General features: G+C 46.0%; 12 protein-coding genes and 1 non-coding gene across 25 annotated transcripts; 5 read left to right on the forward strand and 8 right to left on the reverse strand.

Moving 5' to 3' along the window:
• The first annotated feature begins 7,445 nt into the window (after nt 1-7,445).
• On the forward strand, nt 7,446-26,505 carry myo7ab (myosin VIIAb). Of its 2 annotated transcripts, XM_062558053.1 has the most exons (48): nt 7,446-7,510; nt 8,316-8,429; nt 8,557-8,709; nt 9,819-10,003; nt 11,872-11,993; nt 12,089-12,231; nt 12,339-12,452; nt 12,549-12,702; nt 12,804-12,880; nt 13,002-13,121; nt 13,237-13,379; nt 13,496-13,706; nt 13,807-13,942; nt 14,592-14,698; nt 14,901-14,942; nt 15,386-15,523; nt 15,768-15,926; nt 16,063-16,155; nt 16,473-16,567; nt 16,680-16,764; nt 16,894-17,112; nt 17,896-18,213; nt 18,719-18,925; nt 19,033-19,209; nt 19,309-19,398; nt 19,592-19,719; nt 19,942-20,068; nt 20,172-20,291; nt 20,389-20,562; nt 21,030-21,257; nt 21,366-21,536; nt 21,605-21,722; nt 21,814-21,940; nt 22,171-22,340; nt 22,417-22,607; nt 22,856-22,980; nt 23,056-23,213; nt 23,784-23,937; nt 24,048-24,203; nt 24,291-24,396; nt 24,523-24,636; nt 24,746-24,833; nt 24,935-25,041; nt 25,125-25,310; nt 25,403-25,519; nt 25,638-25,721; nt 25,818-25,937; nt 26,034-26,505. In XM_062558053.1, exons 1-48 carry the CDS (start codon nt 7,493-7,495, stop codon nt 26,124-26,126), a joined length of 6,582 nt encoding a protein of 2,193 aa, XP_062414037.1. In that variant the 5' UTR covers nt 7,446-7,492; the 3' UTR covers nt 26,127-26,505. The 2 variants fall into 2 exon arrangements, with proteins under 2 accessions (XP_062414037.1, XP_062414038.1); XM_062558054.1 differs by lacking the exon at nt 14,901-14,942.
• A 990-nt stretch (nt 26,506-27,495) lies between these two features.
• Nucleotides 27,496-42,014, reverse strand: ttc3 (tetratricopeptide repeat domain 3). Its single transcript, XM_037467061.2, has 47 exons — nt 41,879-42,014; nt 40,998-41,062; nt 40,854-40,899; nt 40,379-40,535; nt 40,178-40,256; nt 39,973-40,026; nt 39,586-39,718; nt 39,356-39,441; nt 39,011-39,105; nt 38,708-38,770; nt 38,551-38,605; nt 38,264-38,423; nt 37,961-37,994; nt 37,798-37,876; nt 37,402-37,432; nt 37,009-37,069; nt 36,667-36,748; nt 36,354-36,503; nt 36,022-36,102; nt 35,817-35,926; nt 35,581-35,707; nt 35,297-35,419; nt 35,119-35,217; nt 34,846-34,938; nt 34,679-34,743; nt 34,416-34,552; nt 33,895-34,239; nt 33,330-33,599; nt 33,199-33,242; nt 32,709-32,759; nt 32,538-32,617; nt 32,302-32,457; nt 31,299-31,818; nt 31,051-31,119; nt 30,769-30,918; nt 30,531-30,670; nt 30,237-30,305; nt 30,055-30,151; nt 29,637-29,740; nt 29,458-29,542; nt 29,152-29,247; nt 28,792-28,940; nt 28,491-28,605; nt 28,303-28,401; nt 28,062-28,157; nt 27,877-27,969; nt 27,496-27,748 (listed from the first exon to the last, which is right to left on the reverse strand). The coding sequence occupies exons 2-47, from the start codon at nt 41,049-41,051 to the stop codon at nt 27,638-27,640; spliced, it is 5,193 nt and encodes a 1,730-aa protein (XP_037322958.2). The 5' UTR covers nt 41,052-41,062; nt 41,879-42,014; the 3' UTR covers nt 27,496-27,637.
• A 90-nt stretch (nt 42,015-42,104) lies between these two features.
• On the reverse strand, nt 42,105-44,752 carry LOC119215160 (uncharacterized). The gene is made up of 4 exons (XM_037467067.2): nt 44,715-44,752; nt 43,936-44,360; nt 43,498-43,800; nt 42,105-43,150 (listed from the first exon to the last, which is right to left on the reverse strand). Exons 2-4 carry the CDS (start codon nt 44,332-44,334, stop codon nt 42,599-42,601), a joined length of 1,254 nt encoding a protein of 417 aa, XP_037322964.2. The 5' UTR covers nt 44,335-44,360; nt 44,715-44,752; the 3' UTR covers nt 42,105-42,598.
• Nucleotides 44,753-45,108: 356 nt separating this feature from the next.
• rabgef1 (RAB guanine nucleotide exchange factor (GEF) 1) lies at nt 45,109-50,837 on the forward strand. Its single transcript, XM_037467063.2, has 9 exons — nt 45,109-45,334; nt 45,818-46,014; nt 46,130-46,329; nt 46,497-46,663; nt 46,744-46,825; nt 46,957-47,089; nt 47,831-47,922; nt 48,303-48,559; nt 48,738-50,837. The coding sequence occupies exons 2-9, from the start codon at nt 45,833-45,835 to the stop codon at nt 49,149-49,151; spliced, it is 1,527 nt and encodes a 508-aa protein (XP_037322960.2). The 5' UTR covers nt 45,109-45,334; nt 45,818-45,832; the 3' UTR covers nt 49,152-50,837.
• Nucleotides 50,838-53,121: 2,284 nt separating this feature from the next.
• On the reverse strand, nt 53,122-58,411 carry LOC119215161 (G protein-activated inward rectifier potassium channel 2). The gene is made up of 3 exons (XM_037467068.2): nt 58,204-58,411; nt 54,079-54,999; nt 53,122-53,509 (listed from the first exon to the last, which is right to left on the reverse strand). Exons 2-3 carry the CDS (start codon nt 54,974-54,976, stop codon nt 53,157-53,159), a joined length of 1,251 nt encoding a protein of 416 aa, XP_037322965.2. The 5' UTR covers nt 54,977-54,999; nt 58,204-58,411; the 3' UTR covers nt 53,122-53,156.
• A 110-nt stretch (nt 58,412-58,521) lies between these two features.
• On the reverse strand, nt 58,522-66,041 carry kctd7 (potassium channel tetramerization domain containing 7). The gene is made up of 4 exons (XM_037467064.2): nt 65,608-66,041; nt 64,228-64,397; nt 61,759-61,937; nt 58,522-61,583 (listed from the first exon to the last, which is right to left on the reverse strand). The coding sequence occupies exons 1-4, from the start codon at nt 65,929-65,931 to the stop codon at nt 61,207-61,209; spliced, it is 1,050 nt and encodes a 349-aa protein (XP_037322961.2). The 5' UTR covers nt 65,932-66,041; the 3' UTR covers nt 58,522-61,206.
• A 1,081-nt stretch (nt 66,042-67,122) lies between these two features.
• Nucleotides 67,123-70,908, forward strand: si:dkey-183i3.6 (LAT2 domain-containing protein). 2 transcript variants are annotated; one of them, XM_037467069.2, is made up of 12 exons: nt 67,123-67,494; nt 67,584-67,688; nt 68,484-68,526; nt 68,779-68,822; nt 69,045-69,078; nt 69,379-69,413; nt 69,499-69,543; nt 69,629-69,659; nt 69,785-69,831; nt 69,960-70,019; nt 70,110-70,169; nt 70,357-70,908. In XM_037467069.2, exons 2-12 carry the CDS (start codon nt 67,586-67,588, stop codon nt 70,386-70,388), a joined length of 534 nt encoding a protein of 177 aa, XP_037322966.2. In that variant the 5' UTR covers nt 67,123-67,494; nt 67,584-67,585; the 3' UTR covers nt 70,389-70,908. The 2 variants fall into 2 exon arrangements, with proteins under 2 accessions (XP_037322966.2, XP_037322968.2); XM_037467071.2 differs by having other exon boundaries at nt 69,502-69,543.
• A 112-nt stretch (nt 70,909-71,020) lies between these two features.
• pgk1 (phosphoglycerate kinase 1) lies at nt 71,021-77,473 on the reverse strand. The gene is made up of 11 exons (XM_037467065.2): nt 77,283-77,473; nt 75,514-75,564; nt 75,237-75,392; nt 74,754-74,898; nt 73,535-73,638; nt 73,341-73,460; nt 72,717-72,831; nt 71,902-72,081; nt 71,633-71,810; nt 71,380-71,478; nt 71,021-71,283 (listed from the first exon to the last, which is right to left on the reverse strand). Exons 1-11 carry the CDS (start codon nt 77,345-77,347, stop codon nt 71,243-71,245), a joined length of 1,254 nt encoding a protein of 417 aa, XP_037322962.1. The 5' UTR covers nt 77,348-77,473; the 3' UTR covers nt 71,021-71,242.
• A 536-nt stretch (nt 77,474-78,009) lies between these two features.
• LOC119215163 (cytochrome c oxidase subunit 7B, mitochondrial) lies at nt 78,010-79,398 on the reverse strand. The gene is made up of 3 exons (XM_037467072.2): nt 79,268-79,398; nt 78,348-78,463; nt 78,010-78,211 (listed from the first exon to the last, which is right to left on the reverse strand). The coding sequence occupies exons 1-3, from the start codon at nt 79,302-79,304 to the stop codon at nt 78,128-78,130; spliced, it is 237 nt and encodes a 78-aa protein (XP_037322969.2). The 5' UTR covers nt 79,305-79,398; the 3' UTR covers nt 78,010-78,127.
• A 205-nt stretch (nt 79,399-79,603) lies between these two features.
• trnal-caa (transfer RNA leucine (anticodon CAA)) lies at nt 79,604-79,715 on the forward strand. Its single transcript has 2 exons — nt 79,604-79,641; nt 79,670-79,715. It is a non-coding gene; the product is annotated as a tRNA-Leu (tRNA).
• Nucleotides 79,716-80,191: 476 nt separating this feature from the next.
• Nucleotides 80,192-84,803, reverse strand: pgrmc1 (progesterone receptor membrane component 1). Its single transcript, XM_037467657.2, has 3 exons — nt 84,472-84,803; nt 82,709-82,864; nt 80,192-82,262 (listed from the first exon to the last, which is right to left on the reverse strand). The coding sequence occupies exons 1-3, from the start codon at nt 84,764-84,766 to the stop codon at nt 82,165-82,167; spliced, it is 549 nt and encodes a 182-aa protein (XP_037323554.2). The 5' UTR covers nt 84,767-84,803; the 3' UTR covers nt 80,192-82,164.
• Nucleotides 84,804-85,557: 754 nt separating this feature from the next.
• rab24 (RAB24, member RAS oncogene family) lies at nt 85,558-92,996 on the forward strand. 8 transcript variants are annotated; one of them, XM_037467655.2, is made up of 9 exons: nt 85,558-86,213; nt 86,840-86,961; nt 87,603-87,671; nt 88,127-88,205; nt 88,532-88,599; nt 88,993-89,092; nt 89,577-89,685; nt 90,241-90,312; nt 90,650-92,996. In XM_037467655.2, the coding sequence occupies exons 2-8, from the start codon at nt 86,845-86,847 to the stop codon at nt 90,302-90,304; spliced, it is 606 nt and encodes a 201-aa protein (XP_037323552.2). In that variant the 5' UTR covers nt 85,558-86,213; nt 86,840-86,844; the 3' UTR covers nt 90,305-90,312; nt 90,650-92,996. The 8 variants fall into 8 exon arrangements, with proteins under 8 accessions (XP_037323552.2, XP_037323553.2, XP_037323546.2 ...); XM_037467656.2 differs by having other exon boundaries at nt 90,653-92,996; XM_037467649.2 differs by having other exon boundaries at nt 85,559-86,213; nt 90,241-90,300; nt 90,653-92,996.
• Nucleotides 92,997-94,004: 1,008 nt separating this feature from the next.
• nsd1b (nuclear receptor binding SET domain protein 1b) lies at nt 94,005-110,662 on the reverse strand. Of its 4 annotated transcripts, XM_037467658.2 has the most exons (25): nt 110,497-110,662; nt 110,268-110,371; nt 107,549-108,492; nt 105,332-105,470; nt 104,779-104,951; nt 101,560-104,575; nt 100,992-101,104; nt 100,572-100,830; nt 100,261-100,361; nt 99,818-99,854; nt 99,461-99,690; nt 99,213-99,350; nt 98,977-99,100; nt 98,690-98,890; nt 98,399-98,578; nt 97,861-98,017; nt 97,551-97,756; nt 97,346-97,458; nt 96,940-97,086; nt 96,698-96,820; nt 96,496-96,612; nt 96,250-96,391; nt 95,996-96,102; nt 95,658-95,859; nt 94,005-95,523 (listed from the first exon to the last, which is right to left on the reverse strand). In XM_037467658.2, the coding sequence occupies exons 3-25, from the start codon at nt 108,473-108,475 to the stop codon at nt 94,760-94,762; spliced, it is 7,716 nt and encodes a 2,571-aa protein (XP_037323555.2). In that variant the 5' UTR covers nt 108,476-108,492; nt 110,268-110,371; nt 110,497-110,662; the 3' UTR covers nt 94,005-94,759. The 4 variants fall into 4 exon arrangements, with proteins under 4 accessions (XP_037323555.2, XP_062414021.1, XP_062414023.1 ...); XM_062558037.1 differs by lacking the exons at nt 110,268-110,371; nt 110,497-110,662 and adding an exon at nt 109,423-109,594; XM_062558039.1 differs by lacking the exons at nt 110,268-110,371; nt 110,497-110,662 and adding an exon at nt 108,771-109,401 and having other exon boundaries at nt 107,549-108,488.
• Between the last annotated feature and the right edge of the window lie 27,121 nt (nt 110,663-137,783).

The following is a 137,783-nucleotide window of genomic DNA, read 5'->3' on the forward strand; positions in this document are numbered from 1 at the left end:
TTTTCAAAGGAGGTTTTGTTGCAGGTTTTTAGAGCCTCAATCTCCCATCAGTGGCTGACTTTTAAGAACAACTTCTTCTTTTCTTCATGCATATTCCACCTTACTTCGGACCCTCAGTCATGGACACACTACTCATGCAGACGTGTCTGCACTCTCCATGCATGTGCCAATGTTTCCAAGGGCTATGCATTGCCTTAAGGTCGAGTCCGCCCTCTCCACCTTGAGGAGGGATGATGTTAAACACTCTTCTCCATCAGCTGTGCTTGCACAGCTTTCAGTTCCGTCTCTCGCTCCTCCCGCCGTTGCTTTCATCTCTATTTGCGATATATCAACGTGACGTAATGCTCTTTTATATATTTATGTGGATAATTGTCCCACCCAGTCACCCCGAACAGACGCCTCAAGTCTCCACCAGTTTGTCACTTTCTATCGTGGATTTTACAAAGCAGCTACTCTCTCTCGCCCTTAACTGAGAGCTTTTCTGTGTCGTTGCGCGAGCGTGCTCATGTGTGGGATCTTGTCTTCCATCTTTGAAACCCATCACAAACTCCCTCTCTGCCGGTTGCTATGGACGATCTCAAAACTGCATGGCTTAAAAAATAATAAGAAGAAGGGAAACAAAACTAGACTCTTTGCCTGTGCTCTCTTGTCTCTCCGGTCGTAGCTTAGCAACCGGTGCTTTCGATAGCGCTACCCTTCCCTCTTTGATCCCGCCCCCTCCCCTCATGTGTACGTCTTCTCAAATCCAGCGGAGTGCAAAGATTCACCCTGACATAGTCAAAGTGCTTTATGGGACCAAAGAGGAGCCGCCTGCTCGCTCAGTCCCTTTCGGACCCCCCCCCCCCCCCCCCCCGCCCCACCTGGCCCGACCCGGGCCGGCTAGAAACCACCACCCTCTGTGCCACATCACCCCTTAACGGCAACACCACTGCCTGACGCTTCCTCTGCCCCCCCAAGAGGCAGCAGCCGCGCTTCTGCTGTTGGCACAGAACGGGCGTGCGTGCGTGTGTGTGTGTGTGTGTGTGTGCGCGTGTGTGTGTGCTGCGTGTGTGTGTTGCAGAGCAAGAATCCGCGAGTGCTTGAGGGTGAATGAATGTATATCTCTCAATCCACGTTGTACCTGAAGGGAAACACTTTCTGTGGAAGGTGTGAACTGAAAGGGAAGGAACCCTTTAGTGGAACACACGCCTCGCACTTTGTTTTGACTTATTGAGACTTTAATGGACGAAGAGGAAGAGGGCGGCGAGCTGAGAAGGCGTCCTGCCAAAACGACCCGTGCCATCGCCTTGATCCTGGCTTTGCAACATGGGATGAACTCTTTGGGGATTTCGGGAGGATTTCAGATGGCTTCGGCATATTGGACCAACACTGGTACAGTTTAATCCATCTGTGATGAACCATGACACTTCTTGACCACAATCAGCCGTTCAAATTTGACCTTTTGACTCTGGGGATTTGTGTGACAGAAGCCTAAGAAGAAAATCATAACTTGTGTTTTTTTTTTCTCTTCCCCAAAAGTGGAATATCACTGCAAAGACTTTTCATTTCACGTTTCATTGACCTTCATTATGTCTTGTTTTCTCTTTTTCACAATAGGAATTAAAAACCTATGTAACACTCATTATCAAGACAATTCCTTTGAATGTAAGACAAACAGTCAGCGGACTGATCTCCAACTATCAAGTTTGTTTTTCTGATTTTCTTTCAGCGCCTTTTTTTCCATTACTTGAACTGTCACAACATGGCATTTAATTGACCACACACCTTTGTGTACAGCATCTTTTGTAAATGTGTCTTGCATGGGTTATTTTCCAATATGTTCATGGCCTTGTATTGTACTGTTGAATTATTACTATATATATATATACATATATATCTATTCTTTATTTCTCAAAAGTCTTGGGAATGCTAGTTTTGAGCAGTCGGCATGTCTTACTCTAATGCACCTCATGTCGGTCGGATCAAACCAACGGGTTTGATGCGGTTATTGTCTTGTAATACAGTGATGAATTCATAATGCCTCTAGCATCTGTGGACGTTAGCAGCAGTTGTTGACTTAAAATTAGGTGCTATTTATCTTCTCTCTCTGCTCTTTTACATTGTCCTTGGACAGAACGTGAGGGTCAACTAAGGCAACGAGGCTGGATTTGGAACATTTTTAGCTTGCAGACAGACAGGTTAGACTGTGCCTGGTGAGCTTCTTTTTTTTTTTGGTTTTATTGACACGGCCGATGGGGAAAAGAAGGACGGCCACCCTGCAGCTTCCCGGTGTGGCTTTACATTTTGTGTGTGAATACGTGCAAAATCAAACTGTGAATACGTTCAGCTGGAAAACGAGGGTGGACGGAGGGGTTATTGTGAGAAAAGGTTGGTGCCAAACGTGGAGGCGGCGACTTGGATTTGGATAAACTTGACGACTGGCTTTTTCTTTGTTTCCTCTGTTTACCAGGCCGCTGAAATGCGGCTTCAGCAGCTGCTTCCTCCTCCGGACACACACACACGCGGTTTTTTTGTGGAAATAACACGTTACAATGTGGCCAGATTTTTAAAGTGATGTAATTAATGCACAACACGTCATTTCCAGCTCCCTGATTCAGAAATAGTGTAACAACTGGGGAAAAAGGTGCATTGTGGATTTAAACTGTCGTGATGGACGTGTTCAGAAGAGTTTTGAAGGATTCTGGAAATTCTTTCAAGGTCAAATTTTTGGTTTTGTACGGAATAATAATAACGAGGTGCACATTGGGCCTCGGTTAGACTTTGCTTTGCTACAATTGGATGCAACTTTCACCCCATTTAACACCACGGTCTGCAGTCTGTCTCACTAATCAGACTTTTATATTCTGAAACTGTTTTTTGAGAAAAAGGAATGCATTTGTAAAGTAACGTTTGCCACGTGAAAATGTACAAAAGGGGGGGGGAAACCTTTCCTTTCTGTGTTTTCATGTTCTCCACCATGTCCTCGTCTGCTCCTGTCTCGAAATGCTTCTCATTGCATCGCTCTTCTCACCCATCGGTAGTCGTTGCAGATGGGGATTCTTTGCCAAAAGTGTTATGGCTTTCACTGTTAACCCCCCCCACACACACACACAATGTGTACCCCCTCCAGACCAACCAGGCTTGACTGTTTTTCTGGACATTTCGCTGTAACGCTTACTGTTTTTCGGTACATATATTCCTGTGCACGGCCGTGCCAAAGAACACAAGAACACGAAACCCGTTGAATGAACCGCTCACGGCGTCTGACTTTTGTACAAACCCCCAAAATGCCAGTGCATGTAGCAAAAGCGCTTCAAATCTGCTCGCAGCATTACGAATCACAGAATATATATATATATATATATATATATATATTCATTTTAGTTTTTCTCTTGAGTGATGTAAAAACGACTCTGTTGTTGCTACTTTGATAAACATACTGTGTGAAGTAGAAGGCTCGCATGCATTACAACAGTATCCAGTTTTCTAATATTTTCTATCCAGTACCCTGCAGTATACAGTATGCGTATAAAAGTAGCAGCAACTTGACTGGTGGCTTCCGTGTTTTGATGGATGTCATACAGAATATCACAGACATTCATTTAGAGAGGAAGACGATCACGACCTCCAGTGATGTAGGAATACGAAGAGGGATCTAATGATTTATTTGCCTTATTCCGAGCCCCGTAACACCTCCGCATGAGTTGAAAAGTTGTAGCCGTGTGCTACAAACTGGCTTCCTTTTTCCCCAGAGAAAGGTACGATGAGCTAATGCAGCCTGTCTAAGGCCATTTAGGAGAATACGCCGCCTGATCGGGGTTTTTAGGTTTTGACGTCGGCGCTCCTTGAGTTAAAAGGTCGCGACAGGTCAGGACATCTTCTAAGAACAGGGAGGACACTTGTACCAAATAGTCACAGTGTGTCCTGGCACTACGAACAAGGCAGAAGAGGAAAATATTTGAGTGATGAGAAGTTGGTGGTTTTGTTTTGTGGTTATTTAAGAGGCTTTTAACGTGGGTTGCGGTTTCGCATGCGTCCAACGCTACGGGACATCGGCCCCAGAACCCAATTGGACTCTCGCCGGTCGCCACGGGCTTTTTCACCGTCGGCTCCAGGGACGAGCTCGTGCTTCTTCGTGTATTTTTCTGCTGATGTTTATTAACCGGAGGCTGGAAGTACCTTCTGCATGGTGACACTTAGAGGAGATGCTACGGCCTTTCTAACAAGGATCTTTTATCAGCATTTTATAACCTTGTTGATTTCTATATACACTTAACCTGGCGTTCCGACCCGGTGTGTTTACTGATGGCTTCAGAGAGCTGTGCTGTGTCTTCTGTGCTGTGTGCTCGTCTGTGTCCTTCTTTTCAACTTGAGCTTTCCTTTTTGTATTGCTTTTATTTTTATTTTATTTTTCGATGCGTGTTTCTCGGTTACACTGTGGTTATTTTATATAGCTACAATCTGAAATTATACTTCTTTCTTTTGTATGTAATGTCAACTTGTGGCATGACTTTGAAATAAAACAGGAAAAAACGTTTTCTATCTTTGTCATCATTTGATTTGAATTAAAGAATGTTATTCACACAAAGATGGAAGCGATTTTTTGTCCTTTTTTTTTTTTTACCTGTGAAGTGACCTTTTTTCTTTTCAGTTTACTTCGAATGTGGCAACAACTTGGAAGTGGAGCCCCCCCCTCCCCCCCCCCCACCACCACCCACAGGCTCCACCTCTCGGCTAATCAGGATCAGCCGCCACGGACCAGACGCCGCGAGTGAGTCCGGAGCCCCGTCGCTGACCCAGACGTCAACACCCTGGGAACCGGGCCCCCGAACCGCCGCCGACCCTGCAGGACGGGGGGGGCCACGAGAGAACGGTCAAAGGAGGAGAACGGGAGAATATTATTATTTTTTTTACTTCAAAGAACGGGGGCCGACGGAAGAAATATAGGAACCGGTACCTCAGCTGCTGCTGCTCCAGTCCTGCACCTCTCTTCACGCACTCCTCCTCGGGGGGGCCACAGGTGTGAGAGGAGACCGGGCCGACGACGAGGGGGGGGGACATCTACAGAGTGTGTTTGGAGGTAAGGGAGGGGGGGGGGGGGGGGGCAGGTGAGCGGTGTGGGGGGGGGGTCGAGGCCCGAGGGCTTAACCTGCAAGCAGGCCGCAGTGCTTCTGCTGTAGCTTTAGGCCAAAGCCTCTTACTGCTCTGTGGCCTGTGCCAGCGCTTAAAGGAGCCGTTCTGCCTCCTAGTGTGTGTGTGTGTGTGTGTGTGTGTGTGTGTGTGTGTGTGTGTGTGTGTGTGTGTGTGCGCGCGCTGCATTTAGCTTTGGAGGCTTTCTTAATTTCCAATTTAGATTCCAGTAGAGATTGCCATGTCATGTCCGATGAGACGGCGGTTTTAATTGTCTCTGTGAGACAGTGAATTAAATGGAATAGAATGAGTAGCGTAATTGCTTAGCGCAGTAAAATAATGAGACTAGAGACGTGACGAAGAAACCTTGAATAAACGACCCCCGAAATAATTAAATTCAATGTTCAGTCCGCACTAAAATATGGGAATGAGAAGCAGAAACTCTTCTCGTTGTCTCAGCTGAACACATGATTTATTTTTCCTTGTAAAACTTATTTTTCTGTTTGATAGGCCACAGTTAGATCCATTTTTACATGAGAAAATGTGAAAATGACCTTGAGTGAGGATTCTTTAGAGGGAGTCAAAGTGCTGTCACCACTTAGTGGAGATATGATGAACATGTGATTTAGAAAATGTCTCAAAATATTTTCAATTATTGCTTAATGTTGCTTACAAAGATTTAACTGTGGCCATCAGATCAATGGAGTTAAAAGTATACGACCCTCCAGGAAGCAGCGAGGTAGAACAATGAAACCCTACAAGTAGCTCAAAGTGACTCTTGGTTAAAAGTACCCTGATTCCTAATTGAGTTGCACTGAATTCTCCTTCATTCTGGTCTTCTGTGAAATCTTCCTCCACAGACCGAACCACCAGAACTCATGGAACCATAAAACCATTAAAAGCGAATGCTTCATGCCTCTCTGTGCCTGCTCCTCTGAATCCCTGCCATGTGAGTCACAACTCATGCACGCACACACACGCACACGCACACGCACACACACACACACACACACACACACACACACACACACACACACACACACACACACACACACACACACACACACACAGTAAACACGCATGTAGGCATTATGGGCCACACACGCAGATTAGAACCCCGGGGCATTAGCGAGAATGTTATTGGGCCTTTGCATGAAAATCCCACAGCCGGTTAACGAGAGGTCACGTGACCTGTGACGACGGACGTGTCGAACTCTGAGGTCGAATTGAACATTTTTATTTTTTTATATTTATTTAATTATTTGGAGCTGTTCTGGTGGGACAGACATTTGTCAGTTACAAATTGCTTTATTTCCCGTTTAATCTCTTCAAATGCTTAGGATTGTATTCTAGGATACTACTTTCATCTCGTAGCAACATACTTTGTTTAGTGCCATGTAGCAAATAATATTACCAAAAATAAAAAAAAGGTGTTGAATATGGTCAACGTCACATTACAAACTTAATAGTTAATAGTTTGGGTTTTTATTCCAAAGATCATTGAATCAAAATATAGTTAAAGTACAGAACTGAATCATCAAATAACAACGAATAATTACGTTGGAGGAAAAATACAAAAATAAAAGCCATGGTGTAAACACTTGAGTGAAGTACAAGAACCTCAAAGTGGTGAAGCACAGATCCATAGGTCTGTGTTTGGGATTAACGGATCGGCCCCCTGCGGCTCTGGACAAACAGGAGCCACGCGGCCCGGCTCCTGTCTGTCTCTGCGACGTCCTGCACACTAATAGAAAATAACTGCTGCACGGGCTCCAGAGCCGTCCACCTGCGCCCGTTTCAAGGTGAATCGCACACAGTGCGCCTTCTGTGAATTGTCTGAACTGTTTGTGCGGCACGTGCAACTGAATGTTAATCTACTTATTGGACCCCTAATGGATCGTTAGTACACTTATCCCCCTTTTTACCTCGTGGCCTCGTCATCTCGCATGCAGCCGCTCCTATTTTTGGTCACACAAGCTATTCGTCAGCGTGGGGGGGGGGGGCATCTCCTGCTTTGGACTGGAGTCCTGAACGTCCTCGTGGGCCGGGTACAGTGAGGATAACAAAGGAGAGAGGCTGCTCAGAGGGGGGGGAGAGAGAAAATGATTCAGCAGTCATAATGGGCTTCTACTTAAGCAATGAGATTAGCTCCAGGAATCCATAAAGCCTTTAACGTCCCCCCCCCCCCACCAGACCCTTTGACCCCCTCCCTCCTTTCCTTCACTAGTCTCCTCTGTCCTACTAGAGCCCACGGATGCTACGTCCGGTGTTCATTTGCAAGCGGCCCTGTCTGATTGAGGCCCGTGACTTGTCTCCTCCGCAGAGCCCACACCGGGGGGGGGGGGTGACTTCTGATGCGCTGGAACCAACCCGGGTCTGAACCATGGTCATTCTGCAGCAGGTCAGTCACGTCGGGTGGAAACATCTCCGGTGTCGCTTTTAAAGCGGTAATAGGAACCGTCAAAAGGTACAAAGCAGAAAGTTTCTTCTTACTGCTCAACTCACTAAATCACCTTTTTGTAGGTGACGCTTTCCATGTTTTTTGTTTTTTTTAAACAGATAAGCAGGAGTTCAATTATAATGTCCTCAAAAGATTAGATAAAGCCTGATATATAAATTATATTTTTTTGCAAAATCCGAACCAGATAAGAATATACCGGATGAATTATATAAGGGAGGATGTTAATCATTAATGCAAAAGGTCAGAGGGTCAACAGCCTGAAGAAAGGTCAAATGTTGTCTCTAGTTTCTCATAGTTCAACATGTTTGTGTCTATTTGCAGAATAGTCACACAGTTAATATTCATCCCCTCGCACGTTACATTTAATCCGTGCAAAGGTCAAAATGAATCTATCCTATCTATCAAAGTCAGCTTGTCTTTTTTTTTTTTTTACTTTATTTTTTAGCTTTCTCAACATCATCCACAAACCTTTTCACTTGTTTTGGGGAATATATGAAGCATGTGGTGGTCATTGCTACAGTAAACCACATGGACTGATACATACAATGAGAATTAAGTGCTCTTAAAGGGACCTTCGTCATATCCACACTAGGCTGAACGCTGTCAGATTCAAGTCTTTAGTATATTTTAATACAGTTTAATATGGAATCTTTCTATTTTCTATCAACCTTTTTAGTTTTCTCTCTCGACCTACTGTGTTCACTGTCCAGCACCTGAACCCTGTTGACTCTCTCTCTCCGTCCAGGGGGACTATGTGTGGTTGGACCTCAAAACGGGGCGAGAGTTTGACGTCCCCGTGGGAGCCGTGGTCAAGCTGTGTGACTCTGGACAGATCCAGGTCCTGGATGACGAGGGCAGGGTGAGTCTATTATTCTATCAGTCTATTATGTTCTATTACTGTCACAATTTGACCAAAATAGGAAATATGTCTCTCAGCCAAGGGTTGTCAGTTCATCTGAGTGTCTCTCTCTCTCTCTCTCTTGCAGGAGCACTCGATATCCCCCCAGAATGCCGCCAACATCAAGCCCATGCACCCCACCTCCATCCACGGGGTGGAGGACATGATCCGCCTGGGTGACCTCAACGAGGCCGGCATCCTCCGCAACCTGCTGATCCGCTACAACGAACGCGTCATCTACGTTAGTGCCCCCTTGGTTCGCTCGCCTCGAGCTTCTTCTCTCTTTATTATTATTATTTTTATTTTTTTTACATCGGGTAATCTCAAAACGGGAAGAAGAGGACTCTGTTCTTCCTTCTGAGCCAAACGGAGGTGATCTGTGGCGCGGGTCACACCTGTTCATGGGGCTCACGCAGGTTTACGGTGCATATATCGTTATATATTAGCTGGTGCTTAACAGCTCAGTCTCTCCCAAAGCTCCGGAAAACTTGAAAATGTGTTGTGCATTCCCCAGTTAGTTCTATAATAGCTTTTGGTTGTTTTGTTCTCTCTCTCCATGTAGACGAACTGTGGTGGAAGGGTGAGTACGAAGTCGAAATAGAAACATTCGCTGTAACCCCTCCGGCTCTGCTGCCTCTTAACACATTCCCCATGTCTATATTTGCTGTGTTTAACATGCGGCTCTTTACTCTAATTATCTCTGCTGCTTCGGCCGCTTCTTCGCGTCGACTTTAGACTCCGGGAAGCGTTAGCGTAACGCTTCCACGTGATAGAGATGGTTCAGGTGGACGAGGAGGTCGCAAATTTTTTTTTTTCTTGGTCTCCGTGTGTTTCTGTTGTTTCATTAACTGACTTTCATTCTTGCTCGTGCACTCACAAACTTTGAATTCCGTAATTCTCAAAGCAAACAAACTTCCCTAATCCACAAAGGTCAGCGCTAAATGCGACATGCAGCGGCAGTGAAATGATTTCCTCTGCCTTCCTCGTTTAATAAGCAGTTTTCCCCCGGCTACAGCCCCCAATATTACTTGTTGTTTGTTTCATCTCTTCGCCTTGGAAAACAAGGTTGTGTTTTTAGCTTGAAGCTTCCCTTCCATTCTTCATTCACTCTTCACTGTATTCAGGGAAATATGCAATTAAACACCGAAAATCCAGATAAATGGCTGCCGGGTGCAACACATTATGGGCGAACGGGAGTGTTTACGCTGTGACATGCTTTTACAAATTGGGCCTTGAGACGAGGAAGACAACAGTTTTCAAGTTGTGCACCATTTTGTGGAGATGTGCGATGTTTAAATTCCTATACAAACATGTGCTCTTTGTGTTTTCTTGGCGGGGGGGTTCCCACAGACGTATACGGGCTCGATCCTGGTTGCAGCCAATCCTTACCAGCTGCTCCCCATCTACACGCCGGACCAGATCCGCCTCTACACCAACAAGAAGATCGGCGAGCTGCCGCCGCACATATTCGCCATCGCGGACAACTGTTACTTCAACATGCAGCGGAACAACAAGGACCAGTGTTGCATCATCAGGTGTGTGAACTGAACCGCTTAAGAAGGGGGGGGGGGCACGTATATTGCCATTTAATTTTTTATTTATTTGAGCAGTAACCATTCTGCTCGAAAGGGGTGCGCCGAAGCAAAAGAGCTTATAGGCGCCCACCCCAAAATTAAATGAAATTTGTCATCTCACAATAGTACTACAGACCATAGTGCCAAATACAACAATTACAAAACAAAAGCAAGAGGGATTATTTACACTTACAATGTCTGATCATGGTAGAATACTCCTAATGGACAATATTTTCTTTTTTATACTTGTCAAAAATCTTTTGTTTGTATTTATATTTAAACAGGTTGATATCTGGACATTGTTTCATGTCTATCTCTAAGTTATTCCACAGTTGCACCCCATTAACCGTAAGGCTAAAACTTTTCAAGGTTGTACTATGTTTTTGCGTCCTAAAGTTCAATTCATCACGTAATGCAGAACCACCGATACGTCCTTGAAACCTTCTTTGTTTTTGACTTGGTAATAGTTTGTGCCTCGCCTTATATAGCATTTGTACTGTTTGGAACTCAACAATGTCATAAAACTTCATTAACTTAGATTTTAAAAATAATGAGTTTGTGTGGTCCAAAACCCCAACTTTATGCATTAATATTAGGGCCGGGACTTTAGCGCGTTAATTAAGATGAATTAATTACAATGTGAATTAAGATTAATTAATTACACAAAACATAACACATTAAACATTTTTTACGCATTTTTACACTTATTTTTTGCACTGCGGAACGTTTCTCACTGGATGAGTTTCGGAGGACCGATTATACTGGAGCACCAACTAGCGGTCATGACTTCAGACAACAACAAACCACAGTGAACATGAACGAAGAAGCTGACGAGACCGTGTCGGGTGGCCCCGTGAATGGGAAATCTTATTATAATAAACACACGGATGGAAGCGTCGATAAGAGCGTGGTTGTGTGCAAGCTGTGCAACAAGGAATTCACATCGAGCCTCAAGTATCACCTCAACGCAAAACAATTAGCAGCTAGCGTGGACGTTAGCCCCACTCCGAGTACAAGGACCCACACCCAACCCACACTGCACCAGATGACTGGTTTAAGGACCAGGGTAACTAAGTCCACGTCTATAATCTAAAAATAACCAATGTTCTGAATGTACTTGAAAGTATTGGTCTACTTAAAAAAACATAGTTTACAGAAGGTCTACTTACCTATAGGCTACCTGAATTTCTGAAAGTACTATATTTCTAAATATGCTATTGCTACACTTGTCTGCTGGAATTGGTTGAACAAAAATAAAAATCCATGTGAAAAAAATTACTTCTCACTGTTCTCAGGTCAAATATTTATGCAATTAAAATGCGATTCATTTCAATTAATTAGTTACAGAGCATCTAATTAATTAGATTAATATTTCTAATCGAGTCCCGGCCCTAATTAATATACAAGTTATGCAAGTGTTGTTATGTGTTTCTTCAAAGAAAGAAAAAAATATATATATATTTATTTTACTCACAGTCATTTTGACATTTATCATTCATTGACGGGCCGACTCCAGCATTATTTTAGCATATTTGTATTATTATTAAAACTAAATTAATTTATGGTTGAGAATCTCATGTCTGAAGCCCATTAGCTTAGCTTAGCTTGTCATAGTACATGAAAGGCAGAAAGGAGGGAACTGCTGGCCTGCATCTGTCCGACGGTTGTAATAAATCCCCTTCCAGCACCTCTTTAGAGCAGTTGCCCGGCAACTCATCCCAAGCCCAAAAGTAGTCCGCCTCATGAGCATCTCCCAAATAGTGATTTGTCATTTTTACACCTAAGTCTGTAAATCAAATCAGAGAAACAAAATTCAACCTGTGTGACAGCGGAGAGTCCGGAGCCGGGAAAACGGAGAGCACCAAGCTGATCCTGCAGTTCCTCGCCGCCATCAGCGGACAACACTCGTGGATTGAGCAGCAGGTGTTGGAGGCCACGCCCATCCTGGAGGGTCAGACAGTCGCCGTGTTTTTCCAGTTGGTTGTAGCTCTCCTTCCCCCCCCCCGCCGCCGCGCTCACTTGTACGGTTTGTCGACCCCCGCTCAGCCTTCGGCAACGCCAAGACCATCCGCAACGACAACTCCAGCCGCTTCGGGAAGTACGTGGACATCCACTTCAACAAGAGAGGGGCGATCGAAGGGGCCAAGATAGAGCAGTACCTGCTGGAGAAGTCCCGCGTGTGCCGACAGGTGAGAGACGCCGCGGGGGCCCCCGGAGGTCCTTTCTGTTGACTTTTGTCTCCTTTCCTGACTCTCTCTCTCTCTCTCTCTCTCTCTCTGGGCCTCTCCTCCTGCAGGCTCCGGATGAGAGGAACTACCACGTGTTTTACTGCATGCTGAAGGGCATGGCCCCGGAGATGAAGGCCAAGCTGGGCCTGGGCCTCGCCACGGACTACTCCTACCTGACCATGGTGAGTCTGCAGCCGAGTCAGTGTTTTGCCGCGACACCTTTTATTTAAATTTTTTTAACTACATATGTTAAAACACGTATGTTTTATACCCTGCAGGGTAAGTGCACGGCGTGTGACGGTCGAGACGACCTTAGCGACTACTCCAGCATCCTGTCGGCCATGAAGGTCCTCATGTTCACTGAGACGGAGAACTGGGAGATATCCAAGCTGCTGGCAGCCATCCTGCACATGGGCAACCTGCGCTTCGAGGGTGAGATGAGCGCCGCCTTTACTCTTTTGATTTTTTTTTTTTGTCACGTGTTACATGCGTGACAAGGGCGACGACGTTTTTTTTTTTGTGGTTGTCCTCAGCTCGCACGTACGACAACCTGGACGCCTGCGTGGTCGTGAGGTCTCCCGACCTGATTACTGCCGCTTCGCTCATGGAGGTGTGTGAAAGTAAAAGTACTAGTAATACCGCGCCAATGGTCCTTTATTGAAGAAAAAAAAAAAAAAAAGCTTTAAATTGAACCCTCTTGAATCCTCTCCCGTTTCCTCGCGGCGCTTCAGGTGGACCCGAAGGACGTGATGGTGTGCTTGACCACGCGGACCCTGATCACTCGCGGCGAAAGCGTCGCCACGCCGCTCAGTGTGGATCAAGGCCTGGACGTCAGGGACGCCTTCGTCAAGGTGCCAGGAAAAAAAAAAAGTCTGAAGTCCGAAGCCGGACCGCAGCGACACAGTGAATGTGTAGATGTACGAGAAACGCACGAGCCTGTGACACCATGAGTGACCCTCTCAACAGGGGATCTACGGGCGGCTGTTCATCTGGATCGTGGACAAGATCAACGCCGCCATATACCGGCCGCCTTCCTGCGAGAGCAACGTCGCGCGCCGGTCCATCGGGTTGCTGGACATCTTCGGCTTTGAGAACTTCATCCTCAACAGGTGCCCCCCCCCCCCCCGAATGCCTCCCAACATCTCGTTTGATGAAGCCCGCCGGGCTTGTGTTTGCGTCGTCGTTTTAATGCCGGCGGCTTCCTCCCCCCCCCCCGCCCCTGTAGTTTCGAACAGCTGTGCATTAACTTTGCCAACGAGAACCTGCAGCAGTTCTTCGTTCGCCACGTCTTCAAACTGGAGCAGGAGGAGTACAACCTGGAGGACATCAGCTGGCAGCACATCGAGTTCACGGACAACCAGGACGCGCTGGACATGATCGCCAACAAACCCATGAACATCATCTCCCTCATCGACGAGGAGAGCAAGTTCCCCAAGGTGCGGCGCCTGGCTTCGGGTTGCGTGCATCGATGTGCCTGCGTCTTTTTGCGTGTTTGTTTGTTGAGCCCGGTGCCTGCTCCTTTGTCCTTTCTTGAAGGGAACCGACGCCACGATGCTCTACAAGCTCAACTCGCAGCACAAGCTCAACTGCAACTACGTCCCGCCCAAAAACAGCTACGCCACCCAGTTTGGGATCCAACACTTTGCCGGCGTGGTGAACTATGAAACCAGAGGTGCGTTCTGTTGCTTCAGTATAGAAGTATTGTGCGAACGTTTGCTCTTTGGATGGGTTGTGTTGCAATTTGAGACAATTGTGGTGAGGTCAGAGGTCAGGTGGGACGGAGAGAAGCAGAGTTTTCCAAATGTGCTCGACCTGAACGAATCACAAGTGGAGACAAACACGCAGTGGCAGATACGGACAAATGTAAAGCCATCAAAAGTAAAAGTATCATTTTGTCCTTTTCCTTTTCTGTGATACATAAATAATGTATTTTTTCCTCCAAATCTAACAGCCTTTGACTTTACAAGTTAAATGTTTTGAAAGATCTATATTTTAAGTTTAAATTGTTTCCAGCTTTACAAAGGTGATGAATTGCTGCTTTTCCTTTTAACAAAATTAATTATTGCAACATATTAGAAATATTGTTGTTTGGAAGTCTCTACTTGGTAATTCCTCATTATTTTACATTTTTCAATCCAAACAATTAATTGACTAAATACTTATTAGCTTAATTTATAATGAAAATAATTTTAAGATCATGCTTTTCCATGAATTAATTAAAGAGTAATCTTAAACTATTTTCCCGATAACATCATTTGACTGAATTATTTTTCAGGAGTCATTTCTTTAAGCATCTGAACTTCTCTCTGTTTTCCCCGCAGGCTTCCTGGAGAAAAACCGAGACAGCCTCCACACCGACATCATCCAGCTCGTCCACTCGTCCAGGAACAAGTTCATCAAGCAGATCTTCCAGGCGGACGTGGCCATGGTGAGACGACTGCTGACCGCCTGCATCAACACATGTGTACTAATATCTTGAAGTGATAATTCTTCCCTTCGGGGGTTTTTTTTTTCTCCTCATGGTGCTTTTTGTTTTTCTTTACTAATGTTACGCCCCCTCTTCTCCTTCTTCTTCTTCTTCTTCTTCTCTCTCTCTTCTCTGTGCCCTCTTTCTTCTCCTCTCACATCAGTTTCTGTGTGGCTATCAGCAGCCCAGCACTCCTGCTCCCAAGGTAATCGTCTTTATCGACTTGGGGTCTCTCAGAAAAGCCCGTGTGTGTCCGTGAAAAAAAAACATGAAATCTAGGGCTGGACTTTGTTCCTTAAGCTCTTGTTTTTTTTTTTTCGAGAAGTCTGCAGGTTGTTTGTAGCAGCAACCGGGGGAGGAAGGTGTTTATTTGATAAAACGTAATGAGGAAAATAACCAGCAAACCCCCCGGCGCAAACAATTCAACAATTCATTTCAGAAAAGCGATTATTGCTTTTTGGCAGGAATATCTGAGGGGGCTTTTCCAAACTTTGAACTGATGATGATCCAGGAATATGTTCGTCACAGGAGCCAAATATTTGTCATTTTCTCTCTGAATCGGTGGAACATGAGTTCACGTCCGTCCCCAACCTCCAACCCCCCACCCCCCCGCCCCCCCCCCCCCTCCGGGTCGGCGTGTGCTTGCAGGGCGCCGAGACGAGGAAACGCTCTCCGACGCTGAGCAGTCAGTTCAAGCGCTCCCTGGAGATGCTGATGAGGACGCTCAGCGTGTGCCAGCCCTTCTTCGTCCGCTGCATCAAACCCAACGAGCTCAAAAAGCCGATGGTGAGAGAAGAAAAACAGCACTTCGGGTTCGAGTTTAAAAAATGTTCAATATTATTAAAAAGGAAGCCTCTAGAATGTCTCCATGTGACTTGTTGTCTGATTGGAAAAGGTCAATTAAGGTCAGTATTTTAAGTAGTCTAGCTGTTTCCAAGACATTAACATTGCTTTCATCTGACTCTGAAAAAGAAAGCAGATTTTCATCAAAATCCTCTCCCGTCTGTTTCTCTGTCTGTTTGCTCTCCAGTTATTTGACAGGGAGCTGTGCATTCGCCAGCTGCGATACTCCGGCATGATGGAGACCATCAGAATACGGCGGGCCGGTTACCCCATCCGGTACACCTTCGGGGAGTTCGTGGACCGTTACAGAGTCCTGATGCCGGGCGTCAAACCCGCTCACGTACAGGTCCGTACGTGAGCTGTACAGTAGTTGAAGAGGATGAACCTCTGCTGAGATGCATAAAATACCAGTGTCACATTCACATTACGCGATAAGAAAAAAAGGCATTTCGTCACTTTGACGTCGTCCTCTGTCCTTCCAGGACGACCTACGGGGGACCTGCCAGAAGATCGTGCTGGCCCGGCTGGGGAACTACGATGACTGGCAGATCGGAAAGACCAAGATCTTCCTAAAGGTTGTTGTTTTTGTGTACGTGTAAGAGTTGCGACGCCTTGAGTGCAGCATCTCGACCTTCAGTCGCCATCAGGGCTCCCGTTTGGTGCCATAGTCGAACAGAGAGTGAAATGAATGAAAAGACTGCAATGTTGCATATATATATATATATATATATATATATATTGTCATCTAATCCAATAAACAAATCCATGTACCTTATGTACCTTTTTTTTGTTTGCCTCATTCATTCCTGATGAACCAAATTTGTTGCAATCGAATGTGACCCCCTGGGTCCCTGATAGCTTGAGGCTGTTTTCTTTCTACTCGTCTCTGCAGGACCATCACGACATGCAGCTGGAGATCGAGAGGGACGCGGGCATCACTGACAAGGTCATCCTCATCCAGAAGGCCGTGCGGGGGCTCATAGATCGGTGAATGCAAAAAGCAACACACGCACCTAACAGATGCAGACAAATGGGGGTAAATGTTTTTTTCCTCACAGTCCAGCAGCGTGTAAAAGCTTCTCTCCGTCTCCTGCTGTAGGAATCACTTCCTCAGGCTGAGGAGGGCCGTGACCTTCCTGCAGAAGGTGTGGAGGGGCTACCTATGCCGGAAGAACTACAGAACTGTGAGTCCTTCACGCCTTCAGCGTGCCACTCCCAAAACCTGTCCGACCCCCTCCGCTGCCGTCCTCTCCCGCCTGCTGAAACCCTCTCCTCCTCCTCCTCCTCCTCCTCCTCCTCCCCCCTCCTCCCAGATGCAGTCCGGCTTCCTGCGCCTGCAGGCCGTCTACCGGTCGAGGAAGCACTTCAGGAGTTACCGCACCACGCGGCGCCGCGTCACCCTCATTCAGGCCCGCTGCCGCGGCTTCCTCGTCCGGCGGGCCTTCTGGCGACGCCTCGGCGCCGTCTTGACGCTTCAGGCCTACACCAGGGGCATGATAGCCAGGCGCCTCTGCCAGAGGCTCAGGGCGGAGGTAAACAGTCCTTTTGTCTACTACTGCTACTTGTACCACGTGGTTAACGGGCCGGCGAGAGAGGGCCGCTGGTGTTGAGGGCGGACGTGGCAGGAAGTCATTTCAGAGATTTGTTCCGGCCTTTTAAGAGTGTTTTTTTTTTAATCAGACGTATCTGTAAACGTGTCTTTTTTTGGGGGAAAGTTGCGGTAGCTGGACCATCTGTGCTTTGTTTGATACACACCGGGACCTTTAAACAAAGTGCATCCAAACGAAAAGGACTTGCTTGTGTTAAGAAAGTCTCCCATGTGATCCCCGCCTAAGATACATGTCACCGTAAAAACCTACTTTTATATTTGATATTTTCTAAATATGTTAGTTTAAACCTCGTTGCACGGTGGTGTTTTTAAGAATGATTTTTTTTTTTTATTAAGAAAATTGCTTTGCTGTTCTGCCCATTCTTTCCAATTCTTTTCCTGTTCTGAAAGATAATGCTGAATAAATTAATTTGCTTTGTAAACGTTTGTTTAATCTCAGTTTGTTATCAGCCTGATGAACTAGAAATAGCTTTCGGAGAAGTATCTGACCAGGACCAGGAGGAAGTTCAGCGGATGGAAGCGCCTTCATTGGAACCTCGTTGCGTTCAGTGGTCAACAACAGTCCTCTCGTTAAACTCTTTTTAGTCCGTCTCCACCTGTAACCTCCACCCTTCAGTTCCTCTGCTCTAGTCCTCAAGTGGACGAGTGGTCAGAAGCCAACCTGCCTCTGTGGACCCTTCTCTCTCCCCCCCCCCCCCCCTCACAGCTGCAGCACCGCCTGGAAGCAGAGCGCCAGCGGCTGGCCGAGGAGGAGCAGCTGCGGTACCAGATGACGGCGCGGCGGGCCAAGGCCGAGGCCGAGAGGAAGCACCAGGAGAGGCTCGTCATGCTGGACCAGCGGCAGGAGGAGAGGGAGCGGGAGGAGAGGGAGGAGTCGAGGAGGAAGAAGGAGATGCTGCAGCAGATGGAGAGGGAGAAGGAGCAGCCCGTGGATCACTCCGACATGGTCGACCGCGTGTTCGGCTTCCTGGGGAGCGCCGGGCCGCTGCCCAACCAGGACGGGCGGGCGCCGGCTGGCTTCGAGGTACGGGTCGATGCGCTTGTAGTTCCGCTTCTACTTCTGTTGTCCTAGAAAACACTGAATGGAATGCAAACATTTTTATAGAGGAATACGTTTTTTTTTAATCTTCTTTAATATTCAGGCATCATTATTTTGGTTTGATTAAAACTAAATTAGAAAAAAACTCTCAGACAAAACGTAAAATACTTTTTGGCAACAAACAGGGAAATTCCATATACAGTAGGATACGTTAATAACATAATAATTATGGGGGTTATGTCCACACATTATGTTTTTTTCCATATAATATCTGTAACTTACAGTATTGTTTCATGTTCACTGTTTAGCTTTATTATCCCGCTACAACTCAGGACTACACAGAAAATATTTGTTTAAATAATCAAATTCTATATATATTAAAAGTACCACTTCAGGAAGCGCATAACATTTACAGTTATGTGTAATATGTGCATTATTAGTATGCTAAAAATGTTGCATGTGAAATAACGTGTTGTGTTTTTTCGCTCAGGATTTGGAGAAAGCGCCTGACGGCGAGGAGGCCGAAGAGGTTCTGAACGAAGCCATGCCGTTGCCCGATGAGGAAGACGAGGATTTGTCAGAGTACAAGTTCTCCAAGTTTGCGGCCACCTACTTCCAGGGCGTCTCCACTCCCACCTACATCAGACGACCCCTCAAACAACCCCTGCTTTTCCACGAGGACGAAGGAGACCAGCTGGTGAGAGAGCGAGACGCACCTCGCCCCAACGCCTCCTCAGACCCTGCCCGAACCGATCCTGAAGATCCACTCATATTTTTTTTAAACCTCCTGCGGTGTGACTGCAGGCTGCGCTGGCGGTGTGGATCACCGTGCTGAGGTTCATGGGGGACCTGCCGGAGCCCAAGTGCCAGATGGTCATCAGCGACGGCAGCGAAAAGATTCCCGTCATGACGAAGATCTACGAGACGCTCGGCAAGAGGACGTACAAGAGGGAGCTGCAGGAGCTGCAGGTGGAGGGGGAGGTGAGACGAGGACGGAGCCCGTGGTTGAGGAGACGTGGGGGGGTGGGTGGGGGGGGGTTTAGGAGGCGTGAGTGACGGTCGTCCCGCTTGCGTCCACAGAATAGCTCCGTGGACGCCCAGAAGAGGAACAGCGTGAGGCACAAGCTGGTGTCGCTCACCCTGAAGAGGAAAACCAAGATCACGGAGGAGGTGAGACGCGAAAACCAACGACCCAACGTTCACCATCGAAATTACAAATATTTATTGTTTCTTGCTCGTTCTGCTGTGCAAAAGAGCTGCGTGACCACAGTTTCTCCTTCTAGGACGCCCGTTGTTTCCGGTGGGCAGGACATCGGTTCATTTTATCGGTTTTAATTGTTCTTCTTCTATCGGTCGGTGTCAGGTGACCCGGCGGTTGACGGAGGTGGACTACGGTCTCCAGGGGAACAGCATGCTGGAGGACCGACCCACCTCCAACCTGGAGAAACTTCACTTCATCATCGGCAACGGGATACTGCGGCCCGCCCTCAGGTGGGTCCCATCAGAGAGGTCCAATGTTAAAATGGGAGAAGCATTACTTTAAGGGTGATTTAGACAAAAATGTTTAGTAATTAATCCACATTTCTTGGGAATATCTATTTCAGGGCAATTTTACCAATAAAATGTAATAGATTTTGTTCAGAATAAAGCAGTTTGTTCTGGCCGTGTGCTTTGGATGTGAGGTTTAGTCCAGCTGTTGTTTCTCTGACTCAGGGATGAGGTCTACTGTCAGATCTGCAAACAGCTCACACAGAACCCGTCCAAGAGCAGCCACGCCCGCGGCTGGATCCTGCTGTCTCTCTGCGTGGGCTGCTTCGCCCCCTCCGAGAAGTTTGTCAAAGTAAACGACCCCACTTCTGTAACGGAGTCGAGCTCCGCGGGAAAAATGAGAAATCTCATCCGGCTTTTTTTATGACTTTCCTTTCTTTCCCCCCTGTTGTCAGTATTTACGGACGTTTTTAATCAACGGGCCCCCTGGTTACGCTCCGTACTGTGAGGAAAGGTTGAGGCGGACGTTTGTCAACCGCACAAGGACCCAGCCGCCATCTTGGTTGGAGTTACAGGTACTGAACATCATTTTAAGTTGCTTTTGGGCATAAAATGTGAGCTTTTGTTATCAAATTCTATTAAATTGAACACGATCTTTCTTCGTCCGTTCAGGCCACCAAATCTAAGAAGCCCATCATGCTTCCAGTGACGTTCATGGACGGCACCACCAAGACTCTCCTGGCGGACTCCGCCACCAGCGCCAGTGAGCTCTGCAACGCTCTGGCCGACAAGATCAACCTGAGAGACCGCTTTGGCTTCTCGCTGTACATCGCCCTGTTTGACAAGGTGAGACCAGCAGGTTAGACCGGGAGGTCAGACTGGGAGGTTAGACTGGGAGGTGAGACCAGCAGGTTAGACCGGGAGGTCAGACTGGGAGGTTAGACTGGGAGGTGAGACCAGCAGGTTAGACCGGGAGGTCAGACAGGGAGGTTAGACTGGGAGGTCAGACCAGTAGGTCAGACTGGTAGGTTAGATTTGGAGGTTAGACCAGTCGTGTTGATGTTAAATGCTCTAAATAATAGGGTCTCAATCGGTCTAAATGACCTTTTTTTGGATCAGCTGGGACACACAGTCACAAAATTGGAAACGGGGTTGGCTGGTATTTAGGCAGATTCTTATAATACGGCACCAAGTTGTCCCCTCAGACGAGAGGCAGATGTTCTCTGATGCGACACAGAGGTTGTACATTGAAATCAGAGCGACGGGTGACTTGAAGGCTCCCGGGATGAAGTTGCGAACGTTCTTTGCGTCAGGTGTCGTCTCTGGGCAGCGGGAGCGACCACGTCATGGACGCCGTCTCCCAGTGCGAGCAGTACGCCAAGGAGCAGGGCGCCCAGGAGAGGAACGCTCCCTGGAGGCTGTTCTTCAGGAAGGAGATCTTCAACCCCTGGCACAACCCCGCCGAGGACTACGTCGCCACCAACCTCATTTACCAGCAGATCGTCCGCGGCGTGAAATTCGGAGAGTACCGTTGTGAGAGGGTGAGCCGCTTTGTCTTTAAATGAAACTCTGTCCTGGTGAATTAATTGATAAACTATTGAATAAACGGCCATTTTTTCCCGTCTCCTGGCGCTGTGTCCGTCCTGCAGGAGGAGGACCTGGCAGAGCTGGCCTCTCAGCAGTACTACGTGGACTACGGCTCCGAGCTCCTCCAGGATCGCCTCCTCACCCTCATCCCCTCCTACATCCCCGACAGGGAGGTCACCGCCACCAAGACCGCAGACAAGTGGGCTCAGCTCATCATCAACGCCCATAAAAAGGTATCCGACGCACCGCCAGAGACCCACAACTCGTTCCCACAGTGGTTTAACTGTGAGCGTCTCCGCAGGGACTCCACTCCAAAAGGAGGCTGACCTCCCAGAAGGTGAAGGAGGACGTGGTGGACTTCGCTCGTTTGAAGTGGCCTTTGCTCTTCTCACGCTTCTACGAGGCCTTCAAGTTCTCAGGTCGGTGGGGCCGTGTTTTATCACACGTATTCCTTACTAGGTATCTGTATGTCGTTGTTTTATTTCATGAATATCCCTCATCCACATCCAGGACCTAGTCTGCCTAAGAATGACGTGATCGTGGCAGTGAACTGGACTGGGGTTTATTTCGTGGACGAACAGGAGCAGGTCCTTCTGGAGCTCTCGTTCCCAGAGATCACTGCCGTGTCCAGCAGCAGGTAAGATGAAGAAGTTATGAATATTATAGCTGTGGGTTTATAACAGCAAAAATCCCCGTATTTCTCATAAATAAAGTATATATATATATATATATAGTATGTGATAATACCCTGAAGTGATGCTCCAGGCCAAGCAGTCGCTTACTGTAGCTTTGTAACATTCTGTTTCTGCTCAAAGAGCCCCTTTAAACGCACCGGCTTTTTATTAAAGTGCAACGTTCACCTTTCAGAGGGGGTAAACTTCAGGGTCAGAGTTTCACTTTGGCCACCATCAAAGCCGACGAGTACACGTTCACCTCCAACAACGCGGAGGACATCCGGGACCTGGTGGTCGCCTTCCTCGAGGGGCTGAGGAAGAGGTCCAAGTACGTGGTGGCACTGTTGGACTGTTCCAACCCTGGTAAGATTCACTGAGGTCTTGTATTTAAAAACATTTTGTATAGTATAACTTAAAATACATGTTTTTTACTTCAAAGCAGGGGTAGACTCCACATTCCTGAGCTTCTCCAAGGGGGATCTGATCATCCTGGACGAGCACGACGGGGAGCATGTGATGAACTCCGGCTGGGCCCACGGCATCAACGACCGGACCAAGCAGAGAGGGGACTTCCCCGCGGACTGCGTCTACGTGGTGCCCACCATCACCAGGCCGCAGTACGACATAGTGGTGAGCGGGGACCACGGCGCCGGTGGGCGTGGCCCGAGATGAGAAACGGCTGGCCTGGTCCCGCTAGGCGCCAGCCTGGTTTCCATCGGCCCTTCAGTCGTTATGCTAAGCTATGCTAAGCTATGCTAACCGCCGCCCCACGCTTCACACGTTGACTTGGGTCCCCTGATGCATTCAGACAAAATCCATATGAAGATTTTTCATTGTTCACAATCCCTAAATCCTTTTTTTTTTTTACTTCATCTCAGGCTCTTGTGACTATGACTCCTGATCAGAGGCGAGAATCCATCGGTTTGTCCCACACGAGTGCCTCGGGCATCGAGGACAAAACCAAGGCCTACTCACTGGAGGAGTTCTCCTACGACTACTTCAGGTGCGCTTCCCTGATCCTTTACACACACACACACTCACACACACACACTTTGTCATATCCGGCCCTTCCTTCCAGGCCTCCTCCCAAGAGCACCCTGAGCAGGGTGATGATCTCGAAGAGCCGAGGGAAGGACCGTCTGTGGAGCTGCACCAGGGAGCCTCTGAAGCAGCCTCTGCTGAAGAAAGTGCTGGCTCACGAGGAGCTCTCCCAGGAGGCCGTACTGGCCTTCATAGATATCCTTCAGCTGACATGTTTGTATCGATGGGCCCTTATTCTGACTTTAATCCCTCTCTCCTCCCTGAAAACAACAGTAACGGACATGAGTGATGATTAGACCTATTTCTACATTGAATCAGCTGTTACTACTGTGTTAAATGTTTGTAATGACTATATCAACTTTTAAAAGTTAACATTTTTATCTCCTGTGAACAAGTTATAGAGACGTTTTGGCATGACGAGATTTTTAAGTTCCTTGTTACCTTTACTTAGGTGGAATCATGTCAAAAATTGCAAACTAGATGAGACTAAAAGCACTTGTATGTTACCTCCAGTTTTAATTCGTCAACTAAACAAAATTCACATTATTTGTCACAGATGAAAGGGCCGTTAACGCGGGCTAATAATTTGCAACACAAATAGACATTTTCTGTGAACAATCATTCATCAAAAAAGTGTTGAAAGTCACAAAGAAAAGTAGATCCAAACTGTTCCAACCCTCCCGCAAAGTATGGAGGAAGATACTCATTCACACACACACGGCCTGTTGTGGTTGGTTGGTTGGTGTCCTTGACCGCGGCCCCCACCCGTCATGAAGTACATGGGCGACTACCCGTCCAAACGGGTGCGCTCCGTCAACGAGCTCACCGACCAGATCTTCGAGGGGGCCCTGAAGGCAGAGCCGCTCAAAGACGAAATCTTCTGCCAGATTCTCAAACAGCTGACTGATAATCACATCAAGTGAGTCTGGAACGCGCACACACGGAAAGTAATGGAGAGTATTCAGCTGTTTTAACTACTATTACATTTAAATGCCATAAGAACTCATTTTTGTTACATCTTGTGTGTAGGTACAGTGAAGAGAAGGGCTGGGAGCTGCTGTGGCTTTGCACTGGTTTGTTTCCTCCCAGTAACACCCTCCTGCCTCACGTGCAGAAGTTCCTCCAGGCCAGAAAGCACCACCAGCTGGCTCCGGACTGCATGCAGCGGCTGCAGAAAGCCTTGCGGTGACGCCAGCTTCCTCCTCTCCGTTCGCTTTGACTTCATTGAGTCTTCTTTAATTTACTAATTGTCACTATTGATACTTGTTGCAGAAATGGGTCGAGAAAGTACCCTCCTCACCTGGTGGAGGTGGAGGCCATCCAGCACAAGACCACTCAGATCTTTCACAAAGTCTACTTCCCCGATGACTCGGACGAGGTCGGTGAAGCTAAAATGCAAAATATTCTCACTGCGATTGCCAAACGACAAGATGATGTTTACGAGGCTCTGATTGGCCCTCGTCACTTTGTCACCTTTAAAGTCATTTAATCACATCTGATTCAGGTGTTCGAAGTGGAGTCGAGCACCAAGGCCAAAGACTTCTGCCACAACATCTCAGGACGTCTTCTGCTCAAATCCTCCGAAGGCTTCAGTCTCTTTGTGAAGATCACCGACAAGGTGAAGACGCCAGCGTGGCCTCGCCCTCCTGGATCCTGGCGAAACATCTGTTTTAGTAGCTAGTGGGACATGACGGCGTTTTTTTTTTTTTTCCTTTCTTTTTTTGCAGGTCATCAGCGTCCCCGACGGCGACTTCTTCTTCGACTTCGTGAGGCACCTGACCGACTGGATCAAGAAGGCCAGAACCGCGAAGGACGGTGCGCACGGTGTTTCCCTCTAGAACCTCCGCAACTGGGCCTCTTGCATCTTCCCGTCTGAGGACCTCCTGTGTTTTTGTTTTTTTCCCCCGCGCCTGCAGGTGCGGTGCCTTCGCTGACCTATCAGGTGTTCTTCATGAAGAAGCTGTGGACCAACACCGTGCCGGGAAAAGACTCCATGGCCGACTCCATCTTCCACTACTACCAAGTGAGACCAACGCAACGGTTCCCTTATTGCTTGATGTTACTCCTACTGCACTAACTATTTCCTTTGCCGTCTCCCCTCCACAGGAGCTGCCCAAGTATCTGCGCGGCTACCACAGGTGCCCGAAGGAGGAGGTGCACCAGCTGGCGGCTCTGATCTACAGGGTGAAGTTTGACGACGACAAAACCCACTTCCAGAACATCTCCAAGGTCCTGAAGGAGCTCGTCCCTCAAGACCAGATCAGGCACCTGCCACCCGACGAGTGGAAGCGGGTGAGCGGGCATCTCAACAACAAAAAAATCTCACCGCCAAAACGGTGGAGGAATGAGGAGACGTGAACACGTGTGTGCGTTTCCCCTCTCAGTCCATCGCGTCGCTGTTCAACAAGCACTCGGCAAAGACTCGAGAAGAAGCCAAACTCTCCTTCCTCAAGATCATCTACAAGTGGACCACGTTCGGTTCGGCCTTTTTTGAAGTCAAGGTAAATAGTAGTTGTCGTTTTTTCAGGCCTTTTGATTAGATAGAAGTGTCAAGACTGAAGTGTAGAAATATTATGTTCTAGTCCCGCATTCACAAAGCATCATCATTTTTTTTCCCAGCAAACAACAGATCCAAATTACCCGGAAACCCTTCTGATAGCGATCAACAAACACGGCGTTAGTCTCATTGACCCTAAATCTCGGGTGAGTCCACACTTGTTCATATTTCGTATTATGGATTAGCCCGAAAAACCCGAGGGTTCGGCCCGCAGGGCGCTAAGCTGTCGGCGTTGCTTGCAGGAGATCCTCACCACTCACCCCTTCACCAAGATCTCCAACTGGAGCAGCGGCAACACCTACTTCCACATCACCATCGGGAACCTGGTGCGAGGCAGCAAGCTGCTGTGTGAGACCTCGCTGGTGAGTCGCTTCCCCCCCGAAATCGATAAAATACATTTAAACTCGGCCTCAGTGCATCGCGACCTCTGACCTCAACCCCCCCCCCCTCCCCCGCAGGGCTACAAAATGGACGACCTTCTGACCTCTTACATCAGCCAGATGTTGACGACGATGACGAAGCAACGGACCTCGCGGCGCAGCAGCAAGTGAGCGGAGCGGCTCACCGTCTCACACACAGTGTGAATCATGTAGACTAAATACTGCATTTTACTGTGAATTGTTTCCCAAAGTGATTATCAAGATATATGCCATTCTGTATGGGTTCTGTCTTAAGAAAACAAACTCACCTATTGCCTTTAAAGTACCCCCCCCCCCTACGTTATTTAACGTCTTGAGTGGGTCCAGTCGGATGTCTGCGAGGACTTCTCTATTTGTTGGACCGGTCTTTTTTAGGTTGTAGGAAGTCCTCCGTGAAATGTTGTGCACATGGAGAATAAGTGAGAGCAGATCCCTTTTTTCATTTAAGAGGGAACGGGTTCCTTTTACAGTGTCGAGTGCAAAATGTAATTAGCCTTTTTTTGGGGGGGGGGGGGGGGGACGAAACGATTTCAAATGCAAATAACCCAATTAGAGTCTGAATTATGAAGGAAAGATGGAACACTTGTATGTTGTCAGGAGTTTGATATAAGAAGCTTTAAGACAACAAAACGGAACTCTGCCCTCTTGCTTGATTTACAAAAACAAGATCCACCCAGTTTTATAAAGTAAAGTATTCATTTTGTTTTGTGAAGTAGCTTCGTCTTGTCTAAAAGAAACCACTCATGATCTGTTAAGTCTATTTAGTTGTCCAGTTTGGAAATGTAAAACCGGATTTAAATGTAAATGTTTAGCCGTGCATGTGCACAGGAACGGACCATACGTGTGCCACAGTAGTGATTTTTTTTTAGCTCATGTACACTCACTGTAGAAGAGGAATGGTGTCTTTTTTTCTAAATTAGCGTTGGTTTTTATTAAACATCAAGTCGTAACACTGTTTGTGGGTCATGTGACCACTCGTTATGTAGAGATGATATTTTTTAAAGAGCACATAGTTGTTCGGGTAACAGTAACACCAATGATCACATTGAATATTAAAATAAATAACAGCTGAAAGTACTCGACTCTTTTTACATGCTATAACTATTCGACTTTTTTTATACATGTAATACTCATGATCAGGAGAATGGAGACTAATGAATGAAGGTTAGTCAAACATTTATTATAATGAAGCCAACACAACATGTAATGGAATGTGTCCGTAGCAACAATGAGATAATATACCATGCAATGGCTTATTAGGAGTCTCATTTTAATGAAACTTTAACATGCTATATTAAGACTTTACTAACATTTTAAATCACATCAAGTTACACAAGTGACTAAGGAAATCTTTCAACCTGATTTTTTTTTTTTTTTACAGAATGATCAACAGTCATTCCATGGTATGTTAAACATAAAAATGTAATGTATGATATGGTCAAGTGTGACTGCAGGGCTTCCAAAGATCAGAAATGTTACTAAATTCTGAACTGAGACGATGTCAAACACAAGATGTTTGGTTTATTCAAAGTGTAGAAACACCTGCCTGAACATTTCAACAGCACGAGAAAAAAAAAAAAAAGCGTATTTAGATTATGATTAAAAGGAATAGGATAAAAGCATATGTGTGAGTAAGGGCAGGATCACGGAGCTGGGCGTCTTCTGGCAGCCAAAGCGGGGAATTCGTCACTTAAGATTGCCGGATCTCTGCAGGTGGGACAGGTTCTGTTCTCCTTCAGCCACGAGCGTATACACTGAACACACACGGGGGGGGGGGGGGGACGCCTTAAAATCAGTCAGACTCAAAACATCCTTCACTTGGAATAACATTGTTTAGCTACAACGGCGGGGGGGGGGGGCAATAAGGGGCGTCTCTGCTCACCGCGTCGTGGAAGCTGTGGCGGCACTCCAGCACGCAGATGTCGATGGGGTTCATGTCCTCGTGGCAGATGATGCAAGGATCCTCGACGTTCAGCTGCAGAGACACAGAGAAACGCACCGTCAGAAGGTCGGCTCTGTTCCTTCGTCTCTCTGACCTCGAGCCGACGGACGGCGTTTCGGACTCACTGCGTTGGGGGGCGCGTCCCTCTTTGGTTCAGCCGGCTGCCAGGCCGGGGGGGCATGAGGCGGGGCGCCGTACTTTGAAGAGCTCTCGTTTCTCTCCTGTGGAGCAGAAGCCCGAAACAGTCACTTGTGAGGCGTCACGTGAAGGAAAGTGATCGGTGTTGAGGACTTTTGAGTCGTCGGCGTTCTCTCCCCATCGACCACAGAGAAGAAACGCCCAAAAAAAATATGAATGAAGACTCACTGCGGTGGTCTTTTGTCCGTGTGCTTTCCAGACCGGGGCGACCCAGGACCAGGCGGTACACGGAGTCCTGGCGCTCGATGCGGCAGCTTTAGGCTTCTCCTGTGAGCAAGAGGAGCCAAAACAAATCAATGGCATAAATAGCCCAAGATAACCAATAATAAAATAAATTTAAAAAAAAAAAAAAAAACCTGATGGTCCAGGATCAGCTGAGTCACTCCGCCGACCATTTCCTGAATGGTCATGTTGCTAAGGTTACCGCCGCTGGACGAACGGAACTCCTGGACAAACCTCATGAAGTCCGACCTGAACACAAACACATTTCAGTCGTCCTACAGGAGGATTAAATATGCACAACTTAAAAAAAAAAAAAAAAAAGTTACTTTTACAGTTAGTTTATTTGGAGGCCGACAAAATTTCCAAGTATAAAATATGACACTTGAATGTATCATTAACACCGTCCTTTTTTTTTTTAAATGACAAAAGGGTCACCTTGTGTAAGCGGGGAAGATGGCGGCCAGGCGCTCAACGGACTGGTCAAACACGGTGTTGTGTTGAGGCTCCAGAGTCCTGGACGCGGGTCGGAGAGGGGGCGGAGCCTGAGCGGACGCCGCTTCAGACGGAGTGATGGCTGCAGCCGACTGAAACGTTAAGAGCGCAGAGAGTCAGTGGAACATTTCTAATATCTGATAAACTACTGTTTAATTACGTAAAGGAGCTGGAGATACAGAAGAACCCAATGTAGCTTATTTTTATTAAAAACAAGGTGGTTACGGAGAATGGTTTAAAATAGAGGAAAGCAGCACGATGAATCCGCACTACACGCTGCGCTGGTGGGACTGGTTCTCTTACTGGTGCAGCTGGAGAGTCAGACAGGCCGTTGACCGGAGACCATTCAGTGAGTCTCCTGCCGTTGTTCGCTTGATCCAGCTGCTCCTGATACAGCGCCTGGGGAAAATTGGAAGACCTCGATCTCTTATTTCAAACCAAAAACAATAATTTTTTGAAGATGTGACAGCAGTGGAAGCAAAGAGGATTGCGACATCCACATCGCCACGCTGGTTTAATGACTTAGTGAAGCCATGGTTGTGGTTTTTTTTTTTTAATAAAGAGCATCTCATCATCTACTCGTGTTGCTGCATGAGATGACTCTGGTACCTCCGCACTGGAGATTTTCTTCTCAACCTCTTGGACATTAACTCTCCAGATGTTTCTAGCCATTTCCATCTCTGGGTTTGGGTATCTGGACAGAGACGAGGGCAGACAACGCACAAAATGAACACACTACGCCACCAACCGGTCCTTTCAGAATAAAAGTGGGTGTTTTGCCGTCTGACCTCTGCGCCGCTTCGTCCAGTTTGCCGAGCAGAGCCTTGGCGACGGCGAGCTCCGTGTACAGAGGGAACACGACCTGATCCCGGCTGCTCTCCAGCATCCACACCTGGAGGAGCACAGTGATCACCATGAACTTCACAAGCATAATGGGACGAAGGCTATTTAAAACTTTATATAAACCGTTGACGTGTGAACTATTACTGTGGCAGTTCATACGCACCACGTGCATATGTATTTATTTTATCATATGTTTAATGTCAGTAATATGTCATTATCCCTATTTTACTTTTGATATATTTCTTAATTTCAAATACTTTTCTTCTTGAATGAAGTACACTGTAAATTGAAAACGCTTCAATGAAAAAAACATTACACACACAAAAGTAAAAAAAGATTTATTTATGTTGAGGATCAGCCTACCTGAGCGATCCGAGACCTCCTGGTTGCCGCGGTGACCGCAGCCTTACAGCGATTGATCTCCTCCTCTATGCTCATCTTCTCGGCTGCGGACTGATTGCTGAGAGGAAAAGGACGCGGGGAAAAGAGGAGGTGAACAGGAGGAGGTGAGGAGCTTTAGCTGACGCGTCACTATCAACACCTACCTAGACTCGAGGAAGTCACTCAGCTTCAGGTCGAAGCTGGCTTTCTTCTCTTGGAGGCCTCGGGAAAGTCTTTGCATGAAAACAAGACAAATGACATTTAAAAAAAAAATCCTTAGAAAGCCATCTTTACATGTTCAAGCTGCAACGGTAAATCTAAAAATCGATTCATTCAGCACACAAATATAATAATGTCCCAGGTGAAATGTGGAAATACGCTTCTGCAAGTACAAGTCGTGTATTTAAACCTGTAGATACAAGTACATCCATAGTGTACTCAGACACATCAGCTCCCACCTCCCGTGTTGCTCCCCCAGCTCTTCGATCTCCATCTTCAGGACCCTCAGTCCTTCCTGGTTGGACTTCTTCTCCTTCTGGTCCTTCTTCACCTCCTCTTCCAGTTTCTGCTGGAACAGGGCCAGCTCCCTATTGGTCACCTTGACAAGAGGAAAACACCAGTTAACAGGTTTTTTTATGTACTTCGTTGCATAAACTTCATTATTTTCTCATGTCAATATATCCAAACTGTAACTACTTGTATATTGGCTTTGATCTCCTGAATCTCCTCCTCGAGGACAGCGATGTCTTCTTTGTGTCTCTGGTTGAATCTGTCACAGCCTTTCACCATTTTCTTAATCTGCTTCTCCAACTTCCTGTAGCTCTTTTGCTTCATGTTGACGTCACCCTGGACCGACAAACGGGACGAAAGGGTCAACTACAACTTTTGAGTCTTTACCCACGGACCTCCGACAATTAATGAAACCGGTTTGTTATTCAGTCCCTTGTTTAAGGACACGGGTATTTGCACTGAACTCACCGGGCTGCTCTCAAAGCGCTCGTACATCTCCGTGTTCACCGCCACGCTCCTCATGTTCTCCTGACACGTCTGAGAGAACAGAAAAAAAAACAAGCACTTCAATCATCTCTCACGCATGCAATTCAGCAGACTTTAAAGGTATTGTATGTAGTTATTGAAAGGGCCGATCCTTTATATAATCGCCTTTTCACAACGCATGACTCGTCTGGTTTTCATGTTTATTCTAGATGAAAATGTTGGGTCTTCACCTGTACTCGTTCGTGTTTCTTCAATAAGCCTCCATTGGCTGTCACCGACGACATAGCTGAAGGTCCGCCATCCAGATCCAGATCCAGCCCCCCGTAGTCAGTGGCTAAAACGTAAGGGCTGTGAAGCTCTCGCGGAGGCGCCTGGGAGCTTATTACGTAAGGATTCGGCACGAAGGGGCCGACGTCAGTCTGCGCGGGAAAATAACTGTCCAAGTGGCTTCGGAAGGCGGATTCGAGGCCCCCGTTCAAATAAGGAGTCCGAGAGACCGGGCCGGGATCCGTTATTACGTCCAAGTCGTCCAGACTGGCCGCCTGCTGCTGCAGGCACACGGCGTGCTTTATCAGGCCCACGCGGCACCCGATCTTGATGAAGCGCAGGGACTCCAGAAGGAAGGCCTCGAAGCCGCCCGCTTCCTGCATCTTCAGCTGAGCCACGGCGGGGAAGTTCACCAGCTCGCCGGACAGCAGGGGGTCCTCGGCCTCCAGCGGGCCGTGCTCCTCCAAGATCTGAGCAAAATAGCTGCAGAGGCATTCACATGTCCAACGTCAAAAATACTTCATGCAGGGGGGGGGGGGGGGGGGAATACGTGCATTTTCTCAATAGTTGCACTTCAGGAATCAGGAAACGTTTATTGCCGTTATACATACATGGAAATTGACTTGGCGGTTGGAAGGAAGACAGTGCAGCAATATATAAAATAAAAATATAATAAAATATATGCTATGGGTTAGTACGCTAAAGCTATGGGTTAGTAAGTAAGAAGAAATAAAGATAAAATGCACCAGCTAATAGTGACAAAGTGAGAGTCAGTCAGGGGGGGGGCCCCGGGCTTGACTGGAGTATTTTGATTAAGACGTTCCGACCTTTAAGCAATTTGTGGACTACTGACAGTGAATGCATCATATCGTGTTAGTATATAAAAAGTAACTAGTGTATAGAAATGTAGAACAGTAGAAGAGTAACGTAGCATGAAAAGGAAAAGTACGTTAAAACTGTACTTACTCGTACAAACTCTCTTTTGTCGGGTCGGGGTTGTTGTCTAGAATCATTTTATAGTGACCTCTGTGTCTTGTGCTGTTGTAGTGCTCCTCAAAATCGGCCACTTCCTCTCGGAGGTGACTCGGTACACTGAACGGATCCCCCGGGTGAAGGAACGATCTGTCGACACCAAGCCCCACTGTTGTTACGCATGAACACGTTAAAAAAACGTTTAAGTCTCCGACGTGGGGGGAACTTACAAAGAATCCTCTTCAAATAAATCTTGTTCACATTCATCTCCCGGAGTTGAAGCTCTCGTCCCGGGGAAAACGTAATAGGCCTGAAAAGGGAAGAGGAGAGGCGACACTTTTTTGAGTCACGCAGTCCATGCGCGTTTTCTCGTCACAAGCAGCGATCGCGCCCGCTCTCACCCGCGGCTCTCTGGCTTTCTTTTTCCGGCCTCGACTCTTCATAGGAGAATTCTGAAATCAAAACAAAGCAAATGAGGGAGCGCGAAGAGCCACAAAGAGAGCCTTCAAATTCCCTTTAGGGTCAACTACTACCAGTACAATAGACCTACTAGTTCTACACAACATGGTCCACCTGGATCCAGAGAAGAAGCAGGACATTATTAAGGATTAATTAAGGACCATTATGAGGCAATAAGCATCTCATCCACTGTGTTCGCTACAGGTCTCACAGCTCAAAAAGTTCCTGACAGCCTGCAAGAGAAAATATTTAATATCTTTGGAAGAAGTTTCCCTGTTTGAGGTTCCAGACATGCAAACTCTGTGCTAACCCTTTCCATTTGTTTCCAGCCATTATGCTAAGCTACGCTAGCTGCCGGAACATCTGGTATTTAGCAAACAAACTCCAGTTAGCATAGTAAATAAAAACACCATCAGGGTTCCAAAAACTTACATTTTCATTTTCATCAGACTTTTTTAAGACTGAACAATGTCCATCTGAAAAATAAAGAATTGGGAGTAAAATCACCGCCAACAAATGAACGAGCCTTCAAACCACATGTTTGAAAAGTTAAATATACACACCCATATCAAAATAGTCATCCAGTATTTGGTGGCAGGTGAGATATTTGTCCCTATGCTCCTCCAGAGTCCAGATAAAGAGTCTCATGTCATGTGGTGGGGCTTGTTTTAGGTGATCCGTCACTGTCACGCTGCTTGAAAAAAGCTCCGTCCTAGTGCCGAACTTCTCTATAATCGCGTCCTGCAACGGGCCAAAGTTGAGCAGAATAGACAAGTCCAGCTGCTCCAAGTGCTCTGCGTGGCGCTCTATGAAGGATCTCGCAGCTTTGAGACCTACAGAAAGCAGCAGGGCAGGCGGTGAGACTGGAGGACGAAGTGCGGAGAACAAAAAGAGCTCCAAAACAAGTTCAAAGGCGTCAAGACAGAAAGGTCTAACGGTTCAGTGGTAAAATAACGCCAGAGTTAGTCATTGAAGAAAGAAACTGGAGGTGTTCTAACAGAAATGGGTGCATATTTAAATAGGACGGGTCATAATAACGCAAACTGACGAGCAAAGTCAAACTTAACACAGATATTCATCCAGTTGTTCCTTCAGGGCATGTCACATGACCCCCCCCCCCCCGCTGACCTGCATTGTTGAGCTGGATGGCCCAGCTGCCGAGTTTGGGATTTATATCCTCGCAGTCACAGAGCAGGTGTACGAGGACGCGAGCCCAGATGCGGTTCTTCCGCTCCAGCAGCAGATCCAGCGCCTGCCTCAAGCTCCCCGCCTCCTCCTCCTCCTGCTGATGATGGTGATGATGCTTCAGGTTCAGCATCCTCTCGGCCACCTGGTTCCCCCTCGAGGAGTCCAGCTCCAACCAGGGCCTCAGAGCGGCCGCCAGGTCGGACGCGCTGAGGCACTTCTCCTCCCTCAGCAGCTCCGCGTTCTGGCTGGTCTGCAGCAGAACTGGATCCCTGTACAGCCGCCAGGCTGAAGACACAGTGGATACAAAAAAAAAAAACAGGGGACTGAACAACGCTAGTTGGTAAAATATTAGAGCAGCCTTATCTTGTATGTGCAACTGCTTGAAATATAGACGTGCAAAAAAAAAGGTAAGAAGCTTCAAACTCCTGGCTACAGGTCGGCCATGATGAAGAAGAAGATACCTTTCTGTTGATTGTGGGTCGCCGGGGCCTCAATCTGCTGCAGAATCTCGTCGTTTATCGCCTGCTTTTCTTGAAATGACAGCTTATGCTGCTTCCTCGTGAGCTTGTGCTCCTCTTTTGATTTTAACTTCTTTAGACTGAAAATTAATAGACGAGAAGAAAAAAGGGGTGTTATTTGGCAACCGGGTACCTGTCAATCAGCAGGTGATACCAGCGGGGCGTCGAGTACAAAAACTACTCATTCCTGTCGGGCTTGTTCTCACCTCGAGCATTTCTGATTCTGTTTGGGCTTCTTTGGCGTCAGTGGTTTAGAGATGGGAGCTACAAACTGAGAGAAACGAGACGCGGGGTCAACGCTGGGATTCATTCGTGAGCGCAGCGACTCTAAAAAGCTCCCCCCCCCTCCCTCGCCCGCAGAGGGAAATCTCACCTCACACTTCAGCAGCCCCGTCGGACGAAAGAGTTGGATCTTACAGATTTTGCCGACACAATCTGGAGTAAAACACAACTCTTTCAAGAAATCCTGCACCAGAAAGAAGTGAAAATTTAAGACTTTGGGCAAGAAACGGCTCCATTTTTTATCAATACGTGCATCCGCTGAAGCATCCATGTCAACATGAAAAAAATAAAAAGAGTGGCCGCACAACATCTTAAAAATTTTCCTCATTGGAACCACATACACTATAATACAGGAGAAATGTACCTTTTCGTTTTTTTCAAAGAAGGACGTCTTGAGGCTCTTCCAGCAGGCCGTGTGGTATTCAAGAACGCAGCTCTCACAGCAGCATATTCGAATGTAGCCCTGAATTAAACAGCCGCCGTGTGTCACTCGAATTGTTAACAAGTCGAATTCCATCCGTACGTCACGGGCGGACACTTACTTTAAAATCTGGGTCGGTCAGGTAGATTTCAGCTTTCAAAGGGACGAGGCATTTCTCTAGTCGACAAATGGCATCGGGAATAGGGGGAAATTTGCACAACTCTATAGCTCGCTCTAGAACGTCCTACAAAGAAAGAAGCAGAAAATACAAGTTGGGTAAGCTGCATGTGCAATCACAATTGTGTATAATGTCAAGAAGGGAAATGCAAGCCATAAATGCAGGAGGTTATTCGACTTGCTGAATGATTTTTTTATACGTACAAACAAAGTAAGAAGACAACTCACAGTGAAATACTCCGGCTGAGTCTCTTTGACAATCTCCTTCGTTAAAGGCCAGGTGAGTTTACCCGGTGTTATTTTATTCTTTACCGTCTGCAGGGAATCTGAAAACTGCACCAGAGCGAGAGAGAACCTGTCCAGCGAAGACAAACGGTGGGAACGAGTCGGGTGAGAATCAGAAAAGAAAAAAAAAAAGAAGAAGAAGATGGCACAAATCGGTTTAGAACTGTGAGCCGGCGTACCGGTTCTCTCGGAGGTACACCTTCCCCACGGCGTAGTAAACCAGACACTGGAACGTCCTCTCCTCAAACGATTTGATCTTCTCGAGAAGCGCTTGAGCTTCCACAAGTTCCTGCGTGGGACAGAGCAAGCTCGCATGTAACGCCTGCCTCCCCCAATTCAATCAATGCACAACTTGGACGATGAGTTATGTACTCATTGAGTTACCTCAAGCTGGCCGATTTCCGTCAGAGCCAAAACGCGGCCGTACAGCAACAACAGCACGTCCAGAGTGGAAAGGCCCAACTCCTGGGAAAGCAAAAAAAATAAAATAAATACATTTACAGATCAACTCCGGCGAGCCAAAAGCTGCAAGAGAGGATTCAAAAAGAAAAAGAAAAAAACCTGTAGAAGTAACAAAGTACTTAAATACAGTACTTAAATACAATTTATAATAAAAAAAAGGGTGCAACCCAAGTCATGTGCTGGTGCGACCCCCTGAGAAAGAAGTCAAAGTGTCTGTAGTCTGGAACATGAAACGATCATCAGAGGTGTACTACCTTGGCTGGGCTGGTTTCCAGCAGGACCAGCGCCTTCCTGAAGGCCTCCTCTGCGTTGCGGCTGCGTAGGTCGGTCAGGGCAGTGTGCGCGTCCTGCACCATCGACATCAACTCTTTGCACACGGCCGCCCTATCGAGCGGCGCCCGCTTCTGATTGGACGAAACACAAGGAGGAGCCGGTGAGGCGTCTTCTTCAACGATGCTGCTACAACGTCCACGAGTCGGATGAACGGACGATGAGATGCTCTTAAATACAAGCCGTTGACACACAGCCAGACACGTGAGTCACGTGACAGGTTAAGCAAAGCCGTACCTCTTCTTCAGGTTCCTTTTTCATCTTTGGTTTCTTCTTCGGGGAGCTGGCCACCAATTTCCCATTCTTTGAAGAAAGCTCACTGAAAGCACATGTTTAAACCAGTTAAGGGGTCTGGATGGAAGATTGTTTGACCCCCAGATTAGATAACAAAAATAAATCCATTAAAATCAAGCCACAATGTTGAATTTCATCATTATGTTTCCAAGTCTTGGAAATGTTACTAAGCACACAATCTGATCTGAAGCTTCATGTACAAACTGAGCTGCTGGAGAAAGATAAAGATTCCTCAAGCAGCTGTTGAAACAATCAATTATACAAAAAAAAAAAACATCCACCAACCTTTTGGCTGGTTTTGAGTTCTTAGCAACGCTTTCTGACTGTGCAGTCTTTTCGTTTTTCACTGGAGGTAGAAAAAAAAAATCTTAAAATGCAATGCAGGTAGATTTACATAATATACATGTAAAGACAAAAAGACCACTTAGTAAACATGGATACAAAAAAAAATGCTGATTTTGTAACTTAAAAAAATTGGCTTTTGGTGTAATGAGGAAGGAAAGTGTGGACTCTAAATAAAAAAGGGGGAACCTTTAATGCCCTTACATTATAATATGTATTTAAGACACATTGTGTGTGTGTGTGTGTGTGTGTGTGTGTACACACAAGAGCCACAATAAGCAGGAACTGAACCCGGCTCAGAGGGCAGCGTGTAAGCACCCGTTGGAGTGAACTCACCTGGCTTCTCTTCCGGTTTGACCTCGGGCCCCTGCAAACACACAAGTGAATAATTAACAAGGAGCCACATCGAACTTCAGCTAAAGCCACACAGAGAGTGCAAACAACATCCTGGAAGTCTGCTGTTCACACTCATCTGCTGATTTTTATTTTTTTCTATAGTTGGTACAGAGAATAACTTTTACCTAGAATAAAAACAACATGTCAAACCGTGATATAGAAATGACAAAATTGATGTGTCAATTTACAAATGACAATTTTAAATTCCTGAAATGAAAACTGCTTTATTAATTTTAATACGAATTTTTGTTAGACAGATGGATCATAATACGAAAATCATGACCCATTCATTCAGTGTGTGACAGCAAATGTAAAAACAATTTTTAAAGGACAAACCTTGGTCTGCGAAGGAGGATCATTCTTTTTATCGGCTTTCACAAGCGGTGGCCATGGAGCTTTGTTAGGGCTCTGCGTTCTGTCAAAGAAAGATGAGCCATAAGCAAACTGGCGTTTACCCAATCGAGTCGTTTCTTACATGCGTTAAAAGTTATTCACGTACCTTTTACTGGGTTTTTTTTTCATAGACTGTGAAACTGAAGAAAAAAAAAATCAAACCTCAGAAACACAGGTTTCACTTATGGAAGGACAGCGATGGCCTCGGTTTACACACATTTTCAACCAACGAGTTATTTGTCCTCAAATCAGGTTTATTACATTTAAAAAAACGTGTTTAATAGGATGGAAAAACCGACCTTCTACAAGAAAAAGCGTGACAATGCAAAGCGGCTCTTCTGCCTTTTATTTTTTTGAGGCACATCAAAATGAGAAAAGACTTCCTGCTGGTGGAGGCAGTGGAAAATACCTCTAGCGTTCAGCGCGTCGCGCAACTTCTGCTGCTGTTGCTCCAAGTCTCTCATTCCCTTGTGGTCGTCTTTGCACAGACTCTGGGCCGTGGAGTTGGCCTCGATGGCCATCGTGAGCGCTCCCATGGAGCACAGAGCCTCACAGTAGCGGTAGTGACCCTGCAAACAAACAGACAAAAACATGCAGCGCTTCACTCCTCTTGATTATCGCTTGACGGACAGGAGTCCCGCCGAGTGTTTACTTATCTTTACATATGTCGACTGGGTCTTGAACGAAAAACAGTACCTTGGCCCAGAAGGGGTCTATCAGAGTAGCGCATTTTCCATCACAAGCCGCTTTTCTGTAAAAAAAAGTTGTTTGTGTTACAACATTTGTAGGTTTCTTTTTTTTTTTACTGATTGGAGGAAATCTACTACAGATGAAAGGTAAAGTTGGTACTTACAGAAATTTGTCACAGCGAATATAGCATAACGCTCTGTTTCCATAAGCTATGTGGTTGTCGGGGCTGGAAGGAGAAGAGAAGATAATTTCACTTATAAAAGTACACACGTGTACCAGATGATTACTACGTTACACGTCACTGAGCGGACGCTTTTATCAAAAGAGACTTACAAGTGAATTTCAACCAATCTCCCATACAATGAGCTTGTAATCAATCCTTTGTGAATCCTTTTTGTTTGTCAAATCAGCTCTGATGGACGTATTAATCGGATTACTGTAAACGCAATATTAAATTTGAACTTACTAAAATTGGATGGCTTTGGAATAAAACAGGACAGCGTCTTCATATTGCTTTTTCTCAAAGTTTTCGTTTCCTTTCCTCTTCATTTCTTCACTTTGCTGGATGAGGAACAAGACAAAGCATTTTGTTGGGGTGAGTAGTAGAAGTTTGAACCAAATCAAACATTCGGTTTGCAGTGTGTCGGTGCGTTGTTGACATGCAGAGCTGGTACGAGGCTGAAGAGATTTCACCGTTGAATGTTCCGTGTATTTAAAAATAATTAAAATGGACTCAGGAAGCCACCGTGTCACGCAGATAGCCAATAACCTATTGATCTAATCTCGTCTGGAGATCTCGCTGTGGTCTTACCTTTATTAGATGGGTGGATGGTCGAGCCATCAGTGACCTCAACGTCTTTTCCAAGTCGGTACCCATTTCATGAATGTACTTAGCAACTGAATAAAAGCCAGAGAAAAGGGTGCCTGTTATCCACCAACATACGAGCTTTTTTTTATAAAACAATTCCTTAGAAAAGTGATCACAGCCGATGAGACCGTTTTGTGGCGCGAGGCGCTCGGTAGGATGGTTTTGTATTTTACACTCTGTGAAGATGAGGTGCAGGGAGCTGTGGCGCACTTGATCGTTGCCCATGACCCTGATGCTTTGTGAAATGTAGGGTTCCCCGGTCCGATCCAACCACTGCGATGCGTCTATCAAACCGTTGTCGCAGCGCTGATGGAGCAAAGTCAGAGAAAGATGAACATTCAACTGTGTTGAAAGTATGGAGTACATTTGGAAATATCAATTCCAATACCTCAAATCAGGCTTTCTGCTACTACGGACTATCGATCAAATACCAGAGTCAGACAGTGTAAAGTTCTAGCAACAATGTCGATGATGAAACCAATGATCCCAACAAAAGGACTTAAATATTTCAGATTTAAATATTCATATTCAATGTCCATAATAATTTATTGGAGACTTACCAAGTTTAACAAGTTGCTTATCAACACAACCTGCTTTGTCTGGTCCTTTTCCAACTGGAACAGAGATACATTATGTCAAAAGAAGAACCGCAAGCGTAGACAGTGAGTTTTTATTCATTATCATCTTTCATAATTGACCTAAACTAAACTTTTATAGTTCCCAGTTGAAGTACCACTGGTTCCATGGTGCACACTGAAGACTTACGGTTCCTCTCTCCAAGGCTCTGAGAATTGTCTCCACTGTTGAAATCATCTGAAGGTTATTCAGACCCAATTCATTGCCGCTGGAAGGGGAAACAAAATAATTTAAATATTGATGACTCAATTTTTTTTAAAGAGAAGAAAAGGGGGATGTTGATTTAGAGTTTTAAACCAATGTTCAGGCCACATTAATGAGTTCACTTACGGTGGGATCAGACCCAATTCTAAAGCCCAGCAAAAAGTAGCGCAGTACTCCTCAGGTTGCAGCACAATCGGAAGCCAGAAGACACAAATTCTCATTCGCCGCCCGGCTTCCCTTCTGGTTTCAGGAGGGACACGGATCCATCGCTCAAACACCTCTTCTGGAAAAACAAAATAAAATAAATCTAAACACTGTAGTATTACATTACAGGTCATTTAGCGGACGCTTTTATCCAAAGCGACGTACATTGCATTATAACCCATGCGTTACATTTTGCCTGGAGAGCAATTAGGGTTTTAGGTGTCTTGCTCTGGGACACTTCGACATGGCACATGGGGCAGCCGGGATTCAAACCACCAACTTTGCGGCCCCCAGCGCACCACACTACTCCGAGCGCCACCACAATAGTGTCGAGGCATAAGCATGGTAGCACTGCACATCAATGTGAATGGTGTATGAAGATGCACGTCTTCCTCACCCGGTGGACGAAGGGTAAGAATCTGGTCATATTTCCTTATTTGTTTCTGAGAGGAAAAAATAAATAAAATTAGTAACAGTTATAAAGAAAACAATGCGTTGTCAAAATGCATATTTTATTCTGAGTACTAGTTTAATAACTCACAGCAGTCAGCTGGTCACTGAAGTCCTCCCATTCACAGTCAGAAGAGTCTGACATTTTGTCTAAATCTGTGAGAACATTTGCATTAATCAGTTGATTTGTAATGATTTCATATTTACAACATATGTTTATTTTGGTGAACACTACAATGTTGTTTTGAGGATTAAACTGCACACTGGTACATCAAGTTGGAATTAGCACAGTTGTAATCATATCAAAAAGTAAACTGCAACTTCTTTCAAAACAGTAAAACTTAAAGAATATTTTTACAAGAGTAAAGTTACATTTGGCTGAATCGAACTTACTAAAAAGGTTCTCAAAGCAGGACTAATATTCATAGAATAGCATTTAGTGTGTTATTAGTTGTGTTAGTCCCGCCTCACCCACCTCCGTGTATTATTAATCACACAGTTTAAAAACATTGCGACTTGTATTTAATTAACTAACTTACAGAACCATTACTCATGGAAGGTGTGTTTCGTTGTTGCAACTCGACACAAAGGAACGGATACCTAACCCTCCCTGTGATGATGTCACGTTTAAAACTTTTATGACGTAGACAACCGATAGTTTCAGAAATAGACGAAAAGAGAACATTGGGAATTATTGCGTATTGTACCAATACGATGCGAGTTTTTATTTTCAACCGTCCAAGCTGATTTTCGACACAACCTTATTACCTCTCGGGGATTCATGTCACTTTCACCTAAACGCTGGTGATCGATTGGTTATTGCAATGGTAGCATTTGTAGCCCATTTATCAGCTAATCTGCGCAGACGAGCCGAGCCGAGCCGGGCCGGGCCGGGCCGAGCCACGGTGTTACGAGTCAACGTCAGCCAGGTATAAACGGACATACACGTCATGAACGAACGGGGGCCCATACCTTGTGCTTTTTTGGTCGTGTAAACACCTCAGCAGCGCGCTGTTGTCCTGTTCATGCTAGTGTGCGGAAGTCAGAACTGTTCACGTAGCTCACGCAGCGCCGCGTGTCATCAGCGGAGGCTCCCACGTGACAGGACGGTTCAAAAGCGACTCTTCCGCCTCTTCTTCTTCTTCTGCGTCTTTTTTCTGCGTTTCCGGCGGACTTCAAGCGTCGAGGCGGGAAGGTTCCCTCCCAAGTGGTCAGTCTTTTTATTTTATATTTTGAATGATAATTAACATGACCCATCACTGTTCTTAATCTTACATGTATGTGTATATGAATATATGCGTAAATGATATAGTATTAGTTTATGCAAGTGATACAACATTTCTTTTTACAAGCACAAACTTTGACATTTCAAGAATATGGTAACAGCTACCCCCCTCCCAACAAACACACACACTGAACTTGCAGAAATATCAGATAATACAAATATATTCAACCTGTATCAATTGTCAAGTTTTGATAAAATGTGGTATTAATATAATCCACTTTTATTAACAATGGAGCTTTATTACATTATTTCTACCATAAGGATACAAACCCTGAAGAACAATAAAGAGCAATTTCATCAAATCAGCCAACTTGCTATAGATAAGAGTCATTATAAGTGCGATTAAAGTGATACAATTTGTTACTGTTTTTAGTGTTTTAGTTTTTATATCAGCTGATAATGCTCATTTAATCAGTCTCCAGCTCAAAGTCGTCCTTCTGCGAGAGGAGGCCACGGAACAACTTCTCAGGGTACAGGAAGAAGCGTCTGTTCCGCTCCATGTCCTGAGCGTTGATAATACGAGTCACCAGAGCTTGCTGTAAGGCCGGAGACTCGCAGGGGTGATGCTGCACTTTGTGAGTCACGTTCCTCCCTGGCTCAATGACCAACAGCCCCTGAACATCCGCATGCGTCGCATTGTCGGGACACTTTCTGTTGACCACAACCCGGCTGCTTTCATTTCTTGTCCTTGACACAAAGTCAGTTTCGCAGCCTCCGCTTACGCCGGCACTCGAGTTGGGCGACGTCGTCCGGTTAAACTTAAACAGGCTGCCGTTAAAAATGGAATTCCTTATATTGGCTCTGCCTACTGCGCTGGTTGGTCCCGGTCCGACCGCCGGAGTCTCCTTGATGTTCCTGTGCAGATAGGCCGTGTAGCCCTGAACCAGGCGACTTAACGCCGTCTTATAAGACAGACGCAGAGACTCGGCGGATCCCCGAGGCACAGACTTCAGACGGACCTGTTGGAACAAGATCACATCGACTCGTCGGATGGTCCTGAAAAAACAGGGTTTCCAGTTCGTCTTATTACGACTTGAAGGTTTGTGTCAAAGCTATTCAAGTCAAAAACTCATAATTAACGATAACCTTATTTTGCACTTCGAAGACCTTAAGGAGGCCTATTTTATATGTTAAAAAGTTCAAAATGAATTGTGGGTTATGTAGGGGCCAGGTTACCCCTGCTGCATTGTTATCGATGACCAAATTATATTCAGTAGCCCATCGTCACCTTTTAGATGCTTGAAAGGAAAGTATGCTTTTCAACTAGAGTCTACACCTTAAACCTGTTTTTTATGTCAGTCCTGACCTGGTGAATCCTCACGTGTAGATGAAACGCCGCCCCAGCCAACCACTGCTGCATGGACACCGTGCTCATCCTCTTCCTCGTGGTCATCCTCTCGTAGTGGTCAATCAGCTCCAGATTCAGCCAGTCGTCGTGACGCTCCGCGGCCTCGGCCATCTCCTCGCGGTCGTTGGCGATGCCGGGGATCAGGCGCAGGTAGCCATGGACCAGCCGGCCGATTCTCGAAGCGCTGCTGATGCCAAAAATCCTCCTGGGCTGGGATCCGCGAGCGGGTGGGTTCCCCCCAGTGGAACCTTGAGCTCGGACCTAGTGCCATAACATGCATCTGGAATTCTGAGCTTCGGTTCCATTTTACCATCATGTGATACACTTCAAATATATATTAATGTACAAATATATACGGATTGGCCTATATATATATATATATATTTTAAAACCTACTTGTTGGGCAACCTGGTCAAAAAGCAAAGACAAAGCCAGAGCAACCACCCCGACTCCTCCACCGGTGACCCGGCCGCCGCCTCCCAGCTCTCTGCTCAGGTTGAGGCCGAACGCGGCCTGCAGCTCCCCGCTCATGCTGCGCCGCAAGGAGGCGTGTTGGTGCTGCAGAGCGGCCGAGGAGTCCAGCGAGAGGAAGGTGGCGAGGACGGGATCCAAGGAGATATCGGGGACGACGCCGGCGTCTCGAGCCACGGAGAAGAGCTCCTGGACGGTAGCTCGAGAGGGAAGACACGGAGTGCGACCCGTCGGGATCATGGCTGCGGGTCGTCTGGCTGTCTGCTCGTTATCCGTGTCTCTGACCCCTGGTGTGTTTATTCGCCCCCGGAAAATTGTCATCATCCAGTGTGGACAACATGAAGCTGTCTCTAGAGCGAAAACACATGGTAGGGGAGAAGGTATTCAGAAAGAAGAAAAGAAAGAAGAATAAAAAGCATACAGTTACATGAAATTAAATTAATAAAGTAAAGCTGAAGTGCCTTGAATTTGCTGCAAGGTTAAAAGCGCTATTTGAAGTGTGGCTGAGGAGATATGATATGCAACAATGTTGACTATGTCAGAAGGCATTAAAAAATAAACCAGCAGCTATGGGCTTTAATAATCTGTTTGAGCTAATAAATACGCCTGAAAGCACAGCGGTTTTTCTAATCAGTTTGACATTTACACTCAGAAACAAGCATTGAACATTAACCCTAATGTCAATAAGCAGTCAGCTCACTCACGGATAGATGTGCTGTCACTTCTGTTTTTAAGTGTGGAGCTATTTAAAAGAATTAAAAAAAAATGCTAGGTAGGGTACTCTATATTACATAAATAATCACATTTTATTTTATAAATTATGTGAATGTGCAAATTATCTAGAAAGGTAGTGCAGTAAAAGTTACTATGTAGATGTACTAAGTAACATTGCATCATAGTTTAACAGTGCCTTGATAAATAATAATGTTCATTAACTATCGATCAAAGATAATCTTTCGGGATTAAATGAACCGGTAACCATTAAAGAAAGTCTCGAATTAATGCTCTCTCCTTTGCGCATGACCGGTGAACCATGACGTAATTTACCACGCCTTCAAAACTAGCCCCGCCCCCACATATGCGGAAGTAAACAGACGTTACACTCGAACCGACATTACCATGCGAAACAAATCCTCTACATTCAAAACGGTTTCCTCCCGACATCCACCCCGCTCCCACTTTAGGATCCCGAATTCAATAAATGTTTGTAACGTTAGTTTAAAGCCGTGACCTCATCGTCATCACGTCCCCCCCCCCCGACAGCAACGAGGAGGAAGTGCTCGCGCCAACGATCGTTGAAACGCGTCAATTAACGTTACAGCAGGTGAGTGAAGCAGCGCTGCAGGTGAACCCGACAGGTTGAATAGAGAGACGTGTGTGATCTGAGCTAACAGGTTCTCACCTGCGACAGCTAACCCTCCCGAACATGACGCAGCGGGGGGGGGGGGGGGGGGGTCAGCTAACATTATCTGACGGTTTACTGTTGTTGTTGTTGTTACGAGGCAGTGGAGACGCTGCTTCGGGTAGAGGTTAATACTCACTCTGCTGACAGTTTCCTATTATTAAAAGATAATTCATTATTGCTTTCGTTAACAGCAACATTACACAACATTTGAAGGGTGTAGGTCATCAACCTGTTTAACTGGTTGTGTGTTACCTGGCGGATTGGTGTGTAACAATGTAACGCTCATTGACATAACGGGTAAATGATGTCGTGTTTGTGTGTCTGGTACCCGAGCGATTTGGAAGGCCTTCTCTCTTCTCTGAATTGTGAGAAGTTCCCCAATCGGATGACCAATCTTTCCAGGTCGCCCGGGCAATCATGAGTCAGCGGGCGGAGCGACGAGGGGGGATCCACGTGGACCAGTCGGACCTGCTGTGCAGAAAGGGATGCGGTTACTACGGCAACGCGGGTTGGCAGGGCCTGTGCTCCAAGTGCTGGAGGGAGGAGTACCAGCGGTTACGGCAGAAACAGATCCAGGACGACTGGGCCTTGGCGGAAAAGTAAGACCATCTGCTGCTGCACCATCGACAGCAACTTCCCTTGGAAAAACGTTTCCAGACGCCCCTCGCGATGAATTACAACACAGTTTTTTAAAAATAAGTCCTCGGGCTCCAGGTTGCAGCGGGAGGAGGAGGCAGCGTATGCCAGCAGTCATGGAGCGCAGGCCCAGTCCACAGCGCCACAGGCGCACCCGGGGCACGCCTCACTGGGATCCTTCTCCAAGTTTGAGGAGAAGAAGACCAACGAGAAGACGCGCAAAGTGACCACCGTTAAGAAGTTCTTCAGCCCCTCGTCACGTACTGCTCCCAAAAAAGGTACGTCTGCTTGCGGGGCCACCGTGGCACACCTACCACTTGGCATAAAGCCGTGGTTCTCTCCAAATGAAAGAATAGACTAACCGTAGACAAACTGTCCCGGAAACCGACAGCAGCCTCTGTCCTCACACACATTGCTTCCCCCCCCCCCCCCCCCCCCTCATCAGACACCCCAGAGGGCAAGTCCCCCAGTCCCTCGATCAGCCGCCGTGCCAGCTTCGACACCGACCAGGTGTCCAAGGACTTTGCCGACTACTTGAAACATCTCCAGAAGCCCGGCCGGGAGATCCAAAAGCAGTGCCGGGCTTTCATCGTGAGCATGTCAAGCAAGAAGGTATGATTGATTCGACATCGAGCGTGTGGGCTTTATGATCAGTGATTTGTTGATGTAGCAATTGCCTTCCTCTCTGTCAGGACCTGGGTGCTGACGAGCTGTCGGAGTGCGTTCAGGATTTCTACCAGAACTTGGCCGACCGCCTGATGGGTCACTATAAAGGTTGGTGCAGAGACCTCCGCAACATTCAACAATTCTTTTCTACCCCAAAACAAGTCCTCGAAAAGAATCAGAGCACGCCGCAACCACTGGATGGCGGCATAAACGGGATCCCATTCCTCTTTGTTCTCCAGCCTCTTCAGAGTCTGCGGAGCAGGCGATGGACCAAGTGGAAAAGTACATAATGACTCGTCTGTACAAGAGTGTGTTCTGTCCAGAAACCACCGACGACGAGAAGAAGGACTTGACCACACAGAACCGGATAAGGTGGGCAGTGATGTTTTGATAGAGACAACGATCCCTCTGAGATGCAGTTACATGATAATAATAGTAATAGCAGAAATCCCCAGTCATTGCTCAACTCGTGTGTGCAGATTGAAATAGGAACGCGGTTGTTGTTTCAGTGTCACTGCACAATAACGCAGCCTCTAACGAGCCGGGAAACAAACAGGTGACGCGTTGCTTCAGCAAAGCTATTCTTCAAACCTCAGATATAGAAGATTAGTCCAGGATATTGTTAGTAGAAAAATCGGCTGAACACACTATGGACAGACAGATCAACTATTGATGTTTGAATCATTTTCTCTCCTCTTCTTTTGGGTCCCCAAACTTTTTAAATATTAAATAATACATTTAATTTAAAAGACAATCTCTGTTATCCAAGGACAGAACAGCTGATTGCTGACTTTTCAAAATGAATGTATAAACGGGACTTATTACTTTTAGACATATTCCGAATCAACGTGGTTTAGAGGAGCAGTGGCTGTTTTTCGTGTTACATTTAGGCGAGGTGTGTGTTCCTAAGCATCACAGCACCATCCTCATTTTTAGCGCTCTGTGATAGCGGCGTGTGTTCAATTATGCAGCAGCGTTCTCCATGTTATTGGCGCGTGAATTGCGAAGCGACAGCTGCCGGCTTGTTTTTCCATCCGGGGGAGCAAAGAAATGTGTCGCGTGAGCGGAATATGTTAATGTTGAGGCTTAATGAGCTGCTTCTGTGTGCTGCAGGGCCTTACACTGGGTGACCATCGAGATGCTCTGTGTGTCCATGGATGAAGAAATCCCTGAGGTCTCTGAGAACGTGGACAAAGCGATAACAGGTCCACAAGAGTGTTTCTTTTGCACAGATTCAGAACGGACCATAAATCAACAAGGCGTGCCAGCTGACGTCCATCCGACAGGGACACGCTGAGACATTTTTATTCCCTTTCCAATTTTCAATAACTAACACATTCATTTTGCCTGTTAAAAGGGGGGGGGGGGGGGGTTGACTTGGACTCAACACAAGATGTGCAGCTGTTCAGACACGACTGCCACAACGACTCATAAAAGCAAAATAACCTAAATTAAGAAGTACAATTGTGTATTAATTTGGCTCTGAATCAGGGTTTTAACTGGAACCATTGAAAATATCGTATACACATTATGCAAATAGTTTTCTGTCAATAAAACTAATCAAAGTGATTTGTGTCTTCTGCAGACGTGATTGAGATGGACTCGAAGAGGGTCCCTCGGGACAAACTGGCGTGCATCACGCTTTGCAGCAAACACATCTTCAGCGCCATCAAGATCACCAAGAAGGAGCCCGCCTCCGCCGACGACTTCCTGCCGGCGCTCATCTACATCGTGCTCAAAGCAAACCCGCCGCGGCTTCAGTCCAACATCCAGTACATCACCCGCTTCTGTAACCCCAGCAGGCTGATGACCGGGGAGGACGGGTACTACTTCACCAACCTGGTGGGTTCTCAGAGTCTGAGGGGCCTAAAGAAACTGCGGCCTTTTCAGCTGCACATTGTGTTATTACATATGTTTATAGGATCAAATCGTTCTGACCGACCTCTAAATATTGTGGTCACCTGGCTCCACGCGACTCTCTGACCTCCTCTTCATCTGCCGTGTCTTTTGGGTCCGCTAGTGCTGCGCGGTGGCCTTCATCGAGAAGCTGGACGCTCAGTCCCTCAACCTTTCCCCGGAGGAGTTCGAGCGCTACATGTCCGGCCAGGCCTCGCCGCGGCGCAACAGCGCCGAGGGCGGAGGCGGCGCCGAGCCCGCTGCGCCGGTCGCCGTCAACCCCGCCCTGGCCCGGCTGAACCACAACCTGGAGGCGCTGTCGGGCCTCGGCGGGCGGCAGGACGCGCTGATGGAGGCCGCCCGGAGCCTGCAGGCCGACCTGCTCTCCTGGCCCGAGAGCGTGCAGCGGGAGGTGGACCAAGTGCTGGAGAAGTACCCGCTGGAGGTCCGGTCTCGCACCCTCTCCGCCATCAACGACAACAACATGGACAGCGACAACCTGCCGCCGCCGCTCGCGCCCCAGGTGTTCGCCGGGTAGGGGGCGCTTCGCTTACATTTCAGAGGAACGAGAAGCCCGGATAGTCCGAGTACTGCTACTAGGTGCAGCTCTCAGGTACGGTTGACTACCTGGATTTGTTTGTTTAATCCTACTTTTACTCCGATAAATTTAGTTCCCCTGCAGATAGAGATTACAAAGTACATAGTGTAATTAACTAATACATTATAATGTATAATTATAGTTTAGGATACCCAGCACTATATAAAGTAACTGAAATCAGTTTTTTTTTTAATTACCGGCCGCTACATCAATGTGATTTACACAATAAACATTGTGTACTTGTGTCAGTTAGTAAACCTTTTAGCACGCTCAGCATTTTTTTCCCCCTCTGTCTTCGGTGACTGTTGATTTAAATGACAAAAACAAAAGGGACCAAAGGGCACCGGGGGAAGCTCACGGTGTTGATGTGAGCGGGCCCTTTATTCGGCTCTTTGATCCCATTGGCCCGTTTTTATTTACCTCGGTCCCTGGTTTGTCTGAAAAAACAACAGCGAGTAGAAACTTCTGTATTTTGGTGACGTGTTGTGTGTGTTTTTTTTTCATATTTTTATCTCCAAAAAACTTTTTAAAGTATCTTTTTAAATTGACAAACGCTATTTGTCTCATACATTTTTTGTTGTTGTTGAAAAATGAGGTTCCATGGCGCCCTTTAGTTGTACTTGATAATATCACAACATAATGATGTGTGTGTGTTTCATATGTTTAACATGGGTGTAAAATGTTTAACAGAAATCCAGCTGTAACACATATGGAAGAAATACTTAAGCACTCCGGAACAATTTTCTCATCATCGTTGAGTATGAAATTAACTTTACGAAGCCTATTGTTTTTTTTTAATCTTTAGCAGAATCACTGTGCTTTAACGTTGTTCTTTGTTTGTAGAGTCGACTGTATTCAACAGGCTTTCTGCATATTCACCTCGAAGTGTTGAAATGCCAAAAGATGTCTTTATGAAAGAAAAGTAACCCACAATATGTTTTAAATATTGATTCATATGGTTTGCATATTGGCAAGTGGTTTGGTTTTTGTGTTGCATTCGCTTGAGGATCTTTTTGGTATTTTAATTCAGTGACTTGTAATACACTAAAATAATGTAGTACTGTCAATTATTATGTCTACTTATCAGGGACCGTTTTGGCAAGTGAGGTTCAATAATATCAGAAAACCTGAAATCATCAAGTTTTTTCTAATTTTATCCTTTGATGTCAGTTGCTGTATTTTTTTTAAATCTAGGATTAAGTTATTTGAAAGACACAGTGTGCTCTTATTTTGAATAAAGGCCCAACGGGTAGGTGGTGTCAAAACCACGTCTAGCGGCCATTTAGTTATATTTATGTATTTTGGGTTGAGTGACAGGGGCGGTGCAGAGTGGGGGGGGGGGGTCACAAAGAATTCATACAATTTGTTGACAAATGGTGAAATGAATTGAGACCGAACGTTTCATTGAGCAGATTTATGAAGCTAACTTAGAATTTTGTGTTCACAATCAAGTTATTGATAAGAATCACATTCCATGCGTTGTGTTGTGCTTAATGACAACAAAACTGTAACAAACTAATGAGTAAATATTGAAATGAACCACATTATACTAAAGGCTGATAAATGATGCTTATGTTGGAAAAGGATGTTGACAGTTTGAAATGAAATAAAGACCCTGAAGTGACACTAATTGATCAGGGGGTTTTTGTTTTTCGGGTGAAGGAGACGTTCAGATTCAGTAAAAGTACTGATGCCACACAGTAAAAAAAAAAAGTAACTTAATCTTAAAACCCTGCATTGAATCTGAAAGCATGCAAGTAGAATAAAACACATGCTTAATCTCTAAAAAGGTTACCTAGTGACTGCTTTGCTGTTGTATATTTAAAACTATTATCGAATGCCTTCTTTCACTCCGGATTCATTTGGTGATTCTTTTTTTCCATTTAGCATTTCATTATAAAGTGAGAAAATAAATCTGGGACCCCTTAAAAAAATGTCCAACCACACCTCAACATGGTTAGTAAAACATTGCAAAATATTCAGCATTAAACGGCACGACACACGGAAGCTGTCAGATGGATGTAATAAAATCCTCAACATCTCCGTCTGAGGTACAAGAAGAAAGCTTCATGAAAATAAAGGAGACACCACCAACGTACCAGGACTTTGTACTCGAGTTACGCTACTTAAATACATTGCAGGCTGAAGACGGGACTTTGAGGCAGATTGAGTGTACCATTAAAAACCAACCTGCTCAGCTTTGGCAACAGAACATTTACTACATGAAAGAAAATGAAGTAATGCTTTTTGCATAAAAACATGCGACAGGTTGATGTGATATTATTGTTTGTTATTAATCTGCAAAAAGAAATTCTCACCAGATTCACCAGCCGATCGACAGAATCAAATGAATGTTTTACGGGGTTTTCTAAAATATCTTGTCGTTTCAGCTTCTGTAATAATGTGATGATTTACAATTCAATAAAAAGATTTGAAAATATTTTTGTTATAGAACTGTTATATAAATATTTTATTTCAATGCAGAACTTATCATGTAACAGATTATGTGTTATGTGTAAATATGTGTTCGTGTCTTCAACATTGCTCGACAGAGAGAATTCATTTTCCCACATGTTAAAAAACGTCAATACATATTTACTGAAGCACTGTACTTGAGTACAGTTTAGCACTTTATATTTGTTACTCTTAATACATTTAAAACATTTCAGATTTTCTTTTTCAAAATATCTTTGACAATACATGACACATCGTTTGAGATTAAACCAGGAGCTCCAAGCGCTTTTGATTTATAAGAATATAAGCGAAACCACGTGTAGTTTGGGATACTTGTGATAGTTCCGATCTCTATGTGAAGTTTAATTTATTCTTTAAACATCTCTGTTTCATGTACAATACTTTGAGGCCCAAACAGGCAAAATTATCCCCCCAAAAAGCAAAAGAATGAAAAGAATATGCTTAAAAACTGATTTGTGTATCAGTTGTTTGTCATTTCCACTCCAATTAGTCGTTTTACACCCTTAGTGATGACTTAGTATCAATGAGCTATCAGATATTGGTCCCATGACACATTTGTACTGCAGAATGAGACTTAAATACATTAATGGAAAATACCTCTTTCATCAAAGTAGGATTTTAAAGTAGGAATTACGTATTTAAGCAATTTCTTCTACTGAAAAAACACAACAAGATGCAAAAAATCACATAAAACATGCATAATATGCAATTTATTATTTTCTTTATTTTTGATACTGTTAGGTGACACGTGAGAGATTTCAGGAGACTGAAACAGTGACTAAATTTCTCCATCGGAGCCCTCTAATGTGCAAAAGTGACGAGATGCAGTTTTTAAAGGGCCATTGTCTGAAGCCACCCAGCTGCAAACAGCAAGTCATGGCTTCCAAAGCAAGTATGATAATAAGTAAGTACCTTAACAAACATTTATCATGTAGAGAAGTCCTTGTCATTGGTTTAAACTAGTGTTTGCATCCATCGAGACCTAAGTGTTCCTTGTAACACAACACTATATACACAATACAAGATAAACAAACGGCAGATCATGTTTATACATGCTGATATATTTCTGATAAAACAAACAGTGAAAGCTTTATTCATATAGTAAGGCAGAGAACATAACGAACTAACCTAAAATAAGTAGTATCAAACATCTGTTAAAATATTCACAACTGCGACAAATTCAAAACATTTCATATTATGTACAAAAATAGTACGTATGCAAATGTCCCTTATCTTAATAGAAAAAATAATAGGAATCTCATCAGGGGGGGGGGACCTCACGTTATATTAAACATGCACTTCCAGCGGAGGGTGCTCAGTCCAGCGGTGGGCCGCAGGTCCGGTCGTTTTGTTTATTTTTCGGGGGGGGTGGGATAAAAGCGGTTCTCGGTGCAGGATCGCTCGTCCCGCTCGTTGGCCTTCGGGGAGGGGGGGGGGGGGCGGGGGGGAGAGGGGGTTACAACGGGACTCTCACACTTTGGACTCGCTCTCCACGTTGGCGACGTCCCCGTTCCTCTCCGGCTGCCGGTCCTTCCCCTGGTTGGCCGGGCCGCTCTTGGTCTCGGGGCCCTGCCGCTCGGCCTCCGGCAGCCCCTGCTGGCTCAGCCTGCTGGCCAGGGACCAGGTGAGGGGCAGGCGGCTGCGGTTGGTCATGTCGCTCAGCTCCCTGGCGCTGCAGGCCGGCGTGTTGGTCTCGTAGATGTCGTGGAAGCTGTTGTAGTCCACCTCGTAGAAGCCGTCCTCCAGGGTCAGGACCGGAGTGAAGCGGTAGCCCCACTTGATCTCCCGGCTGACGTACGAGCTCCGGGCCTGGCACGTCATGCCTGGGGACACAAGCATGGTGCACTCATACGCTCGTCACATGCTGAAGGGAAACCCAAAAGCGCGGAGAGAGAGGGTCTCAGGCAGCTTCTGCCCTTGGAAAGGGTGTCTTTTAGATCCGATGTGGAGTTGTAAAAGCATGCATGACATGAAGGGGGAAGATGTGATACTTAATAGATAATAGAGGCAAAGTCAGAGGATCACCAGAGTTATTACAATTCATAACTCGAGTCAGTGCCAATGAATCCCATAGTAACAGGGAGAGTCAGAAGATTACCAGTAAGTAGGTGGATTCGTTCTTACCAGTAAAGGTCTGTTGTAATTGAAGAATGTGGGTCTGTAGAAGTGGGATTGTGTGATGTTTCTACATAATATATATATAAATATTTCTGCCGATTCACCTTTGCCATGAGAAAGCAAGTAACATGAAGATCTAGATACTTAGGTAAGGCCCAAAGCGGTGGATCAACCGACCGATTTAACCACTGACTAATGGTCACTGGTCCCATGATTTGTAACACATGCCTAATGACATCACAAATACAAAATCCTTAAAGGTGTGACGACTCACCTGTGGCCTCCACCATCCCCTCCAGAATCACCACGATCTCCAGGTCGTCGCGGCTCAGGTGGGCCTGTGAGATGTCCCAGAAGGGGCTGCTCTGGTTTATCTCGTGGCAGATGATGAGCGGCGACACCAGGAAGAGCCTGTCGTCGCCCGTGTTGTAGCCCACGTTAATGTCCGTCTGGTTCAGAGGGATGAACTCCCCTTCCTTGGTCTGCTTGGACTTTATGAGCTTGGCCCTGATCGAGGCCTCCACGATGTGCGAGTTCCGCAGGTCTCCGACTCGGAACATCAGGCACAGCCGCCCGTCCCTCATTGAGATGACCGCGTTGGTGGAGAACACCAGCGTCTCGGCCCGCTTCTTGGGCTGGGAGATTTTGACAAACATGCAACCCACCATGAAGGCGTTGACGATGGATCCCAGCACCGACTGGATCAGAAGCAGGAGGATGCCCTCGGGGCATTTGTCCGTGATGACTCTGTACCCGTAGCCGATGGTGGTCTCCGTCTCGATGGAGAACAGAAAAGCTGACACAAACCCGTTGAGGTTGTTGACGCAAGGGGTCCACTGGTTGTCTTCCAAGTGCTCCAGGTCGCCCCGGAGGTACGCGATGAGCCACCACATGAAGCCGAAGAAGAGCCACGTCACGGTGTACACCAGCACAAAAATGAACAGGTTGAGCCCCCATTTGAGATCGACCAGCGTGGTGAAGATGTCCGTCAGGTAGCGGTACGTCTCCCGGACGTTACCGTGATGGACGTTGCACTTCCCGTCTTTCCGGACGTAGCGCTGGACCCTCTTGGAGATTTCCTTTTCCGACAGCTGTTTAGGCAGGTCCTCCCGGACCTGCTTTGGCAACTTAGGCTTTTTGATGATGGCCGGGCTCTCCACATCCTGCTCCATGGGGTTTCTGGGTCGGTTCAAGCCTTGCAGAGAAGAAGAAACATGGTGGTAACTAAAAGTAATAGTTGCAAGAGCGAGAGCAGTGTGCATTGACAAATGTACTTTCCATTTTGGGCTATTTCACTTTACTACCTTTTGGAGTAAAAAATTATATACTTTGTGAATTAAGATGAATAATAAACCAATACATTCTGTTGGGATAATGTGGATCATGATATCCAGGGGTATACAAATGAATCCCACTGAATCCCACTGATACAAAACTGATCCCAGTTTCTTCAGGGGTCAAGTCGAACCCAAATAGTCGGAAAAGGGGAAAGGAAATTGTTAAATTCTATATACAGTAGAATAGTTACATCACTTGACACCTCAGATGTCTTTACCAAGCACACTCCCAAAGCCACCGTCAGCGGGTCATTTGCCACCGGAACGGATGTGTTGAAGCCGTTCTGCACACCATTCACGGGAGAATATTATGAGTTCGAGCAGGGCTGGTTTCCATGGCAACACACGGCACCGTCTACCGAAGTGCTTCGATAAAGCAGGAATGCACTGGATGAGGCTGCACACAGCGTTGGATAACAGTTGTCTGTTTCATGGTTTTTCATAATAATCTCATGGTAATGTCCTTGTCTGTCTGCTTCACGCAAAAAGTTGTCATTTTTAGTTTTGTATTTTTAGCTCTGATAGATATCTGATGGATTGTCCCTCTATGTGGCCTACAAAAGCAAACGAGACCACAAGTAATTATAAAGGAGTGTTTTTTGTTGTCTTTAATGCGGAAGGCATGACTTCAGGTTATCTGGCTCACCTTCGTTGCCTTCGTTGGACTGTTGAGGCTTAGACACAAAGGCAGTGTGTTTGTTTGGGGTCGGGATATAAATATTATTCTAAGCCAATACCTTTTGCCCAGAATGTGTCCCTTGGGCAGATTACCAGCAAAATCAGACAAAACCATCTACGGTGCGCAGTCCGGAAGAGAAAGGTTTTACATTTTCAAAAGGTAAAGTCTGTCAGTGCGAAGCACGTTAGCCAATTAAAAGGAAGCAGAAGGAGGTTATTCTCTTTGATGCTTTATTTACTGGGTACGGCTCATATGTGGAAGGATCGGCAAAGACAAAAAGAATAGAACACGCCAAAGTGATGAAGAACAGATCTGTCACGAGGTGATTTTGTCCGCAGAAGCAGCCAAAATCGACGCGAAATGAATGTTCTTTGTTGCTTTAACAATGGATTAAAGGACAACATGTGAAAGGTGTTACCATCGTCCGACTCTGACATTACCCTTGTGCGTGAAAAACCTTTTTAGCATGTTTCACTTTAGTGTTTTGGTTTTGGCTTCACGACTCACAGCTCCCACAAAGCTTTGCAGCGGAAAAAGCTCTGAAGAAAAAAACTATTCAAAGAAACAGGAATAGAGATTAGCTGGTGGAGCATTTATCAGCAAGGAATTTTCTGATGGAGGAGACCAAAAACAGAGCTACAAGAGAACTTCCATTGGGCTGTAATGAACGCAACTCCAAATAACTACGATTTAAGTATTTCAGTTACATATGTGCACATTTAATTTACAAGTGTCGCTTCTTTTATTAAACATAACTGTAAAAACTGTGTTAACATTTAAAAGAAAAATTACAGCCTGATCAAGCTCAAAACCAAATTAAACAAACTTGGCGAAAGTGGACATGGGGGTGAAAGCCTACCATCACATGGAGGGGGGAGGGGGTAGGGGGGGTGGATGTCACAAAGGGGGATAACAACACTTTCATACGCCTACCAACCAAATGTCTCTGACGTACATGGATTGTAATTGGATTTTTTGGACAAAATGGGAAATAGGGAATAACACCATTCACGTCCTTGTTACAGCGATGTCCGTCAATGCTGAAGAATGCACTCGGCCTGAGGCAAGATGCGGCGCACACATCATGCATCGTGTTGGAAGGACTCTAAGGAAAGTCTACCGATCGGTACACACTCGCTCACGATATTGATTCTGAATCATCTCTGCTGTGTGCAGGAGGCTGTTAACCAGGCAGCTATATCCGAACGTGGATCCAAAATCGAGCGATGGCCACGTGGGGGATACGTGCTATTTTTAGGCCCACACCCAGAGCTGAGCACAGGCATGAATGTCTCAAAGAAACGATGCTCGTAGGATCGTATTTCTTTTAGCTCTTTAGTTCTCGGAGGGGGGGGGGGGGGGGGGGGGGACTGTTCGTCAGATGGATCCAAACCAGTCGCATTTAATAACTGATTATATAAACGACAGAATGATGAACCACTTTTAGTTATATAAAATGTATGGCTGTTCTTCCGTGTGGCGCATCGAGCCCCATTATTTAATATGATGCAACCTGGATGACCGTCCACTGGGATTAAAGGATTTATTTGACAGTTACAGCAACTTTAATGCATAAAACATATGTACAGTTGATAAACTACGATCCTTTGTTGTAAATTTAACTATTCAACAGTTTATACAACTACAGTCGATTGATCGCCTCATGGTATTTATTTATGCATAATGAGAGATTTTTCTGAATTTATCATCCTAATCCATTTTTTGCATCATAAAAAAATGATCCTGCACTGAGTCCTATCACTTTTACTACTTTAAGTATATTTTCCTGCCTGTAGCTAAGCATTTATTTGAACAGATTTAGCTGGTGAGAGGATAACAAAGGTAATAAAGTGGCCCACCTGGTCAGCCTGTTAACAGGGACCACCTGTGTGCTCGATGAGGAGGAGGGGGGGGGGGGGGGGGGGTGGTGTTGACCTGCATGTAATAAGCATAATAAAGAGGATTTTGTTGTAGAGCAGAGCAAAGCTAAACGACGGGCCGTTGTCATGGAGACACAGGAGCTCCAGGTGATAATAAAAAATCTTCTTCTCGTCTCTTTCTTTTAATGCACCAGAGGAGCTCGCTGCTGGAGTCCTCCCGGGGAGACCTGAGGGCCGCCGGGGCCTGCAGCCTCTCACAGCCCGTCTTCTTCAATCTATCACCGGCAGCTTATTTCACCTCCATCATATCAACAGGAGGAAGAAGGGATATAAAACTCTCTGTAGCCTGTAATTAATATTTCCTGCGTGTAATCACACTTAATTAATCTCTCATTTGGCTCGCAGTGTTGTGTAACCCCCCCCCCGAGGGGAAACAGATAGCAGATGATTGCATTACAAGCTGTCTTCAGCAACGCGAAAAGGAAGGAAAGGTGCGTCCATACCTGGCGCAGCGGATTCCCTCCGGGAGTCATTTCTAACGGCGCTCCGGTCCCACGAAGAGAAAATGTCCCGGTGATCGGCGAGGCGCCGTCTCTCCTTCCGCGAAGACCGAGTGGAGAAGAGCCGCTCAGTGCCCCGTCTCCTCCATCCTCCATCCGGAAAGAATACAAGAAGAAGAAGGAGAAGAGCACCGAGCAGTCAGCCTCCACCCCTCAGAGGGAGGGAGGGACGGACGAGGGGAGGAGGAGGGGAGGAGGAGGGGAGAGGCGGAGACTTGGATGGTGATGAGACAGAAAACCGCGATAATGTACCAGTGGTTATTACCTCAAGTGCTGGAAAGTAACGGAGTACTTTTACTGCAGGGTTGGTAACATTTTTTGTTTAATATCTTATCTCATTACATTCTGACAGCACTAAATGAATGAAATTGTATGTAAGTGTAATTGCTTCTTTCGGCCAAAGATTACATCCATAATGAAAAGGCCTTAATTGCTGACTGTGCTGTTTATTATTTGATTTGTGAAAGAGTCGGGGTTGGGTTTGGAGTTGGGTTTTTAAAACATATCTTTCTTCAATCCAGTGTGTGAACTCTCTGTGGTGCCGACCTTTGATGCTAATCATTTTTAGCCATGAATACAGGACACAGTGATGTTTTTAAATATCATACTCCCAACCATCACGGCTTCTTGCAGACTTCACCTTCAAACTTCTAATTTCACTGATGGATTTGTGTTCAGCTCCCTCTGGTTATTCTCAGTTTAACCTGTAAAAAGGTTTCTTTTATAAATAAAAGGACAGTAAATGCATTTCACAGTTTGTTTTTACTTATACCATGAAAAAAATAAAAATACCATTTATTTTTCTTTGCAAACTAACTAAACTGAAATAATACAATGGAACAATAGCTTCCTAGAAGCTAACGGAAGCAGATAAATAACAATACAAAAATAGTGCGAACATGACAGCAGCGTTGCATCTCTCCCGCTTGTATGTGTTATAAGCATGTTATAAATGTACCGTGCTTTCTATTGGTTATCAGATTCTTTCTCTTGAGGTAAAGTAAAATCACATATTGTTACAATCACATCATATTGAGTACTTTCAATTCATGATCAGGTACAGGGAACATTTAGCTTAACTTAAAGGTGGGATGAGGTTGACAATAAAGAGTAAGTGATAGCTACTAAATATTACACAATATTTAACTTGGAAACTATTGAAGAAATTGTAAATGGCTGTATTTCATCAGCAAAATTGACTTGTGTGCAAAATCTTCAGCTACCTTCAATCCCCGGCAACTCTGAGAAAAACAAATAAAATGTGAAGAGCGACAACATGGATACCACCCGAACATTTCTCACATCTTTAAATATAATTAATTGCATAATTAAAATATACTCTGTTAATCCAAAAAGGAACAGGTTAAACAGTTCATTTGCATCGTGAAACAAAACTTACTCCTAAAAAATACAGATTTCACTTCATACTTTACTTACTTACAATATTCAATATTTACTAGTGTCATTTACTCGCTGTGGAAACATGAGACGGTTCCGAACCCGATCACATACAAATCCAGCTTAGGGATAAACTACGTAAGAAAATTCAATTAAATAACAATAATAGTAATGTGAGGCCAATGGCCAAACGTGGGACCAAAGTCTCATCAGGAGGCTCATCTCAGGCTTCAGGTTTTTTTGCAGCTTCAATCCATCGTCAATGTGTCTACAACCAGAAATGTTCAGCCAAAGAACCCCAACAAACTGAATTTGAATTCTATAACCAGTAGGCTTCAGTTGAAAGAAACGTGTAAAGAAGCTGATTATCGGGCCCCGTTTAAGCAAAGGTGCAACTTGAATCATATTTAGTTTACTTTTCTTTATCTTGCATCTAACAACAGAGAATGTGCTGGACCAAAACCTGCCTGAAACATACCAATAATATCCTGATTTAAGTTTAGACCTTAGAATAGTAACTTGAAGTGTTGGCCTCCCTATGCTCTCTATGGTGCCAGAAAAAAAAAAAGAGTTTCATCAAATGGCGTGAAGGGAAAAATGTAAACAGATCAGTGCAAACAGACTTTAACAGCATCCGTGTGAAAGACAGCAAAAAGAAAATCCTGTGCAGCTCTACCCCCGAGCATTTCTGAGGGTAATCTAAAAAATGCTTTGTTCAGCAATATCATAGCAAAAATAGTTTTGTTTGTGTTTCTGTTGGATACAAGACTTTGATTAGGAATGCTGCACACAACGTTCCTGGAAGTGAAAGGTTTTATTGATCAGGCGCTCGGCTCTCCTAAACGCTGCACTAGTACTACTTGTACTCATTCATGTTGTTCTGGTTGAGCATTTACTGTACTTCAAGGTGTAACTTTAAATGGGACCTTCACGGTAGACCAAACAGTAAGTTTGTTCTTTTCTTTTCATGTTTGAATTTCGACACGTTTTTCACCTGTTCCTCATTATGTGCCCAGAAGTGTGTTTTTGACACATTTTTACCAAGAGTGATGTCACACGTTCCTGAAGTACACCTTTACATCACTGCATCAAGGCGATTAAATGGAGACCAAAAACAGGACTTTAAAGTGATGTGTGTTACTCTTAAAAGTACGAGTGTTGCTTTGGTATAAACCCTCAGTTACCAGTTAATGAGACTGACTTTAAATGAACTAATGTCGTTTAAAACAACAGTGCTGCAATAAATTCCTCTTCATTAAGTTTTAAATTGAAGATTTAATTCAGGACTGTTGTGTTAAACTGCACTGTAGCCGGCCTAGATAAACTACCAACTGAGTTTGGTAGTTTACTTGTGTTTTTCATTTTTAAAATAAAAATAAAAATAGCGTACCTACATGTCGAAGCGTGATTTAAAGGGTCACATTTTAAGACATCAGCACAAAATATTGGCAACTTCAATACAAAAACCAATATCGGTCGAGTTGTAGTAAAAAGAGAGCACCCGTCCTCTGGCTTTTGGTCCCATCGGCTCTGCCCTCCCTCCCGGCCTCACCACCACGTGATCTTGAACTCGTAGATGGGCCTCTTGCAGTAGTAGTGGTTGATCAGGTGCTTGTCGCAGACGCCGATGCACTGCTGCTCGGCGGTGATGCCGCGCTCGGCCAGGTCGCTCACGATGCAGTGCAGAAGGTCGTAAACGTCCGCCACCGCCTCCCAGGGGCCGAAGGAGACGTCCACCTCGCAGTGGTGCTCGAAGAGCTTGGCCTCGCTGTCCGAGCGCTCGAAGCGCAGCGAGTTGAACAGAGGCCGCTCGTACGGCGTGATCGGCATCTCCTCCTTGTAGACGCAGATCTTCAGCTTGGCGAACCGCGCCTTCTTCTGCATGGCCCTCAGCTTGGCGATCTCCACGATGCGCTCCAGATTGTCTGAAAGGTGGTTCAGATATGTATGTAAAGTGTATTATGTGCAGTAGCTGTCTTCACCGCTTACACACAGCGGTAAAGACCGCGCCGTCTCACACACACACACACACACACACACACACACACACACACACACACGCCCGTTGTTTAGCAGGTGAGGGAGACGGACTGCGTGTACCTCTGTAGTAGGGCATCAGGTCGAGGAAGGCCTGGCGAACTTTCTCCCCCGTGAGCGGCTGTGTGTCCTCCAGGCTGTCCAGCAGCGGGCCGATGGAGTAGAACTGAGCCTCCCTGTGCACCGCTCGCACCCGGTCCCTGTGAGGAAGCTCACCCTCTCGCAGGAAGTTCAGGATGTCCCTTTAAATGCAAACAGATTTAGTCTCAAACTGATCCAGTTAAAACTATATTTCCTACGAGTCACTACGGGAATATAAACTGATACTAATACTAGGAAATCCCCGCTTGCACCGCTTCAATATATCTACTTAGTAAACTGTAGACGGCCCAAAGAAAAAAAGACTAACTCAATGTTTAGAGCCCACAAACACCGCTATGGTTCACTATTCTCTCCAATTCTTTTTGTTTCGCGGCCAAAACCATTTTTATTATAAATAAGAAATGCCTTTATCTGAATTACACACTTTATTTTATTAGTGTCTCTGCTAATGTAGTAACATACTCGCCCAGAAGCTTGTAAACATTGAGGATAAAACTAATGGAGAAAAAGAGAACTCCCGGAGGAAAACCAGAGCTGCCGCAGTGTGCAACACAACGGCAACTGGGAAGATTTATTATCCAGCAAAGACAATAGCCACAAAAAACATGAGGTCTTTATGTCCCTTCTGTCTGGTTTTAGTACTTTATTTAGCTACATAAGGCCCCTGTCTCTTTCTGCTCGCTCCGTGTATATAAATCTTTCATGCAAACAACCTCGCTCAGACACATTCATACAGAACTGACCTTGCCTCAACCTTCTGCTTACATAATTCACACGTGTTGAATATTTTAACCGTTTTGCTTTGGCCTTTTAGCAACGCTAGCCGCCCTCTTTAGTCCAGCATTAAATATCTTATGAAATGCTGTAGGAACGTTGACGTTGCGCAGACGATGACTCCGACTAACGGCGGTGACCCTCTGACTTTTCCTCTAGCGACACCTTCAGCTCGACGTTTGAGTGTTATGAGTAAAATGTCTCCATTGAATATATTTCCCAGAACGTTGGTCCAGGATTGAACTGAACTGAAGGGACCGACCGCCTGACTGCAATCGGTCTTCCACCAGCTGCCAGCTTGACAGCTGTGACTACAAACAGCGGCCATGTTGTTGTTTACGCTCGTGACAATCATTTAACAGGAGCTGCTTTGCGAAGGCTGACGGGACATCAGTGTTACAGACTTGGAGCCAATGCTGCTGCTTTCATTGGAAAAGAGTTGGCAACAATGTTTGTTTGTCTTTTTACTGTTGTATCATTGTTAAAATTTTGCAAATTACGTTGTTTTTTCCAGCGATATTGACGACAATGGAATTGAGGGCCCAAAAAAACACCATAATGCTTCATTACATTATCCAAAGCAGTGGAAGCTTCACCAAATTGTGACTCGTTGGTATGTAATTCAACGTCAATTTAATCTAATTTACAATTAAATGTCACATTGTACATTATTGTCAGTTGATCCCAGCACTTCATGTTATTGACTCGTGGTAAATGAGATATCTGTATACAGATCAGTACTCAGTGTTTCTCCTAGGCCTCAGTGCAAAACAAATACCAGGAAAGATGCAACATTCACAATACTCAAAAGATGCAAAGCACAACAACAAGATACACACTTTGTGGAATAGGCAAAATAGAAAAGTATGAATGCAAATTAAGAGTATACAAATATGTGTAAATAGCACCGTAGCTGTTTGAGGGCCCCTGGGGAAATCCACTGTTTGTTGTTTTGCAATTATTAAAAAGAAGCTTTCCTCTTAGTTGAATATAAACGGGTCTCAGTGGCAGACAAAGTTTAGAAAAAAAGTTTTTTTTAAAGACGAATCTCAGTGAGGATCTGTTGATATCGGTGGCTGAAATGCACACGACCCAAGATTATAATCATTATTTCCCCTGTCAGGTTTTCTGTTGGCTTTTCAACCCTCGTAAATGCAGAATACCACTAGGCTGTAACCGAAGGTTCTTTGTGCATGCCTATGCATCAGAAAACAAGCACAGAAATAGATATGCAAAACAGTTTACTGCACTGACAGAAGCCTGTCAGAAAATAATGAACCACCATCTACAGTTTTATGAAACCCTTTAAGATTGCAGTGTGAACAGTGTGAGATTGAAGAGAACTGATTTGAGAATCCAGTATTTGCATCTAATGTTCCCAGATCTAATCCAAATAGTGTTAGTGTTAACTTCATAATATTTTTATTGTGAGGTTTGAGGAAGAGCTTTGCTAAAGTGACAGGTGGCCTGTTATTATTCACGCTGGTTATCGGCTGCATTGTTGTGCTATTCACAATGAAAAAGTAACCTCTTGAGTGGTTGTTTCTTCTATTCTCGTTGGACCGTTGCGACTGTACAGTAATGTTTATTGAATAAAAAGCATGTTGATATTTCAGTTTGTTGGTTTAAAAATATTTGACACACATGGCAACTCACGCAAAATATGTTCCATCCCGATCGATGAAGTAGCGTCCCTCAGCATCACGTGGGATGTAATGACGCCCGCTGAACATAGCGGCCAACATGGTGTCCTCGTATCGCCGCAGGGTGGACAGGCGGGTGGTGAAGTACGTACCCCCAACGTTCAGAGAGATGACCTCTGGAAACTACGGGAAATACGGAAAGAAAAGAGACTGTTATGTTTGTAACACACACCAGTAAACAACGTGGGAGTGTCTTTCATTGTTTGAGGGTATGAAGTGTTTTTTTTTCTATTATGAAAACATCTGGTTTGTGTTTAATACATTATTAAGACTTGAGGCTTAATAAGCCTTAATGCAGAATTGTGGTGGTTAAATGTATTCATTCTTAGCCTGTATTGGATCCATACCAACAATTAAAAGAAAAATGTACTTACATGGAAATAAATGTGCAGTGTAAATAAATATAATCTTATTGGCAAACTTTTTTATTAGTATTTTTAAAAGGTAATATCTGTCTGGAATATTTTAACCCTTAAAAGTAAAGTTTTGTTCATTTTGTTTTGTATATTTGGTTCATCTTTTTATATTGACTGGTGCTGCATCACATCATCAATCAAGAGTTGATTAATGGTTGACATAGTATTTACACACACTCTAAAAATAAATGCTAATTCATCCCTGAATTATATAAAGACATGGGAATACTCTCTCTTTAGCTTTACTGTCACACCGCAGAAGTAAGAGGATTATTCTTCTATATCACATGATCGCTCATTCGCTCGAGTCATGTGACACACCTGACGGCCAATCAGGAAGAGGCCAAACCAGCTCAGCCCACCTCTCACCCCCGTAGGAACAGCCGTATACAGTTAATATTTGAAACATAATATTATGTTGTGCACACTAATATAGCGTATTTTTATTTGGATACTCTGATACTTTCGTGGTGTGGTGGAAAACGGCAGTTATTTATTGACTAATAAATCGTATGTTTGTGTGTGCTATTTAGAATTGGATGAAATTAACGGAGCATTGGTAGTCAAGTACTGTGCTAATTTTGAGGTATTTTTGTATCACCCTACTGCTACTGCACAAACTACATCTCAGATACGTCACACTCTACCAACGTTACACGTATTTGACAACTATGATTGCGTTGGAGGTTTTAAATTACTAACGTTATTCCAAAACATAAACCAGCCAATAAATGGTGTTATTATGCATTAGGATGTATTGTCCCCTTGCTACCAGTTTGCATTTCAGTATCACTCGATAACCCGTCCATTGTCTTAAAGTTACACGTCATGTCAGCACAGCTGTTTGGGTGCCCGGTGAGCGTAATTCCCCGCCCTCCCCGGTATAACGGTACCGTAGTAGAGCAGCCCTGCCCTACCTCCGGCTCCGGGGTGTTGAGCGACGAGCGGAGCGGCTTGCTGAGAGCGAAGCTCGGCGCCGGGGAGGCCGGCTTTCGGAAGTCCTCCTCCGCGGCGGAGTCCGAGCTTGACATGGCATCGCCCGGTTTCTCGGTGTCACTCGCGGCCGAGAACACCACCATCACCCTGGGTAGCGGCAGCGCCCGCCTCTCCTGGACGAACCGCCGGACCCGAGTCGTGGTGGCGGCGGCGGCGGGCAGCGGGCTGAAGGACAGAGCTTGGCGGCCCCTCCCGCCGCCGCAGCTGTCAGAACCGTTGGAACCGCTCGAGCCATTCCGCTGCATGCGCGCGGCGGACCAACCGTCGGGCGGCAGAGCCCGAAAAAAAAAATTAGGGTCAGCGACGATGAGACAACAACAACAACAAAACAGAGGGTGGCACGCGAGTAGCTGCGGGGTCGGGGGGGGGGGGGGGCGAACACACCCCCACGCGCTCAGAGCGGAAGTAAGGACATTCCGCTTCGAGTATTTCAAGAATTAAAGAACTACAAGGTCCATGGTGTTCCTGGTTAGCGGTCCCAACTGCTCCGCCCCCCCCCCCTCGGTTCTGTGGGCGCGCTACGTGCCCGCACGTCTTGGGACGCGTCGGGACGTCATCACGTCAAATCCACTACGTTGTGAAATAAAAATTGTTAATAGAAGAGCCTTACTGGTTTAGGCTGAACGACAAGCAAAGTCATGTTCGATTATGAGTTTATTATTGTGGAAGAAATATTCTCAAAGCCATTGTAAAACATTTTAATAACGTATTGATGTACAATTAAACATTAGAACCAGTATTTTGTATCTTGTAATTGAAAGGTCCAGTTCTTATAACAGCTAACAATACACTGTTCTCCACAAATGAATAGAGCTGGGAACAATCCATTTATGAGTTTGTGAGCATGAAGCAGGAATGGTAAATGCAGTTGAACCAGAGGGATGTTTTCGTGCCCACTCTTTCCACCACAAAGAGAGATCTTATCCTTCTCGAGTTGGACGGATGTGGGAAAGTGCTGAAAAAGGAACAAACAATGAAGGCAGTCTACCACTGAAGGAAAAACACAGCAAACTGAAATCTGTCAGTTTAGATATTTGATGTCTTTTACTGTATATCTTGAAATGTGTGGGTGTACTTTTGTGTGTAATTCTTACTTGCAAATATACTATTACTTGTGATGGAGGGTTTTCTTCGTCGGGTTAGCAGTATTTATCCGATGATATGACACCACAGAATCAAAGGGACCATTCTGTTGCATTTGGATCAAGCACATTTTGACCTGTTGGATTTCACTGAAACTAAAAAGTACTTTATAAGAACTATTTTTAGGTACTTTACTTGAGTATATACATTTACATCTTGAGTATTATACACACAGCTTTCTTCTACTCTTTATTGTTCATATTGTTCACTGTGTTTTCTTTATTGTTGTCGACTCAAGACATTCTTTTTGTTTCCCAGGTGAGTTTTATTTTACACAACACACATATAAGTGGCCTTTGTTAGAGTGCGCGCATGAATTCAAAGTGCACCGACATACCAAGCGGTAGCCTAGTTTCTAACAATAAATCCTCATTTCTGCAGCCTGCAAAGTAAGTAAATTTGGCTCAGTAAAAAGGAACCTGACAGGAAACATTTTGCACACGTAATTTATTAATTCATCGTGTACTGATGCAACGTCCCCTGCTCTTGAATGTCACTGTACAAGTGTGCGTCTCGCATACAAAGAGCCCCACGGGTTTCAGTTTTGTTTTGGACCACCACATCCTGTGGATCCCTCGGCCTCGTTGACAGGAAAGCAGCAGCCGCCATACCGACCATGGCGCAAGACACCTGCTGATGCATTTCCCCTGCAGGCGGTCGCTAAAGTCAGTCCACTTCAAAGGTCACTTAAGAGGTTTCTTTTTTTTTTTTTGTACTTATTTTTAATATTTCTTTCTGCTCCTGGGGGCTTTAGGAATGATTGGGGACTCCAGTCCGCTGGCTGCAGCCCTGGGTGTCGTGTTGGTGATGGGGTTGAGTCTGCTGTCAGTCCTCTGCCTGCGGTGCAAAAAGAAATCAAGTGAGTGCGTTTTCTTCCGATGATGGACCAGCAGGGGAGGGGGGTATGTGATCAAGCTAGTGTTTTATTCTATTAAAGACTTCAGACTTCTAAACACTCTGCAAAAATGTATGAAATTCTCCATCAAACGGAGGTAAAACCTTTGTCCAAAGCGACTTACAATAAGCGGATTTCAACCATAAGGATACAAACTCAAAAGAACAAGAAACAACAAAGTGCAATTTCATTAAATAAGACGATTTACAATTCGCTATAAGAGCCGCTATAAGTACAATTTAAGTGCTACAATTTGGTTAGTGTTTGAAGAGGTGTGTCTTTAGTTTGCGGCGGAAGATGTAAAGGCTCTCTGAATCTTAAGAATTATTATTTTAATACAGTCTGCAGACACAGTTGTACTTGAATCTGAGCGATTCCCCTGTGACCGTTATACTATTATATATTATATATATCATTACTCAGGCATTAATGTAAAACGGGAATGTACTGTTTTTGTTGGCGGAGGAGGAGCTTGTTTATTAGTATTCATGGATGATTACTTTTATTAAGGGATTCATTTCATTCATTTTTCAGTGGAAAATGAAACCACCACAACGTTTGTTTTGTCCAACCAACTGTAAAAGCTCAACATCATCCTGTCACGATTACAAAAAAACATCAACATCATTCAATTAAAAGCAAATGTTATATTTGTGAAGCTGCAGCCCTGAAATGTTCTTCCAAGAAAAAGTAGCAGACGACTTTAGTAATCTGAAAGCACCACGGGCCTCACTTTGATCTGCTTTGTCTTTCTTCCAGAGATCATACACGAGGAGCATCAAATATACAACCCGCAGACGTTGTGAGTGTCGTTGTGTCGCTTCATTTGATCTCAAATCATGTGTGCAGAGATATTATCGACACCATGTGGACTTGATAAAGGTTTTGATCTATGGATGTCTGATGGAAGATGTATTGAATTTATGGAACGTGTGTTTTTTCCTCTAAACACATCAATGTGAAACCCCGTCAGTCCCATCGCAGCATTCTACGGAATTGTTTTATCTGATATTTAATAAATATTGGAATTGGTTTGTTATTTGTATCCCTGCAGCCAACGTGGGGGGAGTGTGTTTGCTGTGACACAATCAAAAACAGGCAAGTGAGAATTTATTTCTATTTCTAATGTTTACCTTAATTTGATGTGACATTACATGTGTTTAAGTACAAATTTATGGTACTTCTTCTTTACCTAACTATTACTACCAGAGAGATATATTGTGCTAGTCAATGCACTACATTTGTCCGACGGGCTTAAGTTACTTTTCAGACCTCGTTTGACTGAACTTTGACACCTTTTTTGCCATTTTTAATTTTCAGTCACCAGACCGAATCAGATCACCTGCGCCGCAGCGTACGTACACTCCGACTCACACTGCAGGATAGCAAATGTATCTTTAGAGGAACACAACTGTTTCTGTGGGAAGAAGCTGGATGTGAAACGTACATTCGGTGCAGAGCTGGAGCGACACGGCTAGCTTAGCTTAGCTTAGCTTAGCATTAGGACTGGAAATGGGGGCCCTTTTTTATCTCTTTATTTGTACATAAAAATGAAACACTGATTTCAGTCAGTCATGTTTGTATTTAGAGGTTCAGAGGTGAGGACACATCCAAAGGTTTGTCTTGAAATATAGGGTTTTGTTTGTTTTTTCAGTGAAAAAACAGAGGAACTTGGGGACTTTTCGACAGGTAAGATCCTCGTGTTCATTCTCATGTCACAAGTCTTTCAACACGTTACTCTGCACAGAGTGTTAAATCAAATCATTGCGTGCAGCAGCAGAAATGGATGATCAGTCGGACTATCAAAATATCTCAAATGGTAAATTTGCACACACACACAACACAGTGAATACAGCCATCTTTAAAAGTGTTATTTTTCACATGTTGTTACTGTGTTGCTGCAGCTCAAACAGGAAGTGTGGAACACACATATGTGTAAGTTTGGAAGCGGTTTTGCTATATTTTCTCATTTAAAAAAATGTTTTATATACATATATACACATAACATACATGTAAAAACAGAACACGCAGTTAAAACACATTTGTGTATTGTCTTATAGAGCTCCACTTGCAGACCTCGTGTATGAAAATGAACCAGACGCAACTGGTGCGTATCTGCATTTTACCACATAAACTCCTTACAAAAATATAAAATGGATTGACATATAAGAAAATACTTTCAAAACTAATTCTTCTGTTTATCATTCATTAAATGCCCTTTTTATACTTTTAAAGATGCTGATCCAGGTGTCTATGCTAACATCCAGGTTCCATCACCTCCATCCAGTACAAACGGTTAGCTCATTGAATCACAATATTGACACGGAACTGAAATGTTCAAATGTCAAAAACATTTGACGCTTTAGTTAAACTCATTTCAAACAGAGGAGGACGACTACGAGAACACAGAGTTTCTGGAACAAGTGGTGCAGGAGCAGGACGACTGTGAGTGCCGTGAATAATGCTCCTTCAGTTGTACGTTACACGGTTCTGTGTTAATCTGTGATGAGGAAACTACTTTAGGCCAATGAAGTTAAATCTGATTGATGATCTGATGCAACGATACCACATGAAAGCCACCCCCAAAAAGGTTCAAACCCTCCCTCTAAAGATTCCTAAACCGTCTTTTCAGATGAGCCGGACTACGTGAATGAACACGGCTGACTGCGCGGGACGTGAACCTCGGCCTGCACTCTGAACTTTGTTGAGTTTAAGTTTTTTTTTGTTTTTTTATCTGCGAACGAGGATGTAAGTTACCAAGTACCTTAGTTGTGTGTTGAAGCTGAGCTGAGTGGTGCTAAATCCAGGTGACAATGTAGGAAGGCTCAAGTGGTGTCACGTCACTCGCCCCACAGGTCTTTTAAGCTTGTTTAAAGTAGATCAACAGGAAAGTTTAATATTGAAAATGTAAACACGTCATAGAAGTTTTTCTATTTATTCATATCCTAAACAAGATTTAGTAATGATTTTTTTAATACATTTTTTTCCTATTCATTATTTACAGTACAGTATTTTTTTTGCACCGCCTGAACTCTGTATAATAAACGTGTACATGTTAAATATACATTTTGTTATGGTCCCCTGACTTTCTACTGTAGATTCTTCATCTGTACATTCCCATATGTCTCGTGTGTAGCATCTTAAAATCATAAAAAAGTACACGCATACCATGTAGTGGAGAAAAGTAACTTCCTCAAACTTGTGCTTAAATAAAAACAGTCAGTGGAGGAGTGGAGTCATTATCACAACCAGTCATAAGACCGTTGCAAGTTAAAATAAGAGGAAACGACGACAACTCGTTTACAGATAGATGGATTTATTAATCTGATCAGCTGACATCGACACGGCGGAAACAAAGAAAGGTTTTTAAAGACAGAACTACGTACATCAAATGAACCGTTGAGTTATATTTAGTGTGGCTGAAGCAGAGATGTTTCCAAGTGGGTGGCAAAAGTGAAACAATACACACAGACAGACACACACATCCTCACGCGTTCACACTGAACACCTAAACAAGTTTAGGCGCTGCTCAGGGAGTCCACACCTGGCAGGACTTTACCTGAAAAAAAGGGACAGAAAGACACAGTCAGTGGAAAGATTTACTCGTCACTCTTTTATTTATTTGGGAAGGAGCATCACGCCTTCAGTCACTCACCCTCCAGCAGCTCCAGGCTGGCGCCGCCTCCAGTGCTGACATGGCTGACCTTGTCTTCCGTGTTCCACTTGGCGCAGCAGGTGGCGGTGTCGCCCCCGCCTGCACACAAAGACACATCACACACACACACACACACACACACATTAGTAGGAACATTAGTCTGAAGACATTTGTCTAGTGTCAGACCCAGTTGACTTTTGGGGGCGGTCTCGTGTTTTACGATGTGGTTTTTAGTATTTAGCGCTTCCCTCACCGATGATTGTGATGCAGCCGGATTTGGTCACCTCCACCACCTTGTCCATCATGTCTTTCGTCCCTTTGGCAAAATTCTCCCACTCGAACACACCGACCGGGCCGTTCCACACGATCTGCTTGGCCCTGGCCACCGCCTCCCCGTAGGCCTTAGAGCTCTCCGGCCCGCAGTCCAGACCCTGCAGGCGAGATCAGAATGAACCACGCAGCAGAGCCTAAAAAAAAAAAAAAAAAAAAGGAACAATCCGTTAAGAAGAAGACGAGACCTACCATCCAGCCGGCGGGGATGCCGGCAGCGACGGTCGCCGTGCCGACGGCGGCTTTCTCGTCAAACTTCTCAGCGGTGACGAAGTCGACGGGCAGCGTGATCTTGACGCCGTTCTTCTCGGCCTTGGCCATCAGGTCCTTGACGATGCCGGCGCCCTCCTCGTCGTACAGGGACGTGCCGATCTGAGGAGAGAGAACATCGTCTGGTATGGAGCTGGTGTACTTTCTCTGGTGAGAAACCGATGTCTCCGTTGTCAGAATGAAAGCTGTTCACCACCAGGTCAGATAAAAACATTTTTTTAAGTTCTTTGTTTGCGTCACGATCGACCAAAATTCCACCTCTTGAACTTTGTTCAACAAACAGATTGACAAAAGACCAAGTTTCGACACTCCGTCACTATGGTATCAATGAGGTGTACGATGTCTGCCTCCATCTCAATACAAAGGAGCGGAGCAGACTTCAGATTTTGGCTACTTGGTTATTTTGTGTTGCAAGAATACACATATTCATTTTCCCTTTCGGACGTGTTTTATCGTTTATAGACTTGACGGTCAGATATTGGCAAATGAAGGGACGCTTTCGGAACCAAGACGTTAAACAATCTCTAGAACCTGCTCCCCTTCTGTTCGGAAAATTCTTAACTACTTCCTGCAGAAAGCCCAAATGTCAAAGCTCCATAATGCATTGAGCTTAAGGTTATTCAAAATATGAATTGTAATAAAATGTGAACGTGTCAACTGGAGAAAACCAAGTGTTTGATAGCACATTGGAGAGCAGCTTCATGCAGAGTAAGCATGTTTTTTTTTGTCCACCTCACCTCCATGTTGTTAAGGACTTTGAGGAAGGTGAAGGCCATGCCGCCACCGATGATCATCTCGTCGACTTGATCCAACATGTTGTTGATCAGCTGGATCTTATCTTTCACCTTCGCTCTGAGACCGAGACAGAGGCCGCACACATCAGCAAAGAACGCATTTACGAGAGAAAGAGCAAGAAGTCAGATGGAGGTGTACATCTAAACGGGTTCATTTAATGGCTTATGAAAATTAGCTTGGGTCTCTGCTTTGGGGATGCAACAAATGCATATCCTCAGTGATTAATCTGCTGTTTATTTGCTTAAGTAACTACCTATAAAATGTGACCAATGTAGGCAAATAAGATGTTGCTGATCCTGAGCCGCATTCATGCCACAATTAAATGAAAAAAAGGTGGCTGGGATTAAGTTGTAAAATGTTGTTCAGTTCAGATAAACCATCTGATTTCTATTTTAACACAATTTCAACCCAAAATCAATCCAACTGCATGGACCACTTTATGAAAATAAGCAGAATTCCAACACGTTGCAGCATAGGAAATTCAAAATCTATGTGGAAACTAAAAAATAAAAATGTGCCTACAGTCTGAGCCACCAGCACGTTGTGTTGAAGTGAGCCGCACTCACCCTCCCAGGATGGCCAGGAAGGGCCTCTTGGGTTTCTCCAGAGCCATGGCGAAGTAGTCCAGCTCCTTCTTCATCAGGAAGCCGGCCGCCTTCTGGGGCAGATTGACTCCCACCATGGAGCTGAGGGCGAGGAGCAGTCACATCACCACAGAGCTCCCGCCCTCCGTCCTCCGGTAAGTCGGCGCGCCGCTTACCTGTGGGCTCGGTGAGCCGTGCCGAAGGCGTCGTTGACGTAGACGTCGCCCAGTTTGGAAAGGGAGGCCCTGAAGGAGTCGATGTCACCCTGAGAGGCCTTGGTCTGAGGGACGAGACAAAAAAAAAAAAAAAAGTTTAAAAGCATGAAAACCAGACCCTTATTGTGAGCGGGGGGGAAAAGAAGATGTGGTTTCTCACAGAACATCAACAAGTAAAAACACAGATGGAAAATAACAGCAGATTATACTTTTCCTTAAAATAAATATTATAAAGGCAGGACGTTTAAGAGTATTTCCACATAGTGGTAATATTACTTCCTTCCTTGATTAGATGATGCAGTGTGTGTGTGTGTGTGTGTGTGTGTGTGTCTCATTGTCTATGAGGTTCTTGCTGCCCTTTCACAAACTGGAGGGCGGAAAAAAAAAGATCACAAGAGCTTTTGAGTGTTGTTCAAATGTCACTTGAGTCTCACGCTTCCTGCCGATTCGGTCACGCAGACGGATTTCCACCTTCTCCCAAAAGTGTCAGGAAGGCCACGATCGTCTGTGCTGCACATGTAGTTCATGGAATCGTCACAAAAGGAGTCGGGACAACACTTTCGGGTTTGTGATAAAGTCTGATAGTCCAGCAGCACAGTAGTAAACCAACACACCCCCCCACAGGCCACATACCAACCAGGCCAGGAAAAGAAACATCCAGCCCGGGGCAGCGCCGCTGACCTTCAGGATAAATGTCAGCAGGTCAAAGCTGCTGATCTCTCGTCATACTGAGGCAAAGCCTGCTCATTCTGGAGGACCACACGACCTCCTTGCATTTTATTCTGAAAACCCTGTAGTGTTTTAATTTTAAAAACATTCACTAAAACATATAATTTTCTGTTTTTCCTCCGGGTGACCCAGGAGAAAAAATCCAGAGGGGTTCTAAGAATTCGCTCTTTTTTTTCTTCTTTTTTTAAACAATTGTACTTGAATTTGATGTCTGTTAAGAAAAAACATGCAGCTTACATCCCAGGCCATAATTCACTTTTTAAAAAGGAGTTTAAAAAAAAGTCTCCCATCCCAAAAAATTATCTTCACATTTATGAACAGACGGATACTTTGTATCTTTTGATCCAAGATTAAAATAAGTTGCAAGATTCAAACATTCAATCTGTGACTAATTCTGCAAAAAAAGAAATCTGCTGCTCCCTTGGTGGGGAGAGGCAGGGCGACGCCTCACCTTGTTACCGGAGGCGTCCTTGCCCTTTCCCTCCTCGGCGACGTGGAAGCGAAGGTTCTCCAGCAGCAGGACGGATCCGGTGGCCGGGTCGGCGCAGGCGGCTTCCACCTCGGCCCCCACACAGTCCTTCAGGAAGGTGACATCTCTGCAGAGTCAGAGGAAACGGGACTCTTCATTCTCAGAATTAATTGTTTGGAAATATTACAAAAGCGTCTGTTTAGTGGAAATTGTTTTAGTCAGGTCAGTTTGCTTTTTGTCTTTTTTTGTGTGTATTGGTCAAATTCAAAGAAAAACGGTTTTAAAAAAAAAATGAATCTTTTAAATAAGCATTCAATGCTACTCAGTGCATGGAGCAAAAATCAGTGGCTTTCATTGTGAAGAAGCCTCATTAAATGCATTTGACTGGTTATTGCTTGATATAAAAGGAGATTCTGGTTATGGACTTACACTTTCTTCCTAAACCAAGTCACTCCATCAACTAACCTCCCCAGCAGAGTCTTGAGCTCGGCGGCGACGGGCTCCAGCGAGTATTTCTCGGGCACAAAGTTTCCGTCAGGGCGACCCAGGTGGCTCATCAACACCACGGATTTGGCCCCGTTGTCCAGGCAGTGTTGGATGCTGGGAACAGCTGCCTTGATCCTGAGAATCAACGCGACAGTTTTACTCCAACGCTTCCCTTAAAGAACCCGTGTGCTTGGCTTAAAAAGATGAATCTTTTGTTTTCCATTTATGTGAAGGATTTCTTCATAAATGACTTTACCTCTGGTTGTTTGTGATCTTCTTGTCTTTCATTGGAACGTTGAAGTCAACCCTAAAAGAAAAGAAAACTAGAATGACACATTTTGACATGGAATTTTATTTGAGCGTCAGTTTTATTTTACGTTCCAGTATTTTGTCACAAATGTATGTTCATTTTTTAGCACTACAGACAACTTTGTTTGTTGCTGCGTCACATTCTGGTGCTTGGCAGTAAAACACAGACACGTTCAGCCTCTGAACACCGAGCTGGTGGCGCATGCAGCGGTGCACACGGGAACACGCTGCATCCCTCGTACTCCAGGCAGTTACATAACCACATCCACCCTCCACTTCTGTGTCAGAGGACCAGATTCACTGAGACACATGATCAGGCCTCACACACACACACACACACACACACAATGCTACAACAGCTATCCGTTGTCCGAGTTGGATCCCCAGCAGTCAGCGATTCAGCCGGCTCAGCGGTTCTTGCGCCATTAGAACAACTGTAGTAGTTTTCCACCCTTCAGAGTGGATCCAGGATATCATGGACGGTTTGGCTGCATCGTTTAAACATGTACACACATGCAATTGTTAACGGCATACCTAAGCTAGTGGCCTACATAAGACCACAAAGAACGAAACATGTCATTTTTAATTCAATTCGATATACCAATACCAATTAAATTGGGTAAGAGTTTCTTTGACTTCATTAATTGAGATAAGGCTAACTTTAAAAAAAATGTATTTAGTTTATCTCTCAGATAAGCCTCAACTGCTTTATTTTGGAACAGATTTCTGACGGACACTACTGGGTCTCTACGGCAACGTCACGCCTTCCTTCCTTCCTTTTTATTCTGGACCAGCATCTCAAACAATGCCTTCCCATGTACAGCCAGAAGTGCATTGAACTAATACGCGACTGCGGCAGACCCGGGTCTGATTCCAAGGGACTCATTGCCTCTACACGGAGGACAACCCAAAGCGGAGGGAGTTTGACCTTTTAACAGCGGAGGCTGGTGGTGTCGAACCTTGTCCTATGCTGCCGTTCATTGCATCACCGATCTGAGCAAACCAACATGACCTGTGACATTTCCAAGGAGGGCGTGGGTTTCAAGTGCCAATGGCCGTCGTATATATATATGGTAAATGGAAATAAAATTACTTTGCAGATTCTGAATGAGAATCATGATGCATTATTAGAGGCCAAGTTACTCAGCTGTATATATAAAGTATTATATAACGTAATTGAGGACATCAATGCAGTCAGGGATTCCAGGGGGAAATATGTACATTTTACCTCTGAAAACGGATTAGGACAACCCAGCATTATTAAAAAAAAACTTTAGCATCTGCAACATGAAATACTCAAGACGTTATGCACAAATACAGATGACACATTCATTGGGAAATAACTAATCTCGATCGTCGGAACATGCCCAGATTATCGGTGTTATACATCACAGATACATTGACAGCGATTATTTGAATTATTGCAGTGATGTTACTGGACTATAAAATAGAGGATTGACTAATTTAACCTGCATGGTGGATGCATCCATTCAGCGTCTCCTCACAGGCACGTACTGTGACACGGGGAAAACGCGACAGACAACGCGTAAGGCCGTTAACCATCCGTTCAGCAGCTAAACTGGATGCATTTTGGACCGCAGGATTTGTTAGGCAGCAGAACATCTCCAAATTCCAGCTAACGTTTAGCTAGCAAATGTCAAACGACTCCCCTCCCGTTTAACTAGCGGCTCGGCTAGCTACGCGGTGGCCGCTCACCTCATAATAACCCGCTTGGCTTTGACGTCCACCTTGTCCAGGGTGAGTTTGTTCGACAGAGACATGTTGCGTGTTGTTGTTTTTCTTTTTGCTTCGCCGCACTTTCCTTCGCTGGGTCTCCTCCGCTTCCTTCTCAGCCGGTTAGCTACCGAGTGACAGCAGTGACCTTAGCGAGGAGGAGTAGCTGCGGGGCGGAAACAGGCCACGCCTTCCTCTGCGCGGATTGGTAACAGTGAGAAGACGACGAGGCATTCCATTGGATGTCCCTGCTGTCTGTAGTTGGACGAAAGGCCGCGCCCCTTGATGACGCTGCAACAGCTCACCCTCATTGGTGTCATTACATGTCAATTAGCTGACGCATTTATCCAAAGTGACTTACACTAAGTGCATTTCCACCGTAGAGATACAAACTCAGATGAACAAGTAACAAGAAAGTACAATTCTCATCAACTAAGCAGCTTCAGATACTGGAACTTGGATCTTATTTAGGAGTCAGTTACCACAAGCCAATTGAAATGTATAAATGCTTGGGCACCGGTCTAAGTGTATCACATCGTCATTCATTTGGATGTATATGTCCTTCATTTGAGTAGTTCTTTTCTGGTTTATTATTTGACTTCTAATCGTAAACATTCAGAGAAAGAACTTTATATTTCAACACACTATTACTTCAATAGTTTAACATTTCAACTGAGCAAACTAGGAGTTACCACAAAGCACATCAACGAAGAGTAGGACCGCTCTTAATTTATTTGGGCAAACTAACTTGTTGGAATAAACACAGGCATTCATCGTTAATCATCTGTACAATCAGGTTTATAATGCAGGTCTGTCATGGCAGATCTTTACTCCTCAGGCTCCCTCCATGGTTTGGGCATGACCTTCCCAATAGGGGAAAGATTCCAGGTGATGCCAGTTTGAGTCAGCACCTGCCCAAAAAAGCAAATTTGTTTTTTCAAAAGGACATGGCAGACCTTTTTAATGCAAAGAAATTCCACTTTATATTTACTATATCCAAGCTTGTATATATAAATGAATGTGATCTGACAAGAGAGCACCACTTACATATCCCCACACAGCAGTGCAGAAGACCAATCCACCGACCATCAGGCCGTTGCCATACTTTTGATGAAAGTCGGGGGGAGCGGTGGATCCATGCCTCACCTGCCTTGCGGCCTGACCTGGAAGGGATCAAAACATAATGGCATTATTAGGGCACAATTGCTAATTTTCTTCTCAGTTTATTCTAACAGTGGAGTTTTTCCCCCCTTCTTCCAGTGTAATCAACCAGTGCTTAAGTTAAATAAAAACATGTAAAAACATACACAACTCATAATCGTCATCTAGCCTATTTTCAAAAAAATACAAATGTTTTAGTACCAATAAGATTGTCATATTCGTATCGATTTACTTGTTACCAGAGTTGAGCCATGTTTGTGTATTTCTTTCAAAAATAAAAATTGAGCATATGGCAAAAGAACAAATCTTGACAAGAGTTAGATAACTTAAACCAGATATGGTTGTCCTTATTTGCCCTTCATGGACCTCATCTAGACAACTTTGTGTTTTTTTTTCAATGAAGTTACTACAGCAAAGTAACGTTATATATTTTCAGAACTGACGTTTACCGTAACGTTAATACATAGACAGGGAAACATACAAAGGTAGATCTTATTGTGCTAACCTATGTGGATTATAACAAAGGCTACATGTAACGTTAGCGGTTTGATTCAGCTGGAATACGCGTGGCGTTTTAATCGCGAATGTTCATTTGGGTCAGTCATTTGGGAGTGTTTTTATCGAAACATTTCACGACGTTAGCGAGAGCTGCCGAAGTTAGCTTAGCTAGCAGCGTTAGCACGCTGACCTTTGTCGCCATGCAAAGACGCGGTCGAATATTTAGTCACCTGATATCAAAACTGTCGGTTCTAATAAACACGTACAGACCACACGCAGTCATCATGAAACACATGCGCGTTCCTTACCGGTGATGTTTACCGCAGCCTTAGCAAACCGGTACATGTTGACTGGTCTGGTGATTTCAGATATCCTTGAAGAACGGAAGTGCAATAAGGCCGCCGAGCGTAGACGAAACGGAAGTTACGACACCGGATGTGAACCTCCACCGATTTACCGACGCTACGTTTATACGGTTGGAAACGGTAGTTTAAAGCTCATGTTTGGACTATTAGTCATAGAAAACATAAAATGTTTTACATTATGTTATTCTGGGCTCGTATGGCCATGTCAAATTCTCAACAAAATGAATGTGGTCTCTGAATACATTTATATATCTAAAGTAACGCCGTTTGTAGCGTAGTGTCAGGATGGCCGAGTGGTCTAAGGCGCCAGACTCAAGGACTGATCTCCTTCCTCAGTGACGGGAATTCTGGTCTCCGAATGGAGGCGTGGGTTCAAATCCCACTTCTGACATCCTTTTTTTCTTTAAACAAACTCTTAATAGCTTTAGAATAGAATCAACCGTGCCTATCCGTGCTTCTGTAAGATCGGCTTAGATACTCTTGATATTTATTTTGATCCTGGTATTCCATTCTCATGATCACCTTTCATCTTTATTCACCTCACATACATGCAATATGGTTGATTTAAAGATTCATCAACTAAAGGTATGTTCTTCAATACAAAGTGCAATAACGTGTTGAAGAAATACTGGGCAAACTGCAATGTTGGTACAGAATTCAGTTACAATAAGGGTTAATGCCAAGAAAATACAAAGTATTTTACAGCACTCCATGTCTCTCAATATTTCATTCCAATAAATCTATTTCCTAATAAAAGCGGTTTTAAGTTTGTGCAAAATACTAACCAACAAAAAGTTAGAATATGAAGCATAAAGAACATGCTCATTGTACAGAGATTAACTAAAAGGCATTGAAATAAAGAAACAATATTTTATAATATTCTTTATTAAATCAAAATATCATTTGAAGAATTATGACATTTAGTTTATGTACATCATACTAAATATATTCCCACTCTCAATGTATTTTGGGAAAGTGACCAATCGTTCAGTCGACAGAGGCCAAGAAAAACATTTGGAGAACAGATTGAACATCATTTAAAACCATTGTGTTCCGTATACAATAATTATTTAAAACACTTCAGACGTATGAATGAAGATAAAAAAATCTTATGAAAGTATTGGACAATAATTGTCTGACTTTTTTCAGACTTCAGATCATGGATTTAGTGTCAAAAAGAATGTAAACAAGCCCTCAGCTGAAAGGGGAATAACTGAAACGGATTTGAAAAAATTACCAGCAGCAGCTTGGACTTCATCGTGTTTACAAGTGTAGCCATTTTGTATTATGATCATTCCAACACAAACTGCACCATGTGAGGAGCAGAAGTCGTGAGAACTAAAGTCACGCACAACAGGGAGGGTTTTATATTTTATCATTTTTCTGTTTTGTAGTATATAATTGCACATTACTTTTTTCATCCGACCTACAGTCTAACTTAAAAAGGATGGAAATCAGAATTGTTAAAGGCAAAAGAAAAGCGGAAACTTCTATTTGAGGAGCTGAAAGCAGTCTTTTTTGCTTGATAAATGAGTTCACTGGTTAATAGAATATAAAATTGGGAAATGAAGATTTGACATTCAGAAAATTACCATTTAATACAAGTATTCTACAAATGTATTAACGGCGTACAAGTTCTGAGGATAACAAAATAACACTAACTACAGAGTCAGGGTCAGAGGTTAGGATTCATTTCACAGATCTAAATGGTACATTTACAAGAAAAAAAGCCAGAACTTTTTATAAAAGAATAGCTAAATAAAGTGGTTCTTAGTTGTTTTATTTGTGACTTTAATTCCAGTTTTATTTGTAAATTCTTGACTTCGTAATCTCAGTAATACAATTTCTATCAGAAAATAGATTCATGAGGAAACACTTTAAATCTGAATTGTTTCGTAATGAAATGCTGCCCCTGCTCTGCAATCACTGTTCTTTTTTGTTTACCTACAATGGCTCTAACGCACCATCATAGAATTGAGACCAGCAGATGCATTTGATGGGTTAACAAGACACCTGCCAGTCATCTTCTCATTTAGTGTAAAGCACAGACAGGAAACCGTTCACCTGTCATATAAAGGTAAACAAAGCTAATGTGGTTTGCGCAGTTTATCAAGAAAAACTTCTGAAAATATATATTATATGTATAGCAGTGTTTTTGTTTTTTTTCAGCCTACTTCACATTTGTGTTCATGAAACACATTACGGTGGGAAACCTTACCAAAGCTTTCCAAGCAAACTTCATTTTTCATAAATCCCTCCAAACGCTGACACTAGAAGAAAGATCTACTTTCAGGGAAACTTGCCGGCCAGTGTAACTAGCTTCTTTTTTTTAAACTAACAATGACCCTATTAAATGTTTTCTGGAAGAAAAAAACAACATTGAATCTCACACTGGCTCCAGAACCTCAAAAATATTGTTGCTAATCTTTTGTTAAACTACTTCCTGAGATAATTCATTTCAAAGTGAACCGAGCCAAACCTCGACTGAAAGGAATGTGTCCGACAGAGCTGTGGATCATCTCCTCCTTTAGTCCACCCACGATTCTCAACCTACACCTGACACATCAACGCCAGTGGAATTGGTCCAACTTCTTAATTTTACACAACAATTTAACAGATCTGTTTTTCAGTCGCCGACACATCAGAATGCAGCAGGTTTAACTGTTAGAGCCATAGGGTCAAAGGAGATGAATGTAGTTTGGTCAGGATTGTGACAGTCCAAAAGTACTAGAATACATATAGAAGATTGGCCCCAATAGGAGGCAATGGGCATCAAAATTACAAACCAACATTAAGGCATCGGCCATTTTCTTTCTCCCCCCAGTTCTCTCAATATGTTTCTACTCCGTCTTTTTGTCCTTTCCCTCCTCGTCGTCGTCTGTGTACTCGGCGGGCTCGTCCCCTGGTTTCAGCAGCTTGCCGATGTAGTTGTACTTTGCTGCAATAGAAGAAAAAAGAGAATCCGAAAATGAATAACAGCCGACAAAATGACCGGTAAGAGAGTCAAGGACACTGCTTTATGATTTGTACCCGTTCAACTAACACGCCACTTGACTCTTCTGAGTAATGAAGATAACATTATAAAAAAGAGCTCTAGTCAAGCCTCAGTGGGTGGGAAAATGTAGCAAAGATTGTGTAACTATGGCCTTGCTGTTTGACCTTTTAATGGGGGGGGGGAGTGAAACTCCTCCTTTAGCGGAGCACAGATTGGATGGTTTCATCTCTTTAGTGCATCCAAGATGAAAACATCAGCTTTAAATAAAAATAAGACTGCAAACATGGAGGGAAGTTACACCGGTAGCAATGCACTGCAGTGAAAGTACAGTCCGTACCACAATAACAGTGGATTTTATTTAAAGGTGTAAAGCCACATCTAGTACTCACAAGTGAACTGTAACTCCCACTCAGAGAGGCTCTCTTGCTGCATGGTGTTCAGGTCGGACAGGTCGTCGTGTTCGTCTATCAGGGCGTCCTTCTCCAGGCAGAACGTAGCCAGACCTCTGGATGCATCTCGGCCCGCAAACACTCCGTACGGCCCCTCTGCGAGACGGTGGAGATACACAGTGAGGTGAAGGCTGAGGCCACAACGGCACCTGGGCCCCAGAGACAAATCATTTTCAGCTCATTTTACGGGAAAGGCACTTTTTGGCGGCCTGATGTTGAGGTAAATACATTTGCCAAACCAGACGGCTAGAGCTTTGAAATGCAGACACGGTCATTTGATCAATAGGCCAACTGATATTTTATGTTACTCAAATGAAAAGATGATGCCCGACTATGGATTGATAGAACTTTACTGCTCCATAAAACTCCATCGTTATCCAAAAACTGTTAAAAATTCAAATGTCACAGAGTCCTGTTTGAGCAATTAAAGCTACATTGACCAACCAGTAAGCAGCGGAGTCTTTTTCACCCTTAAATTGAATGATTTATTCCTGAAGCGTCTTTGAAGACTTTTGTCCTCCAGTAGGAAGAGATGTGCTGATAACGGCAATGTACAAAACTAGTTTGAGGGCTGTATTCTGGTTCTCGTGTGGCATTACCACAGACTTGTGTTAAGATTCAAGTTAAGTCATTTGAGGTATTGAGCCTCCCTGAAAACGGCTATTGCACTTTTTTATTTAAATGTCTGCAACAAAACTCTTTACCACCACAGAGCCCTTGATGTTTAACAGCATGCAACAGCCACGCGTGTTATCAAAGCGTCCTTGAGCACAAAAGCCCGCCCTTCCATGGACATCTTTTTAAATGGGCCGGATTCCTTCACCAACGCAAGCCCCAGCGGGATTTCGGGCCTCGGGGGTGGACGTGCAATGTGCACTGAAAAGGTCTGCGTGACAGTGAGATATCATGTTGGTCAGAGGTTACAGACAACAGAGGTTACCATCTGAGAGGAGATAATAAAACAGGAGGTCTGACTCCGCGTCAGTTTCCACGGCAGCAGAAACTATGAGGTATGACGCGGCATATTATCCTTGCAGGGAACACATGGTTTGACTCGCGTTAGATGCTACGTGGGTTTAGCCTCCTTCCTGCAAAGAAAAACGGGACTGGAGACCTCGTTTTACACAGATAAATAAATACAATTACATTCATGTCTGTCTTAAACTGAGGTTTGAGCTTGCCTTTGAATCAACGGGGTGGTGGGGGGGGGGTGCTGAAGAATTTTTCCCACAAAAATAAATACAAAGTACCTCAAATGTAAGGATTCAGCATAAAATCAAACATTAGATCGTAGAAACATGGCGGCGACCGGTTTGTTTATGTATTTGTTTTTTTTAAATCCAGGAGTAACACCTCTTCAATAGACGATCCGTGGTTCCAAGGCTACAGTCACTCCCCCCGATGTGACGAGCGATCTCTGTATTCTTTGCTCGTCACTTTACAGAAGAAAAAAAAAACTTGAAAACTGCTTTTCTTGTTTTTGGGGTGTGTGGGAGGTGTAATCACGTCACCAAAGAGTAAAAAGAGGTAGAGTGGGAAAACCAACAATAAAAACGTAACCTTTAGAGCCACAGGCTGCAGCTCCAGAGCCCAACGGCTGTCACACGCGAGCGTCCGTTGGTGGCTTTAAATTCGGAAGGTTCGAGACGCGAGAGGAGTGTGGCTTAAAAACGGCTCGGGCCAGTGTAACGGGTCGTGGTTACCTGGGCCGTAGAATTTCTTCCCCCTGGTCACGTCGAACACTTTCCCGTTGACGGCCATGAGGATCCTCGGGTTCTGGAGTCCGTCGTAGGGCTTCAACTCTGCGAGGGTGAAGTCTCTCTTTTTCAGTTTGGGCAGCTGCGGCTCCACCTCGCCGAGGTCCGGCGGTGTGTCCCCGCGGAAGATTTTGTAGAGGAGGAACAGACAGAGGCCGAGCAGGGTGAGGTTCACCGGGGAGGTGAAGATCTCCTGAAAAATACCACTAGAAGTTAACTCGCTTCCTTCTGCTTCGGCCATGTTGGGTCCTCTTTCTCTCTGTGGCGGCGTGTGCGCGTGTGTTGGGTGGTGGGCGGGACCCCGGGGACGCTGAGCCAATCACAGCTGCAGCCTGAGAGGCGTCCGTTAACGGTTTAGACCAATTAGGGTTATTCCAACTTCTAAGCGATCGGTGATGGATTAGATTAAAAGGGTATTAAGTGCCAGAAAAAAAAACAATAAATCGGCAAACCTCAAACAATTATTCAACTATCAGCGGTTGTATTATTCAACTAATCCATATTAGTATTTCATCTCTAAAATATATGAATCAATTATTTGAACGTGTTCCTTCTTTTGAATGGTGTTCGGATGTTATGCAGAATACTGTTTAGTGACCAAAAATAAATGCAAAAGATCCACAAAGTGATCCAGAAGAACCAAACGGATACAGACTTTATAGCTGTAGTGTCAATTGAGACAAATTCAATACAAAAAGGATTGTCCTGTGTTCTCATATTTATCTAAGTCATATATTTAATTTGAATCGTTGCAGTGCTAGGTAATAAAATGTGCACTCGTTATGTTTAGGGTTGGTAAATATATACTTATACTGTGATACTTTATGAGACAGTTATCTTCCTGTTACAATCCTTGTTACGTTCAAACAACAATAAAGAAACAAGACGTTTCTATACTCTCAGGTGTAAGTTCACTGTTCATAGACTCATTTTGAAAAGGCCATAAAACTAATTGGATGGATTGGAAGTGACAAATGTATGTCATTTCATAATGAGAATTTGTGCCTTTGCATTTGTGTCCAATATCCATCTCCGTAACCCTTGACTACATTTGTGTTATTTGTTTTAATATCTTTCTATTTTTCTGCTTTTTATTTTGTTTACATCTTCTTTATCCTGTGGCATTTTAGTTTGAACTTACGTATTTCACTGTTTCCGTGTGAAATTGTACGTATGCAATTCTACACTTAATCCTCAATATTAACAAATAAAAGTCAAATAGGCTACAATAAACACAACAACAAAAAAGATCAACACATCCGGTGATTGTCTCAATTCTGGCCCTTCCGTCTCCTGGAAACCTCCGTCTCTTTGGTTCCTACCTCTTTGGTTCCTACCTAAACAAAAAGCTCCGATGGAGAATTCCACCCTCTCACAAACATCCCAGCCTCGGGCCAGTTGATTCACGCCAACTCAAGCCCGGGATTATCGTCAAAGAAATCGAGCTTCTGTCATCCGGCCCGCCGCGTCTTTCCGGTAACGTAACTTTCAACCGCCGCTTATTTAACGCGTTGCGCAACATCCCCAGCAGCTAGCGGCCGCTCCCGGGGGTCCCTGCGGCGGACAGATGACAAGCGGTTTGTCGGTCACCGGCGGACTAAAACGGGTCTGACGGCCCCCCCGGATCGGTTGGGATCGGTTCGTCTTGGCATGTCGAGGACGGTTTGTTGATTGGAGCTAGCTACCAGGTGAGTGTTTTGTTCGTGAGGTTAGCTCGGCTAGCTAAGGTGGGCTGGTGTTTTTGTCTCGTTCGTGGTGGTTATAAAAGTCACCAAAATAAAAGTAGTAATTCCACGGAGTACAAACTCGGTTTACAAGTAATACCGTTATTCCTGCCTTTCCCTAAGTAAAGAAATTACAAAATGACTAAAACATTCTCTTACTATATCATACAATAATTAGCAGTCAATACTGTAAGCTATCACGTGTTGTGACGCATTTAAAATACATTTAACGTTTCATGTTTGCTTCAACGTTCCACTATATTACAGCATTCAACAATGCTCGTAATTATCAACGTGTATTCAGTGTTATACAGTTTAAAAGACACCTCAGAAAATTGCAATTAAGGAAAAAGTGCTGAATCTTTACCACCAAGTCAGACCAAGTTTAGTTTCAGTTTGACTAAAATCTTAATAACATTAATATTTATGAACGTGAGGTCGAATCTGTGTATCATCACAGCAGAGGCTACACAGAAGAAGTGAAATGATTTAGTAAACCACCCAGAAAGTTTAAAATGTGTTTTTTTATTGAATTTTTAAATGTTTAAAAAAACAACAACAACAACACTTAAAAACCCTCCACCCTGCAGTCACCATGAGCGCGATGCGCGTGGACGCCAAAGTGGTCATGCTGGGAAAGGAGAGCGTGGGGAAGACCAGCCTGGTAGAGAGATACGTCCACCATCGCTTCTTGGTCGGGCCCTACCAGAACGTGAGTGTCTGCTGCTTTCGCTTCCATTTTCCACGCCCTCGGTGAAAGGCATTCACGCCGCCAAAAACCACTGTCCAGATGCTCCCATTAGGCGAGCATCTCTACGGGAGGAGTCTGGCCCGTCGAACGCTGTTCGGCCTTTCAGACGCGCCTCTCTCGCTGTTTTTACGACTCAAAGGATGCATTAGTAAGCGGCACAGTGGCTTTGGAAAGTATTTAGGCCACGGGGAGTAACGTTAAAATGAAGTCAGACTTTAAAACCAACGCACACGTTTGCATTCATTAAAGGTGTGGTCTTTTATAACGTTACACTTGGGTGCGTGGCTGTGCAAGCTGACCGTGAACCCGGTCAGTCTGGTTTTCCAGCTCCAGGATTTACTTTTGTTTGTCAACTTACGACTCGTTGCGCTAATGTCAGCAGGTGTTGCAAGCTGCATAAGGCTTAAAGTCCACATCCAGTGGACTGAGCATGCACCCAAATGCAAAGGCACAAATACGCAAAACCGTATACAGCTCTCAGACCCCTTCACCTTTTCCATGTTGTATATTTCATTTATGAAGGGCAAGTTCTGTAGTCCACAGAGGAGTCTCTCTGTATTTCCATCCGTGAGTATCTGATGCTTTTTTTCTCTTCCTGACAGACTATCGGTGCTGCTTTTGTTGCCAAACCAATCCAGGTTGGAGAGAAGGTGATCACGCTGGGAATATGGGTGAGTTTGAGGCTACCCGATGAGCATTTTTAGACCACTCCTAATTCATCTTTGTCAGAAACTAAACGTTACATGCACCACTTGCATTTAAAGTACCCTATTTTTAGATTTATTAGACTTGGAAATGAGATCATTTTAAGTAAATAAGCAATTTTTCCGTTTTCAGCAAATAATAACAACAACAAGTTGCATTAAGTTTTCTTCCCCTTAGTTATGTATTTTTACATTGTTTTATTTCTACGTGCGTTATTGTACAGAGGACTGATTTCACGGCTTGACTAGCCTTTACTGGCAATGACTCCTTCACACTGTTGGAGAACAAAGCTTTCAAAGACTGGTTTGCAGGAATGGAGACTAAATAATTATTATCAGATCTCAGAAGTAAAGACCGAGACGTCCCGTAAAGAGGTCAAAAGGTAGCTGGAAGATGGGATCTCTGTGTTTTTCTCAATCAGGACACGGCGGGATCAGAGCGCTACGAAGCCATGAGCAGGATCTACTACAGAGGAGCCCGGGCCGCCATCGTCTGCTACGGTAAAAAATAAATAAAAACCTACATCCCGATGTTTCTGAGGGGCCCTCACTCCACAACTTAAATACCCTTCAAGTATTCGGGCAGCTGCTGCATGCGTCTGTAGATGGACAAAACTGAGCCGGGGGCACGTGGTTAGTTCTTGCGGCGGGTCCAAAGGGGAACCGAGCACCGCGCGGCCGATACCGACAGCAGCTGAATTGGTTTTAAGTAGCGTGGTAACCGCAGATGTTATTTCAAGGGTCGGACCAACGAACCGTTCTAAAGGAGCCCTTTGACCCCGGGACGCGGCGCTGTGTTTACACGCGTGTCATTTTGGACTTTTCAGATATGACTGACACCAGCAGCTTCCGGCGAGCTCGGTTCTGGGTGAAGGAGCTGCAGAACTGTGAGGAAGTAAGTCTGACGTTAAATTAAAGCCGGCAGTTTTATTGTCTAATCCTTCATCATCACCATCATCATTATTAAGGCTACAATACACACGACACGAGAACGAGTGTTATGATTATTTTGAGAAATATGAACAACATTTTTTTTAAATCCTGTTTAACAAAGGAAGCGTCTAAAAAAAAAAACAAGTTGCGTTGCGGCAGCTTTAATAACATTCATTTCACAGGACGTTTGGTGAAAAGCCAGAAAATACCTGATGAAAGAATGAGGAAACGGGACATTTCATCCAACGACACATTTCAAAAGCAGCTTAGGTTCAACACCCAGGTGTCATAGACACGCACCTTTTGGCTCCGTGACATCATGGTACGTTTGTCCCGTCTGCGTCGTTTCCTCCAGCACTGCAAGATCTACCTGTGCGGCACTAAGAGCGACCTGATCCAGGGGGATCGAAGCCTGCGGCAGATCGACCACCACGACGCTCAGGACTTCGCTGACGGTGAGAACGGCAAATAGTAGTTTCATTCACATCGATTCAGTTCTCTTTATTTAGTAGTAGCATGAAACCTCATCAAAACCTTACATTTAAAAAAAAAGTTAAATAATGTTTAGTTTAATATCATAAAATACTTGCTTGCATTGTAGTAAGGGACTAATTGCACACGTCCCTCGTGGTTCCCACTTGTAAAAGCCAAAGGATCTCAGATCGACCTCTGCGAACCCCGAGGAACTAGTTTAAGGCTCGACATTCGGGCCGTGTGAACAGAGTTAATGTTTAAACCTGAAAACCGGTTTCATTATTTACTCTGACATTTCTGAAATGAGGTTCCCGGGGAACGATTAAATCACTGAAGTTCTTGTAAACCTTCTGAACATGGTTAAAGGATATTAAGAAATGTTTGACCTCAATCGGCCTCCTTTAGACCTTTTTTCCTTGCGGCTGGCCGACTTGATTCCATCACTGTTTTTGGTTTGCTTCACAGAAATTGGCGCTCTGCACTTTGAGACCTCCAGTAAAACGGGGAATCACGTGGGTGAGTCGTACGTTCAGTCGCCCCGCGGGACGCTTTCAGCACGGTGCAGCTGGAGGAAGTGAGCTTCCCCTCAGAACTCAGATATTGACAAATGTCGGCGACTTGTGGAGCACAACAACTCATTTCATGACTGTAACAACTCTGGAAAGACGTGGTAGGAAACAAAAAACAACAACAACAACGACATTTGAACTGGAACGCTGGAAAAATAGTTGACTAATTTCACGACGTCATTAAGAAAAAGTTCAAACTGAACCGCTTCGCGCGGCTGTCCAAAAATCCGTTACTTCGACGGATGGGCGCCCCCGTGTTGCGCGTGGACTGCGAGAAGTGGGAGGAGCTTCCGCTGTGGGCCAATCAAACAAATTCAAAGTACAGAGAACCAAAATAATGTTTGGAATACGGTCAAAGTGGGAAATAGTGAAGTGTCTGCTATTTGGAAATGTTTCTGACTCTTTGAATGATTGTGAAAAAGGGAAGTGCGTAAATAAGACGTCTAAAGTCATGTGAAGTAATGCAGTGGTACCATAGCCCTCAACATACTGCTTTGTCTTTCTTTTTCCAATCGGGTTTCTGTCACTGACCCGCTTTTATTCTTCCATCCGCCCGACAGACGAGCTGTTCCAGAAAGTTGCCGAGGATTACAACACCAGCGCCTTCCAGTATATGACAGGTGACTGTTCCAGTAGGTATTGAACACGGCCGACGCTTTGAGCGGCAAGGAACACGATGTTGTGCAGGTCGTTTCAACTCCACCTCTGGTTCGCTCCTTCAACGCCGAATAAATACCTGAATTAGAATCCAGTAACATCAATAACATGGCCGCTGCCTGTCAATACTGATTCTTTTGTACTTTTACTGCTAAGGCTGCTTCTACACTCTTACAAATATACTACAGTCACAAATTGCGGTCCAAGCGGATTAGCGTAGCTTAGCATGAAAAACCACTGAAAACCCTCAAGCTGACCGTTTAATCGTTTGTTGTTTATTCCTAAATATGAGCTTTTGATCGTGTTTTTCAGCAGAGGAGACGGGAGTGGACCTGGGCCAGAAGAAGGACTCTTATTTCTACTCCTGTTGCCATAACAACTGATGCTGGGGAAACAATGAGGGGAAACGCCACCGGTCCGCGCTGTCTGAAAACTGGGCCCTGCAGCTGGAATCCAAATCACAGAAGAAAGGACAAAGCAAACAAACAAGCAGTTCTGTTAAAAAAAAAAAAAACTTCTTTGGTTTATTTCTTTGGTGCCACAAAGAACTGACGGCTTCAAGACTTTATGGACCAGGATCCATTGGCTGGCAGATCACCAGATCACCCCCCCCCCCCCCCCCCTCAGTTTGGTGCTGTGGCTTCTGGAGCGCGGCGGTGAAGGCGTCTGAATCGGTGGCGTTACAACTGGGGCTTTTAGTGCGGCGTGCAGTGCTTCCGGAGGGGGGGGGGAGGAGGGGTTCGTTTACAGCGGTTTGGTTTTTGGTTGACACATTTAACCTTGTTGTCATCTTTGATGAAGCGTTGGACATGGAGTGAAGCTCCAGAGAAGCAGAAGTACTTAATCAAAGTGAATTATTCTTTTGGAAATTGGGTGAAACTCAAGAATGAATTGATATCGATGAGCCTTACAGAGGCACTATTACTCCGTACTAGATCACATGGTCACATGGTCACGTGTGGCACTGAACATCTATTATGGTGGCGATTTAATTGGCGACTATAATGCCAACTTCTTTAATTTCATCTGCATGGCCCGAGCTCGGCGAAAGAAAATTGCTACATTTTTACATTTTTTTGAAAATGTGACTTTCAGTCAGTGAAACGTTCCTTTCGAAACTCCGAAAGGTTCAAAGAGACAAAGTTCCCCTCCTCTGTGGTGAGAAACTGAGTATTTCACCAACAAGGGAAGAAAACCCGTTGCGGGTGAATGTTGCAACGCGGCCTAAAAACTGTCGTCATCTTAATGTCCTCCCAACAATACTCGCAGCTGTGTGTGACGTGAACACTCTTAATTTATTGCCTTTTTAAGTTTGTGCTGCCAGGAAGATGAGGGGAAGTAAACTGACACGATATCAACTCCCCTCATGTTGCTGCTTTAAAAGTGTTGACATTTTGATGCACAATATTTTATACTGAAAGTCTGTATAAGACGCTCCGGTGTAAAGTACAAATATGTTCTGTGTAATTAAAAGCTTGTTCAAATGTTTTTTATAGTGATTGATCCAAACTGTTTTGCCTTTGTGTATAAATTGAGCTTTTTATGCATTTTGATTGGGTGGGGGGGGGGAAATGGCCGTACGCTGTTGGTTTGAATCAAAAATCGAATGCAAATCATCACCAACCTTAACAGCGTGAGCTGGATCTGTGGTCAAAGGAAACCTGTGTTTGGGGTTTCCAGCAGCTTTGTCTTATTTCACTTGTAAACTACTTTGCTTCATTCCAAGGTCGTGCCGTCACCCCGAAGGGAAACATCCACGTGAAAGCTGGTGCCTCAAAAGGGACGTTACAATACGGCAAATAAAACCACTATAAATCACAAGCGCTTAGTGCATCACCTGCGCTTTGTACTGCAAAACATAATGTGCGTTCTGATCAAACGATCAACTGCCCTCTTTGACTCATTTAGGGACTTTCTGACAAAAAGCTCAGATGAGCTACGCCACTGGAGGATAAAAGGTATTCGATTCTGATCCCTGACAAAGCATCAAAGTCTTAAATTGAGATTTTCAAAACCTCATTGTCCCATAATAAATGTTGCTTTTAGGTTTCATACGGCTTGGAGGTGCAGAAAGAACATGCAATATAAACATGTACTTACAAGTCATTGTAGGCTTTATTGTCCCCACTGATCATCCATTGACCTTGAAAAAGACCAAATTGCATTGTGGTCCTTCATTCGGGCAGAAACCCTGCATTGAAAATAAATAAAGTTTAAAACAAGTAGAGAAATGAAAAGCAAAGACAACTTGATTTGACTAAACGGAATCACACTTGGTTTACGCCTCATTCCTAATTTACATCGTTCCTGCTGTTATAAAAAAGGCTGATTCATTATTTATCAAATGAAGGGTTTAAGATGCATTATGTTGAATGTATTGATACATGTTTACACTCTTGTACACTTTGGCTTGTGATAGTATTTTATTTGCCAAATGTGTATTTTAAATCTTTACATGCGATGAGTTGGTTTCCACTTTATCTCTTTTTTTTTTCTTTTTTTTTTAAATCACCCGCACAGTTGGTTCTACTCATTTCAGATGCTTAGAGCTCCTCTGTGGCTTCGCCTTCCTTCTCATGGCCGAATCCAAGAGACAAACGTCTCTGGCAACATCTACAGGTTGTGAGAAGTGAAAAATAAAGTTTACTGCTGCATTGTCCTTCTGTTTGTTTATTAGCTAGAAGAGATTCACATCTCACATTCCTTCAATGACTTCCTTTTTTTTTTTCAGAACATTTTTTGACCTAATTTTTTTTTCTCTCTTTTTTGGTATAATTCTTAGATTCTAGATATTTTGAATGGTTTTGAAAACATTTTTTGACGTGATATTTAAATCAACCCTAACAGCATTTGGCATCTTCAAACGTCTCTGTGTAAAACATTTTCTGTGTATTTTCTCTACACTAAATACAATTCTTGTTCCGTGTAGGACAGTAAAACATGAACACAGCTTGGATTAAAGGATATTTAATCTTGTCCTTTGGATAAAACACTAATGATTGTTTGATGAACATTCAGCAACAACTTTTCCAGTGGTGCTAATTAACATTTGGCCTTCTGATAAAGGGCTTGTTGTGTTTGAAAAAAAAACATTTTTTCTTACCAATATTGTATATTTTAAACCACTTGACAGGTTACACGAGCTTCCTGGCAAACTGAATTGTGATGTCATTCAATTAAACAAATGTAAAGCCTTCCTTACGTCATCAAAACAATAAGATGCTCACAGTAAAATATCTATTTAGCTTCATGTTGGACCAATAAATACAAAAAGAACGAGTCCAGTACAAAGCTTATTTCATAAGGTCTTTTTCTTATATATTTATACATAGCAGGTCAATGGTTGAGATCTAACAGGTCATAATTACACTGGAATGAAACACTTGCTGGTTGGGACCCTGTAAAAAGGCATCAGTAGAAACGCTTTCACAGGCGCCAAACCGCTCCTCGGGAGAAACACACGCTAAGGCATCGGCAGATAACACACGGACGATATCCAGCTTGAAGACGAGAGCAGAAAAAACACGTGTGGGCGAGAGAACATACACGGGGGGGGGAGGGGGGGGAGGCAGCGTCGTGGCGGGAATCTGTACCGCCACGACGCTGCCTCACGGAGCGGACGCTGTCTCTGCGTCTCGGACACAGAAATCAGTCCGTTTTTAGAAACTTTTTCCTTTCTTTTTTTTTTCCTTCCCTGTTTTTGGCATGAAATGCTCAAATGTTGAGAATCGTTTTATTGGTGAAACCGATGTCGCAGCACCATCAGATGGTCGGGGAGGAACTGGGAGACGGGAGTAAACGGAGGCCGAAAGGCGCCTCTTACAATTTTAATCGCGCCGATAATTGGAACCACGAGGAACACGTTTCCGCTGTTTCAATGTTTTGAAAAGCTGATTTTGGAGGAATTCATGTTATTTTTTTTTTCCCCCCCGGTTCTTTTCCGTGGGATGAAGGCGGGAAGAGTTCCCGTCACCCTGACCGGAAGCTACGGTTACAGTGCAGTCTTTTCTTTGCCCGAAATACCCCAAAAAACAACAAAAAAAACAGCGGGTGATGTCTGTGAGAAAAACAAGTATATTGGAGTGAAACACATGTTCAAGTTGTACATTACGTAGGAGTTCCAGAGCATCGTCTTTGTCAGATCTCGCGTACGAAGGTGCAGTCAGCGTTAGTGTGCAAAGCCACTGCGTGCCGAGGAACGACCGTTAGGACAAAACTAAATAAATACAAAAAGTCGGTGTATAAATACGGTTCTATACAGTATTTTGCCGTTTTATTTATAGGATTTCTGAACACTTTGTTTAGGCGTTGATTTAGTTTTGCCCTAAATGTTCCTCCAACAGTGACGGACTGGGCTACTTGTGATTGGTCCATCTTCCCTGGGAGGGCTCGCTGTGTGCGGATGTGTCACAATCCACTGCGTCACTCCTCCTCCTCCTCCTCGTCTTCATCATCATCATCGTCATCGTCGTCGTCGTCGTCATCTTCCTCGTCCTCCTGTTTCTCGTTGTCTTCCTCCTCGTCTTCCTCCTCCTCATCGTCCTCCTCATCATCCTCCTCCTCCTCATCGTCCTGTTTGATCTCGAGATATTCCATCACCGCCTCTCCATCCTCTTCTTGAGAAACTGATGTCTGCCTCCCCAGCTCGTTCTCCTCCTCCTCCTCCACTTCCTCCAGCAGCTCCTCCTCCTCCTCCTCCTCTTCCTCCAAGACATCCCTCTCCTCCTCATACGAGGAGATGGGCGAGTAGTGCGGGAGGTCGTACACGGGGGGGCTGCTGGGAGGGTCCGAGCCGCACGGGGGGGGCGAGGAAGCCGGCGTGGCGACGGGAATGGTGATGGGCACCGGGAGGGAAAACTGAGGAAGCGACCCGGAGGGGCGCCCGCCGACCTCGCGGACCTCCCTGCCGGCGGCGGCGGCGGTAAAAGCGGCGGTGGGGATGACGGCCATGCCCAGCCCCGAGGTCAGCGCTCCGGGGCCCGGCGCGTACTCCCGGATCTCCCCGGGCTCCAGCGGGTCGGGCCCGCACGGGTCGTGCTCGCTGCAGCACAGCTTGCCGTCCAGCTTGGAGATGAAGAGCAGGCCCTCGCGGTGCTGGTTGCAGTAGGAGCTGGGGCACATCTCGCAGAAGGACGCCGCCTCCTCGCCGCAGACGTCGCACTGGTGCCACGGACATTCCCAGCGACCTGCGGGCAACACGGGAGATAAAGGGAAAAGACGGGAATCAGCTGCTGCAGAACATCTGTATCGGATCGTTTTTTTTTTTTTTTTCGACCGATGTGAAAAGGAGCCTTTTGGCGTGAAACACTCAGCCACCGACCCGCGGGCCTCTTGGTGAGGTTGAGGCAGTCGGCGTGGTAGACTTTGGGACAGCCGGGTCTCTTACAGGACACCATCTGTCCCCCGTCTCCGCAGCTGAAGCACTCGTCCTCTCGCTCTTTGGTCACCACCGCCTTGTTCTTCCTCTTGCCGTGGCCCCTCCTCTTCATCTTGCGGCCCTTGTCGTCGGGCGGAGGGTTGTTCTGGTTTCGGAGGAGGGGGGCGGGGGGGGGAGAAACAGTTTTAATAAAACCGCTGGTGGGGGGGGGGGGGGGGGCGACTCCACGTTGGTCCCTCCCGCCCGGGTCTCTGTGTGTGGCCCAGCGGCGCCGCCCTCACCTTCGGCCGGACCCCGAGGAAGCCACTGCAGTTGGGCGCCCCGCACTTACACACCGTCTTCCCGTTGCCCAGGCACTCCAGGTTGTAGTTGAACGTGAGCTCCGTGCCTGCACAGAGAAAAACAACACAGGGGCGCCCCCCAGCCCCCGCCCCCGGTTCCGCGTGAGGCCTCCTCTCTCTCTCTCTCTCTCTCCACGGCGGGACGTTTTAATACCACCGCGAGAGAGCGGCGCTCCGTGCGTCTCCTCATTTACCCGCGGCGACGTCGACCAGGGCGAACAGTCCCACCCGGGTGTCTCCGCTCACCGTCCACTTCTGCGTCTCGCAGTTGGGCTGACAGCAGTGGTTCATGAAGCGGGCCTCGTTGCCCTTGGGCCCGGCGTCGATGATCCGGTCCTGAGAACGAGAGGGAACAGAAAACAGGGGGGTAAATAAAACACTACAGAACCAGCACAGACAGAGTTTAATTCCAGGCCCGGTTGACCACATTTTGGTGACACCTTGTCCAGAGTCAGCATGTAGAAGTTACAGATGTCGTGCTCCTGGGCGTGTCTGATCCTGGACCTGCACTCCTCCTCGTCAATCACCTCGCCGACGTACTCGCTCACGAACTGACCCTGAAGGCAAAAAACAAACAAAAACGTCAGTGACATCATTTGGCCTGCTTTGAGAAGGGGAATCGGCGGCGCCCGAAGGTGTCACCTTCTTGATGTCGTGGACGCAGCGGAGCCCCCAGCCTCGAGACAGCGTCCTGAAGATCTCCACCTGGCTGTACTGACGCTTGCTGAACGCCTGGTTGAGGCAGCGCTCGCCCGCCGGGCAAACCTGCAAACGATGCAGCCTCTTTGAGCTCAGGTTCAGGTCATTTAAAAAAAAAAAAAATCTGTCCTGACCAAACATTTTGTTTTCCCGCTAACGTCATGGGACGGCGGGCGTCTCCCTACCTGCGGGTGGCATTCGTACAGCAGCATGCGGTTGATGCACTCGGAGTCCATCCCACACGGACTCTCGTCCGTCGCCTTGCAGTTGCACCGCGGGATCTCCGACAGGTCGGCCGTGAAGATCTGCACCTTCCCGATTGGTCGATTCACCTGCATCAGTCAAAAAATTAAAAAAAAAGGTGAAAGGAGACAACGCCGGGCCTCGAACTGTTACATTATTGGACGATAAAGTACAGCCTCTCGTACCTTAATGCTTAAATAAACACAAGTATTTTTGGGGAACATCCTCGTTAAAGAGACAGGACTTTTTCTTCTACTTTTCTACTAGTTTCGAACCTGAAACAGAGGCCGCTGCTTCCCTTTGAAGAGACCGCGCGAGACCTAAAGTGAGACCTCGCCCCGCACTGACCTTAATGTGCTTGTACGGCGGAGGCTTCCTGTCGTTCTTCCTGTCCTCCTGAAGCTGCCGAAGCTCCTTCTCGGCCTGCAGCTCCCGAAACCGAACCGCCGCCTCCTCCAAAGCTGAGGGGGGGTGGGGGGGGGAGACTTAAGTCAACACAGCAGGTACGACCAGGAGATGCGACCGACCGACGGCGCGAGAAGCCACGAGGCACCTTTCTTGTAGGTGGCGTCGACGCCCTTCCCCATCTTCTCCTTGCTGTTGGCGTCCACGTCCATGTAAGGGAAGACCCTGGCCTGGTACGTCCACAGGTAATCGTTGGAGCCGAAGAAGTGAACGGGAAACTCCCCGACGTCGTGCTTCATCCGCTGGATGTTCTCCGGGATGGTTTTGGGATGGCTGACCTCGGCTGGCCACCACCTCCACGGAGCGGGTGGAGCGGATGTGTTTAACGTACTCACAGAGCCTCCCAGATTGCACACTTGCTTTTTAACTCGACGAGATCCGTCCAAAAACAGACTGACCTGTAGCGGCCCACCTTCACCCAGAGGATGTCCTTGAAGCGGGGCTTCTTCCCGGCCTTGCAGTCGTTGCAGTACCAGCTGCCTTTGGGCATCTCGATGTTGAGGCACTCGCGGTGGAACGCGGCCGGACAGGACTCGCAGCACAGCAGGCTGCCCCCTGCAGGACGGGAGGAGGAAGCGAACCAGCTGTGCTTATTATGCAAAGCTAGGAAAGGCGATCTTTGAAAAACCAGCTGGCGGAGAAAGAGAAACATCAAGCGGCTGAAGGTACATTTATTTCCCCTCGGAGTTGAGTGGGGAGCAAATATCGAGCCGAGAGAGAGAGAGAACATTGGACCTGAACTCATCAGGTGGAAGTAAACAAAGACTGAATGAGTCATGGTGTTGTTAAGTAGCTTCTGGATGTGTAAATAAAAACATTAAGCTGTATATTTGCTGAATATTGACCCGGCAAAAAAGCAGCACATCATGTGATGAAGAAGATTGTTCTGCTGCCTTCTATTGACCGGATCCGAGCGTGAGGCCACTAAATCCTCACCTTCGGTGCAGACGAAGCACCAGCTGACGTTGACGTGTTCGTGGTTCTTGACGCCGCGGCGCGGGGCGAAGTGGTTGGGGCAGATGACGCTGTTGTTGGACAGCACGGCGCAGCCCGCCGCCATGCAGAGGTCCGTCGCGTGATAGGCGACCGGGCAGCGCACACACCGCACCAGGCGACCTGCGGGGGGGGGGGGATCCACCAACGCACGGGTCAGGGCGCGTGAAAGGCCAGCCCGCGCGGCGGCGGCGGGACGGTCCAGATCGCCGGGCCCCTCCGGGGGGTTTTTACCTTTAGAGACGGACGGGCTGCTGGGGTTGCTGATGAAGCAGGTGAGGCAGACGTGGATGGAGCAGCGGAAGCCCCGGTTCACCGGCGCCGTCGGGGCGAAGCCGGCGATGCACTCGCCGTGGTAGAACTTCCCGCACACGGGAATCATGCAGCGCCGCACGTCCTCGCCGCGCTTTTTGCACACGAAGCAAGTGTGGACGCCTTGGGGAGACAAACCTTCGCATCAAAATCCAGGCGTGATGCTTTTTACGCAGCAGAAGAAGGTGTGAAACACACGGGGGCCGCACCTGATTTGCACTCGGGGCAAACGAACTTCCCTTTCGGGGCCTCGGCCAGCGAGATGCAGTGCAGGTGGAAGGCTCCGCAGCACTGGCCCTCGCAGAGGAGCAGCTCCCCCGTCTTCTCACACACCTGAGGCGAGGAGAAAAAAATAAAAAATAAACACAACCCTCTCCAAAAGACCCGACGCGAAGACATTTTGCGACATCCTTTGCGACAGCGTGAGAGGTTTTCCGGAGATCACCTGACAGATGTTCTCCTTCATGGAGGCGGGGCCTCCTCGGTCGCCGATGATCTTCCTGGAGGGTAAAAGTGGGTCGTCGCACAGCGACAAGTAGTCCTTCGTTGAGGAGAAGCTTTGATCCAAGCCGGACACGTCCCCCTAGAGAGACAAACCCACGCAGCAATGAATCAGAGCCTGTGATTAGATTACTAAAAAGGTATATTATATTATCATGTGTATCAAACGGGGGGGGGGGGGGGAGACACTACCTCCGACTCCGCCGCGTCCCTTCTGTCTTCCGCTTGAGGAGCAGCGACGTCTTCCGATGATGCCGTCTCCCCGTCGGCGGGTTTGGGCGGGGCCGGCGCCGGGGAGGAGGGGGCAGGAGATCTAGGGCGGGGGCCCGGGGGCGTACAGGCGGACGGCGCCGCGGGGGTCGCTGTGGAACCGGAGGCTGCAAGAGGCTTAGGCTTCGGCGTCAAAGATGGCCGTCCAGAATCTGCGAGGAGACGAACGGAATAGCTCATGAGAAGAAGAAGAAGTACTTTTCACCCTCAAACTAAATTTTAAATCAGATGTTACTATAAGTTGAAACACAGATAAATACACACTGATGATTCACATACCTGATTGAGGATTTGAGTTGTTCTTCAGTGTTTTCACCTGTGATGAGAGACAAAATTAACACTGTTTCCAGTCCAAAAAAAAACCTAATTCGCAATATCGTGGTTTGTTTTTCTCCACTGGTCTCAACTATTATGTCTATCCAACATACTATTGACTGTCTTATTTTGAAAGTCGATCAATCGCTGAATCCCGACAGAGTTTAGAGCTAATTTCCCAAAAGCCTGTTGAGATGAAAATGATCACGAAATATATTATACAAATCCTTCGTCAACTTCCCAAAAAAGATTGTGACTTAGTTTAATAGATGGGAGACAAAAACAAACAAATGCCTCCTCAGAGAGGGAATAAAAAAACTAAATAAATTTACCTAAAAATGGAAAAACTCAACTATTGTGGATGTACCAAAAATGAATAAATATACACACATCAGATAAACATTTACCTTCTTCTTGGGGCCCGTTGAGGCCTCTGCCTCCAAAGAGTACTCCAGGATCTTCTGGGTGGGTTTCCTCTTTCGCTTCTTCTCCAATACGGGAGCATTGACTGCGAAAACAAATTCATCATTGTTACGATTTTTTTAAAAACAATTACAAATGGTTTTCCCGGTTTGGTACGGAAGCCCAAAACCTCGTCAATGCTCTTGAGGCAATGGTCACATATGGATGTAACGTCTGTGTGTCCACACAAACAGACCGTTTTTCTAACTTTGAAGACCGTTAAGTAGCAGAGAAAGAGACACAGAGACGTCCTCACCGCTGTCTTTGACGACGCCTTCGGACAGCGAGAGGTCAGATTCGGGAGGAGGCGTCAGCGTGTCCACGGAAAGCACCGGCGCATCTTGTGGGGATGCGTTTTCGGCGCTGGGAATCTCCAGTTCAGAGGGCGCCGTCGTGGCCGTTTCCTTGGGAGGCGGAGTCTGTATTTCGGGGAGCAGGTTGACGGTTGGCGGCCGGTCCTGGGCGCCGCTGTCCGATCCCGGGGGTTCGGACGTGGCCACGGCGGGCTGAGCGTCCTGGGAAATCAAATGACGGGGGGGGGGTTTTCGTGGTCAATCAGTGATTCGGGCTTTGTGTGTTGCCGAGTAGAGACGAGTGGTACTGGATGCTGTAATATTCATGTATAACAACATCAAACTATAAGACTACACCAGACCTTACTTTGTATGCGTTTTACCTTTCCAATCAACTCGGGAGGCTTTTTGGTTTTCTTCCTGGTGGAGAAGATCTGATCGTACTCTTCGGTCCATTCAATCAGCCTCTTGCTTGGTTTTCTGATTCGTTTATGTGCTAAAAAAAAAGAAAGATAAATAAGAGCAGACACAAGCTTTTTAAATACTATCACCCTTATTCCACCGCTTCCTGCACAAAGAAAGTTTTTGAGTTTGCTTAAATGCTAGCATGTAGCCATACTGAGAACCGTTGCTATAGATACCTGCACTAACCACAATTTTTCCCAATCCAGCTTGCCGGTAAACTGTATATAACTACAGTACTAGGACATCAGGCGTGGTTTCCTGTCATGAGCATGATGTAGTGACTTGTTTTATAGTGTATTGTTCTTTGATTTCTATGCTGCATGCACGTTAATATATTAGATATAGATCCTAGGACAGTGCAAGTCTCCCTGGATCTAAACATGTGTATCTCATGTCTGTGAAAAAAGCCAACACAGTGAGCCAGACTACAATAACTACAACCTCTCAATGTTTTTCTCGACATTGTGTGCCATTGACATCTCTCACCTTTCGGAGCCTTTTCGCCTTCTCCAGTGTTACGCATCGAGCTAGTGGTGGTCTCAGTGCCGTCCGCAGCGAGGCCGTTTGGCTGTTCCAGACGCAGTGCAGAGTCGCACCCCCTCTGCTCCAAAGGCACAATGTCCTGAAGATCCTCATTTACTCTGCCCCACCTATCCTCCTCCATCTCCCCGCCGACTACTCCTTCACCACCAACGGCTTGCCTCTCCCAGCTGCTGGCCTGCGCGCCCGACAGGGACTGGACTCCCGGCGAGCAGTCCGCTCCCGACGGAAGGTCCGCGGTCGGCACGGAATCGACTCCAGGGAAACCAGGTCCAGACCTGGCGGGGCGACAAGGCACTTTGTGGTTGGACTTCTTTTTAACCCCGGTGGAGCTGCTCCTTCTCTTGTAGGGCCTTTTGGGCATCGGACTTGTGGTCTCCTCACTGTGTTTGATTTCAATTTGGTCTGAACTTAAATACAGATTTTTACAAACATCTTCAGTTTGCCGATCATGGCCCGAGGGTGACGCCTCTCCGGGCATCACTAAGGGTTCCTCCTTAACATGTGCGCTCGGTGGCCCAATGTCCAGTTCTAGGGGCGTCCCCTCTCGCTCCCTCGTGTCATGCAAGTCCTTCAACATCATGAGAAAAGTGCTGAACTTGTAGTTTGTGTCGGTTTTGAAAGAGATGGGTTTTCCGTGGCCATCACTTGTCACCGACTGGAAGGATACCTCTTCCACGTTTTTCAAGGCATTCATAAAAGAAAATGGCGAGGGAGGCGAGGACGAGGAGGGTATGCCAGTGGGATGATCTTCCTTCTTTGCCTTTACCCTAGAAGTCAGGGGTATGAAGTCCATTGGTGGAGTTGAGGAGACCGAGAGATCTTCATCTTCAATCTTTACGCCAACATCAAAGTCAGCCGGGTCAGAAAACGTCGAACGGTGGCTGCTACAGCTCGAAAGAGTGTCCTGATCACACTCGCTATTTTTACTGCGAGATTTAAGAGATTTCGCCTCGGTGCAAATGTCCTGTTTTGAATTACGGGCAGAACTACGCACCTCCTCGTCCTTTCCGTGTGGATTCAAGAGTTTTTTCTGCTGAGCCACCTTTCGGGCATTTTCCCGCTTCTTCTGATCCGCCGCCTGCATGGCCTTCAGGGCTCTGGTCATCAAACGGTTACTGGCCGGGAGGTGAGCGGGCTGCTCCTGAAGAACAACTTCTTCAAGAACCTGCTTTGATTTGCGGACAACTTTCTTGAGTTTGCCTCCAGAGGCAGAAGCTTTCCTGCACACTAGATCGCCGTGCATCTGAGAAGTTGGACTTTTATCCAAAGTACCAGCAGATGTAATGTTCTGCTTGGAACCGCCCAACTGTTCACAGGGCACGCTGGCTCCTGTGGATGCGGGAGGCCTCTTACATTGTGGCTGTACCGATTGGTCAGAGGATGAGTTGGTCACATTTACAGTTTCCGGGCCACCTAATTCATCAGACACACGTGCCACGTCAGAGGCGACCATAGTTCTACCTGGACACGAGTCGGACGATAGGCGAAGAATACCGGTCCCGCCGCTTGCTTTTAACTTCTTCACTGCGACCTTCACGGGTTCTGAACCCAGGCCCTGATCCGCGGAGAGACCTGCCTTGCCGTCAACCCAATCCGACGGTTTAGACGTCAGTTTAGTAACAACGGAATCTGGGGTTTTCCCATTCTTTTTACATCTAGGACGGTCATTGGGATCAGCGGTTACACTGGAGTCCAGGGACTTCTTATTCTTTATGTCCTTGGGTGTCAATTTGACAAAGGGCAGCCTACACTTAGAAACCTGACTCGTTGGTTTTTCCTTACGTGCTAATGGGTCAGTGGTATCAACGTTCAAAGTGGCTCCTGCATTCTTGTTGGTTTCTTTTTTCCCTGCTTTGTCAGGAATCCTGTCAGTAAGATGGACTTCTTTATTAGCCACGGAGTCAAAAAGTGTAGTTTGACCGACTGTCTTTACACTCAACTTGGTTTGATTTATGAAACTTACTGGGCTGGGCTCTAAGGCCCTTTTCACACTTGAGAGACCCAATTGGTTCAACTTTGAGCCAGCAACAATATCACTTGTCAGCCCTCCCTTTGAATATTGGCGCTTTTCAGAGGTCGCACCAGTGTCAGAAGAAAAAAGCGGCCTCTGCTCGTCTGGCATTTCGGACTGGTCAGCGGGACTACCGGTGGTACAAACTGGCTCATCAACAACCGGGGGGTCTTTACACCTCAACTGTCCCGTCCGTTCAGGTGACTGATTTATTTCAGCAGGTACCAGGGTCTTATGCTTGTCCGACCACCCTGACGGCTCACCGGAACCACCGCCCGAGGACGGCTCACCGGAACCACCGCCCGAGGACGACGCACCAGGAACCGTTGACTTTTTACTCAAAGCACACAAGTTCTTTTTCTTACAGGGCACCTTACTAAAGAGAGTGCGGTTGGACACCGGGCTGGATGTTTTGGGTCGTCTGTCTTTGCCCAATTTACTGAACCAAAGACCACTTTGAATCTCTGGCGGCTTCTTCACCTCTTTGACAAGTGGCTGAGCAGGAGCTAACTTTGACTGGCGTTCAAGTGCGTTTGGACATAAGATCTTGGGGACTGAGTCGAGGTCGGAATAGGGGCACTCCTCATTGCCTCTATCTGATTGCTCAGTGGTATCGTGCAACATATTTTTAGCAGGTTTACTCGTGTCCTTTGACGATTTACTTGGTTGCTTCTTTCCAGTAGATTTCCTTAAAGTGCTTGTCTTTGCTGAAGTTGTAACTGGGGATGAAATGGATCCATTGGTAATGTGCAATGTCTCAGGAAGGGTGGGTAAAGTGGAAGGAGGAAAGGTTGGATGGGCTTTCTTCTTTCTTTTTGGTGTGGAACTGTCCTGGAAGGCATCTTCGATAGACGAAGGAATGAAAGAAGCTATTTTAGGTCTCTGTTGGAGAACAAATTCAGCCTCTGCCACACTGGATTTCCAAGAGTCCTGAAATCGCTTTGCAATCTGCAGAAAGATAAAAAGGTAAACAATATTCAAATCTTTGCACAGAGTCCGATCTGAAGTGTAAATACAACCATTCCTGAACGAGGCCAAAACCTCCCTTTTATTGTCTAACATGACGATCACCCAGCAATGACGATGATTTAGACCAACTCTTTATTTTGAGCATGCAACCAGTGACACATCATTCTAGAAATAGTAATTACAGTGTATTTGTAGTTCTGCTCCCTTTGCTTCCCCCTTCGGCGAAGTAAGGGGAGCTGTTCAAATTCGAAGCCTCCGTGGAAACCGTGAGTGGCTTTGTCCTCCACCCAGGTGAGCTCCACGGGCTCCCCGAAGGTCCTGACATGGTAGAGCCGACGGGGACGGTCACTCGGCTCTGAGACGACAACAAAGATCAGCCTCAATGTCATGATATGAGATTTAAGAATTCGCCATTCCTGCACAGGAAATACACCCGTGGGGCATCTAAGCAAATTCAAGAAACCTGGACCTTTAGACAATGAAAAATACAAATACTGTACTAATTTATAATAGTTTTTTATCACGATAATTTAAGGGCGTTCTGAAACCGTTCTAGTAATACATTTCTAAACGTGCACCTCAGCATGCGTCCAGTGTTATGCCACAAAGCAATTTCAATCAAACCAAACAATCTTACCATCAGCTTTTTGTATTGTTAATAACCATTAATGCGCTGCTGTCCAGCTGAGGGTTAATTAACTGTTAGCACAATAAGTCAACATTGCCTCGGCCCACCTTTCACTTTGTGGTAGATTCCCTGCGTCGGGTCAACGGTCACCTCACACGGCCACCATGGTCTTCGGTTGAACTTTGCCCAAATAACTTCACCCTCTAAAAACTTCAAAGGCGGCAAAGACTTTTTCTTGGGGCCGTTCTGCTGTCAGCAACGTAACAAATGAAGAAAGTAAAACTGCAATCAGACAAGTGAAAGAAAGACAGCTTGGGCGTCCTCAACTGATCAGAAGGTGTGTTGGTCGCTTGTTGCTTCCATTGTGACCCCCTGATGTGCAATTACTCTACTACATTGCATAATCCATGTAAGGATTGACCAATGTATTGGTGCAAAATGCTATAGGCTAAAAGTAGCTGAATGCTATCAAGAGTTCAAAATAGGATTTGTTGACGTGTACGATTTATTTTAACCTTGCTCCATCATCCTAGACTTTTCTGGGCCTTTGAACTGTTTTGCTGCTCGTCTGAAAACTAGGTCGACTTGCCTCGACCATAGAAATTCAAAGTGAACTAACATCAAGTTGATATAACTGACAGATCTGTTAAACGGAGTTTCTGCACAAAGAATCACACAACAGCACCACTTCAAAAAGTTTGTTCAACATTGCTCAAATGGTTTCTTCGACATAAAAATCCTAAATAACGACTTTTTGAGTAGTCTCAGTTGACTGAGACGAAGCAGCAGACCATTCGAGCGAGGAGAGACGGCCCTACTAAAACAATGAAAGATTCCCAAAAAGAAAAAAATCAAGCTCCAGTTTGGGCTTCATTCGAATGAGATGCAAAGACGGAAACGTGAGCTGTAAGGAGTTCCAGGTTGAATACGTCATAAGATTTGTGGCTGTGAAATCCATCTATAGTTGTCCAAGGACAAAATATCCTTGATAGTGACTAACAGTATTTGAAGAGTCACTGTGTGTGACACACAGAGACACACACACACACACACACACACACGTGCTATGATGTCATTTCAAAGGCTTAGACTAACATTTTGGGAAAGCTTATTCACTTTGTTGCTGAAGGTTGGACGAGAAAGTCCATAGCACTCTCATATCGGTCTGAAGTTACAGACAGGATGTGATTAGCTTTGCTCGTTATCAAAACAGGAAGTTGAGGGGAAAGCTGGCCTCCAGAGTTGTTCGCTCTATCACAGAATCTTTGTAAGAAATAGGCAGGCTCATGAACTACTAACCTCTTTAAATCAGTGATTGTATAGGTTTTTCAGTTGCAGGGGTAAATTCAGCAGAAATAAAACTGGTCCTATGTCTGGAACGGGGACTTTTTGGTTACAACAATTTTAAAGCAAAACTAGATTGCAGCCGGGCCAATAAACAATTACACCAGACATTCTGGGAAAGCACGGATTCACATTGTTGCTGAGACTTGTATGAGAAGGCCAATGCGGTTGTTATGTCAGTCAGCAGCTAGTTAGCTTAGCGCAAAGTCTAAACAAAAGGAAAAAACAACTAGTGTTGCTCTGCCCGGAGTGAGAATAACTCACCTAACAGCACCTGAGCCTAAACAACACATTATATATGTTTGTTACCTTGTAAAGCAAAACAGAGGAGTTGAAAGAAGTGGCTGCAGAAACTTCTGTAAATCCATTATTTCAACATATAAGCCACAAGGAAGAAATCATTGTTTTACAAAAAGAAGGGGAATTATTAACTGCAGTAAACTTAAACGAGGCAAAATTCCGGGGTTTCATTGATTCCCATGATTATTTATATATGTAAATTCATGATGAACATCAAATGATATCATCCCCATGACGTGTAAATCACACTGCATCTATCAGATTTGACCACTTTATGCCTCAGAGAAGAAGTGGGATTTTTTCAAATCGAGCTCTGCGGGTTTTAAGCACCTCGATTGCCGCCATTTGCAGCCTGCAGGCCTCTTAGAAGAACTTTCGGTAGACACCTGTCCCTTTCACCTTACCCAGCACGCTGGCCTCTTTCCCTCCATGATGCCCTCCTCAGTTTTAAAAAAACTCTCCGGGAAAAATTTTTTGTTTTTGTTTTAGCGGTTTGTAAAAAAAAGAGGCACTGGTCTCATCTGTGCCGATTCTCTGTGACAACAGGTGAAGGTGTTCAGTGTCCCATGCACGAGGTTCGCATTCTTTCATTACCTAACACGAGATGCTGGTATTGCCGAAAAAGAATAACGACGCTGACTGGAAAGCGGTTTACGCGGAGGAAAACGGATCAAACTTGCCAATGAATGCATCAAGGGAAAATCCCCGAGCAGCAACAGCTCGGTGCCGCTCTCCCACTCGTCATCCGAGCCATCCCAGTATCTCCTGCGCTGACCCGAGGACTGCGAGCGGGTGACCACCTTGGCAGACGAGGCGGCGGCGGCGGCGGCGTCCTTGGACTGCGGCGGGTTGAGGTGTCCCGGAGCGGACTGGGGAGCAATCCCCGCGTTCTCGGGTTGGTCCTGCAACGCTTCCCCCCCCAGGGGCGACCCGGGCCCCTGCGCCGCCGCCTCCTCCTCCTCCTCCTCCCCATCGTCGCCGTCCTCCTCGAACAGAGAGGATTCAAAGTGCAGGAAGCCGTTGGCGAAGGGGCTGTTGCTGTCGAGCGAGAAGGCCGGGCTGGGCGGGCCCGAGAAACAAACCTCCGCCTTGGACTCGACGGGGTCGCCGCGATTGCCCGCCGGCGCGTCTCTACTTCGGGCCTGGACCGCGGGCCGCTTTTGTCCGGCGGAGAAGCCACCGAAGCCCTCCTCCCGGCTCGGGTTCTGGGCGGCGGAATAATCACCGCCGGTGCAGTCCCCCCAGGAGTCTCTCTCCATCCCCTTCCCCCGGTCCTTCCTGTCCCCCCCCCACTCCCAGCTCCTCTCTGGCTCCCTCGCCGGCAGGACCAGGTCCGGCTGGCTCACCATGGTGGTGAGATGTTGCAGCCTCCTGAGAGGACTGTAGGTGGAGGAGGAGGAGGAGGAGGAGGACGACGAGTGGTCTCTCTGAGTGAACCCATAGACGGACGCGTGCTTGAGGGAGGAGGACGCGGCAGACATGGTTAGCCCGACCCTGTGGTCATGGTGTCTGGGGGCTCCGGAGTGGGCGGAGAGGTCACGGCCGGGGGTCAAAGGGCAGCCGGACTGATGAGTGTCCCTGCCCGGGCCTCGGTAAGGCCCACTCATGCTGCCATCGTTCCTCCCTGAAAACGTGGGGGGAAAAAAAAAAGAAGAAAAAAAATCATTAACAAAATATTACGCAAATATTTCCTTGCACCGGAGGCTTTGTTGTGTACCTGTAGATTTTGTGTGTACAACCCTACATTAAAAATCATCCTTTTTGTTGCACAGCATGTATCTACAATCTGTCACTACAGCACTGCAGCTTGTCTAAAGTTATCCCAGGCAGCGGGTTGAGGGAGGTGGGTTTTTTAAAAAGTGACAGAGCTAAGCCATCAAATCCGTTAAATACAACACAAACCTGCCTTCACATGATGTCAAAATAGAACGTAAACAGACCCACTGACGACGAGCCGATCGACCTGAGGTGACATTTTCATTTTATTTTGACATTCTGCGCGAACATCGCACCCGGCGGATTAAAGCCTTTTGAGAAAGAAAAAAAAAAATTATCGCGATATGATGAAAATTACATCCAGTGGGATAAGGTCAGCAGGCTGTAACTCACGCTGGTGCATACCGTGCACACACGCGCACGCGGATGATAAAGGCAATGTATATCGTCATGTGAACATCGACCGTCATACACGCCGGCGCTGCAACCGGCCACTGGAAATAAAATGGACCCGTTCGCGCGCGTGCACGCGCAGAGATGTGTGCCACTGCATGCGTGTGCGTGCGTGGGTGTGTGCGCGCGCGCGCGTGTGTGTCTGTGTTTTCCGCTCGTTTGCCTGCATGCTTGCACGAGACCGGTGACACGAAACGCCACATACAACAAGTTCGACAACACACAAATACACGCGCGAAAGACACGCACAGGCGCGCGCGCGCCCCCACACACACACTTGCACAAGGTTTTCCCTCCCCGAACAGATGCAGGCTATGTGTGCATCAAACAACAGAAATCACGGAGAAAACGCCGAGTGACACGAGCTCCGTCGCGAGAATCTTACCATTCCGGTGTCGGCCACCGCGAACGTGACCCGCGATCCGCACATTGTGGCGTTTAAAGGAGCCAATTTCGGATTTTTTGAAAGCGGATGAGGAGAGTCCCAGCGGCAACACTACTAGGCCTGGATCCTGTGAAACGTACTCACTGACTCCCCCTCACCTCCTCCTCCTCCTCCTCCCTCCTCCTCTCTACATGCGCTAAAGCCTGGTCCAGCGGCCCCTGGAATCGAGATTCAGGCGTGTTGCGCTCCTTCAGGAACACCCCAACCCCCCCCCTCCCTCCCTCCGACCACCACCACTCTGCTTTATGATAAGTACAACTTTAAAATTCGCCCCGTGTGGATGTCTGCTCTGTTGGGAGGAATATGTCCTTCCTGCCCCCTCTCTCTGTCTTGCCGTGCGCACTGCCCGTCGTCACCACCGCCTGCCCCCCCCCCCCCCCCCCCCCCCCCCCCCATGCGGTCCTCGGCGTGGAGCTCATGAGGGGCCGTAAATCTCTCTTCCTAGGAAAAGACAAATAGTTCACAGTAACCAAAAAAAAAAAAAAAAAGGCCGTAGAACCACGAAACACCTCCAAAACGGAGCCCCGCCCCTGTCCTTAATTACCAAGAGTCAATTAGTAGCTTGAACCAGGCCGCCGTCACCATGGACATGTCACGTGTCAAACTTGTGAAAACAAACTAACGCCTTCTTCACCACCACCACCACCCCCCCCCCCACACCCCCGTCATGCACCTGGGCCGGCACACATGCGCCTCGAGACGGAATTAAATAATTAAATGAATAAATAAGAGAGAAGTCATTCAAAAATGTCCACCACAAACACGTCAGAGGAGCAGCGGGCTACCCGGGAAAAAAAAGCACAAGATGGGCTTCCTTTTTCCTTGAGACGAGTTGCTGTAGAGTCTCCCTGGCTGCACGCCGGGTCCCTTCAAAATGGAGTCCTCCAGCCTTAGAGGAGGGAGGGAGAGAAGGAGGGGGGGGGGGGGAGAGAAAGAGAAGCAGGCCACAAAGTGTTAATGTGTGCCCGACGTAAAGTTCACCCAGCCGCGGAGGAACCGAGCCCCAAAGCGCACCTTCTCCCCCGGAGCCCCCGGATGTGCTTGTGGTGGCCGCTCGGGGTCTGCTGGGATCGACAGGAACATTTCCCCTGCGTGGAATGCCTCCCAAAGCCCCTGTCTCGTGAGCGTTTGTGTGCCACGACAAGGTGGTGGTGGTGGGGGGGGCTCCTCCATGTGTGTGTGCGTGTTTGTATGTGCCAAAAGCACGTCTCACTGCCCATCAAATGTAACATTTAATGGCAACTAAGTGTCGATTGTGCGCTGTGAAGAAAGGGGGGGAGAAAAGGGGGGAGAAGGGGGGGTGGCTGAGCTGCGAGGTCTCTGCTTTGGCGTGTTGGGCTCTTCCGTGGGGGAGATTTTTGAGGTTTTGGAGACGCTGTGTCAGTGGACCGAGTGGACGGGGGGGGGGGGGGGGGGGTTGTTTCAGGTTTAGAACAAAAATACCCCCTCCTCTTCTTACACACACACCATTTCACTCGTGTCCCCGGGAAGCGATGCGGGGAACGGCGGTAGTGATCGACACGAGCAACCCTTCCTCTTCCTCCTCCTCCTCCTCCTCTTATAAAGATTCGGATGCAGCCGAAAAGGGGAGAAACGAGCGCGTGCAGGACTGTTAAGTGTGAACATCACCGTGGATCTACCGGCTCCTCACTTCCCACGGTTACAAAAAAACACAGACACACGAAAAGAAAACGGCTAAGAAGCAAACTCGGATGATTTGGGGATGCTTTCTCTTTTTTTTTGCTTTTCAGCCTCGGAACCTGGTATGACGCGGGATTGGGTGAGGAAGGGAGCCGCAGACAGGAGAGAGAGAGAGAGAGAGAGAGGCGGACGGGGACAGGGCCTGCTGCGGGTTCACGCGGCGCCGCGCGCTGGCAGAAGCGCGCACCCTTCCGGTGAACCGGGGCGTCACCGAGGGACCGCCGTCTGCTCCTCGGGCCGCCCGAGACTCACTGTTGCATCGGACCTATTTCCCCTCAGACATGTGACACCTACCGATAATATAGTATTATATATCTAATACAGAACATGGAGGATAAGCAGGGGGCGGGTTAAAGTAGAAAATACACACATTTTAGTTTATTAGAGGCTACGGAGGTGAATTAGAACGTAGTTATTCTTATTTTCTATGAGTGAAAAGCGTGTAACATTTATCAGACACACGCATGCAAAAAAAAAAATCAAAAAATGAATGCTGCAGAACCAGCGATATCGACTCCTTTTAATTCCACACATATACTCGCCTACATTACCCACAATGCAACTCAACCTCCAGCAGAACAGGGCAGAGGTTCTGGTGAGTTCTGCTGGTGGCTGCAGGAAGGAACAATGAGCTACGAAGGCCTCACTTCCTCCTTCTTCCTTCTCAGAGTTTTACTCACGAGAAAGAAAGGGAGCGTTTCCTCTAATGTTTGCATATCAAGATGGCTTCTTCTTCTGCGCCTCACTGGCGGTTAATATACAGCACTGTATTTACCTGACAACGGGAGGTATGTGCTACTTTTACAGGGTTTACAGGGCTCTAAAAAAAAAAAAGCAGATAAATCCCACCTTCATGGCTTGTGACCCTTTCCAAAAGGAAACAGACTCCATGTGGCTTTATGAGGTTAAACAATCCAAAAAGAAATATCACAAACTGAAACCTGATCCACCCCGTAACATATGGGTGCCTTAAAATGCACCTTACATATACATATACATACATATATATGTATTTGTTAATGAGTAAAAACGCTCATAATGATCGATTATAGTACAACACAGTGAAAAGAGGCATTCTGCATTAAGAGGGCTTTTGCTTTTGATACTTTGAGTACATTTTGGTGAACCTTCGATGCTCCACTGTCGCTTGTAATGTGTTTTTAGACTGTGGTATTTGTGCCTTTCCTTATGCAAATAAAGGGTCGGATTATTCCAAGTCACCCGTCTGTAACTAAACCCTAAGTCCACTAGAGGGCTGCACAGCACATTAAAAGACGAGAGTGAGATCCTTTTTTTACGTGAATTACAGTTTTTCTCCATTGCTTTGGCTCAATTCTTGAAACAGAAATTACATTCTCAAAGCTCTTAATGCATTTGGTAAAATAGCCTATATGGTTCAGCACAACTACATAGATCACCTTCAAAAGGTCATATCTCACCCAAAACAGTTAACTCAAGCTTCAAAACCAAATCGTTTTCTCATAAAAATAGTCAGTGCCCCCAAAATGAAAACTTCCTTCTCGATTGCTGTGGCTCATCTATCTCTCGAAAAAACGACATTCTCAAAGCTTTAAATACATTTGCCAAAATAACCTAGCTGGTTTAGCAAAACACTATGGCACACCTGCAAAAGGTCATATCTCTCCCAAAACAGACAACTCATCAGTCACAACGAATTCCTTTTCTCATACAAACAGTCAGTGCCCCCAAAATGAAAAGTCCTTTTGTCATTGTTTAAACACTGCAGGTCAAAATGTTTAGTTGTTTTGTCACTATGGCAGAGGACCATTGAAATCCCTCATGTCCACCAGTCTTAGCCCAGTCCTTCATTGAAAATGGTTACTGTACTGGTTTTTTTGTCTAGCTAACAGAATAAAATAGGATTTTAGGGTAAGATTAGCCTCCGAGGTTTGACATCACACATTGCACTCATACTACCGGAAATTGTAATTGCAATTATCATTCACAAACATAAAATAACTTCCATACATCAAAGTAAAAAGCAGCATAATATACTGTAAAAGAAACACAGAAACAAAAACCAATGTAAATTATATGCATCCTACAGTGCTGTAAATAAAGCTGGTCAAAGAATAGATAAAATAAAGTTCTAGTTTCACCTGACTGTCAATTGTTGTAATACTGTGAATTTATCAAATGTTATTCATGGTATAATGTTCTTGAGTAATTTTGACAATTGAACAGACTATTGTGCATGTGATGACTTATACAATGAAAATACGCTGAGACGTTTTGGAGCAAAAAACAATTAGACTGAGAATCAACAATCAGTTTAGATCAACAAGATCTATTCACTTGGAAATTGTGCTTAACGTAGGCTACATGTACTTAATCATTTGCAAAGATGTACTGAGACATTGAGACATGTACTTAGACATTTACAATTTAACCAAATGAATGAGAAATTCAATTCTGTATTGAGAAATTGCTAAGTTGTTTGGAGGTTTGTCCATGTTGTTTTGAGAATGTCATTTCTGTTTCAAAAAATGAGCCAAACCAATGGAGAAAAACTGTAATGACTTCAGGATATTTAGTCTGGGCTCACGCAATGAGTGGAGGTTACATTTACATAAAAGCTGATATAATGGAGCTATGAATGAACAAAAGAATAAAGAAATGATTAAATAAGTAAAAAAGCAAATAAAAAAAACAAAATAATAACTAAATGTACAAACTGATAAAGTCTGGTAAATAAAAGCCGAAATGAATGAATAGATTAATAGTTAAAGACGGGTAAATAGATAGGACATCAATAAAATATTTCTGAAATAATAAAATAAACCAAAAATATTTAACTTATTAATGAGGAAGTCATCTTTTGTCATCGTAGTGACGCGAGGCCTGCCCTTTTCATCACGCCTTCTGGACCGTTTGACCCTCCGCTGACAGAGGGACAGAAAGGGGGGGTGACACCAAGCGAATGTCATCAGATACTTTACGAGTCCCACAGGAACTCTTCCCTCTCTCTGCCCTGATCTGCTCTCATTTTACTTGAGCAAAGGGACGAGAACCATTGTCTGTAATTGTGTTTCAGCTGAACTAGCTGAAAAACATCCTCACTCCAATCAAAGTCTAATGCTGGCGCTCGTGAGGATAGTACGCTGCCAGAGAGCACGCGCACACACACACACACACACACACACACGCACACACACACACACATTGAAACTCATGCAGCAGATATGTGGGAGGAAGCGTTCGACACCACACTGATGAAGTTTTAGTCAACTGTTTGTCACACCAGAGATCCGGAGGCCTATGCTCGCCTCCTCTCCCGGATACGTGTGTGTGTGTGTGTGTGTGTGTGTGTGTGTGTGTGTCTTCCTGTTGTTATAGATTCCACTTCACTCCCCCACTGCTGCCAATTCCTGACCTCTGACCCCCGTTGAACCCAGCTGTCAGCTGTCCTGGCCTGCATAGGACAGCTCTCTCTCTCTCTTTCTCTCTTTCTCTCTCCCTCTCTCTCAGTTTTATTCCACTTTGGTCACGCTGAAGATATGGAGAACTTCTTTGAAGATCTTGTTTGGAGATCTTATTTAGAGAAAGGTCAATAGATGCTTCTACGTGTCACCTAAAAGGGCGAAATAACAGTCAAAAATGCTGTTAGTCGGAGTTAGTTTAAGGAATTAAAGGAATTTTCACATCAACGTTGCTGGTTACCTTTGATTGTTGAAGAAGAGAGTTTTCCAGATGCATCGATTGGCCGTTGAATTTATCCTGACTAGTTTTTCATTTTGTGTGTGAATAACAAATACTTATTATTCAAAATGGCTGGAGCTGATTTGGAATACTTTAGTTTAGTATGGTGTGTATTTCATGAATGTGAAAATGTACGAGTCAGAATTGGATGGAAATATGTAAGTAAGTAATGTAAGTGCAGTACTTTAGTACAACGTAGATCTGTTGAGTCACAATGCTTTCATTGTTACAAACTTACTGAAAAAATCTTTTATCACTCTATTATTCAAGCTATCTCTGAAAATTCATCGTTTTATTTCATTCGTCAAAATGCAGAAAAAAGTGAATGTCAAAGGTAAAAATGAAACGTTTGTTTCTACCCACAAGAGAAAGAAAAAGGTCAAAAGAAAAGTGTGAATTCTTCTTTATGATTTCTTGGGATTTGTTTCTATTCCAACACTATTTATTGTCTACAGGTTGTATTTAATTGTACCAGCAAGTTGCCGAGACATGTCACAGATTATTAAACAGAAACATGACACAGAGAAGACAAAACGAGGACACGCCTCCAGAGGAAAGACATGTTTTAGGGGCTGAAAGCAGCCAGAATCCTCGACACCTGGAGGCGAGTCACAGCTCTCGACTGACCGCGAAGCTGGAGGACGTTTGCGGGTCCCTCCACTAGTAAAAGTCCTGAATTCTAAACGTTACTCTAATAAAAGTCTGTTGGTAATCAGTTAGATGTACGAAAAGTGAAAGTACTCATTTTGCAGTGTGTTTTTACTCGTATATGAGATGGGGTTTTTTTGTGATAAAGAGCTGACCGACGAGGAGTTTAATTTAGAATTTAGTTTAAGAAGCAACGTTTCATCAACATTCAAAATCAACAAACCTGAAACACTGTTTTCTGAAAAGCAAGATCATTAAAAGTGACAAGAGAGGTTTAAATGAACTCGTTAACAAGATGTTAATGAAAAAAAGATTCCAAAGATATATAGAAAAATGTAACTCCACAAGTGAAGCCACACATCTACATAGAGTGTTGAAATGACTTATTTAGCTTTATTTAGAACAGGTAATAATCAGGTGAACCAAACACACAAACAAGCATGACTTGTCTCCTCAATTTAAAGCATGTTGGGTGTAAAAATATAAATAAAAACACGTCAGGAAGCGCTGGTGCTGCCAAAAAGCTCAGATGTTTTGAAATCTTACACTAAACATCCTCTCATCCTCTGCTCATATACATAATCCTCATTAATCCCCCCTTGTGCTCGCAAACAACGTGTGAATAAGAGGAACAAGGCGACGAAGAAAAAAACACTCTTTGAAACGAGGGTCCGCTCCGTTGCAGCTTCGCCGCCTCCACACAAAAAAAATATCTCGGGATGCCTTTAAGGTAAAAAAAAATGTCAAATTCAATTATGCCTTTCTCTCTTTTGGGTTCTTATAAGACATCTCACACACACACACACATGAGCGCGCACACACACACACACACACACACACACACTTATGTAAAAACCGAATGAAAGGAAGAGGAAGTCCTGAGGGCTTTGAAAGCATGATTGGGCGAAGGCTCTTGTGCTGGTGAGAAAGGAGAAGGTGAATAACGGGGCCCCGGTAGCCGGCACAAAGTGGAGTGGAGGGCTCCATTCTCCGCGGCAGAGAGGGAGACCCCTCGCGGGGGGTTGGTTGAGGGCCCGGAGGACCCTCGGCAGCCCGGGACCCCCTTGCTTAATGAGAAATTCCTGGGGATTTAGAGGGGCGCAGAGGTCTTCATTTTCTCACTGCGCCCACAGGCCCCCGGGAGCCGGGTGGCGAGGCTTCTCTTTCAGCCCTGCAACGTCCCCAGAGGAAAGGGAGAACCCCCCCCCCCCCCCTCCCTCCCTCCCACCCACCCATTCAACAAGAGCAGGGGCCCGCCGGCCTGCTGGATTATGCATATGAGATGTGGGTTGTAGGATCACAACCTGCCACCTCCTGCACACACTGCAAAAAAATGTCAAGTCATTTAAAGCTGCACCTGCCTTGGGGGCCCAATTAAGACGCTGCGCGTTCACGGCGAGGAGAGGCGACCAGCGACACCGGGCCGGGCCCCAAACGTCTCGCTCTCGTGATTAGAGCCAACTTTTTTGGGGGAATTTGACTCTTATGAACCTACTTTAGGTGTGTGTGTGCAGAACTGCATCAAGAAAAGCAATCAATGTTCATAAATAAGAGCAAACTCGAAAAGAAATGAAGCGAATCTTGCTCGAACACGAAATGAAAAAATAGCAGCTGCTTGGACGCTGGTTCTCTTTGTGTCGGCTGACAATTAAAGTTATTAATGATGACAATGTCATCTGAATTTATCTTTCATAAATCTCTGTCTAACAAAAACAACTGAGGTGGGTTGGACCCTCACTTAGCAGCCTCTGGTTTCCACAAAGTATTTGAGCAGCAGAAGGAAGTAGGGGGGGGGGGGGGGGTTCTGTGGATGCAACTTTGTGTCACTAAAAATCTGAGATGGAGAAATTCTGTAACTGTAACTAACCGTATTCAGAGAACTATCTCACCAAACCGTCCAAAATTCGCCATTTAGGATCTGCAAAACCAGAGACCAGCACCGGGCCATTTGGACTTCTCAGGCCCCTCTTGCCCCCCCCCCCCCCGTCGACACAAACAAACCCTCCCGTGGGGAGTTTAGCGGTGGAGGGACGGCGTCCTCTCTCTCTCCCCCCCGGGACTCGATTCCTCGGGAGGGGGGGGGGCAGCTTACTTGAATTGACGCCGGGCCTTTGGTGTTCCTCTGGTGGCTCGCGGTCTCACTGTGGACTGGAGTCCAGAGTAGATTCAAGTGCTTTGATTTGCGCGTCAAGTTGCTTTCATTCGTGCAGTAGAAGGATTCTCCAGAGCGCTGTGGAGGGAGGGGGCGCTCCGTAGCAACACGTCTAAGAAAGCCATTCGGCCGCTCCAATAGGTGATCGGATTAGCTTTGACACACACACACACACATACACTGGTGGTCAGTGCCATGTCAGAGCCCGAAACACAACCTCAAAGCACAGCGGGAGGCCTTGGCAGAAAAGCGCGATTCTGCCCTCTCGGCTCGAGAGAGCGTTGGATTCTCTCCGGGCGGAGAGCGCCGTGCGTCCATTGTGGAGAAAGAAAGGGAGGCCTTCACACACGGCGGCTGCCCCCCCCAGCTGCGTCCCATCGGTGGCTCGCCACGGAGATCCTGCTGTCTTTACTGCGGCGGCCTTCAGGTGATGTGAAAAAAGGGCTCAGCTCCGGGGAACCCCCTAACCCTCATGAACTATGAAGACGTACTAAATTATTATTGGAGTGTAAAATAAGGATAAATAAGCCAAACATTATGCAAGATGATTGGCTTTAGTTTAATCTTTTGGTATTGCTGTCAAACTCTGGATCCGAACAAACCACCACCAGGTGCATTGATGCCGTGCGGCAGCAGTGACCTTCAAAAACAGGCTTTAGATCTCCTCAACACATCATTTGACCGACCTCCGAGGGCCCGAATCCAGAGCACACGCGAGGGAGAAGAAGAGTTTCTGCGATCCGCTCACGGTTCGGGACGGAGGAGGAACGTCCGGTTAATTGGTTTGTTAAGGCGAGAGAGGCTGCGAGGAGGGGGGGTAGGGGGGGAGACACGCAGAGAAAATGGACCCTTTTCTCTCCGCTCCAGACAGGTTAAATGGAGCCGTCCTTTCACATGCAAAGACGAGCTGTTTTGGGGGCGAGCCCCGTGATTTGTGGCCGGCGTTAAGACTTCAATTGAGAGGCGCCAAGGCGTGACGGCGTCCCCTCCCCGCCCGTGCCTCCCACTTTACCCCCCGCCCATCCTCTCCTTCCTTAATTTGTTCTCCTCCACCTTCTCTTTCTGCATCCGTGTCATCCCTTCATCCTTCAGCTACCATACGGTAATTCATAGACTGTATATTATAATCCATTTCTGCCAATATACCCCTCTCAGTCTGCCACACTGCGCCTATAATTACAGATTTGAGGTATTTGAGTACTATGGGCCACTATATATTTCATCTTCACCTGAAGGAAGCCAATATTGTACTTTTTACAGAGATATACATCAGCTAATAAATGATCTATTAACATAAACCAAATGGCCTAGCAGAATATGAAGTAATTCAAATTAGCTCAACCTTTAACAGATGTGACATAAACACATTACCATCAAATAATCCAATATATATTATTCTGAAATTAATTTTACTTTTGGTTCTCTAATTATACAATTGGAACGCAGTACTTGTATCAGCCATCGATTATTGATTGACTCCAATTTAATAAAACTGAAGTACCTCTTCCACCAAGCAAAAACTGCTCCTTAATGACCAGGAATACAAAGTAAAAGAACTTGTTTTCGACCACAATCCCAACGAGGCAGAACCCCAGGAGCTGCTGCAGTCCCACCTCAGAGACAGGACAGCGATGAGACAGGGAGGGGCCGCTCAAAGAAAGGAAGAGTGGGGGGGGGGGGTTCGTCTCACAAAGGCCGAAGCCGTGAAATGGCGCTTGTAAAAGTCCACTCATTGAGTTGTCAATCTGCCCGGCAGGGTCTTCAGTACGATGCGACCCGTCGAGAGAGAGAGCGACCCGGAGGGGGAGGGGGTGGGGGGGCGACGCAATGCTGCATCAACTCTCTCTTACTTCTACTTCGAGGGGTTTGAGTGACCCCCCCCCCCCCACCCCGCCGGCCCCCGTGACATGACCCCACGAGGCAGACGGGCCGGAGCAATCGGGATCTGGAACAGCTTCCAGTTGTTCGCTAGTTTACCTTTTTTTTGGGGGGGGGAGATAAAAATCACACATACATCATCTGCCAATGGGCGTAGAGGAGCTCTCGAGGTCACTGAATCCTCCACCAGGTCGACATTTTTGTGACAATGATTTCCAGTAAGGAATGTTCTTGTCCCCTGGGGTCAGCGAGGAGGCAGGTGGGCGACGCAAACAGCTCCCCCCCCCCCCCCCCCCCGTCACCTCCTTCCACCTATCACACCAGCCCTTTGTCCCGCCTCCAGTCTCCCAGAGTCCAGAGCGCTGGACCGGACGCATTGTCCAGTTTGATGACTTGACGTCTCTGTCCGTCACGGAGACGCAGAGACAAAGACGTCGGCACGCAGCGACGGATTCCCCTTCAAAGGTTACGTGTCAATCCGATTTGACAACCACGATAAAGACTTTTAGATTCCGTCCCTACTCAAATTCAAAAGGTTGTGAAACAATGTCATGTCTTGCCAAACATTCTGGTGCGTCCCCGACGTTTCTTTAAAACTGCCCGGTCCTTCCGAAAATCAGTGATGCCGTGGGGAAACTTACCCTAGAAGACCTTTTGCTTATGTAGAAGCACCTAAATGTTCACATTCTCCATTCGTCCAATCCCTTTAAAAGTCATATTTAAATAAAACTATTATTTCATGCACGCACACACACACACACATAAATAAATTAAACAAATGAGCCAATACCCATTTTGCTCCATGTGGCCATTTATCTTCCGTCGTTCTTTCCCCTGAACTCACTCTCTGGTTTCTGCTCACCGTCTGGTTTCATGTAAATGCCATTTGTTTAAAATGTAAAATTTGGTCTTTATAATTTGAGATTCAAATTTGTAGAGAGCTTATGGAAGGAAAGAGACAAAGACACAAAGAGAGAGAGAGAGAGAGAAGATTTGTATGGGATAAGGAGTACTGTAAAATATAAAAAACAGAGCTCAAACAAACAAGGAGGACGTCTCAGGAAAAACGTGTTGAGTTTTATGGCGAATCACGATCTCCGTCTCGCACACTTAGAGTGAAATAAAACTGCCCACACAGATGCAAAAACACAACATAGTATATAGTATGTGTTGTTTGTGTGTATGTGTATATATTTGCCTCACGGTGTTGTCGAGCCAAACCCGCGAGGCCTTTAGCCAAAGCTCAAATTTAGATCACTCCTCCACAGCACAAGCAGGACTCCAGGACTCCAGGAGGTCCCGCCGACGTCTTTGAGGAGCACCAGCGTCGTGTGGAACAACTTGTGCCCGACTGAAAAGGGCGTCTCGCTCCCGGAGTTAAAAATGGAGGGTCTATATTTAAGGGCCGTCAGAGGCTCGGCTTGGCCCGGCCCGGGAGGCCCCTCTCTGCGACCGGGCCCTGGTTTGTTTGGACAGCAGGCAGTAGCGTGGCGAGCTGCAGCCCAGCAGACGGAGCGGGGAACGTGGCCCGAAGAGTCTCGTCTGGCCTCACCAAAAAAGAGGTCCGCGGGGGGCCCCCCTCCGCCGCCTCGTCTCTCTCTGAAGCTCCCAAACCGCCCGCCCCACGCCGGACCTGCCACGCCGCACCGGGCAGAACGTCAAAAATGAAAATAAATTGTCCCGTTTTGTACTTAAGCAACACGTCGATGCGCTTCAACCAAGAACACATTGGAAATACAAAACAATGAAACATTGCTGATACGTTTCTACTTTTACTCTTTCAATCAAATAAAAAAAAAAAAACCCTGCTTGTGTTTCCACTCGTGCGTTGTTGTTACCCCCCCCCACACTGAGAATCGAGTACTTGTGAGGCGGCGAGGGCCACAGTGAGCCCAGTGTTTGGTTGGAGTCCGGGCGGCCCCTCCGCTCTTCCTCCACCTCTCACCTTCTAATTGGCCGGGCTCGTCGGGACGTCCCGGCGCTGCGTGACGCTCGGGACAGAAAGGGGCCTCTGTCTGCACCTCCGAGGGTTTTTTCTCTCTCGCCGAAACGACTTCACCTCGCTCCGTTGCTATTGTGAGTTACGAGTCTGCGCAGTGAAAGGCCCGACACCGGCCAAAACGTCCCCCCCCCCCCCAAAATTTAGCCACCGCCGTACGCGGTGAAGTGGAGCTGTGATGGAATTAAAATAAAGGTTTTTGCATGAGTTCTTTCTGCTGTTCGGGACTTTTCCGACGGGCAGGCTGTTGAACTCACCTTGGCAGTCAGAAGTTGCCAGATGTTAAACGCCTCACATTATCCAAAAAGGAAACTGGTTTATTTGTTAAGCCGGCAGTTGTGCGTCCACGATTTAAAAAGTCTGTAGCTGAGAGGATGCGATTCAGGAGGCAGGTCCACTCAGGTGAAGAAAAGGCAACAACCTATATGTTTAAGACACATGTCATTATTAATACAATAACAAATCAGAAGAAATTGTGATGGTGAACTTGGAAATGTAGTGACGCCACTTTATTCCAATCATAATTGGAAGAAGTAATCACATGTTGCTCTTAAAGGGCCAGTGTGTTACGTTTTTCACGGATAGAATATTCATTAGAATGTTTTCTTTTTAAAAGCACCAAAAGTATTCTGGTGCTTTTAAATTTCATTTCTGAATGCAATGTAATATATATTCACAATTGTTACGCCCTCCTCTAAAATGAGGATACCGTAACTCGCCGTCACACGTGGGCTGGTCACCGGGAGGGTGAGGTGAAGTAAAAACAGTGTGCGCTCAATCAGGACAACCAAAAACACCGTACCGTTCAAACCAGGTTTATTTTGAACTATAATACGGTAGTGGGGGAAAAGGGGCTGAGCGGAACCAAAGCAAAGAAATGAATGAAAAAGACCCCTAAATCTACCTAGTCTAAACACAAGTTTGTTAAACTCTCTAAAAAGTACAGGTGGGTGGTCCGCCCAGATCTTACCTAGTGTGTATAGACAGAGGTTTATCTACGGGTAGTATGTAAACCCCAGGGTCTCTTACCTACACACTCCCATTGTGCGGTCCCCTTTTCCCTGGGACAAACAAAACAAAGAAACTGAATAGCACAGACAACGTGATAGCAGAATAACAAAAATAACTTAACCTTTACTAGTTCAAGTGACCCAATATATACATACACCAAAACAAACAGAAATGTCACTTGAACGCCGCTCAAAACAATTGTTCGGTTGCAAAAAGTTGTTTCCCGACAGTCCTTCCGCTCTCTCTCTCCAACCGCTCTCTCCTTCTTGTCTACTCCGACCTCCTTTTAAGCCTCTGCATCCTGCCGTTGATTGGCTGTGGTTGAGGGTCATTAGTGGCTGCAGGTGGGAGCTGGCAGGGGAGATTATTGGCTGGGGGGGGTGTGTCAGAACACCTGTGGGAACAAAAAATCAAAACATACACACACCCCCTCCCACCAACAGGCCGAGGCACGTAACACGCCCACCCTAAAAAACACAAACCCTTAGTTTGTGTAACAAAACAAACACCTACCACCTAACACCATGCGCGGGACAGAGCATCTGCCACAACATTATTGGAGCCCTTTACATGGCAGATCTGCAAGTTATATCCCTGGGCCATTATGGCCCACCGCATCAGACGGCGGTTCTGGTTATACATCCTGTTTAGGAAAACCAAGGGGTTGTGGTCAGTAAAGACCAGCACAGGCAATATGCTCGAGCCAACATATACCTCAAAAAACTGTAAGGCTAACAACAGGGCCAGAGCCTCCTGCTCAATGGTAGAGTACCTGGATTGGCAGGGGTTGAATTTTCTCGAGAAGAAGCTGACAGGATGGTCCACTCCGTCGTCATCTTCTTGTAAGAGCACTGCACCTGCCCCAACAGCACTAGCATCCACCTCTAACTTGAATGGTTTCTCAAAGTTAGGGGCTGCAAGAACTGGGGCCCTACAAAGCAACATTTTAGCTGACTCCAAAACAGTTTGACACTTTGGAGACCACTGAAAAGCTATTTTTGGGCTAAGCAAATTGGTTAGAGGAGCTACCACAGTTGAAAAATTCTTACAAAAGGTACGGTAGTACCCAATCATCCCCAAAAACCGACGTAATTGGCGGCGGGTCGTAGGGGCAGGAAAGCTAGCGATAGCCTCCACTTTGGCAGCCACAGGCCGCACCTGTCCACGTCCAACTTCTTTGCCTAGGTAGGTGACTGTAGCCTTTCCAAAGTCACATTTAGCCAAATTTAGGGTCAACGATGCTTTCTCCAACCTCTGAAACACGTCTGTTAAAGTGGAGATATGGTCAGACCACATGGCGGAATGAATGACTAAATCATCTAAGTAGGCAGTACAGTTAGGGACCTCACCTAGTACAATATTCACCAGCCTCTGGAATGTGGCCGGGGCGTTGCGCATCCCAAACGCCATTACATTATACTGTAAGAAGTTGTCTGGAGTGACAAAAGCGGAAATATCAGAAGCACGAGAGGTTAGAGGCACCTGCCAATAACCCTTCAGTAAGTCAAGTTTAGTCACATACGCCGCAGCACCTATGGTGTCGACGCAGTCATCAATACGTGGTAAGGGAAATGAGTCAGGCACAGTGACAGCATTCACTTGTCGATAATCAGTACAGAACCGAAAAGTACCATCAGGTTTAGGTATCAAAATACAAGGAGAGCTCCACGGACTAATACTGAGTTTAGCCATTTGATGTTGTAGCAGATAACTCACTTCTTGTTTCATTGCTGCCCTCTTCACAGCGTTCACACGATAGGGATGCTGCTTGATCGGAGCGGCATCCCGTACATTCACATCATGTTCCAAGACGGATGTACAACTTGGAACATCCCTGAAAAGGCTTGGAAAATCATTAATTAAGGCAACCACATCCCTTCTTTCTTTTTCATCCAAATGTCCCAACTGGGAGTGAAGAGATTTTAACAGTTGTGAGTTACACAAGCGTTCACATTGCTGGAGAGTGTTGCGTACCACCAAATCATCCTCCTGGTTTTCTTCTGGTATAGACTCTGAATGCAGTCCCACAGAAGCCATAGGCACGACAGTAGGCTGTGCCGCTTTATCTGAGGACTTGGGACGGGTCTCTCGAACATGGTACGTTTTTAACATGTTAACATGGCAAACCCGGGATGAGCGTCTCCGGTCTGGCGTCTTAACCACATAGTCTGTTTCACTGATTTTCCTTTCAATTACGTATGGACCAGAAAAACGTGCTGACAAGGAGGAACCTGGAATCGGCAACAGAACTAAAACCTGATCCCCTGGTTTCCAGTCACGGCTAACTGCTTTCCGGTCATATTGGCGTTTCATTCGCTGTTGAGAGTTAGACATGGACTCTTGGGCTACTGCACATGCATCATGCAACCTTTCCCGCATCTGGCTCACATACTCCAACACGTTTTTATCAGCCGAGCCAACTGAGTCAGAAGCCAGTATCTGCTCCTTTAAAACTTTTAACGGTCCACGTACAGTGTGGCCAAACACAAGCTCAGCAGGACTGAAGCCCAAGGACTCCTGCACGGTCTCTCGTATGGCAAACAGGACAAGTGGCACACCCTCATCCCAGTCTTTCTGGGTGTCCATACAGTACTTGCGCAGCATTGACTTAAGTGTTTGGTGCCAGCGTTCCAAGGCACCTTGGCTCTCCGGATGATACGCACTGGATACATTGTGGGATATCGACAATGTCTGTAACACCTTGGCAAACAACTTTGATAGGAAATTGGTCCCCTGATCTGTTTGCAACACTTTAGGAAGTCCAAATGTCGAAAAGAACTTGACCAATGCTTTGATCACAGTCCTAGCAGTTATCTTTCGAAGAGGAATAGCCTCTGGATACCTAGTGGCACAACACATTACAGTTAATAAAAACTGATTACCAGACCTGGTTTTGGGCAATGGCCCAACACAGTCCACTATGACTCTCTCAAACGGTTCTCCTATCACAGGTATAGGGTAGAGAGGAGCTCGAGGTATCGTCTGGTTTGGCTTTCCAGTTAATTGACATACATGACATGTCTTACAGTACCTAGCTACATCGGACTTCAATCCCGGCCAAAAGAAATGTCTCAGAACACGGTCAAACGTTTTAGTTATCCCCAAGTGACCCGACCAATTGTTATCATGAGCTAGAGACAGCACCTGCTGCCGAAGCGGGGTAGGAACAACTACTTGGAATACGGCCCTCCAAGCACTGTCTGCCTTATGGCCGGTCCACTTTCTCATTAATACTCCTTGGTCTAAGAAGTATGCCGTGTCCTTATTTTTCACCTCTTCCGGTGTCACCACAGAGGCAAAACATGTATGAAGACTGTGATCCTCTTTTTGCTGTTCAATCACCGTTTCAGGGGTGATTCCTACAAAAAGGTCACTTGATTGGGGCCCCTTATCCACAACGTCCCTGTGAGGGTGAACCTCGTTCAAACGCGCAGGCTCCTGAGGAATACACGGAACCTCACTCTCCACAGCTACTGGGTCAAACAGAGACTCAGGCAAACTTATAACATCATCCAGTCGTCGTGACTGTGCGCGAGTAACCACACAGGCCGAAAACACAGTAGGAAAATTCTTTGACAGATCCTCATCTTCTGGATTGAGGTTAGGTTTATCCAACACTTCTAACAAGGGCGTCACCTTTCCACCTGCTATGTCATTGCCCAACAGCAAAGTCACACCTTTCACAGGCAGCGTGTCCATAACACCAACACGGAAATGTCCTGAAACTAAGTCAGACGTCAAATGGACCCAATGCAAGGGCACGGGCAGTGTCCCCATCTCAATACCCTGCAGCAAGACTTGTGAACCACAAGACGTCTCCGAAGACCAAGGCAGCGCATCAGTAAGAATAAGAGATTGTGCAGCTCCAGTGTCTCTCAAAATTTGGATGGGCCTTTGTTCAGTTTCCATCCCAGATAAGGAGACCAAACCTTTTAACAAAAATGGGCTGTAAAGTCTGTCTGGTTTGCTTCGTGCAGAGCATGCACCGCTTTTCACCGGGTGACTCCTGGAACAGACCAGACCAACACCTTTTGGTTTGCTACTGGAAGTCATCAGTCGCCTGTCTCTGTTGCTCAACACAGGACAGGTGGCAATCAGATGCCCCTTTTGATGGCAATAAAAACACTCCCGCACATCCTTGGGACTGGGTGAACGGTTTGGTGAAGGACGAGCAGGACTTGGGACCGATGGCACAAATGTTCTGTCCCCGAAACGAGGTGGCGTGAACGTACTCTTATGTGTCAAGGTATATTCATCCACCAACACTGCGGCCTGAGCCAACGTTGCCACCTTTTGGTCACACAAATGAACCACCTGACGCTCAGGTAGAGTGTTTTTAAAATCTTCCAACAAAATTAACTCTCTGAGACCCGCAAAATCTATAACTTTGCTGGCTGAACACCAGCGATCAAACAAAGACTCTTTGTCTCTGGCAAACTCAACAAAGGTTTGATTCAAGGCCTTTTTGTGGTTCCTAAATCTCTGCCTATATGCTTCGGGAACTAGTTCATACGCGCGAAGAACTGTAGCTTTTACAACGTCGTATTTTAAACTCTCTTCCAGGGAGAGAGCAGCAACAACTTCTTGGGCCTTCCCGGACAGTTTACACTGTAAGAGAAGTGACCACACCTCGAGTGGCCAGTGCAGCGCTGCTGCCACACGCTCAAAAGCAGAAAAATAACAATCAACTTCTGATTCCCTAAATGGCGGTACTAAAGCAATATGTTTACTCACATCAAAGTGAGCCTGAGGCGGAGCAGAAGACGGACTCACACGGGAGCCAGCCTCTAGCTCCAGTTGTCGAATTCTAATTTCTTTATCTATTTCCAATTTCCGAATTTCTAACTCAAACTCTCTTTGTCGAATACTCTCTTTTTCCATTCGCTCCATCTCCAACCTGGCCAGCCTCATTTTGAGCCTAGCAGCGCCATTAGAATGACCTGAAGGAGGAGACAAAGGGTCAAACCGGGGCAACGTAACAGGAGTGAAAGCAACGTCTTTCTCTACGCCATCCTTTGTTTTTGCTTCAGAGGATCCATCAGACTCCTCTCCTGAGGCACCCCTCTCATCCTCTTTCAAGGACAAAATTCCCCTCTCTGCTAACCCTTCTGTTACTAGGGTCAAAAGCTCAGCTTTAAGCTTTTGTTTAGGAACAGGGATTTCGTAGTGTTCCGCTATAGCCTGTAACTCTACCTTTCGAAATGTAGCCAACACTTCAAAAGTAGGGGCTTCAAAGAAATCGGCCAATGCCGAAGTCGCCATACTGAAAACAATGTACTACACCAACAACTCACTAAATGTACAGACTACCGACGGATAACAACGCACCAACACATACAACCACACCAAGTTCCCAATGACGTGCTCAGAGTAACGGGTATTAGATCCATGATCCCGGACGAGCCCCCATTTGTTGGTAACAACAATTGTAATGTTTTATTTTAGCATTTTTTATTATCTTTTCATTTATTGAATCTGTGAAGTAGCGTAACTTGATTTAATTGATCTCTCTAATGGACAACGTAGTAAACTGCACCCTCTATCAGCAGCCCGCCCTCCTCTCTGTCTCCGGATCATTGACGTCTCCTTCTTGGGAGACACCCCCCCCCGTCCCCGTCCCCCGTCCGTCTCTGTGGAGGCTGACCCGGAGCTGTGTGGTCGTGCGTTGGTACCTCCCGGTCACCCCGGACTGTCTCACACCCCCCCCCCCCCCCACCAGCGCTCCCTCCTATTCATCAACTCATCATCAATTATTCATCAAATATCAAGCCGCACATTCTTGCACTCAGCCTTGCACTTCAATGTCATTGATGGAAATCAAGGGGTTTGCTTTTGATTCGTCAGAATGCTTTAAGGTCACATGATAAGAGAAGCTCTTATTGCACATTTACTCTTCTCATGTACAAATTCAAGGTACTTTTCATCCCCACTACGTCTCCACTAGAGAATCGAAGTGGGCTTTTCGTGACTTTGTTCTACTAAAAAACGTCTTTCAACATTTTAAGGCCCAAGATATGAAAACAAAGTGTGCAATTTATCACCATAACTCAAATGAAAGAAACCCAAACTCACGCCTGAACTGCGACCTCTCGGTGAGAGCCGAGGGCCGCTTTCCCTCCTCCTCCTCTTCCTCCTCTTCCTCCCCTTCCCCCCTCCTCCTCTGATCAGAACAGCTGCCTCTCCTGTTTCTCCCCCCCCCCCCCCCCCCCCAAAGCCAAACAAACAAAAAGGGAGGAGCGCCGACCCGTCACCAAACACGGGGCGACATACCGGAGAGATCACAGACGCCGCCGTCCGCCCGATCCCATCGGCGCGCCTCGGGTTTGAACTTCATAGGTACAGTGACGTTCTAATAAGTGAAAAAAACTCATTAAAAACCGCACGCACACACACACACACACACACAGGCCATTTGGTTCGTCCCGAACAGGTACGTGTTGGTGTTTGTGTGCACTGGAAACCCTTGAAGCCGTCGCAGAGACTTGGAGGCTCCAGTTGTTTCACCCACGTCTCCCCGTGTTTGACAGCGCTGCCAGTTTGTTTTTAATCAACCTCCTGCTGTGGGACTCTGGTCCAGAACGTGAAGGCCGCTGGTCTCTCTCTCTCTCTCTCTCTCTCTCTCTCTCTCTCTCGGGAGGGAGGGAGGATACTAATGAACTCAAATATTGTTCGGAATCACACATTCAAACAGGAGCCGGTGTGCGTCGAGTGTCCCTTCGGGCCGAAGTCGTCTGGAAATACTGAAACAGACTAATCAAAAGGGGGGAGGGGGGGCTGGGGGGGGGGGCCTCGTCTTTCTCGGTCAGCGCTGCTCTCCGCGGGAGGCGGGGAAGCCCGTGTTTGACCTAGTCGGTGACGTGGACACACAAAGTGTTGATTTGAAGTTGTTAAGTACAACAGTGCTTACTGTTCTACTTGTTTGTTTGCCTCCCCCCCCCGCCCCCCAGGAGGTGGGAGATGCCAATCAAGGGCGTCCAATGAGCACGCTGGGTTTGAATCTAAAAATAAGAGAGATATTTTACTCCGTAGAGAATCTGAAGTGTGTTGTTTTGAACTGTGTGTGTGTGTGTGTGTGTGTGTGTGAGAGTGTGAGTTAGAGCTTTTGAGGCGGTTGAGAAAATAAACACACACACACACACACACTGACAGAGGAGAAAATAAACAGGAGGCTCTTCCGGACTGATAATTACATATTTCCCTGATGGAGGATGAAAAGTGAGTGATGACAACCCTTTTCTTCTGCTTTGTATTTTCTGTCGGCGTCACAGAGACTCTGAGGGGCTTAAAGGGACATTTTACTCATAACTCTTAATAACTGTCCAATTTTCCAGTGCAACTAGGACAAATGTAGGATGGTCGTTGGGTAATTCGGGACTCGTATGTTCGGCTTCGCTTTGACGTCCAACGCACGCAACGTTTGTACCGCGTAACCCCTTCAAATCTAAATCACTTCATCCAGTCATTATTTAAGTATCTGCATGGCGGCATTGTGTAGCGTTTAGCCCACTGCATTGTGGGAAGTGGTTCATCGTTAACAACCACGCAGGCACCGCTACAACTGACACACGCAAAGAATTTGTTGTATCTGTTGGGTTCATTTGGAGCTTGTTGTTCAAGATGTAAAATTCACCCGCTAAAAAGTCTCATGAATTCACAGCGTTAGAAAATCCTGAAGAAGTCGGTTGTCTTTGAACATTTTTACATGAATTGTTTTTTCTATTTTTTTTTTATTTGATCCTAAACACTACGATTCACACCGATTTGCTGAAGCAAGACTTGAAGCTCCGGGGAGTGAAATGATTCTTTTTACTGTTCACTATTTACGAGTGAAACACGGGGGGGGGGGGGGGGGGGGGGGGGGGGGCCTTGATTAAGCCAAAAAGGGAAATCTCAAACTTACACCACAGGTGGCTTTCATCAGGCCGAAAACGATCAATTTACAAGGTTTGTGCAGTTGGGGCGCCCTTAAAACATGTAACTTTAATTCAACACCACAGAAATGCAGTGAATCCGTCAGACCCGGCGAGGTGAAAGGAAGGACACGGCGCTGACACCACAGAGTAAGTGTAGGCTTGACTTGCAATGAACTTGCTGCGTGTCCACTGACGCACGTTCGACTCAACGGCACCCAATCACCACGCAGCGTCCCCCCCCCCCCCCCGGGGGGGGCTTCATTACAGGCCTGCTCGGAGGCATCGGAAGCCTCCGCCCAGTGGCCTTATTGAAAAAAACAAGTCAACAAGGACATTCAATATTGTTTGTGTACCTGTATTTCTACTCCATGATACTTCATGAGTCTTATTTTGGCTGCTAATACTATGAAGTGGTGCCTTCTCAAAGCAGTACGTGGCTCCCTTGAAGGAAGCGGGTCGCCGTTGAAAGCGCTTGTGAGCGATGCTTTGAGTGTAAAGTGATTTATGGGACCTCTGGGTCCCTCGTTTGTCTCTAAAGGTGCCGTCCCCTCGGACGTCACACTCTTTTTTTAACGGACGCTTCCTTTGTGTCCTCGAAGGTCGAGGACTTGAACCCGCTGAGCCTGGAGATGCACGGAGCACGTCCCGCAGGAAAATAAATTCCAGAGTTCCTCAATTTCATACGTTTTTATAGTGTCATTTTGTGTGAAATACAGTTGTTTTTTGTACATTAAGTGGAAGCCTCAGGCTCTGAAAAGTGAAGAAATTGTGGAAGTGCCGTAAATTCACATTTTTCCCTAATATTTGGTGCATTTACCTCCAAAAGCCAGAATAAAGTATATGCAAACGCTGTTTTCATAACACTTACTTGTGTATATATATATATATATTATATATATATATATATATGATAAAGAATCATTGTTTGTTTGTTGTTTAAACCTTTTCTCTGTTCTAACGTCCTGCGATTTCTAAAGTAAAGCCTCCTCTGTTCACACCACTTTGGACTCAGAAATAATAAAAGTTCTATAAAGCTGTGTTTCAGCCCTATTTAGTGGGGCCAAGATTCACCCTCAACGCCTTCCTTGTAACTTGTTCATGTGCCACAAGTAACCCCTGTGGAATTATTCAACATACACACAATGCGCCACTTCCATTGGAGCCGAGAGGGGAAATCAGGTCAACACAGTGAGAGGCTTTATTGCCCCCCCCCCCCCCTCCCCTCCGCTGGGACCTCAGCACCCACTGAAATGAGTTATCACCAGGCCCCCCCGGCGGCATAAATCTACTCCAAAAACCGCTCCGCCAGCCCGAGGGAAACGAGCCCGTCAGGCGGCAGGCGGGCGGGACGCAGGACGCCGGCGAGGAGGAAGGAGCCGTGCATGGGGGGGGGAGGGGTTGACGTTGACCAGCCGGCCGACAGAAATAACACGCACAACGCAAAGTGTCTTTTTAAGACTTTACACCACACTTCCCGGTTCTTTTATATCTGTTGGGCCTGTTGAAGAGGTCAAGGTGAACGTACTGGAGAAGATGAGATATGGGTCTTTCTGTGGGCTGATTGATTTGTGGGTGGACGGGCTAGAAGGACCTCCATAAAGTCCTCCAGTCAGACTGCCCGCCACGGCTGGCTCGCAGTCAGGTGATTACAAGGACGCCATTTGGTTTTAGAGCAGAATAATATGGCCACTGTTGGCCCCCTTTCCTTTCTCCGTCTCGCCCCATGAGGACACAGAGGGGGGGCCGGCTGGGGAGCGATTAGGATTTTAGGGAGCTGCCTGCCTGGTTCAGGGGTTAGAGGGTAAAGAGTTGGGATTTATTAGCGCCGTAAATTAGACCCAGACGCCCCCCCCCCCCCCCCCCCGCCCCGCCGCCCCAGATTATTTTCATTATCCCTCCTTCTTACTACGTCCCTTTCCTCTCTGCTGTTGGGTGGATGGATGGATGGATGGATGGATGGATGGATAGTGCACCACCCACAGAAACGCCATTCATCGCACTGTGGGAAGGTCGAAAAAAAAAAAAATCCCCTCCGCGAAAGCCACACAGACAGCGAGGCTTTTCAGGTCCGACCTGCAGATCTTCCTCTCATGTTTGTGTGCGCGCGTGTGTGCGTGTGTCAGCACCACAGAGGGTCAACTGTACTCCGATCCGCCCTTAACGACCCCCCGACTCGGGCCGTGAACGCGTAGAGACCCTCCTTCGGCCCGGAGGTCCTGGAGAAGAGATGCCGAGTGGCGACTGAAGCTCTCACGACGTTTCTGCCAGACGTTTCAATCTGCTCCACAGACGTCCTGCATTGTCCGGTAGAGGTGTTGAATTACCAACGGCTCGATTGGCTTGATTAATACTAAGGTGAGGCCAATGTAAAGTGAGCCAAATGTTTGTTTTTTTTTCCCCCTGGTTTAGGACCAAACAGGACAGCGAAATCAGAACTTCCACCACCAGACTCCTCTCTCCTAGCGCCGCTATTTCGGTCATTAAAGGCCGCGCTGGGTGTGTTTGTCGTTTCCGATTAAAGGGCGGCCGCTGGACGAGTGTGTGTTTTGTGGTCGGAGGCGACGTTGTGCAGGACGCCACAGGAGCCGCGGGGCTGACGCAGTGCCCGAGATCTGAGAGTGCGGTGGAGGGACGGGCGAGGGGGTTCGGGGGGGGGGGGGGGGGGGGGGGGGGGGGCGGTTAAAGCATCAGGTTATAACACGTAATCAAACTCATAGAACAAGTTCTTAACGCAGCTGTCAGTTTGTAGCAGTTTATATTTCAAAAGATAAAGCTTTTATGTTGTCTTTCTATCCAACTTTTAAAGCTTTACCGGCTTTTATTTTCTAAAAAAATAAACATATTGAACAAAAACTTCCCCAAAACATAGCAGTTCACATCCGATTAGCCGGAAAACCCTCTTTTTTTGCCGTGACAAACATACAACAAACATATTTTTCAACCTAATAATTGAAAAGTTCTATAAAATGTTTCTACCTGTGCATAATCTTTTTGGACTTTTGCCAAATTATTTTTTTATTTGATATTTTTCGACCTAGTATTTTTGGACTGGATCGGAATCGGGGATAAAAAAAAGTTTTTTTTCATTAAAATGAAAACTAGAGAAGTATCTGTCTTCGTTTGGCAGAAAATAAACACTGCAGCCGAGGAACTGCCATGAAAGTCGACCACCGACCTCTTCTACACACCGTGTCCACATTCCCTCCATCCTTCCCTCCCCCCCCCCCCCCCCCCACCCCCCCCCCCCCTAGCGAACCGGCCCATTGACTCACCAAGGGCTTCTTTCAGCTCGTCTTCAGGTCTGTGGCCGAGCACAGAGGTAGTTTTCATTGAGGAAACACCTCTGTAGTGTCCAGGAGCAGCAGACTGACTCTGTGTTCATCTGGAGGCGAAAGTCAAACAACAAACGGCCTATTTGATGTTTAAAACTTTGAACCTCTGAACAAAACCCATACAAAAATGTTGATTGGGTCCAATCCAATGACCAAGAAGGCTACTCCTTATTTCCCAGTGATCATTCATGCTTTTAGGACGTAGACGCACGTAGGTCAGTCTAGTATCAGAACTATTAGAACATCCACGGACCAAACAAGTCACAGCCTCTCCAAACCGCCGTGAAACAAACACTGAGAATGTGAAGAAAGAGAGAGGTGAGAGACGGAGGGCTTGTGGATGATAAAAATGCACTGAAAAGGGGAGGCGGTGGTTTACTGTACCGGCCCCCGTTAAAGAGCTCAGGAAGGAACGCGAGGCACAGGAAGTCAGTGTCCTGCTCTGCCCCGCTGCATGCCTTTTACTACTCTGTTATGGTCTGGTCTGTCTCTGGTCTGTGTGTGTGTGTGTGTGTGTGTGTGTGTGTGTGTGTGTGTGTGTGGGTGAGTGAGAGAGAGAGTGAATGGGCTCCAAAGAAATAACTATCTGAAGACGGTGTGTAAGTGCAAGTGTTTTAGTGGAGAATGTGCGTAGTGTACTACCTGGTACACACACACACGTATTTACTAGAAGGTCCAAAGCAGTAGTTTCCTGGTAGTGGAAGTGAATGTGACTATTACTGGGGTATTAATGTCTCCAGATTGCAGGCCTGTTCCTGCCCACGCATCCGCCGGCACTCCTCTGTCCACAACCGTGAAATTGGGACCATGTGTTACTGCACTCCTCCTCCTCCTCCTCCTCTTCCTCCTCCAATACCTCTCCTCAATCCCCTTCATTCCCCCGTCCCCATTGGCCCAAAGCAAGTTCCTCCTTCCTCTTCCATCTCTATCCTGCATAGCGTTTTTTTTTAACTTGAAGGGTACGAACATTTAAGACCATTGGACGTTGAGATGCACGGAATCAGAACCAGTCGGGGTTCGCTAACGAGTCGGGTGCAGCGGAAAAGAAACACAACCCCAAATGCACGACACCATATCTAGAATATCTAGAACAGGGAGTAGTGCAAGTCCTCCGGGACTGAAAGGAACATTTTGCACGTTGGCAAAACCTGTAAAACGTTTTTTTTCCCTCCCACAAAGGATGCAGGCACCTGCGCACCAGCCAGCGTGTCACCGCCAACTCACGGACGTTCCGTCCCGCTCCGGTATTTCACGCCTGCCGTCACGGCGCCACTCGGCCTTTTCGTGCTGAACCCTCCGTAGCCAACCCCCTGCTTGGCCTCAGCGTGACGTGCGTCAAACACACGAAAGGAAAAGAAACTTTTCAAATCCTCTTCGGACAGTGTTTGGCAATCTGAGGCCTGTTGGTGGTGATGATGCAGTCTTCATAATTGTTTGTACAGATGTTGTTGTTGTTGTTGTTGTTGTTTGTCATTTCGGACAGGACCGCTCAGGTTCAGACGAAGCGGTCAGGAAATTCAACGGAGAAGGAAAGGGGGATGGAGGGAAGGAAAGAGAAGAGAGTGTGTGTGTGTGTGTGTGTGTGTTTTGGGGTTGCTGAGGTGGGGAGGTCACGTCTCACCAGGGTGCAATGGTCAAGTTTATTTTTCCTGGAAGGGCAGACGCCGATGGAGCGGGAGGAGAGAGACGGAGCGATGGACACTGAGAAGTGGAACAAAGGAGGGATCAATGCTTACAAGCTGTTAATGCCCCCCCCCCCCTTTCTGATTATTAGAACATGAAATATGCTACTTTGCTGCAAGGATTATATTATATTATAAGAGTAAAGTCCAACCCAAAGGGATTTTTCAATTCCTTTCAACTGGCATTGGGCCGTGTACACACACACACACACACACACACACACACACACACACACAGAAACACAGACACACACACACACAGGTGCTATCAGTGTGCTGAAGTACTTCCTTCCACTCGAAGCACGAAGAATCGCTTGTCCGGAGTTTCAACTGGATGTTCTTTATCATGATACTCTAGTGGTGCATGCACACACACACACACACACACACACACACACACACACACACACACACACACACACACACACACACACACACACACACACACACACACACACACACACACAAGACGAACAGAGGCATCTTATTAGTATCAGGATGCACTGAAGAACCTCCACACTCACCCCAGGTTCGTCCTCCTGAGAGGTCACAGCATAACATCCTACAGGAAGCAAACACACACACACACACACACACGCACACACACACACACGCACACGCACACACACACCACACACACACACACACACACACACACACACCTTTCCCCCCATTTCTTCCTCCTCTTCTTTCTCATATCATACTCAAATTTCAAAGCACAACATCCTGTGGGAAGCAGTGTGTGTGTGTGTGTGTGTGTGGGGGGGGGGGGGGGGGTAGTGTCTGTGTGTTGAAGGCACGTATTCTTATAGAAAGGCAGGGTGATGGGGGTCTAGTATTCAGATGTTTTACTTTTAAGTAGATGTCCTGTATCACAATTTTGTACATAGTGTTAAAAAAATGTAATCTACCGGTATAAAGTTCTATTGTACGTATAACATCTGTGTATTTGTGTTTGCATGTTTCAAGACAAAAGCATTATATAAGATCAATACTACTACTTCCAATAAAAATAACATTACTGACTCACTTTTAAATTATAATAAGGTCTTAGTTTACTTCATTCTGTCATCAGGCAGCAGCCCATTTGGCCACAAAAACGTCGTCAATAACAAAATCTGTTGCAGACACTAATCACACCCAAAAGGAAAGACGATGAGGATAAACTGATAAGGATTTATGATTGTGTGTGTGTGTGTGTGTGTGTGTGTGTGTGTGAAGCGGAGTGGTCTGTAACACACAACAAAACAACGTCCCTGAAGCTATTCCTGTAATCTCACTCTCAGTTTCCCTCCCTCTCAATCACTCTTTTCTTTCTTATTCTCTCTTTCTTCCCTCTAGGAGTCACATCAAAGACCAAAATGTTATCAGTGCTGCGAGCAATGTGTGTGTCTGTGTGTGTGTGTCTGTGTGTGTGTGTGTGTGTGTGTGTGTGTATTGGCCATGCCACGTCTTATCTTTGTGAGTAACAGACCTCCTGGTTCATCTCTCACTCAACTGCCAGAGGTTTATCAATAGGAAACAGCAGCCACAGATGTTGGAATGTGACTAAATATACCAGTTGTTTACGTACATTTTTTTGGTGAAACCCTTTCATCTCCAGGCGTGGACGCCCCCCCCCCCCCCCGTAAACGACCAAAACTCTAAGAAAAGACGTGGACGCCAGCGGGGTCCCATCGGTCTTCGCGCGTGACCTTCCCCCCCGGAATCCCGGTCACGTGATCCTTCTCCAGGAGACGAGGACAAACAGCAGGACTGACGCAGGCCCCCGGTTTTATTGAACTCATTTCGGGGGGGCCCACGAAGGCTCCTTGAAAGCCACTCCAAACCCGACTTCCTCCTCCCCATCCACGCGTCGTGGCCGCAGGCAGCGTGGGGGGGGGGGGGGGGGGGGGGACAGGGGACGGGAGGGGACGGGGCGCTCTCCTCACCCTGATAGCGGCCTGGAGGGGCCACATCACAGGAACTCACGCGCCCTCTTTGATAAGGCCGCTCCGGACCCGCCGCAGACGTTTGCCGACAGGCCGGCGGCGCTGATAAGCGGCCGATAGCATCTGGAACACATGTCCCCCCCGGTGGACATCAATGACATCATGAGGACGTCAACAGATAACCACGGGTGATGCACGCGGCATGTCATTGACACCTGAAATATGTTAATTATAGTTTTTCTTTATGGAAAATCTGCACACAACCAAACACAAAACACCTCTCGCAAAGGGCAAAAAGTCCTTAAAATAATGTCTTGTTTTGCATCACAACTTA

Source organism: Pungitius pungitius, chromosome 16 (genome assembly GCF_949316345.1).
Source record: "Pungitius pungitius chromosome 16, fPunPun2.1, whole genome shotgun sequence".
NCBI classification, from domain to species: Eukaryota; Metazoa; Chordata; class Actinopteri; order Perciformes; family Gasterosteidae; genus Pungitius; species Pungitius pungitius.

Coding starts and splice junctions, on each gene's coding strand:
- LOC119215160 (XM_037467067.2), bottom strand. CDS start 44,334: ATGATGACAATTTTCCGGGGGCGAATAAACACACCAGGGGTCAGAGAC. Junction 43,801..43,935: donor TTGACCAGGTTGCCCAACAA/GTAGGTTTTAAA, acceptor TTATGGCACTAG/GTCCGAGCTCAAGGTTCCAC. Junction 43,151..43,497: donor TACACGTGAGGATTCACCAG/GTCAGGACTGAC, acceptor TTGTTCCAACAG/GTCCGTCTGAAGTCTGTGCC.
- rab24 (XM_037467648.2), top strand. CDS start 86,845: ATGAGCGCGATGCGCGTGGACGCCAAAGTGGTCATGCTGGGAAAGGAG. Junction 89,093..89,576: donor CGCTCAGGACTTCGCTGACG/GTGAGAACGGCA, acceptor TTTGCTTCACAG/AAATTGGCGCTCTGCACTTT. Junction 89,686..90,240: donor GCACGGTGCAGCTGGAGGAA/GTGAGCTTCCCC, acceptor TCCGCCCGACAG/ACGAGCTGTTCCAGAAAGTT.
- si:dkey-183i3.6 (XM_037467069.2), top strand. CDS start 67,586: ATGATTGGGGACTCCAGTCCGCTGGCTGCAGCCCTGGGTGTCGTGTTG. Junction 67,689..68,483: donor GCGGTGCAAAAAGAAATCAA/GTGAGTGCGTTT, acceptor TCTTTCTTCCAG/AGATCATACACGAGGAGCAT. Junction 70,170..70,356: donor GGTGCAGGAGCAGGACGACT/GTGAGTGCCGTG, acceptor CCGTCTTTTCAG/ATGAGCCGGACTACGTGAAT.
- kctd7 (XM_037467064.2), bottom strand. CDS start 65,931: ATGCAGCGGAATGGCTCGAGCGGTTCCAACGGTTCTGACAGCTGCGGC. Junction 64,398..65,607: donor TCAACACCCCGGAGCCGGAG/GTAGGGCAGGGC, acceptor TATTTCCCGTAG/TTTCCAGAGGTCATCTCTCT. Junction 61,584..61,758: donor CCTGATGCCCTACTACAGAG/GTACACGCAGTC, acceptor ACCACCTTTCAG/ACAATCTGGAGCGCATCGTG.
- pgk1 (XM_037467065.2), bottom strand. CDS start 77,347: ATGTCTCTGTCGAACAAACTCACCCTGGACAAGGTGGACGTCAAAGCC. Junction 75,565..77,282: donor GCCAAGCGGGTTATTATGAG/GTGAGCGGCCAC, acceptor CTTTTCTTTTAG/GGTTGACTTCAACGTTCCAA. Junction 71,811..71,901: donor GCATCCCCGCCGGCTGGATG/GTAGGTCTCGTC, acceptor TCTCGCCTGCAG/GGTCTGGACTGCGGGCCGGA.
- myo7ab (XM_062558053.1), top strand. Junction 13,122..13,236: donor TCAGGGACGCCTTCGTCAAG/GTGCCAGGAAAA, acceptor CCCTCTCAACAG/GGGATCTACGGGCGGCTGTT. Junction 16,568..16,679: donor GTGCGGGGGCTCATAGATCG/GTGAATGCAAAA, acceptor CTCCTGCTGTAG/GAATCACTTCCTCAGGCTGA.
- rabgef1 (XM_037467063.2), top strand. CDS start 45,833: ATGAGTCAGCGGGCGGAGCGACGAGGGGGGATCCACGTGGACCAGTCG. Junction 46,826..46,956: donor CCTGATGGGTCACTATAAAG/GTTGGTGCAGAG, acceptor TTTGTTCTCCAG/CCTCTTCAGAGTCTGCGGAG. Junction 47,923..48,302: donor CGTGGACAAAGCGATAACAG/GTCCACAAGAGT, acceptor TGTCTTCTGCAG/ACGTGATTGAGATGGACTCG.
- ttc3 (XM_037467061.2), bottom strand. CDS start 41,051: ATGTCAGACTCTTCTGACTGTGAATGGGAGGACTTCAGTGACCAGCTG. Junction 36,749..37,008: donor AACTCAAAACCAGCCAAAAG/GTTGGTGGATGT, acceptor ATGTGCTTTCAG/TGAGCTTTCTTCAAAGAATG. Junction 32,618..32,708: donor AGAAAGCCAGAGAGCCGCGG/GTGAGAGCGGGC, acceptor TTCCCTTTTCAG/GCCTATTACGTTTTCCCCGG.
- pgrmc1 (XM_037467657.2), bottom strand. CDS start 84,766: ATGGCCGAAGCAGAAGGAAGCGAGTTAACTTCTAGTGGTATTTTTCAG. Junction 82,865..84,471: donor GAAGAAATTCTACGGCCCAG/GTAACCACGACC, acceptor ACCGTCTCGCAG/AGGGGCCGTACGGAGTGTTT. Junction 82,263..82,708: donor GTGGGAGTTACAGTTCACTT/GTGAGTACTAGA, acceptor CTTCTATTGCAG/CAAAGTACAACTACATCGGC.
- LOC119215161 (XM_037467068.2), bottom strand. CDS start 54,976: ATGGAGCAGGATGTGGAGAGCCCGGCCATCATCAAAAAGCCTAAGTTG. Junction 53,510..54,078: donor GGGGATGGTGGAGGCCACAG/GTGAGTCGTCAC, acceptor TTGTGTCCCCAG/GCATGACGTGCCAGGCCCGG.
- nsd1b (XM_037467658.2), bottom strand. CDS start 108,475: ATGAGTGGGCCTTACCGAGGCCCGGGCAGGGACACTCATCAGTCCGGC. Junction 105,471..107,548: donor TTCCCTTGATGCATTCATTG/GCAAGTTTGATC, acceptor TGCTGACAGCAG/AACGGCCCCAAGAAAAAGTC. Junction 99,351..99,460: donor GGGACGCGGCGGAGTCGGAG/GTAGTGTCTCCC, acceptor TTGTCTCTCTAG/GGGGACGTGTCCGGCTTGGA.
- LOC119215163 (XM_037467072.2), bottom strand. CDS start 79,304: ATGTACCGGTTTGCTAAGGCTGCGGTAAACATCACCG. Junction 78,464..79,267: donor GGCTGCGGTAAACATCACCG/GTAAGGAACGCG, acceptor GATCCCTTCCAG/GTCAGGCCGCAAGGCAGGTG. Junction 78,212..78,347: donor GCACTGCTGTGTGGGGATAT/GTAAGTGGTGCT, acceptor TTTTTTGGGCAG/GTGCTGACTCAAACTGGCAT.